This window comes from Scyliorhinus canicula, chromosome 26, assembly GCF_902713615.1.
Source record: "Scyliorhinus canicula chromosome 26, sScyCan1.1, whole genome shotgun sequence".
NCBI lineage: Eukaryota > Metazoa > Chordata > Chondrichthyes > Carcharhiniformes > Scyliorhinidae > Scyliorhinus > Scyliorhinus canicula.
The window spans coordinates 16,596,281-16,740,459 of NC_052171.1; the positions used below are offsets into that span (position 1 = coordinate 16,596,281).

The 144,179-nt window shown below is 47.0% G+C and overlaps 1 protein-coding gene across 5 annotated transcripts; it reads left to right on the forward strand.

Annotated features, from left to right (window-relative positions):
* The first annotated feature begins 21,430 nt into the window (after window positions 1-21,430).
* Window positions 21,431-115,485, forward strand: LOC119957325 (probable JmjC domain-containing histone demethylation protein 2C). Of its 5 annotated transcripts, XM_038785213.1 has the most exons (25): window positions 21,431-21,574; window positions 22,417-22,543; window positions 32,703-32,874; window positions 44,206-44,332; window positions 46,089-46,217; window positions 48,571-48,700; window positions 54,324-55,618; window positions 65,786-65,934; window positions 67,589-69,360; window positions 71,113-71,296; window positions 72,958-73,175; window positions 75,828-75,989; window positions 82,431-82,526; window positions 84,141-84,262; window positions 84,762-84,945; window positions 85,202-85,392; window positions 89,467-89,709; window positions 92,689-92,860; window positions 93,588-93,678; window positions 94,924-95,054; window positions 95,592-95,711; window positions 98,068-98,207; window positions 106,952-107,128; window positions 113,776-113,904; window positions 115,354-115,485. In XM_038785213.1, exons 4-25 carry the CDS (start codon window positions 44,312-44,314, stop codon window positions 115,420-115,422), a joined length of 5,925 nt encoding a protein of 1,974 aa, XP_038641141.1. In that variant the 5' UTR covers window positions 21,431-21,574; window positions 22,417-22,543; window positions 32,703-32,874; window positions 44,206-44,311; the 3' UTR covers window positions 115,423-115,485. The 5 variants fall into 5 exon arrangements, with proteins under 5 accessions (XP_038641141.1, XP_038641140.1, XP_038641139.1 ...); XM_038785212.1 differs by lacking the exon at window positions 21,431-21,574 and having other exon boundaries at window positions 21,916-22,543; XM_038785211.1 differs by lacking the exons at window positions 21,431-21,574; window positions 22,417-22,543 and having other exon boundaries at window positions 32,432-32,874.
* Window positions 115,486-144,179: the final 28,694 nt, after the last annotated feature.

The window sequence follows — 144,179 nt, forward strand, 5'->3', positions numbered from 1 at the left end:
TGGCTAAGGGCCTGAGAGAGCAATGCCCATGAAAGGAGTGGCGATGGAGGGTGGTGGGGTGGGATGAAAGCGGTATGAAGGGGCCTCTGGAAGGTTGGTGGGGATTCACGGAAAGGAGGAGGGGCCCCAAAAGGCTGTGATGCAGCCTGAAAAGCGGGGGGGAGGCCTCAGCGACCCTATAGCAGGGTGTCCTCACTTGGAGGGGATGGGGTAGTGCCCATGTGTGGCAGGTGACATTGCCCATGGTTGGAGGGGCGGTGGAGAGAACTCACACGTTCACTTAGAAATCAGGGCACCCTTTCAAAATGGTGGCCCTATCTGTGAGTAACTAGCCTGGCCTGCGAGTTCAACTCCCCAGAAATGAAAATAATTTTGTGTGAGCTCGCCCGGAGAGAAACTCGCAAGGGCCCAAAATGTGACTAAGTGCCATTGGACAGTGGTCAGGAGCTCTAGGAAAACCTCGCTCACTACAGCACTTAGAACTTGTCCTGTTAAATCGCCCCCACCATCTTTCAGATGAGACATTAAATCAAAGCCCTGACTGTCCCATCAGTTGGATGGATAAGATCCCACAGTCCGAAAAAGAGCAGGAGATGTGTCCCTAGTGTTGTGTCTTGCATACTTTGCTTATTGCAGATGTGCAGCAGGGTAGCATGGTGGTTAGCATAAATGCTTCACAGCTCCAGGGTCCCAGGTTCGATTCCCGGCTGGGTCACTGTCTGTGTGGAGTCTGCACGTCCTCCCCCTGTGTGCGTGGGTTTCCTCCGGGTGCTCCGGTTTCCTCCCACAGTCCAAAGATGTGCGGGTTAGGTGGATTGGCCATGCTAAATTGCCCGTAGTGTCCTAATAAATGTAAGGTTAAGGGGGGGGGGGGGGCTGTTGGGTTACGGGTATGGGGTGGATATGTGGGTTTGAGTAGGGTGATCATGGCTCGGCACAACATTGAGGGCCGAAGGGCCTGTTCTGTGCTGTACTGTTCTATGTTCTATGTTCTAACACATTTTCAAAATGTTTTATTTTCTGCTGAAAAGATAGTGAGGCTTCGTAACTGAAGAAATCATACAGGCTCATAACATTAACTCTGTTTCTCTCTCTCCACAGATGCTGCCAGACCTGCTGAGTTTTCCCAGCATTTTCTGTTTTAACTCTTATGTCGGTTGTAGCTGCTATTTACTTTGTTCTTCAACCATTTGGCAAGTATGTTCAGCAGTTAAAACCAGAGTCTCAGTCCATTGTAATAACGTGCTCCTGTGTTCCAAAGATGCGGTGGTGTGGATGGTGTGTGGGTGATGAAATTAGTATCAGGTTGCAGAGGGTTCTCGGGTTTGTTCTCATCGCATTACCACAAAACTTGGGTAAGTGAAAGCTGTGGGAGTTGTTGGAAACTAAGAAGCGAAAAATATCCAGAGCGAGAGAGCAAATAAATGGCAAAAAAACGACATCTTATCGCATTTGCTCTCACCCCGAATCATACTTCAAAAATAATCTGCAGGTCTCATGTCAAATTGATACCTGAATGGTAAATTTGAGGGGTGACAAGCCATTTTCGAGTTAAATGCAGCAATTTCAAGCAACCTTGTAAGAAGTGATATTTGGAATGCACCAGGAGTGGATCATTGTTCCATGAAAGGCTGTGTTACAAGACTCTTTGTTCAAATGCTGGCTCAGGTTGAAGTGATGGTTCAGGTTTCAAGTTCACTGGAGACAAAGTATGTCACTGATTCCTTGCATGTTATTCGTTCTTTTATAAGCTCTGGAAATGTTTTTTAAAGCCACAAGTGAAAGTATTTGGAATATTTTAGTGAATGAGTGGTTTGCAGATTGTATCCGGACACCTTATTATAACTGCTGCTGCTTTGTGCGTTTGGACTTCCATCCAGTGTCTAAACAACCTTGTGGGGAAAAACAGCTGGGTTGGGATTCAGTGCTCTTTACTGCCTCTTGTTGATAGTTGCGTGCAGCATTGTTAACCATGCAGCCTTTTGAATGAGGCATTAAACTGAGGTCTGCTTGCCCTCTTGGGTGCACTTTACAGATTCTTGGTGCTATTTGAAAGAAGGAGAGGTGTCCTGACCAACATGCCTTTAACTAATGCCATGAAAACCGTTCAGCTGGTCCCGATCACATCAGTGTTTGTGGGAGCCTGCTGTGTGCAATATGGCTTCCATGTTTCCCACATTACTGCAGTGACTACACTTCAGCACAAACAGTCTGGGACATGCTGAGGTCACAGCAGGTAACAGATGGTGTGTTGATTGTTTCAGAAAATAATCTTTTGCCTCCTATTACCCTCATATTATTGGTTGTTTAATGCATCTCTGCCCCCAAAGACAAGCTTGTTGCTTTGACAAGTCACTGACTCCCCCCTTGCCAACAATGCACCACGGGATAACTGAAATTTATTGTTGGATGTGGACGTCGCTGACACAGCCAGAATGTGTTGTCCATCGCTAGTTGCCATTGAACTGAATGGCTTGCTGGACCATTTCAGAGGGGGCAGTTAAAAGTCAACCACATTGCTGTGGATCTGGAGTCATTTGTGGACCAGACCAGGTAAGAATAGCAGATTTCTTTCTTTAAAGAACATTAGTGAACCAAATAGGTTTTTATGACAATCAGTGATTTTTCCAGCCCCTTGCATGACCTCAGAACCTGCCAAAGTCCCTATCAGATAATAAAGCTTTTCTTGGGAGTGGAGTCTCTGATGACATGTAGCGAACTCAGAGCAATTTATGAGCCTGCTCTGCCATTCATTAATATCAGGGCTTATCTGATATGAATCTCAACACATTTCCGCAACCCCCCCCCCAAAAAACTTTCACCCTCTTGGTTGAAAAACCTTCACCTCCTCAGTTAACAAGAATCTATCTTGCTCTGCCTTAAAATATTCAAAGACTCTGCTTCCACCACCTTTCTCAACTCCAGCAGATACAAACCTAGTCTGTCCAACCTTTCCATATGAGCCAACCCTCCCATTCCAGTCAATCAACCTTTTCTGAACTGCTTTCAATGTATTTATGTCTTTCCTGAAATAAGGATACCAAAACTGTACACAGTACTCAACTGTGACCTCCGCAATATCCTGTATAACTGAAGCGCATTTTTCCACTTTTTTATTTCATTCCCTCAGCTTTCATAATTACTTGGTACACCTACACGTTCACCTTTCGCGATTCATGCACTAGAACACCCAGATCCCTCTGCATCTCAAAACTCGAGAATCTCTCACCATTGAGATGATATGCTTGTTTTTACTCTTTCTGCCAATTTCATGTTTTCCCAACATTATACTTTGTTTGCCAAATCTTTTCCCACTCACTAAACCTATCAATATCCCTTTTTCACTTCCTATGCTTGGCATGTATTGGATAAAGGGGATTTGGTGGATGTACTGGACTTAGATTTTCACAGCTTACGTTCCTATCTATCTTTGTGTAATCGTCAAATTTAGCAACTAAAACCTTTGGTCCTTTCATCCAAATCATTGATGTGTAGATTGTAAATTTTTTTGTGTGTAAATTATAAATAGTTAAGACCTCAGTCACTTGTTACATCTTACCAACCTTGTCTACTTTTCATTTCCTGGTAGTTAATCTTCAATCCATGCCAATATGTTACCCTCTACACCATGAGCTTTTATTTTCAACAATAACCTTTGTCGTGGCATGATATCAAATGCCTCTTGAAAATCCAAGTCCAGGACATCCACCAAATCCCCTTTATCCAATACACGCCAAGTATAGGTTTGTTATGCTACAGATATCGCATTTCTTCCCAAAAAAGGAGGACAGATATTCATCAGAGCCTGAAATGATTGAGCAAACTTCTACAGATGTGCGATAGAGAGCATCCTATCCGGCTGCATCACAGCCTGGTATGGCAACTGCTCGGCCCAAGATCGCAAGAAACTCCAGAGTGTGGGGAACCCAGCCCAATGCATCACACAAGCTTGCCATCCTCTCATTGATTCTGTCTGCACCTCCCGCTGCCTCAGGAAGGCAGACAGCGTTGTCAGAGACCCCTCCCACCCAGGCATTGCCTTCTTCCATCCATCAGGCAGAAGGTACAGACGCCTGATGACTCGCACATCCAGACATAGGAACAGCTTCTTCCCCACAGCTACTAGACTCCTCAACGACTACCCCCCCCCCACCCCCCCCAACTGATCTGCTCCCTGTAAGAACACTATTCACAACGCCTTATGCTGCTCTTGCTCATGTATTTGCTTTGTTTGGCCCATGTTCCGCACTGTAACCAATCACTGTCGATGTACCATTTGTCAATATTCTCTGTTGATTATTCTTTTCTCTACTATCTACGTACTGTGTACGTTCCCTCGGTCACAGAAAAGACTTTTCACTGTACTTCAGTGCATGTGACAATAAATCAAATCAAATCAAAATCAAATCAGTTAAAAGTCAGCTTCCTGCCTTGGGGCTATGCGTGGCTACAGATGCCTGACTTAACTTGTTTTAAACCAGTTGACTCACCTGAACTGTGGCGTTAAAAGGACAGGTTCGGTGAGCATCGAAGTATCATCTGTCACATCCAGATTGGAATGCCATTTGGAAGCATGACTGCTTCGATTTCCTAAGCTCCAAAGATAGACAGAAGCTGCTGTCTCTCCATAAGCAAATAGTGGTCATGAGCTTTGATTTAGTCCTGTTCCTGTTATTTGCTCAAACAGAAGTTATTTTTATGCTTTTTCTTCCTTTGTTACCTAAAGTGGCTCACTTTTGCATTGGATTTTGATTTCATAGGTGCTGGTCGCCTTCAGGTACTTTGTGCTTTGCGTGTGTGCAGAAAGCAAATATAAACAGCCTTTTTGACCATGAGCAGCATCGCAACTGAGACAGATCCATCTTCTCTCAGTGCCTGTCGATACATGCATTTTCAAGCAATGGATTACAACCAGAAGTAGAAAGTCTGTCTGTGCTGCACCCTTTGAGCCAACAGTGGAGCTGTGCAAATAATGCTGGAAGGACAGGTAGGCCGTGAAGGACAATGTGCTAAGAGACGAGGATGTTGGTTTCCAAGCTCATTCCCGATTCTTGTCTTGCATCCAAAACACACAATCCTGACCAAACTGTGACCGTGTTCACACTGTGATCTGAGATAGCATTCCCCAGGTGAACAATGAGCCTTTATGAACCGCTGACATGTATATTACCAAGAAAATGTGTTTCCCTGTGAATTTCACTTCTGTGATAACGATGGGAAATCACATATGCTCACGCACCAGTTTTTATTAAGAGATGGGAAAAATAATAAATGAATGAATGAGCTGATTGTGTAAAGCCATGGAATACAAGATTTCTCCTCCAGTACTGTTTAAACAGTTCCAAAAAATAATAGTCATTCCCTTAGCCTTGGATTATATCTAAAGAGCGCCAGATAGTCAAATTACTCAATCCACCATATTGCTTCTATCATCCATCTCAATATGTCCATGCTGGTCATTTGCAAATTGCTGTATCTGGGAGCTTACTGTGTATAAATTGGCTGCAGTGTTTCATACATTCCAACACTGACTACACTTCAAAACTACCTCATTAGCTTTCAGCATTGTGAAAGGCGTTGGATAAAGGTCAGCTTTTTCCCTTTGAATCCCATAAACATATCCTTCTATTCCGTTCTTCTTCATTGCATTTATCTAACTTTCTGTTGAATATGCCTAAGCTATTCACCTCAAGCACTCCCTGTGGCAGTGAGTTCCATATTCTAACCACTGGGTGAAGAGTTTTCTCATGAATTCTCTGTCGTAACCGTCTTATATTTATAGCCCTCAATTCTGGATTCACCTGCTTAGGGCAGCATCTTTCTGCAGCAAACCTATTGAGCCCTTTCATAATGCTAAAGATCTAGTAGGTCATGCCTTTGACTTATTTTCTTAAAATGAATACCCACATCCTGATCAATGTTTGCTCATCGATACAGCCCCTCTGATAATTAATGCTGTTATCTCTCTCTTACAACCTTTGGTTTACAAAATTATGTCAAGTGACCGTACAGATATGTTGACATGTGGTGTGTAAATTGGAGATGGTGGTGGACCCAGACGTTGCCTCCATTCTCCTTGCTAATGGTAGGTTATGGGTTTGGGAGGTACTATCCAAGAAGAGACACTGGGCCTGTGCGCTGTGGCCATTCCATGGCTCTGGGTTTTCTATGGACAATTTGCTGATCCTGATGAGATGGTTGATTAACTGTGCACTGTGTATCCAGTGCAGAAGACTGCTGCACAGAATTGGATTTTTCTGCCTGACATTGGCATTGAAACTATTCTTCTGCACATCTCCAGAACCTGGAGATGCACTGTGGCTGGATGGAACACCTGTGTCCTTATTACTGTGAATGCGTGCAATCTGGCTCTTTTTTAAACTAATCGCTCCATTCCTGATCACCAGTACCTGTGTCAGAATACTTCCTTTATCACATAACCTGCTTTTCTTGTTGCCAAGTGGTTCAGTAAAAATAGATGGACTGGACTCCTTGTACTCCAGAAAGTCCTCACCCTGCACAGCTGCACCCTGTTTTCCAGTCTGTGTCCTGGCCGTTTTTGTTGGTTACTGTGTTTTCAACATGTAATATTCCTTGTGTCAGACACTGATGCGGGAGAGAGATGGCTGGGCACTGGAGTCTGTGGCAGGGACCAGAGATGGCCATTTTCATCTTAATCACTGGTTGAAGAAAATTTCTTGATAAATTAGAAACAAGGGAAGGGTTCAGAGAAGATGTGAAATGGCATGGTGACACAGTGTTAGCACTGCTGCCTTAAAGCTCCAGCGTCCCAGGTTTGACTGTCTGTGTGCAGTTTTAATGTTCTCCCCGTGTCGGGGGGGGGGGTTTTCCTCCAGGTGCTCTGGTTTCCTGCCACACTCCAAAGATGTGCAGGTTAGGTGGATTGGTCAGAATCAGTGTGCGGGTCATGGGGATCGGGTGGGGGTGTGGGCCCAGATAGAGTGCTCTTTCAGAGGATCAGTTCAGACTCAATGGGCTGAATGGCTTCCTTCTGTACTAAAGGGATTCTTTGCAACTGTCCTTCATGGACATATATGGGCTCTGGTGTTAATGTTTGCGATAATCTCGCCAAGGAGCTGGATGTAGAAAGGAGGAGGTAAACTTTTCCATTTTCCTGGTGATGAGTTCTGTAATCAAAATAAATGGTGAAGTTTAAGGAGAAAGACAGCAAATGTGTTTTCCTTTGCATTCTATTCTACTACCCTTCTCCATTTGAAGACTGCAATTTTCTTTGTTCTCTTTGCAGATTGTATACTAAAGGCATTGAGTGGAGGTAGCACACTTGATTTTTGTGACATGTTGATAAATAAATCTGGAGGTTGGGAATTGAAATTACAAGACAAGAGACCTTGAGACCAACACACTGCCCAGGAACAAGGAACTAGAGAGTAAATAGAATTGAATGCATTGCTTCAGTTGGGCCATTCTCACCGTGATTGCACTTGTGGAATGGAGTCTTACCAGTGAGTTGAGACGATGCCGGTCTAATCAAAGTTCCATTCTAGGGATAGTCATGCTTCTTATTGTGGATATGTTTTTGTGTTTTCACGAAATAAGTGCCTGGGGTGTGTTGGTGTGACAACAGCTGTAGAACCAGGGGCTGGTTTAGCAAAGGGCTAAATTGCTGGCTTTGAAAGCAGACCAAGGCAGGCCAGCAGCACAGTTCAATTCCCGTACCAGCCTCCCCGAAAAGGCGCCGGAATGTGGCGACTAGGGGCTTTTCACAGTAACTTCATTGAAGCCTACTTGTGACAATAAGCGATTTTCATTTTCAATTGATTGCAGAGTGTCTGAATCAGATTAGACAAAGCAATGGTTTGTCATTGTGAGAGGTTGAAAGCAGGTATTTGGAATTTTTCCAAGTGTTGAGTGAACTGAGTTACTCCCGACATTGGAGCATTCCTGAATTACCCACTCAGGTGTATTCACTATATACAGAAGTAAAGGTAGCAGAGAATCAACCGATGTCTTAAACACATTACAAGCCTTAATTTACAGACCCCAATTTTAGCTTGTCACCCTAATGCACTCTTTATTGAAATCTTGCTCAGGCTTTTAGATGATAGGGGTTGATTCTGTTGACGTCATGAATAAAGTGCTTGTGCATCACAGTTCAGCTTTTCCAGCCATGGTTCCATACAGACAGCGCTGTCTTACATTTGGAGATTGCAATCTGCAATCATCAGCATCTTCAAAGGGTTCATGACTTAATGTGTAATCCACTGTGACTTTACCATGTAGCCATGATTTGGTGCTTGTCTCCTGGTCCAACTACTTTTGAAAGATTTGATGAAGGTTCACGGTCAATTAGACTGGCAGGCTACCATTGCAGTTGACGAGGCTTGTAGAGAAAAGTTGGATGATTTGGATTTGAAAAGCCAGCAGCTTGATTAAAATTTTTCTTTTTGGCCTGATTCTGACCAGCAGGAAAACACAGCAACACATTGGAGAGTCTATCATGGAAGCTATTGTGAAATGTACCATTGTATAATGTTTATCCAGTCGTGTGCATTCTAGCACACATCATATTTAGCTCAGAGCAGAAAATTTAAGTGCAGTGGTTAGTGTTTGGGATGCCCAAGTGCGTGCAGAGAGAGAGAGAGACTGCTGTGGCTCAACCAGCTGAAACCGGACGTATCATCAGGTCAAAGCTCCAAGTGCTGCCTGTACAAATAGAACAATGAAAAGCATTTTGGCACTTCCTTGCAGTGTTACCTTCAGTAAAGTGGGAAGTGTGGCTGCAGTCTCCAGATTCAATGATACTGATGTTGGTAAACACTACCCTGGAGGCTTGCAGAGCTGCCTGGGTCAGTTGTTGGATTACTGGAGCTGCCCCTGAGGGCTGGATTCCATTCCAAGCTTCCATATGGGGAAATGTAAGTAATGTCTACTTTGCCACTTTGGAGAAAAATGAGAAATTATTCAGTTGCCTCGAAATGAAGAGAATAAGAAATCTACAGGACATAAAGATTGTTGATTTTTATTTTGATGGTTATAAGGAACAATGAGATGGTAAGAAAGGCTTGAATTCATCTGAGACTATGCTGATAATATATTTTCACTGAGAGAGGAAAAGAAGGTCCAACAGTTATTGACCCGAGTTCTAATTTATCTGATGGAAATGAGAGATTACAATAAAGCGAGCAAGCAGGAGGAAAAGGGGTGAGAGATGAGTTAATGAAGGCGACTCTGTGGGGCTCTCTTTTCAGAGAATGGAATGTGCCATACAGGATAGATAGTTGTCTGTTGTTTCTGTTCTCACACCTAATGATGCACAAGGCAGACTTCCACCTGTTCCCATAGCGAGGTTTTTCCTGGAACAGGTTTCCAACCTGTCGTCACTCTGCATCAAGCACGGCTGACCACGAGTCTCTCTTACTGCTTGCCATTGGCATGTGTTGGAAGACCACATTATTGACACATCCTCCTTGGCCTCCAAGTCCAGGGATAGGACTCAAACCCTGACTTTCCGGCCCAGAGGCAGAGACTATACCCACTGCGCCAGGCGGCCTCCTGGATAGATAACAGCCAAGCTCAAACTGTACAATTTGAGATTGAAGAGAGGAGAAGGTTGCACACTCCCAGTACTCTTGAAAGGCGGCAAGACTAACCAACCAAGAGACTTCTTGGAAGGGCGGCAGGATAGCACAGTGGTTAGCACTTGTGCTTCATGGTGCTGAGGATCCGGGTTCAATTCCGGACCCGGGTCTCTGTCCGTGTGGAGTATGTAGATTCTTCCCGTGTCTGCGTGGGTCTCACCCCCACAAATTCAAAGATGTGCAGGGTAGGTGAATTGGCCACGCTAAATTGCACCTTCATTGGAAACATTTTTTTAAAAAACAAGCTGCTTGGAAATTTATTGCAGGCAATATTTGTCCCTCCATTTGAATGTGTGAAACTGATGCAAACCCTGACCTGCAATTGGCAGGCAGCGTTCAGCAGCTGTCTCTCCAACTTGGCTTGCATTTGGCACCAGCTGCAATGACTACTCAAGCAAAAATATCAATAAACTAACTTAGCTGGCCGATCTCAAGAGGAATAAACTTATATTTTAAATCCTCCCGCCTCCCTGGTATTGGCTGAGTAGAGCTCTATAGAGTTGAGCAGGTTGAGAGAACCCCATAGCTGAGTAGTACTTGGAGGCACAGAGCCTATTGGCCATGCGCAATCTTGCTATAAATCCCCTTGTTCCTTCCCCGGCAATCCCTTCAACAGTCTGTCCACAGGCTTTTGCTGGTTAAAGATTTTAAAAAATAAATTTCGAGTACCCAATTCATTTTTTCCAATTAAGTGGCAATTTAGCGTGGCCAATCCACCTACCCTGCACCATCTTTGGGTTGTGGGGACGAAACCCACGCAAACACGGGGAGAATATGCAAACTCCACACGGACAGTGACCCAGAGTCGGGATCGAACCTGAGATCTCGGCGCCGTGAGACAACAGGGCGAACCACTGCACCACCGTGATGCCCTTGCTGGTTAGAGATTGATTGCTATTAGAAGCATGAACCTGAGCAATTTGGATGTTATGCAAACATGCAATTTGTTAGCTGGAGTTGGCTACAAGGCCATTCAAGAAGATCATGGTTGATTTGATTGTAACCACAACTTCACATTTCTGACTATCCCTGATAACCTTGCACGCCCTTGCTTCTCAAGAGCTATCTAGCTCTGCCGTAAAAAAATTATAAAGACGGGCAGCACGGTGGCCTAGTGGTTAGCACAGCTGCCTCACGGCTATGTCAACTTAGGCCTTGCAACCAATGATTAAGCATTTAAATAACTCAGACTTGGGTTTCTAAACTTGGAGCCTTGCTGCTCATTCAGTCTTGTTTTCAATCTGTTTCTCCTGTGTAAGTGTAACCTCTGTTCAGAAGCTTGTGTTCCAGAAATTGGGAATGTTCCCTGTGACAGCAGCTGGAGGAATAGTTGACAGGGTTGTAATGTGTTCCCACATTGTAATCATTTCTTCTCAATATCCCAAATATGATGTATTTTATCCCCGAAGCACAGGAATTTGTTGCCTAATTTTTTCTGCTTCTCTACATATCTCTCCTCTTTTACGACGCTCTTTAACCTTACCTCTTTGACCTGTCCTGATATCTCCTTCTGTGCATTTTGTTGGATTCATTCCTGCGAAATGACTGGGAAGTTTTGCTATGTTAAAGACACGGGGTGGTGGGGCAGCACGGTGCCGCAGTAGTTTGCACTGCTGCTTATGGCGCCGAGGACCTGGGTTCGAAACATTCACAATTGATCCATTTTTGACGAGCATTTTGATGAGCATCTTTCTCACGTTGACAAGAAAGTGAACAGGAATTATTGACTGGAACTGGACACTGGCAAGTCAACGTGACTCATTTGGTGGCACCTGTGTTTGAGCCTTGGACCAGGGAATGTGAGCTCCTAAATCTTGCCAGTTATCTCCAGTGCAGTACCAAGGGAGTGTTGCACTGTCAGAAAGATAGTCCTCGAAGGAACATTCAATCTCTGAAGCCAGTTTCACCATTCAATGCGATCATGGCTGATTTGCTGAGTGATTGGTCCCTGCCAGTTGCGGCAGATATAGTAGTACAACGCAGGAGGAGGCAATTGGGCCCCTCAATCTTTCAAGATTTTTCTTAGAGCAATGCAGCTTACCGCACTCTCTGCTCTTTCCTGTCTCTCCACAATGCTTTTTCCTTCAAGGATTTATTTATGCAGTTGCGTTTTGAAAGCTATGAGTTTTCCATAAACAGTATTGGGCTGTTAAATATCCCATTGCACACAACAAGCTTCCACAGCAGCAGTGTGATCATTTGGATTGGATTGGATTTTGTTTATTGTCACGTGAAAAGTATTTTTCTGCGAGCAGCTCAACAGATCATTAAGTACATGAAAAGAAAAGAAAATAAAAGAAAATAACTAATCGGGCAACACAAGGTACACAATGTAACTACATAACACTGGCATCGGGTGAAGCATACAAGAGTGTAGGGTTAATGAGGTCAGCCCATAATAGGGTCGTTTAGGAGTCTGGTAACAGCGGGGAAGAAGCTGTTTTTGAGTCTGTTAGTGCGTGTTCTCAGGCTTTATATCTCCTATATCTATATCTTCTATATCTCCTGCCCGATGGAAGAAGTTGGAAGAGTAAGCCGGATGGGAGGGGTTTTTGATTATGCTGCCCGCTTTCCCCAGGCAGCGGGAGGTACAGATGAAGTCAATTGATGGGAGGCAGGTTCGTGTGATGGACTGGGCTGTGTTCACGACTCTCTGAAGTATTTTGCAGTCCTGGGCCAAGCAGTTGCCATACCAGGCTGTGATGCAGCTAGATAGGATGCTTTCTATGGTGCATCTGTAAAAGTTGGTTCGAGTTAATGTGGACATGCCGAATTTCCTTAATTTCGTGAGGACGTATAGGCGCTGTTGTGCTTTCTTGGTGGTAGCGGCGACATGGATGGACCAGGACAGATTTTTGGAGATGTGTACCCTGCGGAATTTACAGTTAACCATCTCCACTTTGGCCCCGTTGATGCTGACAGAAGTGTGTACAGTACTTGCTTTCTGAAGTCAATGACCAGCTTTAGTGTTGCTGGCATTGAGGGATAGATTGTTGTCACTGCACCACTCCACTAGGTTCTCTATCTCCCTCCTGTATTCTGACCTGTCGTTATTCGAGATCCGTCCCACTATGGTCGTATCGTCAGCAAACTTGTCGATGGAGTTGGAACCAAATTTTGCCACGCAGTCGTGTGTGTGCAGGGAGTAGAGTAGGGGGCTAAGTACGCAGCCTTGCGGGGCCCCGGTATTGAGGACTATTGTGGAGGAGGTGTTGGTGTTTGTTATTACGAATTGTGGTCTGTGATCATGACCGGTTCGTCGGTTTTGGTGATTGTTGATTGAGATGTAAATATTAGTTATCAGTGTGATGATATGCATAATGGAAGTTTGTAAATAATGTTATCCATGATCTCCGACCACTGGATGGCATTGTAAATCCATCACACCACCATGTGATCTGGGAGTTAGGAGTTGATCGTGCTGGGAGATAGATGTATTTGCAGTTGTTCCACCAGAGTTGTTTTGTGTTCGTTTTTTGTTCAGTTATTCTAGTTATCTTACCAAGTGGTTTGTTCTATACAAATTAATTGAAACTACATGTTCTGTAGTTCATCATTCACTTCGGCCAGTCGACAGAACATGACAATCAGCAATTCTGCTTTTCTTTGAATTGTGCTATGAGAACATTTAGGCCCATCAGAGAGCAATCAAGCCCTTAGTTGAATATCTTATCTGAAAGACAGCCCATTCAGCAGCACAGCAACCCCTCACTGCTGCACTTGGGGATGTTGGCTGAGATTATTGAGCTTTTTACTCTGAGTGGGACTTGAATCCACAAGCTTCCGGCTCTGAGGCAGAAGTGCTTCCAGCTGAGCAGGTGACACCTGTAAGGGTCGTGGCTGAATGGAAACTAGTAAAGATTCTTCAATAGGAAAGTTTGCCTATTTTCTTTCAACACCTGCAGACCAGGAATTGATTGAGTCCCTTTGTGCTCTGTCATGGTCAGGTTTATTGTCAGGTTTATTGTATCATTGATTGTCATGTGTGTCACTCCACACTGAACAAGCGCAGGGCATCAACAGAGCTGCAAAGAGTCAAGGAAGTGAGTAATATCAGAAAGTGACTGTCACCCCCTTTCCTGAACATCCTCTCAGTGTGCACCACATTGAAGGTGGATTGTAGCACCATATCACCTTCCAAACATCCAACCTCTGCCACTGGAGGGATGAGGGCAGCAAATGCATGGGAATATCACCAGTTGCAAGTTATTCTCAAAGCCATCATCTTGATTTGGAACTGGGTCAAAATCCTTGAACCTTCTTTTTTATTCATAAATAGAATCATAGAATTTACAGTGCAGAAGGAGGCCATTCGGCCCATCGAGTCTGCATCGGTTCTTGGAAAGAGCACCCTCCCTAAGTCCACACCTCCACCCTATCCCGTAACACAGCAACCCCACCTAACCTAAGGGCAATTCAGCATGGCCAATCCACCTTATCTGTACATCTCCGCGAACAGGCGCCGGAATGTGGCAACTAGGGGCTTTTCACAGTAACTTCATTTGAAGCCTACTTGTGACAATGAGTGATTTTCATTTCATTTCATCTTTGGACTGTGGGAAGAAACTGTAGCACCCAGAGGAAACCCATGCAGACACGGGGAGAACGTGCTGACTCCGCAGTTCATGGGATGTGGGCATCGCTGTCTGGGCCGGCATTTATTGCCCTTGAACTGAATGGCTTGCTAGGTTATTTCAAAGGCCATTTAAGAGTTAATCACATTGCTGTGGATCTGGAGTCACATGTAGGCCAGACCGGGTAAGGACGGCAGATTTCCTTCCCTAAAGGACATTTGTGAAGCAGCTGTCTTTTTATGACAATCAATAATAGTTTCATGGTTTCAAAAGCACGGTGGGATTCCTGACACTCCGGTGGGGTGTTTCACTGGTGGTGCCGGTGGGATGTAATAGTCATGTAGCTGAGAAGAAGTAAAAGCCCCTGATAGCAGACAGCAGCAAGGCTCACGGATGCTGAGGGAGGTCAGGAACAGTGCCTGGAGCAAGCCAAGTGTGGGCCTTGGAAGCCTTTAAAGTGTGTGAACAAGGGCTGTTTCAGGAATTAGGGGATTCGCAAGGGAAATGCACATCCCAGAGATTGCGAAAGAGAGGGGTGGGGGACAAAAATGCAGTGAATGAAGAAGGAAGGCAAGGAGAGAGTTAAGGACTGTCTGCTTTTGGGCGCTGCTTTCAGGGAGATCAGTGAAGGCGGATGAATGACTTCATCCTCTGAAAATAGGTGTCAAATTGTCAATAGTGGCATAAGAGTGCGACTGGTTGCTGGGTAACAAGGGTGTGCTCACAATCATAAAAACATCAAATCCAAGGAGAGATTATGGGTACTGCCAATTTCTACCCACTGCTTAAACATGGACACTGAAACCTTGTGCGCACGTGGAGTGCAGTGCATTCACAGCTGGGCAATGAGCTCCACCTGGCAGATTTACAGAGCCATTCATGACTGAAGGCACACAGTTGTTGTGTGTCTGATCTTGGCATGGTATTTCTTTCATTCAATCTCTGTGTGACTCCCTTTTTTCACCTGCTTGTTGATTGTTGTTGCAATGCAGTTCCGCGGGGGCTTGTGGGCCACAGTTGTACAACATAATCCTAGCGCGAGTCCGTGGCTCTGGGGATGAGGAGACAAAATAAAACCAAGAAGGAAATAGATACATTATCCTTTTGAAAGGAAACCCTGCCTGAGGAACCCATTTACTCGTGGGCCGCTCATGAGAACGCAGGCCAAACTAGATCGGGAGAAACTGTTCTTGCTCCTAAAAGGATTGCGAATGTGAGGGCACAGATTTTAAATGATTTTTGTACATACAAGCATACAAATTAGGAGCAGGAGTCGTACCACTCATTACATCCTGCCAACCAGAAAAAGACCCAGTTATGCCAATTCTCTGTTCGTGAGCCAATCTTCAATGCATGCCAATATGTTACTCTCTACACCATCAGTTTTTATTTTACGCCGTAATCTTTGATGTGACACATTTTCAAATGCCTTCTGGGAATTTAAGTACGGAACATCCACCATTTCCCCTTTTCCTCTTTTTTTCATTTTAATTTTTCATCTACAGCACATGTGATTCCTTCAAAGAACTCCAGTAAATTGGTTAAACACGATTTCCCTTTTACAAAGCCACTTGACGCTACCTGATTGCCTTGAAATTTTCCAAATGCCCTCCCATGGCAGCTTTAATAATAGCTTTGAACATTTTTTAAAAATAAATTTAGAGTACCCAGTTATTTTTTTCCAATTAAGGGGCAACGCAGCATGGCCAATCCACCTACCCTGCATAGTGCAAACTCCACACGGACAATGACCCGGGGCCGGGATGGAACCCAGGTCCTCGGCGCTGTGATGCAGCAGTGCTAACAACTGCGCCGCTGGGTGGCCCGGCTTTGAACATTTTCATACGACAGTCGTTAGGCGAACTGGCCTGTAGTTTCCTTCCTGTAACTTTCTATTACATTTTCTATCTCCCAGATTAGTGGAATCTTCTCTGTATCTAGGAAATTTTGGAAAATTAAAACCAATGCATCAACTATCTCATTAGTGTTCGGAAAATAAAGATAGTTTTAAAGGATTTATATTTGTATTGGTAAACATTATAGTTTAAGTTTAAGTTTTTAGTGGATTTAATTTCATGTTTCTCTGCCGAGAACGGTAAAACTCACAGTTGTACTCATGCTGGTCAAAGGTGTTTGTATGTGTGGGGGTTGGTATCAATTCCAAGAGGGATTCTATTGTGCTTAGAGAGGGCTACGACATAAAGGGTAAACAGAAGTAATTCATTGCTTTTCCAAGCAGAAGGGCTTTCCTTTGTTCTGATTTTTAACTGGAAGCCAGAGCAGTTGGGGAGAGGTAGTGAGAGAAGACAGCTCTCCCAGCTCTGCTAGAAGTGATTGTGCTAGCTCTACTAGAAGTGGCTTTAGAAGACTAAAGAGGGAACATCCTTCTTAGTCTTGTTGGAAGAAAAGCCATACTGTGCAGCAATGATTAAGAAAACGGATATCGGAAATCTGAAGTTCAACTTGTTCAGAAAACTAGAGAAACAAAGAGAGGTTTCCAAGAAGTCTGGAGTTAATGGAACAGAGGAAGCTGGGGACCGGAACAGTGAATTCACAGAGACTTGAAATAGCATTGGATCCTGAGTGGCCAGAAAGATATCTGCAGTAGTGCTAAGGAATGACTTTGGTTTGGGAGACATTATTTGAAATAATTGTTGAAATCGGTGGCTGGACCTCGGAGTTTGTGCAAAAAAGGAAACCTGAAAGGAGGGCGTGTAAAATCTGAAAGTGAAACCTGGATGGAAGCAGCAGAGGAGAAGCATCATTTAAAAGAAGATTTTGAAGTATGACTTGAAATCACTGGTGTGGAAGCCAGAGTTCAGTGAGACAAGGTGGCTCACAGTATTAGAATAATCTGGAGGGATTTTGAGGAGAAATCAACAGACATATACTTGGATTCAGAGAGGAGTGTGTCTTACCACATTCACCTGGTGTGCCTGGAAGGGACTTTGTGTGTCCCTGAGACCAGTGTAGCTTAAGATGTATTTTGCCGGGGCCGGATGGGTTCCCGGTGGAGTTTTACAGGAAATTTGTGGACTTGGTGGGTCCAGTGCTGGTGCGAGCATTTAATGAGGCGCGCGAGGGGGGGGTTCTGCCCCCAACAATGTCGCAGGCCCTGATCTCCTTGATTTTGAAGCGGGACAAGGACCCGGTCCAGTGCGGGTCCTACAGGCCCATCTCCCTCCTGAATGTTGACGCCAAGCTGTTAGCAAAGGTCCTGGCAACCAGGATAGAGGACTGTGTGCCAGGGGTAGTCCATGAAGACCAGACGGGGTTCGTGAAGGGACGCCAACTTAACACAAATGTCCGGAGATTGTTAAATGTGATTATGATGCCAGCAGTGGAAGGGGAGGCGGAGATAGTGGTAGCGCTGGACGCGGAGAAGGCATTTGACAGGGTGGAGTGGGAATACTTGTGGGAGACGTTGGAAAGGTTTGGGTTTGGGGAGGGATTTATCAAGTGGGTAAAACTGCTCTATTCAGCTCCGATGGCAAGTGTGGTAACAAACGGGAGGAGGTCAGAATATTTTGGGCTCCATCGAGGTACTAGGCAGGGATGTCCCCTATCTCCCTTACTCTTTGCATTAGCGATTGAGCCGTTGGCGATGGCACTGAGGGGTTCAGGGGGGTGGAGAGGACTGACAAGGGGAGGGGAGGAACATCGGGTCTCGCTCTATGCGGATGATTTGTTGTTGTATGTGGCAGACCTGGAGGGGGGAATGCCGGAGGTAATGGGGATACTAGCGGAGTTCGGGGACTTTTCGGGATATAAATTAAATCTGGGGAAAAGTGAGGTCTTTGTAATACACCCGGGAGACCAAGGGGAGGGAATTGGGAGGCTCCCCTTCAAAAGAGCAGTTAAAAGTTTTAGGTATTTGGGGGTGCAGGTGGCAAAGAACTGGGGGACCCTCCACAAGTTGAACTTTTCCAGACTGGTGGAACAGATGGAGGAGGAGTTTAAGAGGTGGGACATGGTGCCGCTGTCGCTGGCAGGGAGGGTGCAGTCAGTTAAAATGACGGTCCTCCCGAGGTTCTTGTTTTTGTTCCAGTGTCTGCCCATCTTCCTCCCCAGGGCCTTTTTCAAGAAGGTAACGAGTAGTATCATGGGGTATGTGTGGGCACATGGCACCCCGAGAGTTAGAAGGGTCTTTTTGGAGCGGAGTAGGGATAGTGGAGGGCTGGCGTTACCCAACCTTTCGGGATATTACTGGGCGGCAAATACATCGATGGTACGAAAGTGGATGATGGAAGGGGAGGGGGCAGCCTGGAAGCGCATGGAGAGGGCGTCCTGCGGCAACATAAGCTTAGGGGCACTGGTAACGGCACCATGGCCGCTCCCTCCCACGAGGTATACCACGAGCCCGGTGGTGGCGGCCACCCTCAAGATCTGGGGGCAGTGGAGGCGACACAGGGGGGAAGTGGGAGGTCTGATAGGGGCACCACTAAGAGGGAACCACAGATTTGCGCCGGGAAACACAGGAGGGGGATTCCAGAGCTGGCAGAGGGCGGGTATTAGACAACTGAGGGACTTGTTTATAGAGGGGAGGTTTGCGAGCCTGGGAGAGCTGGAGGAGAAATTTGGGCTCCCCCCGGGGAACACGTTCAGGTACCTCCAAGTGAAGGCATTTGCCAGACGACAGGTAGCGGGGTTCCCCGCGCTCCCCGACAGGGGGGTGAGTGATAGGGTACTATCAGGGGTCTGGATCGGGGAGGGGAAGATCTCGGACATCTATAAGATTATGCAGGAGGTGGAGGAGGTACCAGTAGAGGAGCTGAAAGATAAGTGGGAGTTAGAGCTGGGGGAACAGATAGAGGACGGGACATGGGCAGACGCCCTGGAGAGGGTCAACTCGTCGTCGTCATGTGCGAGACTAAGTCTCATTCAATTTAAGGTACTGCATAGAGCCCACATGACGGGGACAAGGATGAGTCGGTTTTTCGGGGGTGAAGACAGGTGTATTAGATGTTCGGGAAGCCCTGCGAATCATGCACATATGTTTTGGGCATGTCCGGCACTGGAGGAGTTCTAGAAGGGGGTGGCAGGGACGGTGTCGAGAGTGGTGGGGTCCAGGGTCAAGCCAGGATGGGGACTTGCGATCTTCGGGGTTGGGGTGGAACCGGGGGTACAGGAGGCGAGGGAGGCTGGAATATTAGCCTTTGCGTCCTTGGTGGCTCGGAGGAGGATCCTGATTCAGTGGAGGGACGAAAGGCCTCCGAGTGTTAACACCTGGTTAAACGACATGGCAAACTTCATCCAATTGGAAAGGATCAAATTCGCCCTGAGAGGGTCGGTGCAGGGGTTTTTCAGGCGATGGCAACCCTTCCTAGACCTCTTGGATCAGAGATAGAAACTGAGGCCGTGACAGCAGCAACCCGGGAGGGGAGGGGAGGGCGGGAGGGAGGGGGGGGGGGAGGGGGGGGGGGGGGGAGGGGGGACAAAGACGAAGGAAGTACGGTAGCGGTGGTGGCACGGGCAAGGCCTGCCCGAGGACGCTGCTAGAAATGATAAGTTGGTCTGACTGTCGGTTCGCCGGCGGGGGGGGGGACGCGCGAGTAGGGGGGGGGGGGGGACTTTTTTTTCTTTTTTTTGTTAAGTAGGGGGGTTTGACTTTGTTTTGTTATAATTTAAATGTAAATGTAGGGGGGGTTAAAATGTTTGTATTTTGAAAAATTTCTTCAATAAAAATTATTTAAAAAAAAAAAGATGTATTTTGTAATCTATGTTAATCCGAAAATCTGTGTGCAATTGTGAAACTTCTTTTAAAATTTAAAGTAGTCAAATTGTTTTCCAATTAAGGGGCAATTTAGCGTGGCCAATCCACCGACCTGCACATCTTTGGGTTTTGGGGGTGAAGCCCTCACAAACATGGGGAGAATGTGCAAACTCCACATGGACAGTGACCCGGGATCAAATCCAGATCCTCGGCACCATGAGGCAGCAGTGCTAACCACTGCGCGAATGTGCCGCCCCCATGCAATTGTTAAACTAAGGGGAGGGCATAAAGGAGTATTGTATCATAATCCAATTTTTTTCATAATAAATATCTTTTCCTTCTTGTTAAAACTAATTACCAGTCCTGTGACTCTGTTCCTCCATGTTTTATTTTTTAAAAGTTGAAGCTATGGGGCGCGATTCTCTGCTCCCGGGAAAAATCGTGAAGGCCGTCGTGAACTTAGCCGAGTTTCACGACGGCCTCGGAGCCCACTCCTCTCACCGAATTCAACCCCACCCGTGGGGCTAGGAGCGGCACTCCGTTATTCTCGGCCGCCGGGCCTTGACGCTTGCGTCAAGGCGGCGCGCCGAGAATGACGCGACGGCAGCGCCTATGTGACATCAGCCGCGCATGCCGGCCTACCTGCGCATGCGCGGCTGACGTCACGACGGCTGACAGTAAAGACGGTGGCCGTCTTTACCCTCAGCCGCCCCGCAAGACGTGGCGACTTGATTTTGCGGGGCGGCGGAGGGGAATAGAGCGACCGATTAAGACGCCGGCCCGACGATCGGTGGGCACCGACCGTGGGCCTGTCCCCTCCCGAGCGCAGTCGTGGTGCTCATTCCCCACCAAGCCCCCTACAAGCCCCAAAACGGGCATCTCACGGCGATTTCACGACAGCAGCGACCAGGTGTGGTTGCCGCCGTCGTGAAACGGTCGCGAATGGCAGGCCGCTCGGCCCATCCGGGTTGGAGAATCGGCGGTAGCCGTGAAAAACAGCGAGCGGCGATTCTTCCGAGCGGGGGGTGGGAGAATCGCTGGGGGCACCAGGGGGTCGTGAAATTAGTCGGGGGGCCCCTCCCGCGATTCTCCCACCCGGCGTGGGGAGCGGAGAATCGTGCCCATGGTCTTTTGTACTCGGGTCCCATTCTGGGATCTTCCCGTCCAGTTATAACATCAACCAGGATTTTAAAATGAGCCACTTCTTTCAAGAGCTGAGGATGACGTCTATGGTAGAAATGAACTTGCAAATCAAGTCACTACTGCACAGGGAATCACTGCAGCTTAGTGAACATGGGTGATGGGGGAACAGGACATGGCAAAAGTTAGAATATGGACAGTAAAGGTTTGGAGAAGCTGAAGCTTATGGAGGGTGGAGAATGGGAGTCTGGACAGGAGATATGACAATAATCAAGTCAAGACTTGAGCTCACATCAGCTTTTGTAATCTTGACAGGTTGGGTGAATGATTTCCCCTCCTTGTGCTCCGTCCAGAGACCTTCACCATAGACCTGCCTTTTGGAACATCCACCTCTTGCCACGTCTCATGATGGAAATGGTCACTGTGGCTGCTGTGGCTCAGTTGGAAGCACTTGTGCAGCCTCTGACGGGGAGGATGTGGCTTTAAGCCTCACTTCAGAAAGCTGAGCAGAAGATCTGGGCAGACATGTTAGTATATGTTTGAGGGAGTGCTGTTATTTGGATGTGTTACAGAAGGGAAGGAGTGTTCTCACTGATTCCTGACCAATATTATCCTTAAGTTAGTATGACCACAACAGACTGTGTAATCATTGCTGTTTATGGGAGCTTGCTGTGTGCAAATTGGCAACAGAGACCAAAGTAATGCAAATCTTGTTTTATTTTTCTGATGTGGGACTCTTGTTTGGAAAAGTGGGACTGTGTCACAAAAAACACACATTGCCTTCTCCCCTGCCCCTCCCAGCGCCAAAGAATCTACAAGCCTTTTAACCTTTGTCCGTTTGGCTTGTGAACCCTCAAAAATGAAAACGTTGTATGGCGCTGACGAGCAATGTGGTCAGCAAGTCTGTCGGTATCAGGTGTGAGCCACTTAGGGGTTAACTCTGAGTGTGTGTGTGTGTGTGCGGCTGCTTGGCAACTCATCAAGAAGCTCTGCAGTCGCTGCTGTGGGATGGCAGAGTGCCAACAAACAACACAGAGGATCTGTACAACTTTAAACTCTGAAAAAAGGTCATCTCCCTTGCACCATTTTCAAAGATCCATTTATTGCAGTGTAACCTTGGCTGATCAGAACAAGAGCATCTGACTGGTTGCACAACACCCTGCTAGACATGAATCAGAAATCCGGTTTATCGGCCTGTTCACACATCGAGACATTTACAGCGGTTGCCAAGCACAGGATAGCAGTGGGGAAACAGGCACTCAGGAGCCTTTGCCAGCGACACACTTCCCTTCCATCTGCTCCCTCCACTTGTTGCTCACACAGCTTTTAGTTTCAAAGCCTGCTGAAACCCAAGCATTTTGTCCCACAGCTGACTCGTAACCTCGGTGACCCACATTTCTGAAGGTGCTATCTGGAGGATCTGGGCTGTGAAGCAAACACACCGCAGGCCACTGGAGTTCAGCACAGTTAATTTTTAAGCTGTTCAGAGAAAGAAGGTAAGAATAACACAGCACTTGGGCCTGTTTCTTTCTCCTGCCAGTCTGTTGTATCTTGCCGAGCTTGAGTTTATATTTACAGACCAACATCTTCGGGGGTAAATGTAAAAGGTTTATAATGGTTGTGAGTTTACTATTTACTGATATTGTTCTGTTTATTAAACATTGGAAACATTGATCATTCAGTTTAATCAGCCAACAGTACCAGCAGTGTGTCTCTGCAGTATTTTAAGAAGACAAAGTTTCTTTTCTTATTTTCTCCTCCCCTCCTCGTACCTGGCACTAAAGATGCTCTGGGTAGCTCATCGAATCCTCAATTGGGCCTAATTGCCAAGATTTTTGACTCTGTGATGCATCACAACTAAACATGTGCAAGTCATATGAGAGCAACTTGGAGTCTTCAGTGGGGTTGGGGGAGGAAAATAGCTGAGGCCAATTGCAGTAATCCGCTGTCTCAACTCTGTTGATCAGTTTATTCATCACACACCATGGGTGACATTTTGGCTGCTCTCAGCTGCGTGTCAGGTCCACACTGACTGGTTAATTTATCCAATCAGCCAAAGGGGGGATATTGATAGAAATGAATTCCAGTCCCTTATATTGTCCCTTTTTGTGGGCTGTCTGGCTCCCCCACAGTGCAGCACTCTCGTGCAGGGGTGCAAATCAATGCCCAGACATACACAGACAGACAGGCAGGCAGGGGGCCCGTTTAACTGGTTCGTGATGCAAAGTAAGACCAGCAGCGGGGGTTCAATTCCCGTACATGCTGAGATTATTTATGAAGTCTTCTCAACTTTGTCCCTTGCCTGAGGTGTGGTGATCCTCAGGTTAATCACCACCAGTCAGCTCTCTCCCCCAAAGGGAAAAGCAATCTGTGGTCATCTGGGTCTATGGCGACTTTACCTTACCTTTACTGGACTTAACAAAGGTTGTGTACCTTCTCCAGTCTGTGCATGGACTTTGAATTCCTCTGACTGCTATGGAGCTGTCGAAAAGACCAGTTTGATCCATTAACTGGACTTTTTGTTCCTAAAATAATTCTCATGTTCTTCCTCGTGCTTTGACCTGCTGGCTGTGTGTGTCTGTGTACTCAGCAGGCCACAGTTCACTGAATGGAACAGGATGAGGAAGAGTAATTGGACCTTTTTAGGCAATTTAAAACATAGACTGAGTACAGGCATCTGTAATTCTTTTGTTTGAACATTTGTTCGAATATCAGCATTGGATATGACTAAAGCAGCTTCACAATGCCCTTTCCAGCCAAGCACTATGCCTGTTCTCAACACCTCTCGGATCCCTCGTGATCAGAAGTGTGAGCTCTGGGAACATCCAGCACAATTTCATTTCAGAATGTCACATTAGGGTAGGTAGAGGCGTACTGAAAAAAGATGGTTCCATTCATCACTTGTATCATTCAAAGATAATGAAAATCTTGCATTTATATAGCGACTTCCACAACCTCAGCCAATGTAAATGATTTCCCAACAGTGAAGTGTGGAAGGCTTGTGACGTGTAGTCAGTGTTATGATAAGAAACAGCAGCCAATTTGCAAGCAGCAATGAGATAAACCACCAGCAGGCAGTAGGTTTTAGAGATGTTGGTTGAGGGATAAACATTAGCCAGGATATTGGGATGAATTTACCTGTTCATCTCTAAAATAGTGCCATGGGTATCTGAGCTGAAACAAGGCACTTTCAACTCTTCAGCACTCCCTTGGTCAGCTGAGATTTTGTGCACAGGTCCCGAGGGCACTAACCTTGTGTGCAAGTCTGCTACGCACTGAACCATGCCGGCATCACATTTGTACAAGGCAACAACAGTGACTCAGAAAAATGTTGTGAGCCTTAAAGGTTGGAGATTATACAAGGTTTTGAGATAAAACAGTGCTGCAAACTCAGCAAATCAATCCCTGAACGGTCACCAACCTGAAATGTTAGCTCTGTTTCATTCTCCACAGATGCTACCTGACCTTGGTACAGCATTTTCTGTTTTTATTTGACACTTCCAGCATCGGCATTATTTTGCTTTTGTGGTTATGGAGAATAGTCTTGTCTCATGAAGCCAGCCTGTCCTTGTTGAATTGGAGAGTTTCTAAGCCACAGTCAGATGTCTGTCATTGTAGCACCTTTGCTTTGATACCTTACTGGCTTGTAGCCATGTTCAGTACCATTTAGTGGAAACTGTTATTTGCTGAGCTGGCACCAACTCACTGGCAAAGCAATTTTTGTGCCTAATCTCGTGTTGTACATTCTCAGCAAGGTGGACGTGGCATGATGCTGCAAGATACGCACCTCTTTACATTGCAAGACTCACAGCACAGTTGTCTCTCTGAATTCATCACGTTGCTGGGCACTCAGGTTGACTCGGCAGCTGAGCACTCAGCAAAATGACAGTGGGTGATAGCTCGCATGCAGGCTGATCAAGTTTGTGGCACTGGAGGGCAGCACAGTGGCGCTGTGGTTAGCACTAGTTAGCCTCATGGCACCGAGGTCCCAGGTTCGATCCCGGCTCTGGGTCACTGTCCATGTGGAGTTCTCCCCGTGTTTGCGTGGGTCTCACCCCCACAACCCAAAGATGTGCAGGGCAGGTGGATTGGCCAGGCTACATTGCCCCTTAATTGGAAAAATGAATTGGGTACTCTAAATTTATTTTTAAAATTATAAGGATGAGGTACTGGATGTTTTAGCAGACATAAAGGTGCATAAATCCCCAGGGCCTGATGAGATGTAGCCCAGGCTGCTGAGGGAAGCAAGAGAGGAGATTCTGGGGCCCTGACAGATTCAAATCTTCACTGGTGAAGTGCCAGATGACTGGGACCTTTTATTCAAGAATGGCAGCAGGGATAAGCCAGGTAATTACAGACCAAGTTAGTCTAACATCAGTAGGAGGGAAATTATTGGAAAAAATTCTGAAGGACAGGATTAATCCACACTTGGCAAGACAGGGATTGATCAGGGATAGTCAGCACAGATTTGTTGTTGGGAGATCCTGTTTGACAAATTTAATTGAGTTTTTTGAATAGGTGACTAAAGAGATATTTCACCATTTATTTACATGGACTTCAGTAAGGACTTTGATAAGGTCCCACATGGAAGGCCAGATCAAAAGGTTCGAACTCATGGAATTCAGGGCAAGTTGGCAAATTGGGTCCAAATTTGGCTTGTTGATAGGAGGCAAAGGGTGAAGATGAGGGGGTTGATGTTGTGAATGGAAGCCTGTGACCAGCGATGTACCACAGAGATCAGTGCTGGGGCCGTTGCTATTTGTTATATACAATAACAACTTGAATGTAAATGTAGATGGTATAATTAGTAAGTTTGCAGATGACACAAAAATGCTGGTGTTGTTGATTGTGAGGAGGATAGTCTTAGGCTACAGACTGATATTGATCAGCTGGTAAATTGGGCAGAGCAATCGCAGATGGAATTTAATCCAGCCAAGTGTGAGGGGATGCATTTTGTGAGGTTTAATGAGGGTAGGCTTTACAGAGTGAACAGCGGGTCCTTTCAGTATTGAGGAACAAAGGGACCTTGGTGTACAAGTCCATGGATCCCTGAAGGTGGCAGCACAGGTACATAAGGTGGTGAAGAAGGCATCCAGAATGCTTGCCTTCATTAGCTGGGGCATAATATATAAGAGCAGGGAGGTCTTGCTACAACTTTATAAAACATTGGTGAGGCCAAAGATGGATTATTGTGTGTAGTTCTGGTTGCCACGCCATCGGAAGGACATGATTTCACCAAAGGGGATGCAGAGAAGATTCAGGATGTTGCCTGTTATGAGCAGAGACAGGATAGGTTGGGTTTGTTTTCTCTGGAACACAGGAGGCTGAGGGGGTGAATATCTGATAGAGGTATACAAAATTATAAGAGGCATAGATAGGGTAGATCGGAAGAATCTTTTCCACATGGCAGAGCTCTCCAAGACCAGAGGGCGTAAGGTGAGGAGTACGTGGTTTATAGGGCACCTGAGGAAAGACTTTTTTTCACCCAGAGGGTGGTAGAAATATGGAACCCACTGTCTGACAGAGTGATGGAGCCAGATACTCTCGTAACATTTAACAAGCATCTGAAAGAGCCACGGCACAGTAGGCTGTGGACCAAGTGTTGGTTGGTAAATGGGATGAGGAGAGACTGATACATTCTGGTCGGCAAAGACAAAAGTGGGCCGAAGGGCCTGTTTCTATTCTTTGTTACTCTATGACTCTATATTGTGACATGGAAAGTATTACAGTCTTTGAATATGACAGGAAAGGAAGTATAAGAGTTAAGCGCAAAATTCTGAATGTGGTCCTCACTTGGCACTGCTCACAGTGAATTGTATGTCTTGCCTCTCTCTGCAATCTTTATTGTTCCTTACCTTTTGTTTAATCTGTCTCACTTCTGTGTACGCATTTCTTTCCATCTCTTATTCTGCATCTGTCATTTTCATAGAATCATAGAATTTACAGTGCAGAAGGAGGCCATTCGGCTCATCGGGTCTGCACCGGCCCTTGGAAAGAGCACCTGACTCAAGCCCACACCTCTACCCTATCCACGTAGCCCAGTCACCCCACTTAATCTTTTTGATACACTAAGGGGAAATTTAGCATGGCCAATCCATCTAACGTTAACATGTGGGAGGAAACCGGAGCACCAGGAGTAAACCCATGCAGACATGGGGAGAAAGTGACAGCCACTGTGCCACCCAGTCAGCATGGTTCATGGTCTTCCCAGATCATTCTAGGTTGCAGAATGCTACACTCCTCAGTTAAGAGCCCCAGGGATAAGCAGGGTCTTGTTGGAAGCCTTGCCTCTGGATTATTGTTGTGGTCAGTGCCGAAGAGTGGAAGTGACAAGCAGAACACCAGAAATTTGGATGGAGGAAGGTCAGGGTTGGTGGTGGGGTAGGAGGGGGATAGTTATTGTTGACATGCTCCAGGAACATGCTTTGTGGGTCATTGCTTTTCAGTCATGTTTGTCCAGTGTAGATAAACCCTTGTGTTTGGCTGCAGCGTCAATAGTCTCTGGGTCAGTCACCTCCTGTAGCATAGGCTTGGCTCCCGTTTGATGTTACACCTTTGTTTGTGCAATGTGAATGGAGCATGTTATATAAACAAGTTAAAGCTCAGAACTGAACTGTGGGCCAATGCCAGATATAAAGGGCGGGATTCTCCGGCCCCCACTGGGTCGGAGAATTGCCGGGGGGGACGGCGTGAATCCCGCCGCCCCCCCCCCCCCCCCCCCCCCCCCGGGCTGCCGAATTCTCCGGCGCCAGGAATTTGGCAGGGACGGAAATCGCGCCGTGCTGGTTGGCAGCCGCTGGCAGCGCCCTCCCCTCCCCCCCCCCCCACGGCGATTCTCCGGCCCACGATGGGCCCATTTTCGGCGGGTCCCACCGGCGTATGTTACGACAGTTACGGCGGGACCTGGCTCCACGGGCGGCCTCCAGGGTCCTCGGGGAGGGGAGGGACACAGGGGGATCTGACCCTGGGGGGTGCCCCCACAGTGGCCTGGCACGCGATCGGCACCCACCATTCCGTGGATGGGCCTGTGCCGTGGGGGCACTCTACTCTTCCGCGTCAGCCGGTGTAACGGTCCGCGATGGCCGGCATGGAGATGAACCCCCCCCCCCGCGTGTACGCTGGGATGATGCCAGCACATGCTGCCGCTCCTGTGCATGCGCCAACTCGCCCCTGCCGGCGGAGACCCTTCGGCGCCGGTTGGCATGGCGTCAAGCCCCTTCTGCGCCAGCCGACTCAGCGGATTCCGCACCTTCGGGGCGGCCCGGCGCCGAGTGGTTCACGCCACTCCTTCGCGCCGGAGTTGCCCACCCCGCCGGTTTCCGAAGAATCCCGCCCAAAAAGTTCCATATTCACTAATTCTGCCTCTTATGCATCCCTAGTTTTCATAATCGTAATCTTTATTGGTGTCTCAAGTTGGCTTACATTAACACTGCAATGAAGTTACTCTGAAAAGGCCCTAGTTGCCACATTCCGGCACCTGTTCGGGTACACAGAGGGAGAATTCAGAATGTCCAATTCACCTAACAGCACGTCTTTCGGGACTTGTGGGAGGAAACTGGAGTATCCGGAGGAAACCCACGCAGACATGGGGAGAACTTGCAGACTCCGCACAGACAGTGACCCAAGCCGGGAATCGAACCTGGGTCCCTGGCGATGTGAAGCAACAATGCTAACCATTGTGCTATCTTGCCGCCCATGGCAGCCATGCCATTGCCCTGTGCTCCAGAGTTTCCACCCAAAGGCTCATCACTTACATACCTGTGTCCTCCTTTGAGATGCTCCTCAAAACGTTGACCAAGATTTTAATCTTCTGACATAATAGCACCTCAGATCACTCAGTGTAGCTTAAGGTGCCGAGGATCCGGATTTGATCCTGGCCCTGGGTCACTGTCTGTGTGGAGTTTGCACATTCTCCCCGTGTCTGTGTGGGTCTCACCCCCACAACACAAAGATGTGCAGGGTAGGTAGATTGGCCACTCTAAATTGCCCTAGAATTGGAAAATGTTAAAACAAAGATCACTCAGTGTACAATCTTTGTCTGGTCATCACTCCTCCAAAGTGCCTTTTGGTGTTCTGCTTTCAATATGATATGAATGCATGTTGTTGCAAAATGTTAAGTTACCCGCCTTGCACTGGTGGCTTTGCCTTGTGTCTATGCTGTAAACATGCTTAAAATTGGCAAGTTAAATCTGGATAGTTCACGAGCTGCCACTGATGCATTTATTGTCTTGGTATCACATTTTCACTGTCGTGCTCTCTCCTTCACTGTTTATTCACTACTCTCTTCAGTGCCCACTTGGAGCCTGACTGCTCTCCTACTAAAGAATAAACAGTGGAGATTGAGGCATTCCAGCATCCACTGTGGCATTACAAGTGTTCGAGTTAGAATGCAGGCCCAATCTCAGATGAGATCTTAGCGTGACCATACAATTGGCCAGAGACCCTTGCTTACAAAGTGTGCTTTGGTGGATTTTCACTGTCTATTAAAAAGGATATCAGGAATCGGAAGTGGGACCCGCAAGGTTTCAATATCCCACGTGAGATGGCCGCCTCATGGGAGAGGCTTTGAGACCTGAGTCACAGTGGGTGATATGCTGAATGTATATTGTGCAATGGCATATGTTCACTGCAGCTCACAATGAAAAAGCTCACGGTTTATTTTGCTTTTTTTTTGTGAACACATCAAATACACCTTTAAATGTAGGCAGATACCTTGATAAATCTGCAGGCACTGTCACATGAAGGAGATTGAAATTGATGTGTGTGGGAGCAGAGTCTGGAATGAGGAGCTGTATCAGTGAAATTAGAACTGGGTACTTCAGGAAGCACAACGGATAGGAGAAATCTGGAACTCTCCCGCAACACTGCTGAGCCTCGGTGTCAATTGAAAAACTTGACAAAGAGAAAGAGATTTCTGTTCATTTTGAATTAAAAAATCAGTTATGAGCCACATAACTCTGGAGTTGAATATATTTTAAACTGGGACAGACAGAATTTTGGTGTTTCGGGGAATTTGAGGGATATGAGGACTGGGTGGGAAAGGGGAGTTGAAGCCCAAGCTGGGCCATAATTGTAATGAAAGAGCAGACTTGATGGGCCATATGGCCTACTCCTATTTTTTGTGTTCTTCATTTGCCTGGTCCAAAGGTATCTGCACAGTTGAAAATGAAAAGCACAGAAAGAACCATGAGAGGTGGGTAGATGACCATTTGAGGTACAAATCAGCCACGTTGTAATTGAATGGCAGACAGACTCTTGGGGCTGACTGGCCATTTCCTGTTCTATTAACGTCACTCCCAATGAGCTTGGGTGTGAAAAATATAGGCTGCTGTGGTTCCAGACAAGCAAGGATCTTGGCTTGCTTAAATGAGATGATCTTTAGCAGGACCAGACTCCAGGGGGTGATGGATTGGTATCATTTTCCTGGGATAGGCAACGGGGGATCAAATGTCCCAGATTGCCATCCAGAGGGTGAGACCAGGATTGAATTCATCTGTGACCTCCCCCCACTGATTGCAATAGTCTGACAACAATACCTCCTGCCCATTTAGCCTTCAGGGAAACAGGTAGCCATGGTGAGTTGTTTATCAAAAAGAGGATCTGGTGAAAGAGACGGCAATAAATTGAAGGATCATTGGAAAGATCACAAATTCAACCCCCACCTCAGGTCCTGTCAAAAGAAACCAGCAATTTAAAGATTGCCACCCAGTAATATCCTGCTTCAATCTCATTATAACTTGCAGTTTCATGCAGCAATGCAAGCCACACCTGACCCAGAGGTAATTTTTTTTTCAGAGAATAGTACATAAGATACTTGGCTGGGGAACAGTAGAGGCAGAACAGACACTTTATTAGTGATTACGCAAGTTACATCTCAGAATACAGCTGCTCACTCTGCAAATTCCACTCTTGACATGTCTGAAAGTTAGGATAATAAGCTTATGGGGGGGGGGGGGGGGGGGGGGGGGGGGCACATTCAGAGACATTTGCAAATTCAAACCAGAGACAGACATTAAATTAGTTTTTCTTTGAATAATGCTTTGCACATCTCTATACCTAAACACCATGTCAAATAATGATCATTGCTGAAATAACGAGTATGTTTGAATTAAAAAACTTTTCAGGTCGCATTTGTGGAGAGAGAAAAATCAAGTTAACATCAGCTCAATGACGTGGCTTCAGAAATGTGATTTATTCATAACGACTGATTTTTGAACAAATTCATTGTCTGTGGGCGTCACAGGCTGGGCCAGCATTTATTGGATCCAGTGTTATGTGCCTGGGAATAATCTCATGCTTGGCTCCCAAATCTGGCTTGTGGGGCTCAGTAAAACTGCTAGGTGGGGCATTTACTCAGTGAGGAAAATGTAAACACAGGGTAACACAACCCTGTCGCGGCATGGCAATGGCCAGAATACGTGGCGAGCTGTTCAAAAGTCCAATTACTTCAAAGGGATTAGAAAATCCTGCTGGCGGGAGGAGCCATAAAGGCCCACTCTCCTGAGATCGTCCCCCTCCTGAGGTAATGTACCAACACCTTTCATACTCTGCTCCTTCTCTCCCACGGTTAACAAAATATTGCTCATGGGGGCTCAGGTTACCAGTCCCATTCTTAAAAGTTGGGGCAAACAGGGATTTGGTTAGATAAGCAAAGGCTAAAATGGAAGCATAATTTCTGCAAACAGTGGGTGACATAGTTTTCATTAGGTGTTGCCTGTGACCCACAGCTGGATACAGTGGAGATGCTCAAGTGAAACCCTGGAAATCTGAAGGCTCCTCCTGACATAGAGCAAGGCCAGTCAGACATGATATGGCCAAAATAACACCTCCAACCTGTTCCCAGATTACAGAGTTTGCTTACCTCTGCCTGGCAGTGTATTTGACTCAGCCTTCACAGCTCTGCTTGAGAGATGGGAAGCAACGGCCACCTCGCCTGAATATTAGCCATTGCCACCTGACTGATGCGAAAGGTGTGCATATGGAGAGGTTTGCATCAGACTGTGATTCCTGCTGAGGTCAAATAGTTGTTCAGAAGAGGCACTAGAGGACTACCTGATTTCTCCTAACCACCCCCACCCAGGGCCTTTGGGAACACCTTTTAATTGGGGAATGGAGGAAACAAAACTGAAGCCTTCATTTGACTGGCATGTCATCCAGAAAAGGCAGTGTACCTGAATTGAATCATAGCACCTATCTTACCCTACCCCGTTCCACCTTTCCCCTTCTCCACCCACCCCTTCCCCATCCATCTGGCATCTGTCGCCCAGCTGCTGGTGTGCTTGTGGCCTCGCCCATTATCTGTGCATTCCGTGCATAGCTAACTGTCAGAGCGGAGTGGCCTGTGTTGCTATTCTTCTCCTCCTTGTTGTGACAGCACAGCTATGCTTGCTAGGGGCTGGCTCTCCTAGCTCAGTAACTCTTGGCAGCAGCAGATGGCAGCCTGCCCTCCTCATGGCTGATGTCATTACTTTTCTTGTGAGTCACTCTGAGCTTGATTGTGCAATGTGAATTCGGCTGCACATGCCTCTTCCCAGGGGGAGAGAGAAAAAGGACGTTCAGAGGAGATCCTACGCCACCACGCCTTGTGCTTGCATCAAGCTCTTAATGAGGGCCGTGCCACAAGCAATTAAGCTTGCCTTTTCTGTCTCCCAACAGTGGCTGCAAATCACTGCTCGACAATGTTAAAAAAGCTGAGATTTTAACTGCTTTCAACACCAGGGTTTCTCCACAACACTCGGAACAAGACACTGAAGAGTCGATACCTGGAGAGTTGCCAGATTTGTTAATAAATCCCTGCCTGACGAAAAAGATCTTTCAGAGCTTGAAGGTGAGTGTTTAAGTGCCTTGATTAGATTTAATTCATTTTAAAACTTGTTCTTTGGTGAGGGTATGCCTGTTAACTCCCTCTTTTGAGCACGCAAACTATCTAATTTTCAGTCAAATGTTTTTAAAAGGACACTACAGCAGGCAGACAGAACCTCAGGCTCATCAAAGGGTGTTGTGTTCTCGAGTCCTGCAATGCCGAGATTTATTTGTGTTTTAGTGTACAGCTTAAACCCATAACCTTTTGACCTTTGACATAAGACCTCTCCACCACCCCACCAAAATACCCCTCCATCCCATAACTCAGCCAGACTCGACACTGTCTCGGTTCTCTTTGTTATCTGGATGTCCCTGCTGTTGCTGTTTGTTTTGACAGGGCTAAACACGGCAGGACTGATGCATGAGTGCTGCAGCCTCCCTTAATTTTAAAAGACCCCAGTCTGACAGAGGTCTCGAGATGTACTGCTTGTGTGAGTACTCCTCTGACAATCCTTCCCAAGGTCACTTAACCCAAGTGGAGGAAATCTCCTTGTAGGTCCCACAAGTGTGCTCCTGACACATACAGCACATTGTGGACTTGAGATTACCTGTCAGTGATAGATGTCAGCTTTTTCCATTTTCCACACACTGGGGTTGATGTGGGGACAGGACATCGAAGTGAACCCCATCGGACTGACATGGCAGCAGGAATAGGTAACTTGTTTTACAGCTCAGCAAAATTTTAACCCGTGTGCCCCAGAATTGTCTCAGTTTATTGCTCAAGTGGGTTTTTTTTTTAAAAAGCCAGCACACAAATTAAAGGCTGAGAGAAGGAACACTGTTAATCCAGCGACAAAATCTAATTCCTCGCACTTTGTCGTGACATAGATTCACAGCAGTGCTGCATTCAAATCTCACCGACCTTGATCCCACAGTACGAGTTTGGCTTGGGTTCGGGGGGGGGGGGGGGGGGGGGGGGGGGGGGTTGACGATTACATGTCAGAGTGGGAATATTTGTGCGGTTGGGTGGGGGAGTGTCTATGGGAAGTGGCGATCTGTGGGAGGATGGTGCTGTGTGCATGTGTGGTGCCTTTGCCTTGGTGTACATCTGTGTGTGTGTGTCAGTGGGGTGGCTGTGTCTAAAAGAGTGGTTAAGGTGGCGCAACGCTCCAAAGCAGCAAACACTCCCCTCTGTGTCTCTATTGTGGAAATAGTTTCGTATCTGCAAACAATGGGAAAAGTGTTGGAATATCCTGAGGCAGTGCTGGGCAGAGCCAAGACTTACTCAATTTCAGCTTCAAGTACTTCAGCTGCTTGTGCTGATTAACCCTTTGCGAGTGTTGTTAAACACACAGCTCTGGTATACCCTGCTAACTGGCTGCACAATACATAGAACAGGATTAGAATATTTTATGTGGCAAAAACATGATGTTTACTGAGGTTTCATGAATGAACCAATTAATCTTTCATGATGTACCCATGACATCTATCCCACGAACAATACTGGTGGCTGACCAAATTCACAGTTGGTTAATGCTGTGTATATTAATATAGAAAGCATTTAAATCACTCGCAGTGTTTTATACAATATATTTCAGAATATTATACTCACATAACATGTTATGTGTATCTAACTGTCACAGCCCAATAACACGGTGTCTAATTCCTTTAATATAAAAGTTTTGCAGCTAGCAAACGTCAGTCACACTCCAGACATCCAAATGCAAGTATCATATTCCAGACACCATGCTTTAAAGTGCACCAAGCTTTAAAAAAAAGTAAACAGTCTGGATCTGGAGCCTGAAGTGGTTACGGTTGGCCCCAGTTGTCAGCAATCGTTCCTAAACAACTAGAATTCCTTGGGCCTGCCTCTTGAGATGCATTTTGCCCGAGGAACTTGCCAAACAGTGCATTAAAGTGGCTGGCTAGTTTACCCCTATTATACGCAGCTCATGAGCAATGCAGCAGGATATCTATTCGTAATTGGGTTGTTGCCTGGGGGTGGGCGGTGTCAGTGAAGAGGTGGCAAGGTGCTGTGGATAGACCAGTGGGACTATTTCTTTCTTTCAAAGAGCTGACTCACATACTCGCCTGGATGGGCAACTGTGCTCTTATCATTATGTACTTATGTGAATCTAACAATTTTTAGACTCAACAGCACAGTTTCTCCTATAGAGCGTATTTAAAGTGTTCAGAACTCTACTAACTGTTGGCTGTTCCATCATTTATTTATGGTCATGATGTAAGTAACATGCGGTGTGTTGTGTACTGGAATGGGTTCCCTTATTGATGCTTTGTGTATCGCTGAATAAGAAATTCAAGAGTCCCAAACTGAGTAAAGGTGTTGTTATCCTTTGGCTTGTGAATATCGTGTATTATTGTGCAGCACAAATAGGCAAATGTCATCCAGGAACTATGGTGTATTGTATACAGGAATGGTATGCCCCACAGCAAATGGTGTTGGACAAAATGAGACACAGAAGTGTGCTCCAGGCTCCATTTAAGAATTGGGGGAAAAGTCATGCCAGCAATTCACAGCTCTTGCTATGATTCCAAAACGGAGAGAATGTTTTTCACATTTGAAACAAGTTATAGTGTATTCTTTGAGTTGGGGAGCCAACGAGAAGTCTCCTGGGTCTGTGTCTCATTCCTGGAAACTCTGGAACAGGAAAAGGAGATTTGCCTGATGCAGTTTTGAACTTGCCTCTTGCCCTTGACTATTCTACTTTTCTTCAGATCTTATTTCTTCACACCGCAACAGGCTCCACTGAACGTTCTCTGCTTTGACACTCCAAATACCTTCTTTCCTCCCCACACCCTAATAATGCTGATCTAAATCAGGACATCACGGCCTCTGAGGCCTCGTTCCTAGCCAGCAGCTAAAAGCTGTGGAACTCTTCCTCTCTAATGGGCTTCCATTCTCCGTCCCATTCTCTCTTCTCAACTCCATCTTTTTTAAACCTCCTGTCCCTACGTGGTCTCTTCACTCCTCTCCTCCCTTGGACTTTCATCCTTCCCCTCTTCCTAAACTCTCCCCTCCCCTTTTCTTAGTCTTTTCCCTCCCCCTCCCGCACCCACCCCCATGCTCTTCAATCTTCTCCTGAACCCCTTCCTCTTACATCTTACTCCAGTTTCACAAACATTCAAACCCTCCACCACCGACGAACTGTGGCAGCTCCTCCTGACATAGCGTACCATCTACAGGATGCACTGCAGTAACTCACCAAGGTTCCTTACACAGCACCTTCCAAACCCACGAACACTACCATCTAGAAGGACATGGGCAGCAGATACCTGGGAACCCCACCACCTGGAGGTTTCCCCCCAAATCACTCACCACCCTGACTTGGAAATATATCGGCTGTTCCTTCACTGTCGCTGGGGCAACATCCTGGAACTCCCTCCCTACCAGCACAGTAGGTGTACCTACACCTCAAGGACGGCAGCGATTCAAGAAGGCAACTCACAATCACCTTCTGAAGGGCAACTAGGGATGGGCAATAAATGTTCGCCTAACCAGCGAAGCCCACATCCTGCAAAAAAAATGAATAAAAAGTCTCCAAGCATGGCCTCTCAATTTTCAAACTTGTACCTGCCTGCTGCTCTTTTCAGTCTTACTCCTGCCACATGCAGTTTTTGTTTGGCATGTGGCACAGTGAGTTCAAATTTCTACCATGTGACTGTTGTTGCCAATTTGCACCGGTGACGCCAATAATGTTGCTCTTTTTAACTGGATACTGATATGACGGTTATTGATGATGATATTGCTTTTCAGAGTCGCCAGGTATCAAATGATACCACCACAGGGTTTTACCGGATATCGATCAAAGACCAAACAACCAGTTAGTTAGTTCAAGCTCCATGATAGTATATTTACACACAAGAATTACTTCAACATGCAACATAAAACATTACAAGCTAAATTACACCTGACACTACAATAACCTGTACTTAACTTCAGGCACCCGGCTTTATGCAAAGGAACAAGGCCTTTGTTTGGATCTTGCATGGCTGGGTCTGGAAAAGTGACTTCATTTCTGCTGGGCTCATCTGTCTGGTAGCGATCGTTGGTCTTGAACTTGTCTTCTGGTCGTGATGCTGCACTTCGTTTTAAACATAGCTCGGGCCAAGAGAGACCGAGCGGCGGTGCCAAGAGAGACTGAACACATGGCAGTGTCTCTCTTCATTCTCCTGGAGTTTTGCACTTTTTTGTACGGTCCTTAGCTTTGGACCCAATAGTTCGGCAGGCTTCGATTACTGCCTTCAATTTTGGCCATTAAAGGGGCGGGTACCTTGATGGTGGGGCGTGTCCTGAGCGGTCATTGACCTAGGCTGTTTGGGCTCGCTGAGCAAAGGGAGTGGAGCCGATGAGTCTGTTTCTGTATCTGTTACCTGAGTACAGGTCTTTTGTTCTAGGGAAATGGTCCATTAGAATGCAAAGTAGCTGGCGGTTTCGATAGCATCGATTTATCTGAGTTGCCAATATACATAAGCTCTGAGCGTCTGAGTCCTGGGTTGACCATATTTCCCATGGCCCTTTGCAGGTGGCCATATTTCCTGGGAACCTTTGTAAGTGGCTATTCCAGATAGGTACACTGTGGCCAAGAGATTGGAGATCAGCAGGCTGCCAAGGCTTGTGAAAACAACAACCACTTGGCATGGAGCCAGCCTGACAGTCATTTCCAGATCATACCCGACCACATTAAACTGCACCACACCTCCACTTCAATCTGACCACATTCAACTGCACCATTCATTCCTTTCCTCTAGTCAAGACCTCCTTGTTCTCCCAGATAAAGACAACCATCCTTTTGTTCATAGTCAGCTACCTTCCCTTCCATTCCCTCCACCCATGCAGATCCCTCTGCTGCTAACCCTGGTTTCCCCTGACTGCCCTTGATAGCCCAGCCTCTCTCATTCTAGATGTCCTTGGCCATCAAATGTAGCCCAGGCCCTGCCTCCTCGGTTGCCTTTATCAAAATTATTTCTTGAGTGGAGACATTTCTTCTCCCTTTCCCTTGATTGCTATGCACACAATTCCTGCCCTCACTCATCATCTATTTATTTTTCGATGATGGCTGCCTTTGAAGGGACCATGTCCTCCTCTCAGGCAGGGCTCTCATTGTGGAGGAGGTGGGAGGTTGGTGAAGATAGTTAACTCTAGAAAAATGGAGCATGTGGCGCAGTGGATAGCATTGAGGCTGAGGACCTGGGTTCGAATCCCGGCCCTGGGTCACTGTCCGTGTGGAGTTTGCACCATATTCGCCCCGTGTCTGTGTGGGTTTCACCCCCACAATCCAAAGATATGCAGGATAGATGGATTGGCCATGCAATTTTAAATTGCCCCTTAATTGGAAAAAGTACATATAATTGGGTATTCTAAAAAAAATTTTAAAGTCTGGAAAAATGAGTGATGGGTTGTTTCTGCCACCAGAATAATGTTGGGATTTTCAGAAAGATTTGTGCCAGAGAGTAGATCTACATCTCGTGCGTTTTCCCTGATGTCCTGGCCAACATCAATCTCACAGTCAACATCAGAAGAACAGATTATCTGGTTGCTGTCACATTGCTCGCGGCACCTTTTCTGTGTGCAAGTTAGCTGCTGTATTTCCCTCCATGCAAAAGGGACATTGGCTGGAGAGTGCTTTGAGAGGTCCAGTGTTTGTGAAAGGATCTTTATAACTGCAGGACTTTCTTTCGAGCTACCATTTTACTGCACGCTTCTGAAACCTAGCAAATCTTCGGGTCGCCTTTAACTGCAGTTTAACCCTCATCTAGCCTCTAATATCCTTCAGAGTGGTGTTCCATCTGACTTTGGAGAATCTGGGCAGAATTTAATGAAATGGAAATAAAGTCCCGCAGCAAGTGAGTTTAGCCTAACTGAAGGCACTCGGGTTAGATTGGGGGCCTCAGTGGGGAATGCGTGCACATAGTCCCGTTTTCTGCATTGAGGAACTCCTCTCGCCAGAACTCCTCAGTGTAACAAAACATCGGGATGCCATCTTTTGAGCCCCCAACGCAATCCCCCCCCCCCCCCCCAAAGCCCCAACTCACGATGAGTGGATCCCAGGCCCCCCCCCCATTCTCCGAACACCAGTTGGCAGTTCCATCTAGGCAGTTTGGCAATGCCGGGATTTACATCGCAAAGTCTTGTGAGATCACGTTAGATCTCGCAAGGTGTTGCGAGCCGGATCGATCCTCGGAGCAGGGGGCTTCTATCAGCCATGTGGCACCGTGCAGCATGGCAGTTTTATCAACCCTCTATTTCTAATATATTTAGGAATAGCTAACATGCGTGAGTTCTTTCCAGCTATCATTTTGAGATTTTATGAATCTAAGGCCTATACTGAACAGTGTCTGCTTTGCAGTGCATGTAAAGGCATACAAAATTCTACTTTGTTTCACACGTATTACACTGTCATCTATTTAATTCCTCCTGCCTCGTTCAAAATAGTGTCTTTGCCCTCCCACTTCCCCTTCTACACATCTGCACTCACACAATGACATTATCCAGACATGGATTCAGCTCCCATATCGCTGCTGATAACAACCAGCTGCACCCCTCCACCACTTTGGCTCGATTTCTCTGTGGTGCCAAATATGCATGATTAACAGTAATCAGTCAGTCAAACTTTTTCTTCCTTGCTAACAACCACTGTAGTGAGCAGCAAGATGACATGTATGAATGGGTTGTCTCTGTGAGGCAAATTTTAGTTCCCTCTGGTTCTCAAAGCACAGACCTTCCTGCTCTGCCCTCAGGAACAGAATAGGCACTGTATTGACCAAGTAAGCTCTGCAGGGAGTTTGATGCAACACACATTCTCTGGGAAATCTTGAATTCTGAAGTATCTTTATATATTGTAGCCTGCGGCTGCATGCCACTCCAGTGTGTGTGTCCCTCCTCATTAATAATCTCACACTGGATTACAAGATCCAACTTGCTTTCCTGCATTTTCTTTTCCACCACAGTAGGTTGTGATGGTGTAATGTGCAGTTGAAGTTTCAATTATTCTCACTCTGCGGGTTATGAACAAACTGCTGCTCCAGTTCTCCCCATTCCCAAACGTAGCAAAGGGCACTTCGGGATGAACAGTAAATGCTGGTCCAGACAGCGATACCCAAATCCCCTTAATGAATTGAAAAAAATGCTGACTATTTTATATTACAATAGAAAAGCCCCTGTGACTGAGGTTCTTCAACTCACCCGGAAGCTCAGCACCTCAGTGCTAAGTATTCATTTTCACCTAACACACAGACCTGGACATCCTCCTTTTCATGTGAGAGGCTGCAAAGTGCTGAACTTTAACGGGACCTGGGTGTCCTTGTTCATGAGTCATTGAAAGTTAACATGCAGGTACAGCAAGCAATTAAGAAGGCAAATGGTATGTTGGCCTTTTTTACAAGAGGATTTGATTTTGGGAGTAAAGACGTTTTACTGTAATTATATCGAGCCTTGCTGAGACAGCACCTGAAGTACTGTGTGCAGTTTTGGTCTCCTTACTCCTTACATGGAGTGCAACAAAGGTTCAGTAAATTAATTCCTGGGATGGGCGAAGGCCCCATTAGGAAATAGTAAATGGACCGGGCCTTTATTCTCTGGAGTTTAGACAGGGTGGATACTAGACACTTGGGGTGTCAAGAACCAGGGAACACTGTCTCAGAACAATGGGCAGGTCATTTAGGATTGAGATTAGGAGGATTTTTTCAACTCACTTAGTTGTGTATGTTCAAATCTGAGAGCAATAGATTTTTTTTTTAATAAGTTTAGAGTACCCAATTAATTTTTTCCAATTAAGGGGCAATTTAGCGTGGCCAATCCACCTACCCTGCACATCTTTGGATTGTGGGGGCAAAACCCACGCAAACACGGGGAGAATGTGCAAACTCCACACGGACAGTGACCCAGAGCCGGGATCGAACCTGGGACCTCGGTGCCATGAGGCAGCAGTGCTAACTACTGCGCCACCGTGCTGCTCGCAATAGATTTCTACATGTTAAAAACATCAAGGGAAACAGGGATAGTGCAGTAAAATGGTTGGGGGAGAAGATCAGCCATGATCTCATTGAATGAGAGAGTGGCTTGAAGCTGAATTGCTGATTCTTGCTCCTTATGTTCTGAACAGCAGGTTTTCCAGTGAGCAAGGCTTGAATGAAAGCAGGGACACAAAAAAAGGGTGAAACTAGAGACTGGTTTCAATTTGTCACTCATCATCCACTATAAACAGAAGACCAAAGTGAATATTGTCGAGGATATTCCCTGGTTCAATATGTTTCATATCCATTTCAACCTCCACTGATAAAGAAACACAAAACGAATTGAAGGCATAGGAGTTGGAGGAGGGAGAGGGGCAAAGGCAGTATGTTCACCTGCAATGAATGTTTCTGGCTTTAACAGGGGTCCAACTTCACAGGCGCCAGCAGTCTTCTGACCCTGTGCAACAGCGGCCACCTGGAACAAGAGCCCGAATTACCGTAAATACTCTCTTCCGGGGTCACTTTGAATATGATTAGATCCCCCATTCAGAGCAGCAAATTGAGCATATACTAGGCCTTCAACCTTTGGAAAACACGACTGTCTACTCCACAGGGGCAATCCTTCACTCGCTCATGTGCCATGCTTGAAGGGCGGGGGCACTGCAAGTAATTATTTGACGCAGAAGTCCCAAGTAGCGAGACTTCTAATCAAGTTATCCCTCCTTAACCTGATTGGGAATGTTGTGGAGAAACAGCTAATTCTTCCAGTTGAGTTGAGGGACTGACAGACACCACAACTGTCAGCCCATTGGAAGGCTGTGACTCAGTGAGATGGAACTGGGCCTTGATTGTGCGGGAATTTGAACGACTGCCAAGTCAATTCGGCTTTGGGCCTCAAGTTTGAGTTTTTGGCTGAAGGCTGGGAACTGCTGTCCTTCCATGCCCCCTGGACTGTCAGGCGTTCCAGACACATATTGCAAGCTACAGAACGTGCACTGTCTCAGAGGGCATTCTTTGTTTCACTGTGAGCACAATGCTGAGGGAAGATTGTTTTTTTAAACTAAAAGTCATTTCAATTAAAAACTTTCCCGAATGTTGAGGATTTAAATTCCAGTCCTGGTCTGTATGTTCTGTCACTTCTCTCTCTCTGTGTTGGATCCTGCTTTCTGTGTGGATTTGCACTGTGAACAACGGCAAGAAAATGTATTTGCTACTTGATGTCTGTGAAAACATATTTTACTGGCCAGTGAGGGCACTCCTATCAGAGTTTAGCACATCTGAGCGCAAGAGACACTAGGCAAATGCCAGGTGTGAGATTCAGTCACCAGCTTTGGACCTGACATGTCGCTCTGTCCACGCAGTTGGAAATCGCAAGCTGCACTGGCCACATGGTGCACTGGCCTGGAATCATTTGGAAATGTTTCTTATCTCCATTTTCTCTTTCTAACACATACACAAACACATTCCCTTGCTCCCACTCACGCACATGCTTATCAACCCTTTCTCACTCTCACACTCATTCTCCCTCTCTTTGTCCACAGCACATCCAGCAGTGGGATTTCCAAGTGTTTTTCTTGAGTTCTGCCAGTTCAGAAAAAATGACAGCTGTGGACGGGTCGCTGGCTATATTTTTAGCAGAGGGCTGTGCCAATGGCCGAATGTTGAACAATGGCATTTCCTCAGTTTCTTTTGTAAAGAAGTGGCCTACTTCACAATCGTAGGATGGCAGATTGCAAATTCCTCTGCAAGACTCCCATGGATACCCTGGAGTGTTGATTTGCTCCTGAAAACACCCCCCAAGCACGGCTGGCAAAATTTTTATTGCAAGGATAAGTTATCGGCCACAGCTCTCAACACAATATGTTACAATGAGATACTTAGACATTTAGTCATTTGGTGCATGCCACCATTTTTTAATATTTGATTTGTTCCTGGGAATTTTCCTTCCCTGTGGCGAAGCAGTATTGTGTCTGCACTAAACTCCTGTCCAGTAAAACACCAGAGCAAGATGAAGAGTAAGTTACAGTTGTTCAATTAATTCAGGGGAGCTGGTGTTTGTTCAAAGCCTGTGTCAGCCATGGCTCAGGTGGTCAGTGAACCACAAGATTGTGGATTCAAGTCACAATCAAACAAAGATTTTGGCTGAGGCTTTAGTACAACACTGAGTGATGCACTGTCAGAGGTGCTGTCTTTTGAATAGATGTTAAACCAAGAGTGGGGAGTTATTCCCAGTCACCTCACCGATATATATCCCTGAATCGACATTACAAACACACATAATCTGATTGTTATCGTATTGCCTTTTGTGGGAGATTTTATTTAGAAATTGGTTGCTGCATTCCAGTAGCGACTCCACTTCAAAAAAAGTGCTTTGTGGGCTGTGAAACCCTTGGGATGTGCTGAGATTGTGAAAGGTGGCTGGTTTAGCTCAGTGGGCTAGATAGCTGGTTTGTGATACAGAACAATGCCAGCAGCGTGGGTTCAATTCCCGTACCAGCTTACCCAAACAGGCGCTGGAATGTGGCGACTAGGGGCTTTTCACAGTAACTTCATACTTGTGACAATAAAAGGTTATTGCTATTAAATGTCTTCCTTTGCCGAAGCTTTTGACACTTGCCAGGAGTGGTTGTGGGACCAGGGATGAGGAGTGTGAAGGCCGGCAGCTGAGGTGCCAAGTGTGCTCCTAGCATCAGCATGCTCTTTTCCTGTGTAGAGCTGTGGATGCTACACTCCTGCCCCATTTTGATCATATTCAGTACTGTGCCCCACCTTGTTCTATCTGTGTCTGATCACATAAATAGCCAGTGTTCCCATTCAGCAATCAGTGCACGATGACTGTATGGTCTGCTACTCCTCAGTTCCTACGCCTGCCATCAGCACAACGACGAAGCACCATACAGTGCCTGATGTACGGTTGTCACCTAACTTCTAATGACTGACACCCAGCAGCTAATCAGGCATCCTGGTAGAGGTGGAACTCAGTCCTCTTCCTGTCTCTCCAATAGAAAAGGGATGTCCAAATCCATGTCCAAGAATGAAAGGACCAGGAACAATTAAACTGCTGAACTGAACATAATGAAGCTGATTATAACTGTACATGTGACTGACTTTGATCCAGTAATTTTTTTTTTTGTTTCAAATTTAGAGTACCCAATTATTGTTTCCAATTAAGGGCCTTTCATGAATAGACGGGAGCTGTCCCCCTCCTGCCAGGCACAGTTCGGGCCAATAGAAGCACTCCTGCCACCATCAGACCAAGTTAATTCAAGCCAGTCCAAACTGCTGATAGAATCTGGTCGACATAATTCAGTCCAGTTGAAGATAAATCATGTGGCCTGTTCTCTTGCGGTTGCGTTCACCTTTGTGTGTGGTCTTCCCACAGGTCTGTAACATTGCTGTTGTTGAAGGAACTTCACCAAGTCAGGAAGGCAGCACCATCTAGTGGCCATCATTGAATCCACGGCCTTGTACCCAGTTTCAGCAGCGTGATGATCGTGACGAATGATAAGGTGAGGGAGTATTACACTCAACATGATTCAGTGGGTGGAACTGTCACCTCTGAGTCAGAGGTGGTAGTTCTGAGTCATGTTCCAGAGACTTCAGCACAAATATCCAGACTGAGGGAGTGCTGCATTGCCAGAGCGGCTGTCTTTTGAATGATGTACTGTCTGCTCTCTCAGGTCGAAAACCATTTTGAACAAGAGCAGCGGTGTTCTCTCTGGCCAATATTTATCCCACAGCAAATCACAAAAAATTGTTACTATCTGGCTATTATCACTTTGCCATGTTTGGGTGCTTGCTGAGTGAAGATTTGCTGCTGTGATCCCTACATTACAACACAAATGACACTTCAGGCAAGAACTTTGGGTTGCAAGACCATTAATGGCGTCAGACAAAACATTCTCTTTCTTTTCATTTGGAAAAGCTTCAGTTGATGATTTGTGTCTTCAGGCATGGCCATCTCAATGTTGTGTTACTCACTAAGCTCTTGGCAGGAGCACATGACCAATCAATGTGTTGTTTGAAGCTCACTCCCAAGTATATTACGGCACAGTGAATGGCCTGACATCACTCACTTGATGGGGCAGTGTCAAGGAGATGAATATGGGATGGAGATAAATAGGTATAAAGGAGGCCACTGCGTCCCTCAAACCTGATGTGCCATTTATAACTGGATCAAAGGGCATGGCATGGTGGTTAGCACGGCTGCCGATGGTGCTGAGGACCTGGGTCACTGTCCATGTGGAGTTTGCACATTCTCCCCTTTTTCTGTGTGGGTTTCACCCCCACAACCCAAAGATGTGCAGGGTAGGTGGATTGGCCATGTTAAATTGTCCCTTAATTGGAAAAAATAATTGGGTACTCTAAATTTTAAACAAAAATAAAAAAATTACTGGATCAAAGTCAGGGGGTGGGGGTTACATTCTAAATTAGTCACCAGTGAATCCAATGGGGAATTAGGGAGAAACTTTACTTCCCACAGAGTGGTCAAAATATGGAACTCAGTCCCATGGAGTGTTTGAGGTGAATAGCACAGATGCATTTATGGTAACGTTGAATAAGTGAGATAGAAAATAATTCAAGGATGTATCGCTGGGTTGGATGGAGCCTGGCTCTGGGCTCTGAACTCAATGCAATATGTAAATGTTGGGAAATGATGACAAGCTATTTTGGAATGGAAACAGACGGAATTCTTCATTCAGCACTCTTCGTTTCTGATAAGATACCAATTGATTTTCGTTTGAGTACAGCACTCTCAGAGGGAGTACCACACACCCAAGGTTCTTGGATCAGTTCTTGGTTCACGTTGACGAGATTGAGCTCTGTGGAGACATTGTAAGCATATTACAATTGCGCTCAGCTCATTGTGACATTGACCTTTCTAGAATGGGGTGAGTAAAGATTGATCGAGCTGGACTGTAAACAGCTGACACTTGAATCAGTTTGCAGATGAGCTGCCTCAGTAAGAAGTCTTACAACACTAGATTAAAGTCCAACAGGTTTATTTGGAATCACTAGCTTTCGGAGCTAATGATGAAGTTACACTCCGAAAGCTACTGATTCCAAGTAAACCTGTTGGACTTCAACCTGGTGTTGTCAGACTTCTCAATTTGCCCACCCCAGGCCAACTCTTGGCATCTCCACATCATGAAATATGCTAATGGGGAGGTGGAGGAGATGGGTTTGGAATACAAAAAGAATGGCCTGTCTCTGTGCTTTTAATAATTGGTAATTGAATTGATAGCTTTGTGTTCTTGTGTTCAGATTCTCGATGCTCACAGTGTAGAACCCGCTCTGATACATGTGACTGTGCGTGGAGATGAGGGCCCAGCTCAGTGTGAAGGAAGCAGCTTCAGACCACCACCTCATCAAGCCAGCCCAGACACCAGCCATGTGAGTATCTGCTTACCAGTCTCTGATCTTCCATCCGAAGAGAACTTTTCCAAACAATGGATTTAAACCTCCAAGCATAGGGACTAACCTGTGGGTGGGTGGGAAAATCATTGACTTTGAAGTGCACTCACTTCAGGTTAACAAATGGGATCTGGTGAGCAGTGGGTCTTGATATACTGAGACATGATTGCAGCTGGAAAAAGTGATGAAAGAACCAAATTGTGCGCATGTGGAGACCTTGTCCACATCCTTCTCTAACCTCCTTCAGTTCTCTGAAGATCACTGTGCAACTCAAATTCTGGCCTCTTGCTCCTCCACTGTTGGACATGGCTTCAGATTGGAATTTCCTTCTGAAACCTCTTCATCTCTCTAATCATCTGTCATCCTTGAGCTGTTTCTAAAAACCAATCCACTTGGCCCAAGTTTTTTTTTTCTTTCCTAGCTTGTTGGCTCAGCCAGCATTTATTGGCCATCCAATTAAGCGGCAATTTAGTATGCACAATCCGCCTACTCAGCACACCTTTGGGTTGTGAGGGTGGGATCTATGGGGAGAATGTGCAAACTCCACACGGACAGTAACCTGAGGCCGGGATCGAACCTGGGACCTCGGCACCATGCTGCCCTTCAAACTCGGACTTTTAAAACATGATTGCAGCAATCACACACACTAACCCAGGCTTTTATCCCTTACTGCACCATGACTGCAGCAGTCATACACACACTAACCCAGGCTTTTATCCCTTACTGCACCATGATTGCAGCAATCACACACACTAACCCAGGCTTTTATCCCTTACTGCACCATGACTGCAGCAATCACACACACTAACCCAGGCTTTTATCCCTTACTGCACCATGATTGCAGCAATCACACACACTAACCCAGGCTTTTATCCCTTACTGCACCATGACTGCAGCAATCACACACACTAACCCAGGCTTTTATCCCTTACTGCACCATGATTGCAGCAGTCATACACACACTAACCCAGGCTTTTATCCCTTACTGCACCATGATTGCAGCAATCACACACACTAACCCAGGCTTTTATCCCTTACTGCACCATGATTGCAGCAATCACACACAGTAACCCAGGCTTTTATCCCTTACTGCACCATGATTGCAGCAATCACACACACTAACCCAGGCTTTTATCCCTTACTGCACCATGACTGCAGCAGTCATACACACACTAACCCAGGCTTTTATCCCTTACTGCACCATGATTGCAGCAATCACACACACTAACCCAGGCTTTTATCCCTTACTGCACCATGATTGCAGCAATCACACACACTAACCCAGGCTTTTATCCCTTACTGCACCATGATTGCAGCAATCACACACACTAACCCAGGCTTTTATCCCTTACTGCACCATGACTGCAGCAGTCATACACACTAACCCAGGCTTTTATCCCTTACTGCACCATGATTTCAGCAATCACACACACTAACCCAGGCTTTTAACCCTTACTGAACCAAATACATATAATATGATACATCTGAAATTCCAACATGTTTCCTCTTCCACCACAACAGTTTCCTTTCTCTTCTGATGGATCTTTCTGTACGATAGCATCCATTCCTTTTGTTTTCCTTGCTTCATTTCTTCACCTTTTGCCATTGTCTTGTTGCTGAAGCATAATTAGCACCGGGATTTCTGTAGAACATGATTCTCTGTGCAGCCATTTCCATGCTGATTGGAAATTTCTTAGATTGTGAATTGTAGGTTTCCCTGGAAATCCTGTAAAATATGACAAACCCCATATGGATGGGACTGTGGAAATAAGGACCTTTTTCTGTGCGTCTTTGAGTCTTGTAAACAGCCAGTATCATTGTTCTGACTGGGGTTAGCTCCTTGGAGCAGATCAGATAAGGAGGAGATGTCAGAGAGGTGTTGAAAATCATGAATGGTTTTGTTCAAGTCAATTGGAGAAACTGTTTCCAATCACATCAAGGCCAGTAACCAGAGAACGCAAGGTGATTAGCAAAAGAACTATTGGAGACATCACCTGCACATTTATAAACAATGAATTAAGATGATCTGGAATGTACCTGGAAGATGGCAACGGCATGATCAGTCCCAACTCAGGGCGATTGGAAATATTCCTGAAGGAATGATTATGGGGAAAGAGCAGGGGAATGTAATTAATTGGAAGGCTCAACCTCAGCCAGCGCAGGCAGGATGGGCCAAATGGTCTCCTTCTGTACAGTATCACACTATCATCTCCCCTTCCAGATGCTGCCAAACCTGCTGAGATTTTCCAGCATTTTCTCTTTTGGTTTCAGATTCCAGCTTCCACAGTAATTTGCTTTTATCATTCTATCATTCTCTGTTCTCTATTTTCAGAGACAATTCACAAGTCTGCCCATGCACTGTCAGCCCACATTTCCAAGCCGAGCACAGGATCAGTACACCACTCCGAAGAACACAAAGGGCTCCTTTGCCTGTGAGGATTCCACAAAGTACAGCAGAGAGGGTATGACAAGAGAATTGAAATCCCTGCAGTCACTTAGGTTTTTAATGAACAAGAGAAAGATCCCAAAGAGACTGGATTAATCCCGACCCCTACCCCTAACCGACCTGAAATCCGAAGTGTCCAAATGTAGCCTACAGCTCTAGGCTCCAGACAGTAAAGATGTTGCTTTTTTAAAAATCTTTTTTAGTCCCAACCCCTCCTCCCACAGGGCCAGTTTGTAACTTGCTTTTATGTTTTGCTTTCACAGAACACTGACCCTAGCCCTGCTATTAACACATTCTGCTGTCTGACCTTTATCCACTGTTCCCACCTTCTTTAGTCTTTAACATTACTATTAACACTCCCTTTGTCTTGAGTCCATGTCAAATCCTGTTGTCAAATCTCTCCTGACCTCGGACCTATTCCTGTCCTCGCTTGCTTGAGCTGCTCCACCCCTTCTTTGACAGTATAAAATCCATCAGATTTCTACGTCTCAGCTTTGAACAAGAGTCATATTGGACTCGAAATGTTAATCCTGTTAATCCAATGTTAATGTTAATCCAAAAATGCTGCCAGAGCTGTTGCGTTGTTCTCGCATTTTCTGTTTTATTTCAGATTTGCAGCATCTGTAGTATTTTATTTTCATTGTAAAGATGTTGCTCAATTACACAGTGTCAATCCAGTCCTTGTTGGACATGAAGCACAGTGCCAAATTCAACTAATTCTGCCGCTCAATTGGCAACCTCCCTCCAAGGCCACAGAGTAGCTGGTACGAGATATGGGCGAGATTGCCCACTTTTCCATGTGTGAAATTTGAAACTGAGACACATTAAAGCTGAGCTGAGTCAGCTTCACTATGTATATGCTCTGCATTAGCCAGGGGTAACTGATGAGACAAAGGTTAGAAGTGAACTTTATCGTGGTTAATTTTGATGGTGGATGTCTACTGAGCAAAACAAAAAAACAGTACAGCACAGGAACAGGCCCTTGGGCTCTCCAAGCCTTCGCCGATCATGTGTCCTATCTCGACCAACCGCCTGTATCCTTCTATACCCCGTCTGTTCATGTGCCTATCCAGATAAGTCTTAAAGATCGCTAATGTATCTGCCTCAACCACCTCACTTGGCAGTGCATTCCAGGCCACCACCACCCTCTATGTAAAAAATGTTTCCCGCACATCTCCACTGAACTTATCCTCCCTCACCTTGAACTTGTGCCCCCTTGTAATTGTCATTTCAGCCCTGCGAAAAAAACCTTGTTCTATTCACCCTATCTAAACCCTTCATAATTTTATAAACTTCGATCAGGTTGCCCCTCAGCCTTCTCTGGGGAGAACAATCACAGTTTATTCACTCTCTCCTCATAGCTAATACCCTCCATACCAGGCAACATTCTGGTAAACTTTTTCTGTTGTCTCTCCAAAATCTCCACATCCTTCTGGTCGTGTGGTGACCAGAATTGCACACAGTATTCCAAATGTGGCCTAACCAATGTTCTGTATAAATGTAACATAATTTGCCAACTTTTATACTCAATACCCCGTCCAATGAAGGCAAGCATGCCATATGCTTTCTTTACCACCATCGTGCTGCCACTTTTAAGGATCTGAGGACTGCATGCCCAGATCTCTCTGTGTGCCTATGCTCCTGATGGTTCAGCCATTTATTTTATAGCTCCTATCTGAAGATAAAGAAGTATGCTGGTGAATGCTCCAACAATAGTGCATCATCTTAACTGTGTATTTGATGCACTTGCTCCATTACATGTTTTGAGTTCCCTTTACTGAGAACTACCTGGAGGTGTGACGCATTTGGAAATTGACGTTTCAAAGTGCTTGCAAAGATTGTCGAGAAGAATTGCAAAAACATTCCCCGCATCTGGGACACCACATTCCTTCTACAGTAAGAAGTTCTACAACACCAGGTTAAAGTCCAACAGGTTTGCAGCAAATCACTAGCTTTCGGAGCGCAGCTCCTTCCTCACCTCAGGTCACCTTACTGTGCCCACCCAGTCCCACGCCGGCATCCCCACATCATTCCTTCCACAGGCCATGCCCAAATGATTTTCCCAAATATTTACAAATGATTGAATCATTTGGGCATGGCCTGTGGAAGGAATGATGTGGGGATGCCGACGTGGGACTGGGGTGAGCACAGTAAGAAGTCTCACAACAGCAGGTTAAAGTCCAACAGGTTTGTTTCGAATCACTAACTTTTGGAGCGCTGCTCCTTCCTCACCTCACTTCAGAGTTCGAAGTTCAGAGCGCTGCTCCTTCCTCACGAAAGTTTTTTTTAAAATAATTTTTATTAAGGTTTTCAAAAACATATCAAAAACATAAAATAACAGCAAGAAAACCATATTAACAACAATAAAAAGAAAAAACACAATAACCCCCAAAACCAAACTCCCTCCCCCCCCCCCCCCCCCCCCCCAGTAACTACAAAAAGAAGAAACAGATAAGCACCTGGCATATTCAATAAACACATACACATTTCTCCCTTCCCCCGCAACAAACCCCCCCCCCCCCCCCTTCCTCTCCCTCCTTCCCCCTCCCACCCCGCCCCCCGGGTTGCTGCTGCTGCCGGCCTATTTTCCTACCGCTCTGCCAGGAAGTCCAGGAAAGGCTGCCACCGCCTAAAGAACCCCTGTACTGATCCCCTCAGGGCAAATTTCACCTTCTCCAATTTGATGAACCCCGCCATATCATTGATCCAGGCCTCCACGCTTGGGGGCCTCACATCCTTCCATTGAAGCAAGATCCTCCGCCGGGCTACTAGGGACGCAAAGGCCAGAACACCGGCCTCTTTCACTCCCTGCACTCCCGGCTCCACTGCAACCCCAAAAATTGCGAGTCCCCAGCCTGGCTTGACCCTGGATCCTACCACCCTCGACACCGTCCTTGCTACCCACTTCCAGAACTCCCCCAGCGCTGGGCATGCCCAAAACATATGGGCGTGGTTCGCTGGGCTCCCCGAGCACCTAGCACACCTGTCTTCGCCCCCGAAAAACCTACTCATCCTCGTCCCGGTCATGTGGGCCCTGTGCAGCACCTTGAACTGTATGAGGCTAAGCCTCGCACAGGAAGAGGAGGAATTCACTCTCTCCAGGGCATTCGCCCACGTCCCCTCCTCAATCTCCTCATCCAGCTCCTCTTCCCATTTACCCTTCAGCTCCTCCACCGAAGCCTCATCCACCTCCTGCATGACGTGGTACACGTCCAAAATCCTCCCCCCCCTCCAACCCACACCCACGAGAGCACCCTGTCCCGTACCCAACGTGGGGGAAGCAGTGGGGAACCCCTCCACCTGCCGCCTGGCAAACGCCCTAACCTGCATGTACCTAAACATGTTCCCCTGGGGGAGCCCAAACTTCCCCTCTAACTCACCCAGTCTCGCAAACCTCCCATCCACAAACCGGTCCCTCTACCTCCTAATACCTACCCTATGCCAGCCAAGAAACCCACCATCGATGCTCCCTGGAACAAACCGGTGATTCCACCGTATCGGGGACTCCATTGAGCCCCCCACCTCCCCACTATGCCGTCTCCATTGCCCCCAAATTTTGAGGGTAGCCGCCACCACCGGTCTCGTGGTATACCTCGTTGGAGGGAGCGTCAACGGCGCCGTTACCAACGCCTCCAGGCTCGTGTCCATGCAGGACGCCATCTCCATCCTCTTCCATGCTGCCCTGCCCTGTCCATTACCCACTTACGCACCATCGCTGCGTTGGCAGCCCAATAGCACCCACAGAGGTTGGGCAACGCCAGCCCCCCCCCCCTATCCCTGCCCCGCTCCAAAAACACCCTTCTCACCCTCGGAGTCCCATGCGCCCATACAAATCCCATACTACTCCTATTGACCCTCCTAAAAAAGGCCTTCGGGATAAGGATGGGGAGGCACTGGAACAGGAACAAAAACCTCGGGAGCACCGTCACCTTGACGGACTGCACCCTGCCCGCCAGCGACAGCATGTCCCATCTTTTAAACTCCTCCTCCATTTGCTCCACCAGCCTAGTGAGGTTAAGTTTGTGAAGGGCCCCCCAGCTGCTAGCCACCTGGACTCCCAGGTACCGAAAGCTTCTCCCTGCCCTTTTCAGTGGGAGCCTACCAATCCCCTCCTCCTGATACCCCGGGTGCACGATAAACAGCTCACTCTTACCCAGGTTGAGCTTGTACCCAGAAAAGCCCCCAAATTCCCTAAGGATCGTCATCACCTCCTGCATTCCCCCCACTGGGTCCGCCACATATAGCAACAAGTCATCTGCGTATAATGACACTTGGTGCTCATCCTCACCCCGCACCAGACCCCTCCAATTCCTTGGCTCCCTCAACGCCATGGCCAGGGGCTCAATTGCCAACGCAAAGAGCAAGGGGGACAGGGGACACCCCTGTCTCGTCCCCCGGTAAAACCGAAAGTACTCCGATCTCCTCCTATTCGTGGCTACGCTCGTCATCGGGGCCTCATATAACAGCCTCACCCAACTGACAAACCCCTCACCGAACCCAAACCTTTCCAGCACCTCCCACAAGTACCCCCACTTAACCCTATCAAAGGCCTTCTCCGCGTCTAATGCTACCACTATCTCCGCCTCCCCTTCTACCGCCGTCATCATGAGAACATTTAGAAGCCTACGTATATTGGTTTTTCAGCTGCCTTCTCTTCACAAACCCCGTCTGGTCCTCATGAATGACCCCCGGCACACAGTCCTCTATCCTTGTGGCTAAGATCTTCGCCAACAGCTTGGCATCCACATTTAACAACGAGATCGGCCTATATGATCAACACTGCAGGGGGTCCTTGTCCCGTTTAAGGATCAAGGAAATCAGCGCCCGTGACATAGTGACAAAGCCCCCCCCCCCCCCCCCCCCCTCCCCCTTCCTTGCCTCGTTAAAGGTCCTAACCAGTAGGGGGCCCAGCAGGTCTGCATACATTTTGTAAAATTGGCTGTGCCACCATGCTGCCCGGAAGCAACACTGCTAACCACCATGCCACCCTACAGGTTTTATTTTGATTGGGAGTAGTGAGAATGGAGTCAAGGTAGCTACCCTAACAGAACGACACAGTGGCGTGTTTCACCTACTTTTGTTACCTTCCATGATCATTGTGGGTTCACTTAATCCTGCTGTCCACCATTCCCTTTTTCTGGCTGGTGCCCCTGATGAATGATTGGAGAAGGGTTCCTTGTTGGCCTTCGCCTTTCTGTCATGGTGGTGGCAATTATAGAGGTGAAAGAGCAGCATTTACATAGCACCTTCCAGACAGTAAAACCAAGGGGTTCACAGTAACATTTGTCTGCCAAAATTTGATACTCAACTACAGAAGGAAATATTCAGACCTTTGGCCAAAAACCAACAAAGAGATACATTCCAAGGATCACCGTAAAAGAAGCAGAAAGAGATGGAGAGGTTGAGTGAGGGCATTTAGAATTTTAAGCTGAAGACATGGTTGCCAGTGATTGAAGAATAAAAATTAGGGATGTGCACGAGGCTATAATTGCCTAAGATTGGCTGAGGCAAAACTGCTTCAATGAAGCATAGAATCCTAGGTGGGATGGTCGTTCTATTCATTCACCTACCAAGAGAGAGAGAGGCGGTTGAATTGCTCTAAAGATATGCATGTATTAATGCTCAGCCTTCCTTTCCAGGTAATGCATTCTCTGAAGATGCAGAGATGAGAAATAACAAGAGGAAGTTGAACCACCGTGATGGAAGTGACATCAGCCTAGCAAAGCTGCCAAGAGCATGCCATAACTCTGATCCAAGACTGGAAAATGGCAATGTGTGGATTCCACTGTGCACCGAGAAACTGGATAGAAAGGGAGTACCATTGCTTCGACATGAACTCCACAAACAAGTGGAGGAGGTGGGATGGGGAGTATGTGATGACAGTAACCAGTCTAAAACGTCTCCCCAAGCAGAACAGTTTGTGCAAAATAGGGCATCACTATCCCGAGAGAATGAAGGAAAGCAGAACAATGATGACCAAGTGCAATCAAAGCTAAGTTGTTGCAAAAGTGAAAAGAGATTCGTGCAATCTTATTGGACAGGGGATGACAACACATCTAGTCACAAAAAGCCCATGACATTTCGGAACCATCTGGAAGACATTGAAAAGGCGCCAGTCACATTATCCATGTATAAACTAAAGAATGAGAACTGGCGAGATAGTAATAGATTAATTACTGAGCAAGATGATAAAAAAATAGGCATCTTGAAAGACCCTTTGCAATCTTCATTTGGAGGTCAAGTGTTGCAGAATTCAAATGTTGAATCAGAAGGATTGTCGAGTTTACTTAGCCGATCAGGTTGCAATAAATCACCTGGCCAAATAGAGCACAATGCCAGAGATGCACTTTGTAAAGTTTCTTCAACTTCCATTGACAGTCGGCAACTAAGACTGAGCTCCCAGCAGAACTTGAAACATCCGTTACATGAAGGCAACACAGCTGATACAGCAGAAAAGACATTGTTGTTGAACAAGAATGACCCATTGTCATCATATAATAGATCCAGAGTATCAGAGGGTACATGGCATCCACTTTACTCTTCACCTGTATCCAGTGCAGTTTATAACCCCATGCTTGCTTCACATATGAGCGCAGGAATGGGATTAAGCAGCTATTCACATTTAAATACTCATTTTCCACACTTGAGCACCAAGCCACCCAGTGGGATTCCATCATCTCTCTCCTCTGTGTTTACCAGCAAGCCTCAGTTGGACTCCACTTACAGCAATAGTCTTGGACCTCATCTGTTTTCTTACGGTTGCTACCATCCAAAGCATCTCCAGACCTGCAGCCAGGCCCAACTGGCTGCAGTTAACGGGCAGCTTAATCTCTATCCCATGATGTGGCAAGATGTGAACATGGGCATTCACTCGGAGCCAAGGTTGCCTGTCTCTCATCAGGGCTATGTCAATGGCCAAAGCACCTTCAATATGGTTAGTTTTTGTACTCTGCCACCGTTGACATTTTTGGCATGAAAAAGATCCAAAAATATTGGAACTGCAAAGGTCAGTCAGGATCTGACAGACAAAATTGGGTTTGTGGTGAACTCGACATGGCAACGAAAACACAGAGGTTAGAGAGCAATAACAGATAGAACATAGAACATTACAGCGCAGTACAGGCCCTTCGGCCCACGATGTTGCGCCGTCCTGTGAAACCCCTCTAAAGTCCCTCTACACTATTCCCTTATCGTCCATATGCCTATCCAATGACCATTTGAATTCGTTTAGTGTTGGCGAGTCCACTACTGTTGCAGGCAGGGCATTCCACGCCCTTACTACTCTCTGAGTAAAGAACCTACCTCTGACATCTGTCCTATATCTATCTCCCCTCAATTTAAAGCTATGTCCCCTCGTGCTGGACATCACCATCCGAGGAAAAAGGCTCTCACTGTCCACCCTATCTAATCCTCTGATCACCTTGTATGCCTCAATTAAGTCACCTCTTAACCTTCTTCTCTCTAACGAAAACAGTCTCAAGTCCTTCAGCCTTTCCTCATATGATCTTCCCTCCATACCAGGCAACATTCTTGTAAATCTCCTCTGTACCTTTCCAATGCTTCCACATCCTTCCTATAATGTGGCGACCAGAACTGCACACAATACTCCAAATGCGGCCACACCAGTTTTGTACAACTGCAACATGACCTCATGGCTCCGAAACTGAATCCCTCTACCAATAAAAGCTAACACACCGTACGCCTTCTTAACAACCCTCTAAACCTGGGTGGCAACTTTCAGGGATCTATGGACATGGACACCGAGATCTTTCTGCTCGTCCACACTACCAAGAATCTTACCATTAGCCCAGTACTCTGCCTTTCTGTTATTCCTTCCAAAATGAATCACCTCACACTTTTCTGCATTAAACTCCATTTGCCACCTGTCAGCCCAGCTCTGCAGCTTATCTATGTCTCTCTGTAACTTGTAACATCCTTCTGCACTGTCCACAACTCCACCGACTTTAGTGTCATCTGCAAATATACTCACCCATCCTTCTACGCCCTCCTCCAGTTCATTTATAAAAATGACAAACAGCAACGGCCCCAAAACAGATCCTTGTGGCACACCACTAGTAACTGGACACCAGTCAGAGCATTTCCCATCAACCACCACTTTTTGTCTTCTATCAACTAGCCAATTTCTGATCCAAATTGCTAAATCACCCTGAATCCCATGCCTCTGTATTTTCTGCAATAGCCTACCGTGGGGAACCTTATCAAACGCTTTACTGAAATCCATATACACCACATCCACCTGCTTTACCCTCATCCACCTGTTTGGTCACCTTCTCAAAGAACTCAATGAGGTTCGTGAGGCACGACCTACCCTTCACAAAACCATGTTGACTATCTCTAATCAAATTATTCCTTTCCAGATGATTATACATCCTATCTCTTATAAACCTTTCCAAAACTTTTCCCACAACAGAAGTAAGGCTCACTGGCCTACAGTTACCTGGGTTATCTCTACTCCCTTTCTTGTACAAGGGGACAACATTTGCTATCCTCCAGTCCTCTGGCACTATTCCTGTAGACAAAGATGACTTAAAGATCAAAGCCAAAGGCTCAGCAATCTCCTCCCTAGCTTCCCAGAGAATCCTAGGATAAATCCCATCCGGCCCAGGGGACTTATCTATTTTCACACTTTCCAGAATTGTTAACACCTCCTCTTTATGAACCTTAAGCCCTTCTAGTCTAGTAGCCTGTATCTCAGTATTCTCCTCGACAACTTTGTCTTTTCCTGTGTGAATACTGACGAAAAATACTCATTTCGCACCTCTCCTATCTCCTCGTACTCTACGCACAACTTCCCACTACTGTCCTTGACTGGCCCTACTCTTACCTTAGTCATTCTTTTATTCCTGACATACCTATAGAAAGCTTTAGGGTTATCCTTGATCCTACCTGCCAAAGACTTCTCATGTCCTCGCTTGGCTCTTCTTAGCTCTCTCTTTAGAGCCTTCCTAGCTAACTTGTAACTCTCAAGCGACCCAACTGAACCATCACGTCTCATCTTCACATAAGCCTCCTTTTTCCTCTTGACAAGTGATTCAACTGCTTTAGTAACCCATGGTTCCCTCACTCGACCACTTCCTCCCTGCCTAACAGGTACATACTTATCAAGGACACGCAGTAGCTGTTCCTTGAACATGCTCCACATTTCCATTGTGTCCATCCCCTGCAGTTTTCCTCTCCAGGCGATGCATTCTAAGTCTTGCCTCATCGCAACATAATTGCCTTTCCCCCAGCAATAACTCTTGCCCTGCGGTTTATACCTATCCCTTTCCATCGCTAAAGTAAACATAATCGAATTGTGGTCACTATCACCAAAATAATCACCTACCTCCAAATCTAACACCCTGTCCTGGTTACCTAGTACCAAATCCAATATGGCCTCGCCTCTTGTTGGCCTATCTACATACTGCATCAGGAAACCCTCCTGCACACATTGGACAAACAGATCCATCTAAAGTACTCAAACTATAGTGTTTCTAGTCAATATTTGGAAAGTTAAAGTCCCCCATAACAACTACCCTGTTATTTTCGCTCCTATCCAGAATCATCTTTCCTCAACATCTCTGGAACTTTTCGGAGGCCTATAGAAAACCCCTAACAGAGTGACCTCTCCTTTCCTGTTTCTTAACTCAGCCCATATTACCTCAGTATTCGAGTCCTCATCAAATGTCCACTCAGCCACCGTAATACTGTCCTTGACTAACAATGCCACCCCTCCCCCTGTCTTACCACCTTCCCTGAACTTACTGAAATATCTAAACCCCGGCACCTGCAACAACCATTCCTCGCCCTGCTCTATCCATGTCTCCGAAATGGCCACAACATCGAAGTCCCAGGTACTAACCCATGCCGCAAGCTCACCCACCTTATTCCGGATGCTCCTGGCATTGAAGTAGACGCACTTTAGACCACCTTCCTTCCTGCCGGTACACTCCTGCAACTTTGAAACCTTACTCATGACCTCACTACTCTCAGCTTCTTGTGTACTGGAGCTACAATTCAGGTTCCCAATCCCCTGCTGAACTAGTTTAATCCCTCCCGAAGAGCATTAGCAAACCTCCCCCCGAGGATATTAGTACCCCTCTGGTCCAGGTGTAGACCATCCCATTTGTAGAGGTCCCATCTACCCCAGAATGAGCCCCAATTGTCCAGGAATATGAAACCCTCCCTCCTGCACCATCCCTGCAGCCACGTGTTCAACTGCTCTCTCCCTATTCCTCGACTCGCTCGCACGTGGCACGGGTAACATCCCAGAGATAATAACTCTGTTTGTTCTAGCTCTAAGTTTCCACCCTAGCTCCCTGAATTCCTGCCTTACATCCCTATCCCTTTTCCGACCTATGTCGTTGGTACCTATGTGGACCACGACTTGGGGCTGCTCCCCCTCCCCCTTAAGGATCCCGAAAATACGATCTGAGACATCGCGGACCCTGGCACCTGGGAGGCAACACACCAACCGCGAGTCTCTCTCGTTCCCACAGAATCTCCTATCTATCCCCCTAACTATGGAGTCTCCAATGACTAATGTTCTACTCCTTTCCCCCCTTCCCTTCTGAGCAACAGGGACAGACTCTGTGCCAGAGACTTGTACCACATGGCTGACCCCTGGTAAGTCCCCCCCCCCCCCCAACAGTATCCAAAGCGGTATACCTGTTACTAAGGGGAACGACCACAGGGGATCCCTGTACTGACTGCTTACCCCCAGCCCCTCTCACCGTCACCCATCTATCTTTATTCTTTGGCGTAACTACCTCCCTGAAGCTTCTATCTATGACCCCTCTGCCTCCCGAATGATCCGAAGTTCATCCAGCTCCAGTTCCCTAACGGTTTTTGAGGAGCTGGAGTTGGGTGCACTTAGAACATAGAACATAGAACACTACAGCGCAGTACGGGCCCTTCGGCCCTCTATGTTGCGCCGACCTGTGAAACCATCTGAAGCCTATCTGACCTACACTATTCCATTTTCATCCATATGTCTATCCAGCGACCACTTAAATACCCTTAAAGTTGGCGAGTCTACTACTGTTGCAGGCAAGGCGTTCCACACCCCTACTACTCTCTGAGTAAAGAAACTGCCTCTGACATCTGTCCTATATCTCTCACCCCTCAATTTAAAGCTATGTCCCCTCGTGTTGGTCATCACCATCCGAGGAAAAAGACTCTCACTGTCCACCCTATCTAACCCTCTGACTATCTTATATGTCTCTATTAAGTCACCTCTCAGCCTTCTCCTCTCTAACGAAAACAACCTCAATTCCCTGAGCCTTTCCTCGTAAGACCTTCCCTCCATACCAGGCAACATCCTAGTAAATCTCCTCTGAACCCTTTCCAAAGCTTCCACATCCTTCCTATAATGTGGTGACCAGAACTGCACGCAGTACTCCAGGTGTGGCCGCACCAGAGTTATGTACAGCTGCAGCATGACCTTGTGGTTCCGAAACTCAATCCCCCTGCTTATAAAGGCTAGCACACCATATGCCTTCTTAACAGCCCTATTAACCTGGGTGGCAACTTTCAGGGATTTATGTACCTGGATGCCGAGATCTCTCTGTTCATCTACACTACCAAGAATCTTGCCATTAGCCCAGTACTCTGCATTCCTGTTACTCCTTCCAAAGTGAACCACCTCACACTTTTCCGCATTAAACTCCATCTGCCACCTCTCAGCCCAGCTCTGCAGCTTATCTATGTCCCTCTGTATCCTATAACATCCTTCAGCACTATCCACAACTCCACCGACCTTCGTGTCATCTGCAAATTTACTAACCCATCCTTCTACACCCTCTTCCAGGTCATTTATAAAAATTACAAACAGCAGTGGCCCCAAAACAGATCCTTGCGGTACACCACTAGTAACTGAACTCCAGGATGAACATTTGCCATCAACCACCACCCTCTGTCTTCTTTCAGCTAGCCAATTACTGATCCAAACCGCTAAATCACCTTCAATTCCATACTTCCTTATTTTCTGCAATAGCCTACCGTGGGGAACCTTATCAAACGCCTTACTGAAATCCATATACACCACATCAACAGCTTTACCCTGATCCACCTGTTTGGTCACCTTCTCAATAAGGTTTGTGAGACATGACCTACCCTTCACAAAACCGTGTTGAGTATCGCTAATCAACTTGTTCTTTTCAAGATGATTATAAACCCTATCTCTTATAACCTTTTCCAACATTTACCCACAACCGAAGTAAGGCTCACAGGTCTATAATTACCAGGGTTGTCTCTACTCCCCTTCTTGAACAAGGGGACAACATTTGCTATCCTCCAGTCTTCCGGCACTATTCCTGTCGACAAAGATGACATAAAGATCAAGGACAAAGGCTCAGCAATCTCCTCCCTGGCTTCCCAGAGAATCCTAGGATAAATCCCATCTGGCCCAGGGGACTTGTCTATTTTGACATTTTCTAAAATTGCTAACACCTCCTCCTTTTGAACCTCAATTCCATCTAGCCTGGTCGACTGAACCTGAGTGTTCTCCTCGACAACATTGTCTTTCTCCAGTGTAAACACTGACGAAAAATATCCATTTAATGCTTCCCCTATCTCCTCTGATTCCACACACAACTTTCCACTACTATCCTTGATTGGCCCTAATCTTACTCGAGTCATTCTTTTGTTCCTGATATACCTATAGAAAGCCTTAGGGTTTTCCTTGATCCTATCCGCCAACGACTTTTCGTGTCCTCTCCTCGCTCTTCTTAACTCTCCCTTTAGGTCCTTCCTGGCTAACTTGTAACTCTCAAGTGCCCTAACTGAGCCTTCATGTCTCATCCTAACATAAGCCTTCTTCTTCCTCTTGACAAGTGCTTCAACTTCCTTAGTAAACCACGGCTCCCTTGCTCGACAACTTCCTCCCTGCCTGACAGGTACATACTTATCAAGGACACGCAGTAGCTGTTCCTTGAAAAAGCTCCACATTTCGATTGTACCCATCCCCTGCAGTTTCCTTCCCCATCCTATACTTCCTAAATCTTGCCGAATAGCATCATAATTGCCTTTCCCCCAGCTATAATTCTTGCCTTGCGGTATATACCTATCCCTGCCCATTGCTAAAGTAAACATAACCGAGTTGTGATCACTATCACCAAAGTGCTCACCTACATCTAAATCTAACACCTGGCCGGGTTCATTACCCAGTACCAAATCCAATGTGGCCTCGCCCCTTGTTGGCCTGTCTACATACTGTGTCAGAAAACCCTCCTGCACACACTGCACAAAAACTGACCCATCTATAGTACTCGAACTATAGTATTTCCAGTCAATATTTGGAAAGTTAAAGTCCCCCATAACAACTACCCTGTTACTCTCGCTCCTGTCAAGAATCATCTTTGCAATCCTTTCCTCTACATCTCTGGGACTATTCGGAGGTCTATAGACAACTCCCAACAGGGTGACCTCTCCTCTACTGTTCCTAACCTCGGCCCATACTGCCTCAGTAGACGAGTCCTCAAGCGTGCTTTCTACCGCCGTAATACTTTCCTTGATTAACAATGCCACACCCCCCCCTCTTTTACCATCTTCTCTGTTCTTACAGAAACATCTAAATCCTGGAACCTGCAACAACCATTCCTGTCCCTGCTCTACCCATGTCTCCGAAATCGCCACAACATCGAGATCCCAGGTACCAACCCATGCTGCAAGCTCACCCACCTTATTCCGGATGCTCCTGGCGTTGAAGTAGACACACTTCAAACCAGCGTCCTGCTTGCCGGTGCCCTCTTTCGAACTTTTAACCCTATCCCTGACCTCACTACTCTCAACATCCTGTACACTGGGTCTACAATTTAGGTTCCCATCCCCCTGCTGAATTAGTTTAAACCCCCCCGAAGAGCACTAGCAAATCTCCCTCCCAGGATATTGGTACCCCTCTGGTTCAGGTGAAGACCATCCTGTTTGTAGAGGTCCCACCTACCCCAGAATGAGCCCCAATTATCCAGGAAACCAAAACCCTCCCTCCTGCACCATCCCTGTAGCCACGTGTTCAACTCCTCTCTCTCCTTATTTCTTACTTCGCTAGCACGTGGCACGGGTAACAACCCAGAGATAACAACTCTGTTTGTTCTAGCTCTCAGCTTCCACCCTAGCTCCCTGAATTTCTGTCTCAAATCCCCATCTCTCTTCCTACCTATGTCGTTGGTACCTATGTGGACCACGACTTGGGGCTGCTCCCCCTCCCCCTTAAGGATCCCAAAAACACGATCAGAGACTTCCCACAGATGAAATCAGCAGAGACACTGACGGCGTCCCTCACCTCAAACATTCTGCAGGAGGAGCATTGTACTGCCTTCCCTGACATCACCTCTAGATTTAAAAATAAACAAGAAAAAGAAAGGAAGAGCTTACCTGATATTCCCTCAAACCCTGCTCCCGCTGAAAGGTAAGCAAATTTAAAGGCACTCACTCACCTTCACGACAGGCCCCTGCTCCCGCTTCCCAACGACCGTGGTTTTTTTTTTTGGTTAGAGGAGGAGATAGGGGGGGAAACACTGATGAAGTGTTTCGGGTTTAACTGTCACTTGACAACAGCCCCTCCACAAACCACCTTCAAATTAGGCTGACCGCACTGCACGTATGCAAATTTCCCCAGAACAGCTGATCAGTAGCTCTGCTCTGCTGCCCTCTGCTGTACTTTGAAATTAAACAGTTGAATATAATTATTGTTATAGTTTTATTCGTTTTCTCTTCCTGTCAGAAAGAAAACCTAGTCTTTATTTGGCAAAAACCCTCAGTCAGTAGGAGTTAGTCCAATTAGGAGCTCAAATGAGGAAATGGAAGAATTGCATCCTTCACTCTTTCACAAATTCTTCACAGTGCAGAAGGAGGCCTTTCATCCCATCAAGCCTGCTGTGGCTCTCTGAAAGAACAGTCTGCCTAGTCCCACTCCCCTGCCTTATTCCTGTAACCTTGCACATTCTTTCTTTTCAGATAGCGATGAAATTCTTATTTGAACACCTCTATCAAACTCACCATGATCTCTCAGGACGTTTGTTCCAGACTCCAACCACCCTCTGGGTGAATACATCTTTTCTCATCACTTTTACTCCTTTTGCCAATGATTTTGAATCTACCCACTAGTTCTTGATGCTGTTTGGGCTCATGGGCTTTTGAGTGTGTAACCAGACTCTGGAATGCAGGAGCAAAGTACAGGGATGCTTGCCTTCACTCCAACTCCTCGGGTCTCCTTCGCAGGTACACCTTCAAATTAGGCTGACCGCACTGCACGTATGCAAATTTCCCCGGAACAGCCAATCAGTAGCTCTGCTCTGCTGCCCTCTGCTGCATAGTACAGGGATACCAAACACTGTCACAAAGAGGACACTCATGGGCTTTTGAGTTTGTAACCAGACTCTGGAATGCAGGAGCAAAGTCAAAAGGACTGTGCACTTGGTAAAAGTAATTATACAACATTCCCAGTACCCTATTCTCCCAACATTAAGGAACAAAGTCTCCTTTCAGTTGCACCAGACATTTTGTTTTTTTAATTTAGAGTACCCAATTACTTTTTTCCTATTAATGGGCAATTTAGCGTGGCCAATCCACCTACCCTGCACATCTTTGGGTTGTAGGGTGAAACCCATACAAACACGGGGAGAATGTACAAACTCCACACGGACAGTGACCCAGAGCCGGGATCGAACCTGGGTCCTCGGCGCCGTGAGGCAGCAATACTAACTACTGCGCCACTGTACTGCCTAGTTGCATCATACATGACCACTGTACATTACAACCAGTGAAGCACTTGTTGAAGTCACTTATGTAATGTGAGAAAACTTGGCGGCCAATGTATGCACAGCAAGATACCACAGGCAGCAGTGATGTAAATAACTGGAGAAGGGGGCCTCACGGTAGCATGGTGGTTAGCATCAATGCTTCACAGCTCCAGGGTCCCAGGTTCGATTCCCGGCTGGGTCACTGTCTGTGTGGAGTCTGCACGTCCTCCCCGTGTGTGCGTGGGTTTCCTCCGGGTGCTCCGGTTTCCTCCCACAGTCCAAAGATGTGCGGGTTAGGTGGATTGGCCATGCTAAATTGCCCGTAGTGTAAGGTTAATGGGGGGATTGTTGGGTTACGGGTATACGGGTTACGTGGGTTTAAGTAGGGTGATCATTGCTCGGCACAACATCGAGGGCCGAAGGGCCTGTTCTGTGCTGTACTGTTCTATGTTCTATGTTCTAATACATTTTCAATCATGTTGTTTGAGGGAGATATGTTGGCTTGGACACCACAAGAACTGTGGGCTCTCTCACGTCCAGCACAGATGCCTCAGGGCTTCAGCTGAGCAAATGATCTGGTCCAGTTTCCATGTGCAGACTTTTGAAATTTGCTGGCTGTGCTGCAAACATACTTAGCCACAATGCTATTAGTCTAAACAAGAAAAAGGAAAATTAGTCAAAGCACATGCTTGCTCATTATCCAGTCATCCTTGCATGCATGATCATGGAGTGAAAACCAGATGGAACATGGAACAGGTTCAAATTAAATATCGCCACTTGTCATAGTACCATCATTTACATCTATCAGGAAACGATAAACAGCCAAAAAAAGAGAAAGTTCAGGGGGGGTGACCTCATAGTGTAGAATTATAGAACGTTTTGACAGTCAATAGAAAGAAGATTTTTACTTCAGGGGAGTCCAACATTAGAGGCCGTAATTATGGAATAGTCCTGAATGCAACAGGGAATTCAGCAGGAACGCTTTCACCAGAGACCATTAAAATGTGGAAGTGCCGTAAGCAGTTGTTGAGCTGAATAGTATCTATGCAGAGAAGTGGAAGCTGGGAATAAATAAATGAGGGTGAAGGGATTATCGTGGGAGTTGGATGAAAAAGGATAGAGGAGGCTCAAGTGGAGCATAAATACCATTGTGGAAAAGTGGGTTAAATAGCCTGTACATCCTGTGATTACATATTCTGTAAGACAGCTATTCCTGACATGCGTTCAAGTGCTTCACTAAAAGCTGAAGGGAAGTTCTATGAGGCACTTTGACTCTTCTATTGACTGAATAATTGATTATTTACATTGCAAACATTAGTGCAAATGAGTTATGATATCATTGTATGTGATCTGTTGAACAGGGCCTTCTGAACCCATGGTCCTTCCACCAGTTCCAGAATAAAATAGCCGAAAACCATCCAGCATTGAGTCAGTTTGCCAGCAAATTCAACAATAAGGAGCTCTTGGCAACTTCAAGTTCAAAAGCAAGTTCCACTTATTTTTACCAAGAGTAAGTAGGATTTTGGTTTTGGGGAACCAGGTTCAGATAAGTTGATGTAGCTCAAGCAGCATCTATTTCATAAGTGTTCTTTTTCATTCCATATGTTCAGACTCAGTTATGACTTTCGATGATGTGTAGGATCTTCATTGATTTATTTTTTCGATATATTGGTTGGTCAGCTTTTGGTGAATCTGCTTTCTGTTGACTTCGATTGGAAAGCTGTTCAATGAGGCTGTTGCGAGCTCACTGAGCTACTGGGCTTCTTGCATTAGAAATGGGTGGAACATGGCTGCTTCCAGTCAGTGCCCCCTGGCAGAGGTCACCAAACTAGGGCAAACCAGGTTGGACCTTTCCGTACATGATTGCAATTCAGTCCAAACAGAGGCTGAGCTGATATTGTATTTTTTATCATTGAAAGCCAAAATTATCCTCAATACCTCATTGGACTTGGGCTCATTGTGTTCTTTTTGTCTATCATTATCAGATCTTGGTCTGCCATCACTCACCCTGTTGTACCAGCTACTTCCTCAAGCTCAGGTTTGAGGGTTCGAAGGCTGAATTGACCAGCAGTATGCTGGCTGGTTGGTTTGTCGGTACACCTCAACCCACTGTTCCTGCCAATCCTTGGTTGAAGCTGTCTGCAATTTCAAGGTTGTGCAGGCATTCTCCACTAGCCACCAAACTGGGTCCCTCTTGGCTCCAGACTGCACAACCTCATTTTGGGCTGCAAATGGCAGTGTCATGGACCTGTGTAGAAATTCAAAGGCATCACTCAACTGGTTGTATCTTCGTATCTCAATTCTCTCTTCAAAACGGCCCTCCACCAAAAAAAAAGCCATAGAAACAAAATGCTGGACGCAAGTCAGCAAATCAGGCAGTATCTGTGGAGAGAGAAAGACACAATTGTTTCAGCTGGTGACCTATCCTCAAACCAGGTGAGATATACAACAGATTTTAAACGAGTATAGAAGCAGGGAAAGGAGGAAGGGGAGGAACGGACAAAGGAAAGGTTTGTTATAAAGTGGAAGAAATGAGAGATTGAATGACCAGAGATTTTATCTTAGATCTCAGTGATTGACTGCCACCATCCCCTTATTCCTCATTGTGGGACTGTGGCCACGAGTTCTACATTGACCATTATCGAGCCTGTCAAGCCGTCTAAGAATTATATACTGTTCAATGACATCCCCTCTCCTTATTCCAAGCTCCAGTAAACATAGGAGCTGCAGAGAGGTAGCTGTTGTTGAGGAGTGGGGAAATCTGAATTCCATCTGCTGGCATGGAGTTTGCTTGCAGTCCAGTAAAAGGCAGCAAAATAAGCAAACAACTGCCACAATATTCATGCAAATGAATTGTGGTTAGAAATGGAGTAAGACTTATTGGCTTCCAAATGATAACAGTAGTACAAAGTGACAGTTCCTCCAATGGCTTAGTGGGGAAATTAACCATTAAAGCAAGGAGTATTGCAGCTTTAATCCCTGCACTGCACTTGTACCAACTGGGGCAAGGTGGAGTGATGCTGATGGTGTGCGAACCTGAGTCTTAATGCCCTGCTGTCCAAGAGACTGCACCGTCCCAGAAGTAGGTTAAGAGGCAATGCTGAGCACTGTAAGAAAGTCATCATCTGTGAAATAACAATGTACCCCTTCTCTTCTGCATCCAGAGATGTGAATGGCACCAAGCTCTGTGGGGATTTTTTACATCCCTTTCAGCACAGTCTGAAAGTCCAAAGTATTCCAGGTTCAAAAGATGGCATTCAACCAGCATCGGAGGTCCAGCTGTGTAACAAAGTCCTGTTCAAACAGAGCCTGGGTTCACATGACCCACTGGAATCAAGAAATGCAAAGGGAGACAATACAGTCATGGTGGCAGAGGCCAGAGATGTGAAGCCACTCTCATTGGCCCTGAGGAATGAGCAGAGGACCAAATCTGGAGAACATTCTTCGGTTTCTCGAAATCCCAGGCCAACTGGGAGCAGTAAATTATGCTCCATATCTGCTTTGGACTTGACGTTGTTGAAATACACTCCCGATTTTGCCAGCAAGTTCGAAGTTAACAGCCGAGACCAACTGTTTGCCAATGACGGAGGACAAAGTGATCTAAATTTAGAAGCAACTTCCTTGTATTCAGCTGTTGGTGATACTATTCCGCAACCATCTTCCTTGCGTGAACTGCCAAGAGAAAGTGCCGAGAAGATGAAAGATCACAATGTCCAATACAAAAAATCCATTTCATTGTTTCAACAGAATTCATTCAACACCACGGAGACCTATCAAGACTTGAATTGTGGTTACCTTGAAGAGAAATGTGACTTGGCCAAGGTCCAAACTTTACCTCTACCTGTTGCACCAGTAGAGGTATATCACCACAGGCAGCACTCATTGATAATGCCAGAATTGAAGGCTCCCACATTAACTAAAATTTCAAAAGATGCTGTCAACATCGATTCTGTTAGGAATTGTAAACATGGAAGACCGGTGCCTGAGGAAACAGGTGACCATTTTGGCATTTCTGACAAAGCTTATGTTTCCAATCAAATACCCACGACACTCTGCCCTCCAGCATTGGCAAAACAAATTACACCCGTCCCACTGATGGAATTAGCTGGAAAGACAGACAAAGGTACATACGGCAGGACCGATGTTAACAGGAACATACATCAAGAGGCGAAGACCAGCTGCAATTCTTTCAATAAAGAACACCTCTCCAGCTCACCGAGCCCTCTGCAAAGTAATCAAGGTTTGGAACACTACAAAGACAATTTGCCTGTCTTAAATGATACCTTAAACACCAAAAGAATTAGCCATGTAACCAGTCCCACAGATTACTACACACCCAAAAAATATATGGCATCCAGGGCAGAAACTCCCTATTTCAAGAAACCCAGTAGGTTTTCTGCAGGGGAGATGAAAACCAATAGCGCAAAAAAGGAGATGAATTTGCGAGAAATAGCACCAGCCAGTGTTTCTCTAGTCAAGCATATTTCCAGTCAGGGTACTTGGAGCGCTGGGTCACCTTTGCAGTCTAATCTGCACAATTGCCACACAAAGTTGAAGAAAGCGTGGCTCACACGGCATTCAGAAGAAGACAGCACAAGAAAGCAGCAAGAAAGGTACATTAATGAGACACTTTCAGGACAGGTTGTTTCCGAAGGGTTGGAGGCGGAACCTGCTGCCTTGCTGAGTAATTCAAAGCAGAGGGAAGAAAGCATGAAGAGGCGAGCAGCCAAAAGGAGCTGGGACACTGAGTATAGTGACCTTGCAGACAATAGACATTGGTTAAGGACAAGGCGAGAAGGCAAGCTCTCAGACCAACAGCAGTCAGGCCAAGCCTTGGAGAAGAAGGTGAAAAACAGCAGGAAGGTGGAGGAAGAACTGAGAGGAGATCAAAATCTGAGCAGAAAATTGGACAAAGAAAATGGCCACATTAAGAAAGGTATGAATGGTGTTGAGATTTTGTTCTTGACTTTGAATGACATACAAACAGGCCATTCAGCCCAACTGTCCCTTAAGAGCAGCAGGGTAGCATGGTGGTTAGCATAAATGCTTCACAGCTCCAGGGCCCCAGGTTCGATTCCCGGCTGGGTCACTGTCTGTGTGGAGTCTGCACGTCCTCCCCCTGTGTGCGTGGGTTTCCTCCGGGTGCTCCGGTTTCCTCCCACAGTCCAAAGATGTGCGGGTTAGGTGGATTGGCCATGCTAAATTGCCCGTAGTGTCCTAATAAAAGTAAGGTTAAGGGGGGGGTTGTTGGGTTACGGGTATAGGGTGGATACGTGGGTTTGGGTAGGGTGATCATGGCTCGGCACAACATTGAGGGCCGAAGGGCCTGTTCTGTGCTGTACTGTTCTATGTTCTATTATGTTCTACATGCACCTACTTTATCTGACTCACCAACATGTTCTTCTCTTCTATTCTCGCTCGTGTTTAGCTTCCCCTGACATGTTTCTCTTCATCTCAACCCCTCCCTGTGGTCATGTGCTCCACATTCTCACCACTCTCTGGATAAAGATCTAACACCTAAACACTCCCTATTCGAATTAGCAGTCATGATTTGGTATTTTGGTGTCTCATTCTGGTTTTCGCAAATTGAATTATCTCTCCATATCTACCCAATCAAAATAGTTGGTGACAATCTCAATCAAGTCATTCCCTCGGCCATTTATTTGCTGGAGGCAAAAGGCCCAGCCAGTTCAATTGTTCCTGATAGGTATAACCTTTCAGTCCTATTAAGTAGAACCGTTTTGCATTTTTTTCTTGTGCCTCTATATCCTTTTTATAAGTTGAAGACCAGAATTTTGCACTAGGTTTTAGTGTAGTCTCAGAAATGTTCGATACAAGTTTAATTGCTTCTTTTCAATTCCATCCCTTGAGAAATGAAGCTCCAGGGCTTTGTTTTTTTAAATGTCCTCATTAAGATGCTTTTAGTGATTTGTGTAATATGTAATAAATTGTCTTTTCTGTTTAGTTTTCACTCTCTCTCTCTTTGTCTAACGTGGGGGATTATGGTTTCATGTATCTTCAGGAAATGGTGTGTGTTTGCAGGATATTTACTTGCTGACAGGTGTCACTGGATAAAGCACAGGATAGAGCACAGGAGTCCAGTATATCGTTGCCAACGATCGTTGGACACAGTCCTGGAGGTTATGTCAGCATCTACTGACCTTCTTCGTCAAGTGATGCTTTTCCCCATCTCTGACACTACTTAGATAAATGGAGGTTCTCCGAGCAGATCGATAACCAAATTGCTTGCATAAGCAACCTGGAGATTAATCTTTATTCATGAAGACTCCAAGGTAACCCTGGAGGATTGCCAACCCAATTTGCAGGGGTCTGGAAGGCATATCTAGCCTCATGTTCTGTCAACATGAATTAAGACTGTCCAAGGGAAGCAGACATGGGGATCCTCTGCTCTGTGCTTCTCACGCTGCATCACTGAACCGTGACGGTTTATCACAGCAGATGCTTCGGAAAGAAGAGGATAGAGTTTTTCCCTGGGGGTGAGGAGTTGTCCCCATTCATCCAACTTTAACTTGGTGCAAGAATCACAGAAATGGTAGAGAAAACATGTTGTCGCTGATGTAATGGAGAATCTACCTGGAAATTGATCTGATTGATTTATTTGAAAGTTGGCATATTTGTGAATGGTAAGAAAGGTCACTGTTACTGCATTTTCTTGTGTGTCGAGTAGATCAATCACATGTGCCATCACCCATGCTTATCAAGAGCGCAGGAGATTCCTTCCTCCAAGATGTCCCTTGCACTGAACTTTTCACCAACATCCTTCGCTGCCGTGACTGCTGGCCAAGTCGCATTAGAAAGGGACAAGACGTCCCTCCACTGTCCTCTTCCTGCAGGTTCATGAATCTCCGCAGGTATTTTGCACAAATAAATGTGAGCTACATAAAATGTTGTGTAAGTTTCAGTCAGAATTTATTCTGAAAATACATTCAGGGGTGTGGGTGTTGCTGGCTCGGGCAGCATTTATTGTCTATCTCGAATTGCCCTTGAGAAGCTGCTTTCTCGAACCCCTTAATCCATGTAGTGTAGGTACACCCACTGTGCTGTTGGGGGGGGGGGGGGGAAGAGTCCCAGCGAGAGTGGAGGAACGCCATATATTTCCAAGTTAGGGTGGTGGGTGACTTGGAGGGAAACCTCCAGGTGATGGGGTCCCAGGTTTCTGCTGTCACTGTCCTTCTAGATGGTAGTGGTCATGAGTTTGGAAGGTGGTGTCTGAGGAGCCTTGGTGAGTTACTGCAGATCAACACCAGTCAGCTGCTACTGTGCATCGATGGTGGAGGAATTAAATGTTTGTGGAAGGGGGAGCAATCAAGTTTGACTTCTTTGTCCTGGATGGTGTGGAGCTTTTTGAGTGTTGTTGGAGCTGCACTCATCCAAGCAAGTGGAGAATATTCCATTAAACTCATGACTTGTGCTTTGTCGATGGTGGACAGGCTTTGGTGAGTCAGGAGGTGAGTTACTCACCACAGGATTCCTAAACTCTGACCTGCTCATCACCACAGTATTCATATGACTAGTCCACTTCAGGTTTGATTCTGACTGTTCTCTCTTATTAACTCACTGAACCCTTTCCTCAGCTAGGCAGCCCCATTGCCCATGCTATCTTCCACAAATGTTTTCCACTGAACGTAATCTTGCATCTATAACAGCACTTTTAACAGTAAAATGTCCCAAGGTGCTTCACAGGAGCATTTCAATCCAAATTTGACACTGATCCACAGAGGTATTCAAAAATGTCACCAAAGGCGTATGTGTGAATTTGAAGAAGTGTTTAAAGGAGGTAGAGGCACATGTTTAGGAAAGGAATTCTGGCGCTAGGGGCTTCAGTATTAATGCGATGGACAACAATAGGATAGATTGAGAGGCTATTGCAGATATCTTTGTGGGAAGGTGGGCAGGTTTGAGAGGCTGGATGAGGTTCCACTGACAGGGCGGGCAGAGGCCATGGAGGGATTTGTAAAGAAGGATGAGGATTTTCAAAATGAAGTGTTGCTTGTTTGGCAACTAATGAAGCTTGTTAGCAATTTGCTCCTTGATTTGTGCCAATGCTGTGGCAACAGTGTCCCATCTATGAAACAGACTGAGATTTGACCAAAGGTGAAATGAATTGCTCACTGTGTACCAGCTGTAAACTCACGTTGATGGGGCCTCAATAAGCAAAAAGTCAGATTGTTGCTCAGTGATCAATCGATTGAGGAAATAAGTTGTTTCAGAAAGTACAAAACATTTGGGTGCTTCTACTTCTGCTCCATCATGCTAGACACGTAACTTTTTGGATCAAGTTATTGAATGGAGGAAGTTTGGTGTTTTTTATGTCGTTGGGTTTGGTTATTTCCTGCTGAGATATCCCTCTACCTGTCACTGTGCTGGCAATTGGGCTGTGATTTGAGAGAGTTGCTAATGGAATAGCCATTCAGCATTGGCCCACAACCTAGGGGAGAAATATTCACTGTTCACAGCCAAGAGCTTGTTCCCTCTCACATGTCTCTCTGACTGTCTCTGTTTCTTTTGTCAGGCTGTCGGTCAGCAGGAATGGAGGTCTGAAGGCTGAAGGATTCTCCACAGAAGATCAGCTCAATGAAGAAGCTCCACTGGAACAAATGGCCAGCGCCACAGAGACTGTTTTAGATCCTGAAACCTCCGCCTACATCTTGACACACGTGGGCGATCCATTCTGTGACCTTGTACTGTCTGAACAAAGCTTGCTGAAGCAGATCAGCAAAAGCTATAATGGTAAGATTGATGGCCAGGAACGATCAATGTTCCTGGCTTTTGTGAATGATTGCACTGAATGGCAACTTTAGCTGAATCTCTCTTCTTCAATGTGGCCCATATACATAGTAGAAGGATCATAGAAATCACTCAGCAATGGACCATAGGAAGAGGCCATTTGGGCCATCTGTCTGTGCCAGCTCTGTGCAAGAACTCAGCTTGTCCTTCTCCTTTCATAGAATCATAGAATTTACAGTGCAGAAGGAGGACATTCAGCCCATCGAGTCTGCACTGGCCCTTGGAAAGAGTACCCTACTCAAGCCCACCCTTCACCCTATCCTGGTAACCCAGTAACCCCATTTAACCTTCTTGGACAGTAAGGGCAATTTAGCATGGCCAATCCACCTAACTTGCACATCTTTGGACTGTGGGAGGAAACCGGAGCACCCGGAGGAAACCCACAGAGACACAGGGAGAACGTGCAGACTCCGCACAGACAGTGACCCAGCAGGGAATGGAACCTGGGACCCTGGAGCTGTGAAGCAACTGTGCTAACAATTGTGCTACCGTGCTTTCACCAAAGTGCCGCTATCTTTTCCTTTAGAAAACTTGATCCAATTCTCTTGTCAAGGCATTGATTGAATCTGGCTCCATCAAACACTGGGGCAGTGCATTCCAGAACTCAACCACTCACTTTTCCTCTTATTGCTGTTGGTTAGTTTGCCAATGTCCTTTCATTGGAATCCTTTGGTTCTTGACCCTTCTGCCAATAGAAACAGTTTCTCTCCATCTACTCCGTCGAGACCCCTCGTGCTTTTCAACACGTCTATCTTCTCGATCTTTGTTTCTCTGAGGAGAAGAACCTCTCTTTCTTCTATTTATCCATGCAGCTGAAATCCCCGCAAACATTCACATAGATCTTTTCTACACCAACTGTAAAACCTTCACATCCTTCCAAACATGCGACATCCAGCATTGGACACAATACTCTACTTAAGTTGCTTTTGTACTCTATGCTCCTATTTGTAAAGGCCAGGATCCTCTACACGCTTTAAAAAAAATAAATTTAGAGTACCCAATTCATTTTTTCCAATTGAGGGGCAGAATGTGCAAACTCCACACGGACAGTGACCCAGAGCCGGGATCAAACCTGTGACCTTGATGTCGAGAGGCAGCAGTGCTAACCACTGCGCCACCAAGCGGCCCTCCTCTACATCCTTTTTAACTGCTTTCTAAACGTGTCCTGTATCTTTCAATGATCTGTGCCGGTAAACCCACATGGCCGTTTGCTTTTGCATCCCCTTTCGAATTTTTTGCTGCCCCTCCTTGTTCTTTCTAACACTATGTTTATCTGCCACATAATGAATACCTCACCAGCATATGATGTCAAGAAGCCAGCCCCTTTACAGTTCACATTACTTCCAAGTCGTGTCATCTTCAGATTTTGAATTTGGCACCTCACCACACCCAAGCCTTGGCCATGAATACTGATCAAGAAAAGCAGCTGTCCAAGTAAATCATACAAGTGCTCACTTCACGTCCATGAGCAAGGTTCATGTGTAGCAACAAGCTCATTCACCCAAGGTCATCACATGAAGCCTTTCCTTTTCTTTTTAAATTTTAGAGTACCCAATTATTTTTTTTCCCAATTAAGGGGCAACTTAGTGTGGCCAATCCACCTCGCCTGCACATCTTTGGGTTGTGGGGGTGAAACCCACGCAGACAGGGGGAGAATGTGCAAACTCCACACGAACAGTGGCCCAGAGCCGGGATCGAACCTGGGACCTAGGTGCCATGAGGCAGCAGTGCTAACCCACTGTGCCACCGTGATGCCCTACATAAAGCCTTTCCCAGCCAGACTGAGTGGCTAACAATCAGTTAATTATTCAATGAATGGCCTGACACTGGGACGTTCCGGGCAACAAAGGGACCTTGGTGTTTGTCCAGAGATCTCTGAAGGCAGAAGGGCAGGTTAATAGGGTGGCGAAAAAGGCATTTGGGACACTTGCCTTCAATAATCGAGGCAAAGATTAGAAAAACATGGAGGTCATGTTGGAGTTGGTCAGAACTTTGGTGAGGCCACAGCTGGAGTACTGTGTGCAATTCTGGTTGTTACATTATAGGAAGGATGTGATTGCAGTGGAGGGGTGCAGAGGAGATTCACCTGTTACCTGGGATTGAACATTTGAAGAGAGGTTGGATAGGCTTGTGTTGTTTTCGCTGGAGCAGTGAAGACTGAGGGGTAACCTGATCGAGGTGTATAGGATTATGAAGGGTATGGACAGGGTGGATGGGCAGCAGTGGATTTGAGGAAAATGTTTTGACCCAGAGGGTGGTGAAGGTCTGGAATGCACTGTCTGGGAGGGTGGTAGAGCTGCATTGCCTCACATCCTTAAAAAAGTACCTGCATGAGCACTTGGCATGTCATGACATTCAAGGCTATGGGCCAAATATTGGCAAGTGGGATTAGGTGGTCAGGTCAGGCGTTTTTCATGTGCCAATGCAGACTTGATGGGCAGAAGGGCCTCTTCCGTGCTGTATGGTTTTGTGATTAGAAGTTGCAATTCCAGGATTCCATGTGTCTGAGGTTAAATTCTGTACCTGCCATGCTGAAGACACTGTATGAAATGAAGCCATTAGTGTGCTTTACATAGTGAAATTGTTGTTTCACAGGGTCCATCGCCTGTAAAGCTGCACTTGGAGGGAAGGAAGAAACCTGTGACAGCTGTCACTCTGTGGTGTTTAATCTTCACTGGGTCTGCCCGAGGTGTGGTTTCTTTGTTTGTACAGACTGTTTTGACATGAAGCATAAAAGAATCACAAGGAATGAAAAAGGTGAGAGAGCATGTTCACATGTATGTGTACTGTTACAACACCCTGGACTAGTGTGCGGTCAATTCCAGCCCCACTTGACCCGGACTCGCAACACAATTGATAAAAATAAAAAAAAAATTTAGAGTGCCCAATTCATTTTTCCAATTAAGGGGCAATTTAGCGTGTTCAATCCACCTACCCTGCACATCCTTGGGTTGTGGAGGTGAAATCGACGCAAATACGGGGAGAATGTGCTAACTCCACACAGACAGTGACCCAGAGCCGGGATCGAACCCGTGACCTTGACGTCGAGAGGCAGCAGTGCTAACCACTGCACCACCTTGCTGCCCTTGAACATAATTGATTGAACAAATAATTCTCTGAGAAATACCTGATGTTGTTGCCCTTGGCTGGCCAATTATTGCAGTTACCAGGCTTGTAACTTTAAACACAATTACGTTTTATTTGTATCAAGAGCTACAATGAAATATGCAGTAAATACTACTGGTTAACTGTTATCTAATTACCTAATCACCCCACTTGAATTTGCCCCCACCTTCTACACACACGACAAACAATTACAGAAGGGGACAAGAGGGGTGAAAATAAAAGGTAAAAGGAAAACATAGAACATACAGGCCCTTCGGCCCTCGATGTTGTGCCGACTTGTGAAACTAATTTAAAGCCCATCTACATTATTCCCTTATCATCCATATGTTTATCCAATGACCATTTAATTGTCCTCAATGTTGGCGAGTCCACTACTGTTGCAGGCAGTGCATTCCACGCCCTTACTACTCTCTGAGTAAAGAACCTACCTCTGACAACTGTCCTATACCTATCTCCCCTCAATTTAAAGCTGTGTCTCCTTGTGCTAGCCTTCACCATCCGAGGAAAAAGGTTCTCACTGTCCACCCTATCTAAACCTCTGATCATCTTGTGTGCCTCAATTAAGTCACCTCTTAACCTTTTTCTCTCTAAGAAAAACAGCCTTCAGTCCCTCAGCCTTTCCTCATAAGATCTTCCCTCCATACCAGGCAACATCCTGGTAAATCTCCTCTACACCCTTTCCAATGCGTCCACATCCTTCCTATAGTGCGGCGACCAGAACTACACGCAATATGCCAAATGTGGCCCCACCAGAGTTTTGTACAGCTGCAACATGACCTCATGGCACCGAAACTCAATCCCTCCACCAATAAAAGCTAACACACCGTACGCCTTCTTAACGACTTCATCAACCTGGGTGGCAACTTTCAGGGATCTATGTACATGGACACCGAGATCTCTCTGCTCATCCACACTACCAAAAATCTTACCATTAGCCCAGTACTCTGTATTCCTGTTACTCCTTCCAAAATGAATCACCTCACTTTTCTGCATTAAACTCCATTTGCCACCTCTCAGCCCAGCTCTGCAGCTTATCGATGTCCCTCTGTAACCTGCAACATTCTTCCGCACTGTCCACAACTCCACCGACTTTAGTGTCATCTGCAAATTTACTCACCCATCCTTCTCCGCCCTCCTCCAGGTCATTTATAAAAATGACAAACAGCAGTGGACCCAAAACAGATCCTTGTGGTACACCACTAGTAACTGAACTCCAGTCTGAACATTTCCCATCAACCACCACTCTCTGTCTTCTTACAGCTAGCCAATTTCTGATCCAAACTGCGAAATCACCCTGAATCCCATGCCTCCGTATTTTCTGCAATAGCCTACCGTGGGGAACCCTATCAAATGCTTTACTGAAATCCATATACACCACATCAACTGCTTTACCCTCGTCCACGTGTTTGGTCACCTTCTCAAAGAACTCAATAAGGTTTGCTGAGGCATGACCTACCCTTCACAAAACCGTGTTGACTATCCCTAATCAAATTATTCCTTTCGAGATGATTATAAATCCTATCTCTTATAAACCTTTCCAAGACTTTGCCCACAACAGAAGTAAGGCTCACTGGTCTATAGTTACCGGGGTTGTCTCTACTCCCCTTCTTGAACAAGGGGACAACATTTGCTATCCTCCAGTCTTCTGGCACTATTCCTGCAGACAATGACGACATAAAGATCAAAGCCAAAGGCTCAGCAATCTCCTCCCTAGCTTCCCAGAGAATCCTAGGATAAATCCCATCTGGCCCAGGGGACTTATCTATTTTCACACTTTCCAGAATTGTTAACACCTCCTCCTTATGAACCTTAAGCCCTTCTAGTCTAGTAGCCTGTATCTCAGTATTCTCCTCGACAACATTGTCTTTTTCCTGTGTGAATACTAACGATAAATATTCATTTAGCACCTCTCCTATCTCCTCGGACTCCACGCACAACTTCCCACTACTGTCCTTGACTGGCCCTACTCTTACCCTCGTCATTCTTTTATTCCTGACATACCTATAGAAAGCTTTAGGGTTATCCTTGATCCTACCTGCCAAAGACTTCTCATGTCCCCTCCTGGTTCTTCTTAGCTCTCTTTAGGTCCTTCCTAGCTAACTTGTAACTCTCGAGCGCCCTAACTGAACCTTCACATCTCATCTTTACATAAGCCTCCTTCTTCCTCTTGACAAGTGATTCAACTACTTTAGTAAACCACGGTTCCCTCGCTCGACCACTTTCTCCCTGTCTGACAGGTACATACTTATCGAGGACACGCAGTAGCTGTTACTGGAACAAGCTCCACATTTCAATTGTGCCCATCCCCTGCAGTTTCCTTCCCCATCCTATGCATCCTAAGTCTTGCCTCATCGCATCATAATTGCCTTTCCCCCAGCTATAACTCTTGCCCTGCGGTATATACCTATCCCTTTCCATCGCTAAAGTTAACGTAACCGAATTGTAGTCACTATCACCAAAATGCTCACCTACCTCCAAATCTATCACCTGTCCTGGTTCATTACCCACTACCATATCCAATGTGGCCTCGCCTCTTGTTGGCCTATCTACATACTGTGTCAGGAAACCCTCCTGCACACATTGGACAAAAACGGACCCATCTAAAGTACTCGAACTATAGTGTTTCCAGTCAATATTTGGAAAGTTAAAATCCCCCATAACAACTAACCTGTTACTTTTGCTCCTATCCAGAATCATCTTTGCAATCCTTTCCTCTACATCTCTGGAACTTTTCAGAGGCCTATAGAAAACTCCCAACAGGGTGACCTCTCCTTTCCTGTTTCTAACCTCAGCCCATACTACCTCAGTAGAAGAGTCCTCATCAAACGTCCTTTCTGCCACCGTAATACTGTCCTTGACTAACAATGCCACCCCCCTCCTCTTTTACCACCTTCCCTGAGCTTACTGAAATATCTAAACCCCGGAACCTGTAACAACCATTCCTGTCCCTGCTCTATCCATGTCTCTGAAATAGCCACAACATCGAAGTCCAGGTACCAACCCATGCTGCAAGTTTACCCACCTTATTCCAGATGCTCCTGGCGTTGAAGTAGACACACTTTAAACCACCTTCTTTCCTGCTGGTACACTCCTGCAACCTTGAAACCTTACTCATGACCTCACTACTCTCAATCTCCTGTATACTGGAGCTACAATTCAGGTTCCCAAACCCCTGCTGAATTAGTTTAAACCCTCCCGAAGAGCATTAGCAAATTTCCCCCCCCATAATATTGGTACCCCTCGGTCCAGGTGCAGATCATCCCATTTGTAGAGGTCCCACCTACCCCAGAATGAGCCCCAATTATTCAGGTATCTGAAACCCTCCCTCCTGCACCATCCCTGTCGCCACGTGTTCAACTGCTGTCTCTCCCTATTCCTCATCTCGCTAGCACGTGACACGGGTAACAACCCAGAGATAATAACTCTGTTTGTTCTAGCTCTAAGATTCCACCCTAGCTCCCTGAATTCCTGCCTTACATCCCTATCCCTTTTCCTACCTATGTCGTTGGTGCCTATGTGGACCACGACTTGGGGCTGCTCCCCCTCCCCCTTAAGGATCCCGAAAACATGATCCGAGACATCACGGACCCTGGCACCTGGGAGGCAACACACCAACCACGAGTCTCTCTCATTCCCACAGAATCTCCTATCTATCCCCCTAACTATGGAGTCTCCAATGACTAATGCTCTACTCCTCTCCCCCTTCCCCTCTGTGCCAGAGACCTGTACCCCATGACTTACCCATGGTAAGTCCCCCCCCCCCCCCCCCAACCAGTATCCAAAGTGGTATACTTGTTACTAAGGGGAACAACCACAGGGGATCCCTGTACTGACTGCTGCCTCCTAGCCCCTCTCACCGTCACCCATCTATCTTCATTCTTTGGACTAACTACATCCCTGAAGCTTCTATCTATGACCACCTCTGCCTCCCGAATGATTCAAAGTTCATCCAACTCCAGCTCCCGTTCCCTAACGCGGTTTCTGAGGAGCTGGAGATGGGTGCACTTCCCATAGGTGAAATCAGCAGGGACACTGACGGCGTCCCTCACCTCAAACATTCTGCAGGAGGAACATTGCACTGCCTTCCCTGCCATCCCCTCTAGATAACTTGCGGATAAAACAAGAAAAAGAAAGGAAGAGCTTACCTGATATTCACTCAACCCCTTAGGTTAGAGGAGGTGGAAGGGTGGGGGACACTACAAGTGTCCCTGCCAAAAGAGTCACTGTTTCAGATGGTTGTCTTTCAAAGTAAGTTTTCAGATCCAGGTCTGTGAAGTCTGTAATAGTTTCACTGTGGATTAATTCATTCACGTTCTCTGGAGGTTCAGAAATACATCAACTCACAGCCTTTCTGGAGAGAGAGAAGGAGCAGGACCTTGTCCCTGTGCTTTTAGGAGTCAATCTCTGCTTTCCTTAGGTCTCTGAAAATCATCCCACTTTGGCAGGATCCAATCAGCACGTTACCGGGTAGAATATGGTCTTTTGGCACATTCATTGGCCGCTAGCCAATAAATCAAACTGAGTCCCAACCCATCTTGCGGTTGCCGAAAAGTATGAGTTCTCCTATTTGCAAAACGAAGCAGCATATATCATGTTGCAACTTCTTAAATTGCTCATTCTCTCTGCTGCTTGACTTAAAGATACATGTTTACAGTAGACAGTGGTTAGCACTGTTGCTTCACAGAGCCAGGGAACTGGGTTCGATTCCCAGTTTGGGTCACCTACTGTGCAAAGTCTGCACGTTCACCCCATGTCTGCGTGGGTTTCCTCCAGGTGCTCCGATTTCCTCCCACAAGTTCCAAAAGACGTGCAGGTTAGGTGAATTCGACATCCTGAATTCTCCCTCTGTGTACCGGAACAGGTGCTGGACTGTGGCGTCTCGGGGATTTTCAGTAACTTCATGGCAGTGTTAATGTAAGCCTACTTGTGACAATAAAGATTATTATTATTCAATTAGCATTTTGTTTGTTTTGAAATGTGGCCATGTTTAGCCACTGGGGAGGATCGTCAAGAGGGTGTTGAGATTTCTATTCAGTCATGGGATGTGAGAAAGGCCAGAATTTATTGCCTATGAGATGGTGGTGGTGAACACGGATGTCCATCTGGTGTCGGAACATTCTCAAAGCTATTAAGAAGGGAGTTCCAGTACTTTGACCCAGGAATTCTTGAAGGAACGGAACGGGAGGGGAGCTTAGATCATAAGTCATAGAAGTAGAATTAGGCCACTTGGCCCATCGAGTCTGCTCCTCCATTCAATCATGGCCGATATTTTCTCCTCCCCATTCTCCTGCCTTCTCCTCATATTAATCAGAACCTAGCTGTCTCTGTCTTAAAGACACTCAGTGATTTGGCCTCCACAGCCTTCTGGCTGAAGAAATTCCTCCTCATCTCTGTTTTAAAGGATCGTCCCTTTAGTCTGAGGCTGGGTCCTCTGGTTCTAGTTTTTCCTACAAGTGGAATCATCCTCTCCATGTCCACTATATCTAGGCCTCGCAGTATCCTGTAAGTTTCAATAAGATCCTTGCAGGTGTTGATATTCCCAAGCAATTTCTGTCTTTGTCGTGCTTGATGATAGAGGTTGTGGGTTGTCGAAAAAGTGTTGGAAGGTTGTCATCGTGTAGAAGTTGCATGCTGTGCCGCTCTTTGCCCCTGTGTGAGAACAGGTGAATCTTGGATCTGTAGGACGGGGGTTCCAATCAAACAAGTTGCTTTGTCCTGGATTGTACTGAGCTTCTCCTGTCATTGAAGCCACAGTCATCCTGGCCAAAGATATTCCAGCACACAGACATGCCTAATGGTGGAAAGACTTTGGAGAGTTCGGAGGCGAGTTCCTCAGTGCACAATTCCTAGCCTTTGATATGTTTTTGTCGTATTTATATGACTGGAACATTGTAATATTTATTTAAAACAGTAGGCAAAAGTTAAATCTCTGAAGTGCCGATGAATCAGTTAAAATGAACAGTTTTTTCAAGAGATGGAATGTCATTAGACAAATGTTGTTTTCTTATACATAAGGTTACAGGATATATATTTTATTTGGCAAACCCTGATGGCATTAATATTTCCATGCAGAACGAGGAGAGGATGTGACAGCCTGGCTTAAATGTGTTAAGGGACAAAATCACGACATAAAAAACCTGTGGCCAACGCAGCTGGTTCCTAATGCTGGTAAGAGCTTCCCAAGCACTTTTATTGATACAAATCCCCAAGTCAGCAATGGGGTTGAAGCTAGGCTTGAAGATGAAATCTTGTCTTCCTTTGCACATTGGCTTGAAAGTGGTGTTTATTTGGTTGGTTGTGGAGTGAGAAGAAAATGCATTTTGTTTCTGAAACCATGGGGTGTTTTTGAATGTGTGGCATTTGTGGGATTGGAACTTCAGTGCTTCTTGGCATCACTGGACTTGCACTGGAAGGATTGTGGCTCTGGTATGATGCAACATGTTTGCTCTTGGTTTCACTCAAACTCCAGCCGTTAAAACATCCAAGTCTAGTCATACCTGACAGGCTGCTTTCCATGGCTTGGTCACTCTGCTGGTTGAGATGGCAGTGGTGAGCTGCTGCCATTTGCATTGACCGAATCGGCTTCAGCAGATCCCCAGCCATGCCCCAGTTTGTGGTTGTGCATAATCCAACGTCAAACCAGAACTATACTGCCCATATCCTAACTTGCACCACCTCCCATTCGCCCATCATGTTTGGGATATGTTTCCAATATTAACTGCAGTTAAGCAATGCCTTGATTTAATTATGAAATTAGTATTCTTGCTTGCTTCCAAATCCTTCCAGCCCGATAACCCTTCAACAGAGCTGTATTTTTCCAATTCTGCCCCGTTACAGAGCCTGATTGTAATTGCTTCACTGGGGGCAGCACGGTGGCCTAGTGGTTAGCACAACCGCCTCACGGCGCTGAGGTCCCAGGTTCGATCCCGGCTCTGGGTCAGTGTCCGTGTGGAGTTTGCACATTCTCCCCGTGTCTGCGTGGGTTTCGCCCCCACAACTCAAAAATGTGCAGAGTAGGTGTATTGGCCACGCTAAATTGCCCCTTAATTGGAAAAAATAATTGGGTAATCTAAATTTTTTTTCAAAAGTAATTGCTCCACTGGCAGCTTTGCCTTCAGTTGCTGATGTCCCAAGCATTTGGAATTCTCTCCTGAAACTTCTCTGCCTTTCTCTCCTTCTTTAAAAATGCTAAAAGCTACCTGTTAGGTGTCAGGCTGCAAATTGAATTGGACAATGCGGCTATGAGATGCCTTGGGAGTTTTGACGCTAAAGGTACTGTACGAAAGCAAGTTGTTGATAAATATGACTGGTTCTGACTGGCGTGTGAATATGTCCCTGTTATTTCTCCACACTTTGCTGTACTTCTGCCACATATTTTTGTGGGAGCAGGATGACTCTTCATCAAACCAAGCGTAGTTTCGAGAAGCATGTTCAAGCGGCTCATGATGCAAGTACTTCGAGACTATTAAGTGCAGGGGTCTCTCAGTATCTGCAGATATGATATTGGACACAGGAAGGCTTGAGCTGGGTCCTCTGGAACTGTGGGTCAGGCCTCCCTTTCTCCCTGCTTTCCCGCTTGTCAGCTAGTAACTTGCCAGAAGAAGTGTTCTTGTTCATGGGCAGAGGTAGTTGATGCAGATTGTGGGCAGAGTCATGATGAACGAGTGAGGTATTAGTGATCTGCTTTATAAAATCATACCAGAGGAAGAACAGCATGTTGTGCAGGGGATAAGAGACGAATGCCTTCACTCACCCTTCATTTATTGTGGGTTACTTTCACAGTCTTGATGAGCCTGTGTGAAAAGCTGCACAGCAGTAAGAAGAGACTGGGCATCAAGTCAAACTGCGGATATGGAGATACAAAGTGCCTGAAAAAAACATCTGCCGAAAACAGCCGCCCTGAGGTAACGACTGATGTCAAACATAGACTGTTAATTGCAAGCTCACATGAACAAGAATAATCTGACCAAATCATTTCCCACTCCCACTGAAAACCAGCTGACCTTCACACCAAGGACAGGAAGTCTTGGCTCCGTTCCTATCTCTACTCTTCACAAAGAACTGGCACAGACACAATGGACTGTGCTGTTACTTCTCATATTGTGTCCCTTGTGTGAATGTTTGTATTGATGCCAGGTTAGGAACTGGAAGCTTGGCTATAGTCACACAGCCTCTCAGCATTTGTTGCCTGAGGGTGAAGAATATTGATTCATACCAGTTTACAAGGATGACCAGTGCTTCAGGAGAGGAGGGAGAAGGAACTGGGAGGTGTCCTTAGAGTCAATAACAGTGCAACATTATTAAATGGTGTTGATCTTGTGTGAATGGGACCGTCATTTCCTGACTTTTCATTTGACAGCCCAAGAAAGCACTAACAGTTCCTCCAATGTTCCTGATTTTCAGGCACAGACGAAAAGCAAGGTGGAACTGACTCATTCCCTGACTGCTAGAGAGCAGTCTGCCAAATCCACCTCTACAGCGAAACTCAGCCAAGAGTCAAGCAGCAACCACGTCAGCACCAGTTCCCAATCACCACTACACTGGCTGGCCGAATTAGCTACACAGAAAGCCAACCAGGAAGAAAACGGTAGGAAACTATACAACCAGTACACTTTCAGCAGGGAGGATTTACTTGGAGACAGTGGATAAAAATCCTCATTGGCACTCGAGCAATTGCATGCTTTATGTCTTGGTAGTCAAAATAGTGTCAGATGGGACTTTACTCTATCTAACCTGAGTTGTCTCTATCCTGAGAGTATTTGACAGGACAGTGTAGAATAATACTGAGAATGTGATTTTGCTAATGAATGCTGACAATGATTGTCTCCATGGCCATCACACAGATGTGGACGAGGTGTCTTGTCGCAGGAACAAAAATGCATCAGCAAGCAGCAACCCGACTAACCACAAGGCAAGATCAAAGGAACAGTGTTCAACCTTATGTGATCTACTGACTACTACAGCAGAGAAACTGTGTCGGGGGTCCACAGATGCTGGCATTGCATTTGCCCCGGTCTACACAAAGTTGAACAATGTAAGTACTGATTAAGGCAGAGAATGGAGAGATCTCAGCAGGTTCAGCAGAAGTGGAATAGGAATAAAAAAGTCAACGTATGACTGCATACACAGGTCATGATGGTAAACGCTATACAATATCAGTTAGATGTGGTGGGTGGCAGCTTAGACCAACCAAATTTAGACCTCCCACCATGACTCGACCAATGGGCACTCCTGTGTCTGATGCACTTGCAACAAGTGGAGGGCCAACTGGAGACTGTCAGTGATGTCAGGCTGCAGATGAGTTTTTCCACGAGAGAAAACGAGAGAGCGTCGTTGACAGCTTGAAAGAATACATAGTGGGATGACCAAGAGGCTTGACTGGTCTCCAGACACCAACAGGCAATGGTCACAAAGCTATCTTGACATGTCTGTGTGGTGGACAACCAGATGCAGAGCTGGACTAACTGATGGGAGTTGTGCAGCAATCATGTAGCATGGGGTTTGCGCAACCAGTGACAGCAGCCTGAACTCCATTTCCCACCAGGAAAGCTAACCTGTGAGGATGGTGGTATGGAGTGGTAAAGAGGCCAGTTGTGCTTATCCAGTACGTCCTGTACTCCAACTATTACACAAAAACCACGCTGCACTTATGCTTGCTGATGAACTCATACTTGAATTCTGGGTGTCTTTCAGCCTTCTTTAATGCTCCTGTCTTCTTATCCTTATGCCTCTTCAACCTTGACAAAAGACTGATCAGAATTTTGCAATTTTCCTGTTCTTGCCCATTTCTTCCATCCCAAACAGATGAACCAGTTATTCATTTCACAGCTGTGTGTAAATTGGCTAATGCCAATCATGACCACTGTTGTAAATTGATTTGGAGCTTCCCAATCTGCTGAGGATGTGGAACATTTAAATTTGAAGTAAACTTTGTCATAATATACACACTGGTATATGATAGTGCTCAGACAGACAGTGATTGACACACAGGATGACCAATGAACACACAGAACAAGCAGCCAATCACCAGACAGGACACGACCACTATAAAGCCAGAGGGCACTAGTTTTCCCGCTCTCTTGGGATCCAGCCTTTGAGACAGTCAGAGCCCGTGAGCAACAACTAGCACATACACCATGTGGTCGTAGGATAGTCTGGTCAGGTTAGCCTCAGGTCTCCAGTCAAGTCAGCGGGCTGTTTAGCACAGGGCTAAATCGCTGGCTTTGAAAGCAGACCAAGGCAGGCCAGCAGCACGGTTCGATTCCCATAACAGCCTCCCCGAACAAGCGCCGGAATGTGGCGACTAGGGGCTTTTCACAGTAACTTCATTTGAAGTCTACTCGTGACAATAAGCGATTTTCATTTCATTTTCATTTCATAGTGTCAACCCACAGTTAAAGTATGTATGATAGTTAAGAGTTCAATAAAATCGAGTTGCACTTCTTCAAGTGTTGGAAGCCTGTCTCTCTCACTGCTGCAGTAAACGCAGTCCTCGCAGACCCAGCTTACCCAACACATCAATCTTTATTGCTCTCCGGCCATCTACTTGTTGAGCCAGACTTGCTGGGTGCCAGTGCCTCTAGAATCTGAACTCCAGCATCCATGTGTAACCTGTGCTCCCGTCTACATAGGAACAGGAGTGGGCCCACAAGCCTGTCCCGCCATTTAATGAGATCATAGCTGATCTGTGGCCTAACTCCAGATACCTCTGACCAAATACCTTCATATCCATATCTTTGCTTCATTAAAATCGAGCTCAGATTGAAAATGATCAATTGCCATTTGTGGGAGAGAGTTCCAAACCTCCACCACCCATCTCTCCTGAACGGTCCAGCCCTAATTTGTAGACTGTGCCCTCTAGTTTTAGAATCTCCATTCATCTACCCTGTCTTTCCCTGTTAATAACTTTAATACCATGATCAGATCATCCCTTAACCTTCAAAATTTGAGTAAAAACAGATTTTTTTGGTAAATTTAGAGTACCCAATTCATTTTTTCCAATTAATGGGCAATTTAGCGTGGCCAATCCACCTACCCTGCACATCTTTGGGTTGTGGGGGCGAAACCCACGCAAACACGGGGAGACTGTGCAAACTCCACACGGACTGACCCAGAGCCGGGATCGAACCTGGGACCTCGGCGCCATGAGACAGCAGGGCTAACCCACTGTGCCACCGTGCTGCCCTGCAAAAACAGATCTAATTTGGAAATTTTGAAAAGCATCAGGGTAAGTCCCCTGGGCCTGACGGGATATACCCAAGGTTACTATGGGAAGAGAGAGAGGAGATTGCTGCGCCGTTGGCGATGATCTTTGCGTCCTCACTCTCCACTGAAGTAGTACCGGATGATTGGAGGAAGGCGAATGTTGTTCCCCTATTCAAAAAAGGGAATAGGGAAATCCCTGGGAATTACAGAACCATCAGTCTTATGTCTTTGTGGTTTTATAAATGACTTGGATGAGAAAGTGGAAGGGTGGGTTAGTAGGTTTGCCGATGACACAAAGGTTGGGGGAATTGTAGATAGTGTCGAGGGCTGTTGCAGGTTACAACAGGACATTGACAGGATGCAGAGCTGGGCTGAGAAGTCATGATGTGGAGATGCCGGCGTTGGACTGGGGTGAGCACAGTAAGAAGTCTTACAACACCAGGTTAAAGTCCAACAGGTTTGTTTCAAACACGAGCTTTCGGAGCACGGCTCCTTCACCTGAAGAAGGAGCCGTGCTCCGAAAGCTCGTGTTTGAAACAAACCTGTTGGACTTTAACCTGGTGTTGTAAGACTTCTTACTGGGCTGAGAAGTGGCAGATGGAGTTCAACCTTGATAAATGTGAAGTGATTCATTTTGGAAGGTCGAATTTGAATGCTGAATACATAGTTGAAGGCAGGATCCTTGGAAGTGTGGAGGAACAGAGGGATCTTTGGGCCCACGTACATAGATCCCTCTAAGTTGCCACCCAGGTTGATAGGGTAGTTAAGAAGGCGTGTGGTGTGTTGGCTTTCATTAACAGGGGAATTGAGTTTAAGAGCCACGAGGTTTTGCTGCAGCTTTATAAAACTCTAGTTAGACCACACTTGGAATATTGCGTCCAGTTCTGGTCGCCTCATTAAAGGAAGGACGTGGATGCTTTGGAAAGGGTACAGAGGAGATTTACCAGGATGCTGCCTGGACTGGAGGGCATGTCTTATGAAGAAAGGTTAAGGGAGCTGGGGCTTTTCTCACTGGAGCGAAGAAGGCAGAGAGGTGACTTGATAGAGGTGTACAAGGTGATGAGAGGTATGGATAGAGTGGATGGCCAGAGACTTTTCCCCAGGGTAGAAATAGCTGTCACGAGGGGACATAATTTTAAGGTGAATGGAAGAAGGTATCAGGGAGATGTCAGAGGTAGGTTCTTTACAGAGAGAGTGATGGCTGTGTGGAATGCACTGCCAGCAGAGGTGGTGGAGTCAGAATCATTAGGGACATTTAAGTGATTGTTGGACAGGCATATGGTCAGCAGTAAATTGAAGGGGTGTAGGTGAGGTTGATCTTAGATTAGGATAAATGATCGGCACAACATCGTGGGCTGAAGAGTCTGTATTGTGCTGTACTGTTCTATGGTCCATGTTCTATATAATCTCTCCTTGAGACTCAACCCCTGTAATCCAGATATCATATTTGTAAAAGGGCAGCATGGTAGCACAGTGGTTAGCACAATAGCTTCACAGCTCCAGGGTCCCAGGCTTGATTCCTAGCTTGGGTCACTGTCTGCGGAGTCTGCACATTCTCCCCGTGTCTGCGTGGGTTTTCTCCGGGTTTCCAGTTTCCTCCCACAGTCCAAAGATGTGCAGGTTAGGTGGATTGACCATGATAAATTACCCTTCGTGTTGGATGGGGTTACTGGGTTATGGGGATAGGGTGGAGGTGTGGGGTTGGGTAGGGTGCTCTTTTCAAGAGCTGGTGCAGACTCGATGGGCTGAATGGCCTCCTGCACTGTAAATTCCATGAAAACCGGCATTGCGCTCCCTCCAATTCCAAAATATCTTGAACTTTCCTGGTATGTTATTCTTTAACCTGCAGCTGTTTGATATGTGCCTGTCTAATGAACTTTTTTTTTGGGGGGGGTATTGGCAGTGGAATATGGCAAAGCAGAGCATGCCAAACATTCTGGATGACATAATTGCCTCGGTGGTGGAGCAAAACATCCCGATCACCAAATCAGCAAAGCAGAGCAAGGAAGATGCAATTCCAAAGCAGTCCCAAGAGGAGGACACTATGGGCCCTCATTTGTGGCTTTCCACAGAGATTTGTCCATGGCTTCAGAGCCTAAATCAGAAGAACTGGAAGCTGTTCCAGGAATACTGGATAAAGGGCCTGGTGAGTCATGTTCTTATTGAACACATCACAGAATTCCTGTAGGATGTTCAGTTAATGACATGTTCATTGTATTTTGAAGGTTAAGGGTAATTACTGGTGATTGGGCAGCACGGTGCCGCAGTGGTTCGCACTGCGACTACGGCGCTGAGGACCCGGGTTCGAATCCTGACCCTGGAGTTTGCACATTCTCCCCGTGTCTGTGTGGGTTTCACCCCCACAACCAAAAGATGTACAGGATAGGTGGTTTTGCCACGCTAAATTGCCCTTTAATTAGAAAAATAATAATTGGGTAATCTAAATTTATTTTTAAAAAGGGTGATACTGGTGGATGGTATTGATTTATTTTCATGGAATTTACAGTGCAGAAGGAGGCCATTCAGCCCATTGAGTCAGCACCGGCTCTTGGAAAGAGCACCCTGCCCAAGGTCCACACCTCCACCCTTTCCGCATAACCCAGCAACCCCACCCAACACTAAGGGCAATTTTAATACCTTGAGCACAAGAAGAGAGACCTCTGGGACATGGTGTTGTTTAGAGAGTAGGCTGTCATGTTGCATTTTGTTATAAATCCAGTAAAAGTTTGAGGTCTCCACAAGACACAGAAGGAGAATTAGGCCACTTGGCCCATCGAGTCTGCTCCGCCATTCAATCATGGCCGATATTCTCTCCTCCCCATTCTCCTGCCTTCTCCCCATAACCCCTGATCCCTTATTAATCAAGAACCTAGCTATCTCTGTCTTAAAGACACTCAGTGATTTGGCCTCACAGCCTTCTGCGGCAAAGAGTTCCACAGATTCACCACCCTCTGGCTGAAGAAATTCCTCCTCATCTCGATTTTAAAAGATCGTCCCTCACGGGCAGCACGGTGGCGCAGTGGGTTAGCCCTGCAGCCTCACGGCGTCGAGGTCCCAGGTTCAATCCCGGCTCTGGGTCACTGTCCGTGTGGAGTTTGCACATTCTCCCCGTGTTGGCGTGGGTTTCACCCCCACAACCCAAAGATGTGCAGGGTAGGCGGATTGGCCACGCTAAATTGCCTCTTAACTGGAAACAATTGGGTACACTAAATTATAAAAAAAGATTGTCCCTCCAGTCTGAGATGCTTCTAGTTTTTTGTACAAGTGAAAACATCCTCTCCACGTCCACTCTATCCAGGCCTCGCAGTACCCTGTAAGTTTCAATCAGATCTCCTCATATCCATCTAAACTCCAATGAGTACAGACCCAGAGTCCTCAACCATTCCTCATACAACAAGCTCTTCATTCCAGGGCTCATTCTTGTGAACCTCCTCTGGTTCTTTCCAAGGCCAACATGTCCTTCCTTAGATACAGGGCCCAAAACTGCTCACAATACTCCAAATGGGGTCTGACCAGAGCCTTAAATAGCCTCAGAAGTACATCCCTGGTTTTGTATTCTGGCCCTCTCGACATGGATGCTAACATTGCATTTGCCTTCCCAACTGCCGACTTAACTTGCATGTTAACCTTAAGAGAATCATGAACAGGTTCTCCCAAGTCCCTTTGTGCTCCTGATTTCCAAAGCATTTCCCAATTTAGAAAATAGTCTATGTCTCCATTTCTCCTTCCAAAGTGCATAACCTCACACTTTTACACATTGTATTCCATCTGTCACTTCATTGCCCACTCTCCTAGCTTATCCAAATCCTTCTGCAGCCCCCTTTCTTCCTCAATACTACCTGTCCCTTTACAGATCTTTGTATCATCTGAAAACTCAGCAACAGTGCCTTCAGTTCCTTCTTCCAGATCATTAATGTGTATTGTGAGAAGTTGTGGTCGGTCCCAGCACTGACCCCTGAGGCACACCACTAGTCACCGGCTGCCATCCTGAAAAAGACCCCTTTATGCCCACTCTCTGCCTTCTGCCAGTCAGCCAATCCTCTATCCATGCCAGGATCTTAGCCTAAACATCATGAGCTCTTAACTTATTTAACAGTCTCCTATGCGACACCTTGTCAAAGGCCTTCTGGAAATCTAAATAAATCACGTCCACTGGTTCTCCTTTGTCGAACTTGTTTGTTACTTCCTCAAAGAACTCTAACAGACTTGTCAGACATGACTTCCCTTTGACAAAGCCGTGCTGACTCAGTCCTATTTTACCATGCACTTCGAAATACTCCGCGATCTCATCTTTAATAATGGACTCTAAAATCTTACCAATGACCGAAGTCAGACTAACCGGACTATAATTTCCCGTCTTCTGCCTCCCTCCCTTCTCAAACGGCGATGTTACATGAGCCACTTTCTAATCTTCTGGGGCCCTTCCTGTCTCCAGTGATTCCTGAAAGATCACCAACAACTCCTCCACAATTTCCTCAGCTATCTCTTTTAGAGCCCTGGGGTGTAGTCCATCCAGTTGAGGTGATTTATCCACCTTCAGACCTTTGAGTTTCCCAAGAACTTCTCCTTAGTGATGGCCACTACCCTTACCTCTGCCCGGTCTCTTTTCCTGTTTCACCAGAGGAAGTAATCTTAGGGCAGCAGGGTAGCATGGTGGTTAGCATAAATGCTTCACAGCTCCAGGGTCCCAGGTTCGATTCCCGGCTGGGTCACTGTCTGTGTGGAGTCTGCACGTTCTCCCCCTGTGTGCGTGGGTTTCCTCCGGGTGCTCCGGTTTCCTCCCACAGTCCAAAGATGTGCGGGTTAGGTGGATTGGCCATGCTAAATTGCCCGTAGTGTCCTAATAAAAAAGTAAGGTTAAGGGGGGGTTGTTGGGTTACGGGTATAGGGTGGATACGTGGGTTTGAGTAGGGTGATCATGGCTCGGCACAACATTGAGGGCCGAAGGGCCTGTACTGTTCTATGTTCTATGTTCTATGTTCCTCTACAGTGCAATACCAACTACAGCAGGTCAAACAGGATCAGGCTGGTACAACACAGGTTTGATACATATAATGTTCCCTTTACACTGACCCCCATGAAAATTGATACGGATTTGTTGTCTCTCCTGTGTTTTCCTGTGAAGCCTGTGCTGGTATCTGGAGTCCTGACAGCAACTGATAGTAATTCCTGGACACCCGAATGCTTGAAGGAGAAGCTGGGAGAACAGAGTGTGAGCTTGGTTAATTGCAGGGAGCAGTCAGTCCTGACCAGGGCAAGGAGCAAGGAATTCTGGCAAAGATTCAAAAGCAACTCTGGTAATTGTCTGAGTAATGGTTTAGAGTTCATATCTCATGTAACAAAGCATATAATGATAAATTACTAGATTAACACCAATATGCCCGACTCTATCATAAACGCTTCACTCGTTTACTTTTTATGTTTACAAGTTCTAACAGTATTTATGTTAATCTATTTATGAAGCATTTGAACTCACCCACTAGATTTTCTAAATTTATATTTTTGTTAGTTTTTTTCAATCTTTTACAAATATTGCAACAAGGATTGAAAAGTAAATTCACAGATTTGGCAAACCTGTGCCAGGCAATCAGGATTAATGGCTGATTATAAAACGAGTGGCACCAGAACCTGTGTAAAAGTCTTTACTCCCCTGCCTGTATCTACCACCCATTAGATTTCAGTGTGTAACTTACAGAAGCTGCCAATCTGAAGTAAATACAAAAAATGCTGGAAACTCTGACAAAACCTTAACTCTTCTGTCTCTCTACATGGATGCTGCCACAGCTGCTGAATTATTCCAGCATTTTCTGTTTTTATTGCCAGATTCCTGTCAGTGTAAGTGCACAAAATATAAACCCTCTTTAAGTCCTGAATCCGGGAATTCCAGCATTTCATTCACTCCTAATGTTCTGTTTGTAAAATGAATCCAATGAACTCTTGAAGAAACTGGTGTTGTGAAGAGGTGAGTTGCAGGCTCTCCTGCTGTTAACACAGATTTATGAAGACAATCTGTTTTTCCTGCAGACTGCCGCAGGCCCAAGGCTCGAGGCACAAAGATTTTGCGGTTAGATTATTGCACTTCAGAGAAGGAGTTCAGTGAACGGATGCCTGCTCAGTAAGTCTGGACAGCCTAAAATGGTGGCTGCTTCTGCTAACATTAGAGGGAATTAAGTTATGTTTTGTTCTTCTGTAAAGGCAGGGTGTGATAATTTGTTGTAATGTAGCAAAATGTAAAGAACTCTGACTGGAAGACGGTCATTTGTTGTTGGGAATTCATGAGAAACCTCTTTCCCCAACAGTGTTTAGAATGTTGAACTTGGGCAGCACGGTGGTGCAGTGGTTAGCACTGCTGCCTCACGGTACCGAGACCACAGGTTCGATCCCGGCTCTGGGTCAGTGTCCGTGTGGAGTTTGCACATTCTCCCCGTGTTTACGTGGGTTTCGCCCCCACAACCCAAAAGATGTGCAGGCTAGGTGGATTGACCACACTAAATTGCCCCTTAATTGGAACAAATGAATTGGGTACTTTAAATTTTTTTTAAAAGTCAACTGTATGGATTTATGAACCACTAGAACACGTACACATCATACAGTAAAGAGACCAAGCGAGGAGCTGTCTCCACACTTGCTTGTACACACAGCTCTTTTAAAAAAATAAATTTAGACTATACAATTATTATTTTTTTCCAATTAAGGGGTAATTTAGTGTGTTCAATCCACCTAACCTGCACATCTTTTGGGTTGTGGGGGTGAAACCCACGCAGACACGAGGAGAAAGTGTACACTCCACACGGACAGTGACCCAGGGCCAGGATTCGAACCCGGGTCCTCAGCGCCGTTGTTCCAGTGCTACCCACTGCATCACTGTGCTGCCCTCTGTACACACAGCTCTGTCCAACACTGACCCCAAGGTTTATGTCATGTGTTCTCTTGCATCATTGCATGGGCAGTACTGAATTTGGTCCCATCTTAACCCTATATATGCCAGACCCTTATACCACATTTATTGGGTTTGTGAGCAAGGATGAGAGGGGATGCTGTGGACCATGAATGCTGGCATTGACCAATTGAGCTCAAGGTCCTCGGGTATTATAAATACCTTGTAATTGTGACCGAGGATGACTCATTGCACACCGCCCGCACAACACCCAAGTGAAATATTTTTTAGGTGGCATTTTTCGTGGCCCTGCTGCCAACTGCAAACAGTGTTCCAATTTCTTCCCCCAATTGTGACACAGTGAGTTTTTAGTGGAGTGAAGCTCAGCACAGGGAGCCTCTGAAGCTCCACCCCCATGACTTTGGCCTTCGTGTCATCTTCAACTTAATGATGAGATGAATTGTTGATACTATTTGATCGCAGGTTCGATGAGCTTCAGAGACACTTGCCATTATCAGAATACACCAGGAATGATGGAAAACTGAACCTAATATCCCGACTTCCAGAAGAGACAGCGAAATCCCAACTGGAATTGAGGGTGTGCAGTGTATACGGTCAGCAACGTCTTGCAATAATCAAGAACTTTTCCAATGCCTTTTCCTCACCTTGCATCAGTCCCACAAAGACTGATTGCTGCTACTTGAATATTACTGTAGAAGCTTTGTGTGATGATGATTTTGCCTGTTGCTGCCGCGTGCCCACACTTTGGGAGAGGTGGGCGTTCCATGGATATTCAAGCTCAATTCTGTTCCACTCCTTGTCCTGACATTATGTATGTCTCACTGACTGTTGGCATGACTTAAATTTGTATGTGTCTACACAGGGAATCTCAGCTGCTCATCTTACCTTGTTCATAAACTGGTAGCCAGGGTTAACTGAGACTGACCTTCCTTGGCTGTTGTTTAGCTTGAGGCATGGAACATTCCCTGCCTTCCTGTCATGTGGATATGGTACAGACCAAGAGGAGAGATTCTTTCTGATTGAGGAAGTGGTTGACTTTTTTCACATTGGAACTGAAAAGGAAATGTATTTGTGTTTTGATGCACTGTTGTGAGTATTTTTTTCTGATTGCAAGCTGCTTGTTTTCATAGGTCTTGGACTGGATGATAGCAATGCAGGAAGTACCAGCATACGTCAAGAACTGACTGACACCATTCACATCCTGGTTCATGCAGAGCCACTGCAGGAAGACTGGGATATGCTTGAAAAAGGTTCATTCAAATCTTTTTCTGTGCATGATACTTGTGCGAGCCACGGTTTGGAATCCTCCAAAACATTTGTCTGGATGGCACCTGGGAAGTGGCTCTATGTTGTTGGCAGGTCAATGTCAATGCACGTGGAGCTGACCACAAAGTATTAATAAATGTCATGTTTTCATCACACCTGAGAAAATCTATGCAAAGTATCCTGGGTATGGAGGGATTTTCTTCTGAGGACAGGTTAAGTAAATTGGGCCTGTACTCATTGGAGTTTAAAACAATGAGAGGTGACCTTATTGAGACATATCAGATTCTCAGGGACCTTGACAGGAACTGGCTGAGAAGTTGTTTCCTCTTGAGGGATGGAAATAACAAAGGACATAATCTCAGAGTAAGGGTTCATCTATTTAAGACAGAGATGAGGAGATATAATTAGTTGTTACGGGCGGCATGGTAGCGCAATGGTTAGCACTGCTGCCTCACAGCGCCGAAGCCCTGGGTTTGATGCTAGCCCCGAGTCACTGTCTGTGTGGCGTTTTCACATTCTCCCCGTGTCTGCATGGGTCTCACCCCCACAACATAAAGATGTGCAGCATAGGTGGATTGGGAAACGCTAAATTGGGAAAAAAAGAATTGGGCACTTTTTAAAAACTTTTTTCAATGATTATGGAAAAGGAAAATGATGATCTGCAAAAAAAGGGTTTTTGATTGGGGGATGGTTAAGTTTATTAAAATAAGGCAGGATCTGGCCGAAGTAGACTGGGAACAGCTACTTGTGGGTAAATCTACAGCACAACAGTGGGGCGGGGGGGGGGGGGGGGGGGGGGGGGGGGTGGGGGGGGGGGGGGTTTCAAAATGGAATTTGCTGGAGTACAGGTTCCCTTTAGGGTGAAATGTAGAAGCAACAAGTCCAGAGCGCCCTTGATATCTGGGAATATTCAGGACTGGATAGGATTGAATCCAGGTCCTCGACACATGAGGCAGCAGTGCTAACCACTGTAGCAACATGCTGCCCTTCTCCACAATAAATTTTAAATGTTCAGTGTTGTGTCGCTATCACGAAAATGATTCCCCACTGCTGCCTCAAACACCTGCCTGGCTTCAATCCCCAGAAATCCAAAGATGTGCAGGGTAGTAATGTTATGGGGATCGGGCCTCGGTAGGGTACTCATTCAGAGTGTTGGTGTAGCCACCATGGACTGAATGGCTGCTCCTGCACTGTAGGGATTCCATGAACTAGGTCCAGCATTGCACCATCCCTTGTTGGATCTTCGCCTTGCTTCCTCTAAACCCATTGCAATGCGACTGTTACAATTAATTTTGGGAACGTTGAAGTCCCCTAGTAACTCTGTTACTGTTTTTACACACCTCAGTGACTTGTCCACACATCTAATAATAATAATAGATTATTGTCACAAGGAGGCTTCAATGAAGTTACTGTGAAAAGCCCCTAGTCGCCTCATTCCGGCGCCTATTGAGGGAGGCCGATATGGGAATTGAACCCGCGCTGCTGCCTCGTTCTGCATTACAAGCCAGCTATTTAGCCCAGTGTGCTAAACCAGCCCCTATCTGCTCCTCTGTTGCTGCTTACTATTTGGTGGTCTATAATATACTCCCAGTGACTGCCTCCCTGACCCTTTTATTCCTCAGCAGCTCTACCAACAAAGCATCATTAGATGACACTTCCAAGATTTTGTCCCTCCTCAATGCAGTAATAGGCTCCTTAATTAATAATGTATCATCCCTCCTCTTTTGCACCCTGCCATGTTCTGCCTGAAGATCTTATATCCCAGAATGTTGAGCTGCCAGTCCTGCCCCTCCCTCAGCCATGTGTCTGTACAACATCACAACTCCACGTCAATATACACCCTTAATTCATCTCTCTCACCTGTGATACTGCTCGCATTAATGGAGAGGACATCCAGTCTTACTGTCTTCAAACTCAACATGCTGTGACCATGACCCAGAGCTGGGATCGAACCTGGGACCTCGGTGCCGTGAGGCAGCAGTGCTAACCACTGCCAGCGTTGTCCTTGATAAGCCAGTAACATCCAATGGCCCGGGAGATCCCCAGGTGCCGTTCTGCCTGGTCCACGTGCTTGTGGACCAGCACTGATTCGGCACCAGGCTTCAGCCTCTGTGAGGAGGCTGGTAGATGACTTACTTCAGTAAGCGCCATTTAGTCCCGCCCCTTTTGGACAGAGTTCTGATTCCCGTGAGGCACGAAGGCTGCCAGGGGGGGCCCCTGGGAGGCCTCTCCAGGGATTCTCAGGTCACGTTGTGCTCTCACTCGAAAGAATCACGGCCCTTGTTGTCAAAGAATGGTTTGTGATCTGCTGTCAGTAAAAGAGCTATGTATTCTGCGCAGTGATTCTTGCCCGGATGGATGGGGACACTGTGGACGATGCAGCAATGAGAAGACTGAGAGACTCAAGTGAGAGGCCTGGCGCCCTCTGGCATATTTACAGCACCCAGGACACAGACAGGATAAGGACTTTTTTGCAGAAGGTAAGTTTGTAGACAGGGCAGGTAAGGTGTGGAACTCAGGAAGCAAAACAGGTATTGAAAGTCAAAGATTAGTTGGTGATTCATGAAACTATTTGATGCTTCGAACACAAGGGAGGCCATTTGACCTGTACTTTTTGCAGAGAGCTAGGACAGAGTGACTCAGTGAGTTTGCTCCCCTTACCGCCCCCTGACCAGAACCCTGTGAATATTTTTTTTCTTGAAATAATTTTTAAAATCATTTTCATCAATAAACAACCAAAGAAAAAACAAACAAAAACAAATACAATAACAATCCCCAGGCTCTGGGTCACTGTCCGTGTGGAGTTTGCACGTTCTCCCTGTGTTTGTGTGGGTTTCACCCCCACAACCTAAAGATGTGCAGGGTAGGTGGATTGGCCACGCTAAATTGCCCCTTAATTGGAAAAACTGAATTGGGTATTGTAAATTTAATAAAAAACAATAACAATCCCCCACACACCAACCCCCCCCCCCCCCCCCCCCCCCCCCACTCAATATACAGACCAAAACATTCACCCGCACATTCTAGGTAAAAACACAAATTGACAATCAATCCGTAAACAGTGTAACCGAAGACAGCAATACCGCCGACCCCCTCCCCTCCCCCAATGTTCAATGGCAACCAATTCTGGGAAGTTCATAATAAACAGCCCCCCTGAATTGTGAAAGCCTTCCTTCCTTCATCCCCTTCAGCTGCAGCTGAGATTTCACCTTACCCAGAGTCGAGGAAATTCAAGCCGTGTCACAGGATGGGGGAAGCTGACCTCTACTCCAACAGCACCAGCCTCTGGGTAATCAGTGAGGCAAAGGCTAACACCCGCATCCAAGCCGGTCCGGCCCCCGAAAAAGGCTTCTCGGGGCCCTGGTTCCAAGTTCACAAGCACTACCCCCGAGATGACCCTGAAAAACCTCCCTCCACAAACTCCTCACATTCCACTACCCTAACCGGAGGTCTCTTCCCCCCCCCCCCCCCCCCCCCACCCCCCCCACCCCCCCCACCCCCCCCACCACATAACTCCAGGCCATGCTCACTGGGTTTGGCCCGCCCCGTCCCATTGTTACCATTGAGCCCCTCCCCCTCCCCCTCCCAGAATCCTCCCATCCTCTTGAAAACACCTCACCCAATATCGGTCCCCTCCCCCAACATTTCACACCTCCTCGGCCCACCGAAATCTGTCCTACCAGGCTCTGATAGCCACAGCCCCTCCCCACACCACACTCCCGTTCACTGGCCAGCTTGAGCTAGCCAGTGTGGAGGCCCCTGCCCAGGCCCCACTCCCCCCCCCCCCCCCCCCCCCCAACCCGGTCCCAGGGAAACAAATAAATCCTCCTCAACACACAAACCCAAAGAAGCATCATTACAAAAGAAAATCTCAAGTCTTACCTTGTCCAAATAGGCAACTTCAACTCATTTAACAACATGCAGTGAAAAATAGAGCTAAATACACTCCTTCACCCGCCCTAGTCCCATTTATCACTTCTGCCCCAATCCTTCTGCCTTCACAAATGCCTCCTCCACTTCCACCGTCTCTCAAAATGAAAGTCTTTGGAGTTGTAGGTCACCCTCAACTTAGCTGGGTACACTATGCCGCACCGTACCTTTCTGTTGTACAGTGCCGTCCTCACTCGACCGACGGCCGCCTTCCTCCTCACCAATTCCACAGTCAAGTCCTGGTATATACATATACCAGCTCCAACCCACTGCACCTCCCGCTTCTGCTTTGCCTAACACAAAACCTTCTCTTTGACATGGTACCTACGGAAACAAATTATCGCATCTCTTGGCGGCTCATTCGCCTTTGGTTTAGGCTTCTATCCCTATGAGCCCGATCCAGTTCGTACCGAGAGGGATCTTCCCCCCTCCCCAAACAGCTCCGCCAATATCTTGGCAAAATACTCCGTCAGCCTTGGGCCCTCCACCCCTTAGGGCAGGCCCACGATCCTTAGATTTTGCCGTCCAGATCGGTTTTCCAGATCCTCCACTTTGGCTTTCAGACCCTTGTTGGCTTTCACCGCCCTCTGCAGCTCCTCACCCATCGAAGTGAGTTGATCACTGTGTTGCGAGAAGGCCTCTTCCACTCTCTTCAGTTTCTCACCCTGCTCCAGCACCTTGACCGATGTCCTCGACAGCGCCGCCTTCACTGGGGCAATCGCCTCCTCCACCAGCACCTTCAATGCTGCCATCATCTCTTTCCTCATCACTTCCATGTGCTTTGCAAACTGTTTTTCAAGTTCCACAACCATCACCTCGGTCATCTCTTCTATCGTGAACAGTGCGACCCCACCCAGCCTCTGCTACCATCCAGTTGCCGAGCTGACCCTTCCACTCGATGGCGAACCTTCATTCGCCCCCTTCTTCACGATAGCTTTCCTTTGAGTTTGGGACTTCTTTCTTCCTTATGTCTTCCTGCACATTTTTTTAATATAAATTTAGAGAACCCAATAAATTTTTTCCAATTAAGGGGCAATTTAGCGTGGCCAATCCAGCTGCCCTGCACATCTTTGGGTTGTGGGGGTGAAACCCACGCAGACACGGGGAGAATGTGCAAACTCCACACGGACAGTGACCCAGAGCCGGGATCGAACCTGGGACCTCAGCACCGTGAGGCAGCAGGGATAACCACTGCGCCACCGTGCTGCCCTTCCTGCACTTATTTAACAAAAAATTGACCCTGGAACTGGGCATTAAATTCTAAAAACTCAAGCCTTGAGCAGGAGCCATCCAACATGCGACCTCCTCTTCCATGCCCCAGCGGAAGTCTCTTGAAATAATTATCATTGAGAAAATTATTCAGTTGTCTTGAGATGGCCTCAGTTGTATCTGCCTCCATTACTATGAGAGACAGCATTACATTTCCGAACCACATGCTGTGTTTTTGCTTCTTTCACCCATCGCATCAAAGCTTTGCCCGCTGGCCCTCAGTGCATTCACCAATGAGAAATCTCTCCCCATCTGTTCTGTCCAGGCCCCTCATGATCGTGAACATTTATTTCAAATCTTCTCTCAACCTTGTCTTGTGGAAAAGAACAGCTTCTCCAAGCTATCCATGCCATTGAACTTGACAATAGTCACAGATGACCCTTGTTTCAAAGTTCAAGATGTAGAATCAGTTTGGGTAGAAATAAGAAACAGCAAAGTGAGGAAGTTGCTTGTGAGAGTAGTTTATAGTCTAGGATAGGGTTTTCAGGAAGGAACAAGGAGAACTTGGAAGAAAGGTACAACAATAATCATGGGTAATTTGAGTCTCGATATAGACTGGATGAATCAGATCGGCAGTGAGAGTGTGGAAATTGAGTTCACAGATTGTTTTCAAGACTCAACCAGAGAGCAGCCTTTTTTCTTGACCTGGTAATGTGCAATGAGACAGGAATAATTAATGGCCTCTGAATAAAGTTGTCTCCATGATAGAATTTCACATTCAGTTTGAGGGAGAGAAGATCGGGTTGAGGACGAGTGTTTTAAATGTAAATAAAGAAAATTACAAAAGTATGGGTTGCCATTCACCCAAAAATTGTCATTTAGGGTGGGTTTGACAGGATGTTTCTCAGCCCCTTTTTGGGTTAGATCCAAACCTTACCCATACGGAGTAATGTTTGGAACTTTGGGGTATTTCTCCCTGGCCTCACCCACTTTTCAGCAGTGGGAAGCTGAACTCACCGGTGAAACTACCTCCTGAGAGATTGGAGCGCTATTTTGAAAGGGTGCCCTGATCTCCAAGTGAGTTTGAGGGTCCCCCACACCCATGGACTATGCAATCCCCCACATGGGCAGTACCCACCACCCCCCAATGTGGTGTGAGGACATCCCATTGTGGGTCGCTGAGTGCCCCCCACCTTTCACAAATCCCCTTCGCCACCCTGCCCCACTCATGGCACCCTCAAGCCCTGACGCTTGGCAGTACCAACCTGGGACTCTGGCAGTGCCAATCAGGCATCCTGGTAGTGCCAGGTGCCTGGGGATGTGCCAGAATGCTGCCCTTCCCTGTCCCTACCCGGGAAGCTCCACTGGCCTCCGAGACCCCAGAGTTGCTATCATGCCCGGGCCAGTGAGGCCTTGCTGGTGCAGCTGGTGACTCCCAGTCACCAGGAAATGCAGGCTGAAGTAGGCCACACATATTTAAATGAGCCGAAAGGTGATGTGTTGTGACCAGCATGAAGCCCGATTTGTGCCTCCGCCATGATGCACCCTGTATGTCCAGATCAGCGCCAGGCACAACTCAGTGGTAGAACCATGGAGACAGGACTGCTTAAAGTGAACAAGGAAACTAACTCAAGGGGAGATCCAGTGGCAGACATTGAAGCTGATATTTCATAATTCTTGACAAGGGGTACTTTGCAGTGAGAAAGAGAGACGGATGCAGCATCCAACACTAACTAAGGAAGTTTAAGGACATTGAAAACACAGACAGTTCCAGCAAGATTAATGGTAGGTCAGAGGAGGATTGGACAGAATCTGAATTCCAAGGACAGCACGGTGGCACTGTGGCTAGCATTGCTGCCTCACTGCGCCAAGGTCCCAGGTTCGATCCCGTGTTTGCATGGGTTTCGTCCCCACAACCCAAAGATGTGCAGGCCAGGTGGATTGGCCACGCTAAAATGCCCCTTAACTGAAAAGAAAATGAATTGGGTGTTCTAAACTTATATTTAAAAAAAGAATAGGAAATGCAATAAAAAGTGACAAAAGAGTATGAGAGAAAGCTGGCGGCAAGAAAAACGTAGGCTTAGAAAACCATCAGCAGAAGCACCTTATAGAAATGTCCACCAGAATAGAATATGGTCCTAATTATCTCTAAAACAGAATAGGGACCCAGGTTCAATCCCGGCCTGGGTCACTGTCCATGTGGAGCTTGCTCATTCTCCCCATGTCTGCGTGGGTATCAGCCCCACAACTGGGTGGTGGATTTGCCACCCTACATTACCCCTTCCATCATGATGCTTCCGATGCAGCAGGCATTGGAATTTGAAATGTCCAAACAAAACAACCCTTGAAGCCCCTTTCTGACTGAGGTCATTTGAGAACTCATTGGTGGTGTTTGTGTGTAATCGCTTGCTCAAACATGATGGCGGTCTCTTCGCTGCGTGTTTACAACCAGAGTTTTCTCATGTCTTTGATATTCAGCTGCTTTATAAATTTAAAGGATTATTTTGTGAGGACATACAGTTTTAATAATGAATGATGGTTGCTTGCAATCGGTTTTGTAATTTGTGTCTTTGCTCTGTTGATTTTGATTCACAAATATGAAAAGGGTCAAATGTTCTCCTGTCAAAGGGGGACATTGAGCAGAATTGTTTAAAATGTATTTTTATCACTGGCTAGGCTGGTATTGGTCTCCTATTTCTGATTGCCCACGAGAAGGTGGTGGTAAGCTGCCTTCTTCAACCACTGCAGTCCATCTGGTGAAGATAGATTGACAGTGTTGTTGAGGAGAGTGTGTGTTCCAGGATTTTGTCCAGTGGCAGAGTGAAGGAACAGTGACACATTTCCATGTCGGGATAAGGGGAATTTCCAGGTGGTGGTGATTCCATGCATCTACTGGCCATGTCCCACAGTGGCAGAGGTCGTGGTTTTGGAAGATGCTGCTGAATGACTTGACACCACGATAACTATGTGTTGGAGGAGACAGGATAGCCTATCGTGCAATCCAATCTAGCAAATGAAGTTTAATATAAAGAACCATAAGGTAGTGGGATGAATGGGAGTTCATGTGCACTGTACAGGAAAACATTATGTACGGGGGGTTCAGAAATACAGATGTTTATAACTAAGCATCATGTTTATTTTTGTTCACGAAATCAACAAGCTGGGATGAATTAAGATTGCAGTTCCTTTAAGGGATACTGTGAACAGATAGTGCTGGTAGACCAAGACTCCCATTGCATCCTTGTTTGGATGCAAAAGTGGCATTTTAAATTTAATGGCGAGTTTAAATTGAGCCAAGTAGAAGGGTTAATTTTTTTTTATAAGTGACAATAAGATTTTAACATATAAGTACTTCCGAAAAGTATTCCTTTCAGGCATGTGTCTGGTGGCTCTGTGGTTAGAGAGTTTGGATAAGATCCGAAAGGTGCTGGGTTCAAGTCCCAGTTAGGGCCTTAGACATAGGACAGGCTAGATTAATTAATTTAATGGTGGGGTCAGTGAACTTAGTGCTCAGTAAGATCAAGTGCAAATTCTATGATAGCCAGAGAGCACCACCAGAGGCTGCCGGTTTTATTAAAAATTTCTCAGAAAAAAATCACTAAAATCCCATTGTGGATTCAAACCTGCCATGATCTCATCTGAAGGCCATTGCTTTACCTTTGTGCCACCAAGCCTTTCACACTACAACCTTTCGGAACTTATACTTAGCATTTGAAACGAACAACGGTTTCATCACAAGACAAAGATAGTCGGAGATACTCCAAATGCTGCAGGAGCCTATGGTCAAATGGGTAGAGCATTTACAAAATGATCAGAGGGCCATGCTCCCAGTGAAGGGTTCGAATCCTTACTTGCAGCAAGTAACATTTTGTACTTCAATTAAAATTTGTAAGATTAATTAATTATAATTGGAAATTAATTCACTTAGAAATGAAAGGATTGTCAAAAAGCTGATATTGCAGCGGCTGTTGAAAAATTGAGCTGCTCAGTCTTTGCGCACTAAGTTGTCAGAGCACATCAGCTCAGAGCAGTGGCACTCTGAATGCTTGGCTCAGCACAGTGCAGGGCAGATGTAGACACAATATTCTTTTTATTTAATAGGGCACATATCCATTGCTTGGGATTGCTTTTGCTGATATTGATTGAGACAGTCACTGTGAGCTCCAAGTCAGTGCTTGGTGTATTATCATTCATCTTGCACAGCCTATGACCCAGGCAAGTTAAACCCAGTAATTCTGCTGCTTGCCACAGGAGGACAGGTTGGCTGAAACGCCAGAGAAAACCAGGCTGATCGATGTGAATCTTCTGTGATACTGTCGCAAATGCTTCAGCTTTTACCCAGAACATCAAATGTGTATCCCCTTCGACTGCCATATCTGGTCTTACAACACCAGAGTCCAACACGTTTGTTTTGAATGACTAGCTTTCAGAGCACAGCTCCTTCCTCAAGAGGAGGAAGAAGCCTGTGCTCACCCCAGTCCAGCAGCTCCACATCATCTCTGGTCGTCTCCTCCTTTGCTCCAAGGAGAATAACATCAGTTTTTCAAACTTGTAACTAAAGTTCGCCAACCCTTCTGCTTTAAATAGACAAGCAAATGTGCTCAATTGCACCTGCCCCTGGTCTGTCCATTCTGGTCGCCTGTGCCTTGTTGCAGACAACATCCTCTGTTTGCTACTCTTGCAAATGTAATCATTTTATTCTGTATTTATATAGAGTATAGTGATCCCAGCACTGTCTACCATCCCATCACTGCCGGTTTTTCTTTTGTCTTAATGTCAAATCGTTTATTCAAGCTGATCCTGACTCATTGCATGAGCCTCAAGTTTGTTAATCAGCCTATCATGCAGTATTTTGTTTTCTACATGGATTTTAAGGAAGTGTTTCACATCCACTGCCTGCCCTTCATCTGAATCACTTTAATTTGATAGGGACAGAAAACAAATAATTGGGTCATCTAATTTGATTGATCAAGCATGGCCTGCCCATTCCTAAATCAGCCAGGTTCTCCTTAATTAATTCAAACCTCTCCAGTGCCTGTTTTCTTTCTCTGTTAAACAAAAAAATTAAATGCGCAAATTATTTTTTTTTCCAATTAAGGAGCAATTTAGCGTGGCCCACCTGCCCATGGGGAGAATGTGCTAACTCCACACGGACCGGGATCGAACCAGGGTCCTCAGCACCGTGAGGCAGCAGTGCTATCCACTGCAACACCGTGCCAACCACTGCATCACCGTGCCACCCTGATGAAGGATTTCAAAACCTTCCCACTACTGATGTTTTCTAATCCGCTTGATTGGCACCCTTTACACAAACATTCCAAAGATGTGCTGGTTAGGTGGATTGCCCATGCTAAATTGCCCCGAATTAGAAAAAAATAATTGGGTACTCTAAATTTTAAAAAAAAGAAATGGAGAATCCCGCACTTTCAAATGCCCACACTGGCTTTGCAACTGCTCGCCCCATGAAGAGATCTTCCCAGTTCTCCACTGTCATCTTCCTGTCGAGTTTCTGCTGCTCCTCTTTGAGTCGAGATTGGGTCGACTCGGCCTGTATTCACAGAGGGGAATCTCACAAACGTACGATATTCTGACAGGGCAAACTGAATGTATGCAGGGATAATGATCCTCCTGTCTGGGGGTCACGGCCTCAGGATATGGGGTGAGCCATTCCGCATTACGATGACGGATGGTGAACCTCTGGAGGCCAAGGCTGGAATTCTGCATCCGTTCACTGGCGGTGGGATTCTCTAGTGCCAATGGCAACGTATTCCAGCCGCAGGTTTCCCAGGGGAGTGGCTTCAACAGGAATTGCCTTAGACAGCAAACAGAAGGATGGAAGGCCAGGAAATCCCGCCCCAAGCCACTGAATATGTTCAAGGTGATAGATTTCTAGGCTGGAAAGGTGTCATGGGGAGCTGAGCTAGAGGATCAGCCATGACTAGAATGAAGGACCAAACAATCTCCTGCTTATCTTTATGCATTAGCTGCTGAGTGAGGTCAGTGGAAATGTCAAGTGATCATGTGTGAGGTGCAGATGTGAATGAATTGGTGAACAGTTGTAAATACAAATCTATGTTGTGAATAGGTGGCAGGTGAGGGAGATGCCAAAGCCATTGCTGGTCAGGATGAAATGTGCAGACAGAGATATTACCTGGACCAGGTTCTGCGGACAAGATTGTTTGAAGAATGTGGAATCCGGAGCAGAGTTGTGTTACAGTTTGGCGGTGATGCAGTCATCATTCCTGTGGCAACCAGTTATCAGGTATGCAATGGTCAGGGCTCAGTGAATAAATTGAGCATTTATATCATATTATATATATATTTTTCCAATTTAGAGTACCCAATTCATTTTTTCCAATTATGGGGCAATTTAGCATGTTCAATCCACCTACCTTGCACATCTTTGGGTTGTGGGGGCGAAACTCACGGGAAGAATGTGCAAGAGCCGGGATCGAACCTGGGACCTGGCGCCGTGAGACTGCAGTGCTACCACTGCGCCACCGTGCTGCCCCATTATTACATGATATAATTGAATATTTATAATATTACTGAAGTTTTTTTGAAAAATATATATCAACAGAACAATAATAACAATAAACACCCGTAACAACGCATATAACCCCCCCCCCACCCCCCTCAAACCCAATAAACAACAAAATAAATTAACAATAAGCAAATTAACTTAAACACTGTCCCCCTAAACCCCCCCTCCCCTTCCCCCTCCCTCCCTTCCCCTTTTCCTCCCTGTCCCCCTCCTCCCCTTTTCCTCCCTGCCCCCCTCCTCCCCTTTCCCCCTCCTCCCCTTTTCCTCCCTGTCCCCCTCCTCCCGTTTCCCCCTCCTCCCTTCCCCCTACCCCCTTTCCTCCCCCTCCCCTTCCCCCTACCCCCTTTCCCCCTCCCCCTTTCCTCCCCCTCCCCTTCCCCCCCTTCCCCCTCCTCCCCTTCCCCCTCTTCCCTCCTCCCTTTCCCCTCCCTTCTCCCCTCCCCCTCCCTTCTCCCCCCTCCCTTTCCTCCCCTTCCCCCTGCCTTTCCGCCCCTTCCCCCTCCCCTCCCTCCCCTTCCCCCTCCTCTACTTTCCCCCTTCCCCCTCCTCTACTGCCCCTCCCTTTCCTCCCCCTCCCCCCCTTTCCTCCCCCTCCCCCCCTTTCCTCCCCCTCCCCTTTTCCCCCTCCCTCCCTTCTCCCTCCCCCCCACCTTTCCCCCCCTCCCTTTCGCCCTCCTTCCTCCCTTTCCCCCTCCTTTCTTCCCCCTCCTCCCTCCTTTCTTCCCCCTCCTCCTCCTCCTCCCCCCCCCCCTAGGTTGCTGCTGCTGACCTTGTACCTTATCGTTGAGCCAGAAAGTCGAGGAAAGGCTGCCACCTCCTCAAGAACCCTTGTACCGACCCCCTCAGGGCGAACTTGACCCTCTCCAGCTGAATGAATCCCGCCATGTCATTAATCCAGGTCTCCACGCTCGGAGGTCTTGCATCTTTCCACTGCAGCAAGATCCTCCGCCAGGCTACTAGGGACGCAAAGGCCAAGACATCGGCCACTTTCGCTTCCTGCACTCCGGGCTCCACCCCAACCCCAAATATCGCGAGTCCCCAGCCTGGCTTGACCCTGGATGCCACCGTTCTCGCCACCCCCTTCCCGAACTCCTCCAGTGCCGGGCATGCCCAGAACATATGGGCATGGTTCGCTGGACTCCCCGAACACCTGACGCACCTATCTTCGCCCCCAAAGAATCTACTCATCCTAGATCCGGACATGTGGGCCCGGTAGCACCGTGAACTGGATGAGGCTAAGTCTCGCACATGAAGAGGAGGAGTTCACCCTCTCCAGGGCGTCCGCCCATGTCCCCTACTCAATCTGCTCCCCTAGCTCCACCTCCCACTTAGCCTTCAGCTCCTCTACCGATGCCTCTCCCACCTCCTGCATTACCTGGTAGATGTCAGACACCTGCCCATCCCCGACCCACACCCCCGAAAGCACCCTATCCCTTACCCCCCGTGGGGGCAGCAAAGGGAACCCCTCCACCTGTCGCCTAGCAAACGCCTTGACCTGAAGGTACCTGAATATATTCCCCGGGGGAGCTCAAACTTCTCCAGTTCACCAAGGCTCGCAAACCTCCCGTCAATGAACAGGTCTCCCAACTTCCTAATGCCCGCCCTGTGCCACCCCAGGAACACGCCATCCATGTTCCCTGGGACAAACCGGTGGTTCCCCCGCAGCGGGGCCTCCACCGAGCCCCCCACTTCCCCCTGTGTCGCCTCCACTGCCCCTAAATTTTGATGGTAGCCGCCACCACCGGGCTTGTCGTGTACTTTGTTGGAGGCAGCGGCGCCGTTACCAGTGCCTTCAGGCTCGTGCCTCCACAGGATGCCATCTCCATCCGTTTCCATGCTGCCCCCTCCCCATCCATTACCCACTTACGTACCATTGAGACGTTAGCCGCCCAATAGTACCCAGAGAGGTTGGGCAGCGCCGGCCCCCGCTATCCCTGCCCCGCTCCAAAAAGACCCTCCTTACCTTCGGAGTCCCATGCGCCCAAACAAATCCCAGAATGCTGCTGTTCACCCTCCTAAAAAAGGCCCTCAGAACGAAAATGGGGAGGCACTGAAAAAAAAAAACTCGGGAGCACCGTCGTTTTAACGGACTGTACTCTACCCGCCAGCGACAGCATGTCCCACCTTTTAAATTCCTCCTCCATCTGCTCCACCAACCTAGTAAAATTGAGCTTGTGCAGAGTCCCCCAGTTCCTAGCCACCTGAACCCCCAGGTACCTAAAACTCCTCACTGCCCTCTTTAGCGGGAGCCTACCGATCACCTCCTCCTGATCTCCCGGGTGTACGACAAACAGCTCACTCTTGCCCAGGTTCAATTTATAGCCCGAGAAACTCCCGAACTCAGCAAGAATCTCCATCACCTCCGGCAATCCCCCCACCGGGTCTGCTACATACAGCAGCAAGTCATCTGCATACAGCAACACTCAGTGCTCCTCCCCACCTCGCACGAAGCCCCTCCACCCCCTCGACTCCCTGAGAGCCATGGCAAGAGGCTCTATTGCCAGCGCAAAAAGCAAGGGGGACAGGGGGCACCCTGCCTCGTTCCACGGTGGAGCCTGAAGTACTCGGACCTCCTCCCATTTGTCGCTACACTCGCCATCGGGGCCTCGTACAGAAACCTCACCCATTTAATAAACCCTACCCCAAACCCGAACCTCTCCAACACCTCCCACAAGTACCCCCACTCAACCCTGTCAAAGGCCTTCTCCGCATCCAATGCCACCACAATCTCCGCCTCTCCTTCTGCTGCCGGCATCATTATCACATTTAGCAGCCTTCGCACGTTAGTGTTCAGCTGCCTCCCCTTCACAAAACCCGTTTGATCTTCATGTACCACCCCCGGCACACAGTCCTCTATTCTAGTGGCCAAGATCTTCGCCAGCAACTTGGCGTCTACATTCAGCAGTGAAATTGGCCTGTATGATCCGCACTGCAAGGGGTCCTTATCACGCTTCAGGATCAGGGCGATTAGTGCCCGAGACATCGTCGTGGGCAGAACACCCTCCTCCCATGCCTCGTTAAAGGTCCTGACCAACAGGGGGCCCAACAGGTCCGCGTATTTCTTATAAAATTCAACCGGGAACCCATCCGGTCCCGGCGCCTTCCCCGACTGCATGTGGCCAATCCCACTGACCAGCTCCTCCAACTCGATCGGCGCCCCCAGTCCCTCCACCTGCTCCTCCTGCACCCTTGGAAATCGGAGCCTGTCCAAAAAATTCTCCATTCCCCCTCCCGCCGGCGTCTCCAACTGGTACAGTTCCCTATAGAAGTCCCTAAAGACCTCATTGACCTCTGCCCCCTGCCGCACCACATTCCCATCTCTATCCTTCACTCCACCAATCTCCCGAGCCGCGTCCCGCTTACGAAGCTGATGCGCCAGCATCCTGCTCGCCTTCTCTCCACACTCATAGACCGCTCCCTGCGCCTTCCTCCACTGTGTCTCCGCCTTTCTGGTGGTCAATAAATCAAACTTGGCCTGCAGGCTACGCCGCTCCCCCAGCAATCCCTCCTCCGGGGCCTCCGCGTACCTCCTATCCACACTCAACAGCTCCCCCACCAGTTTAGCTCACTCGGCTAAATCGCTGGCTTTTAAAGCAGACCAAGCAGGCCAGCAGCACGGTTCGATTCCCGTACCAGCCTCCCCGAACAGGCGCCGGAATGTGGCGACTAGGGGCTTTTCACAGTAACTTCATTGAAGCCTACTTGTGACAATAAGCAATTTTTATTTTCATTTCATTTCAGTCTCTCCCTCTCCCTCCTCTCCCTATGGGCTCGGATGGAGATCAGCTCCCCCCTAATCACTGCCTTCAGAGCCTCCCACACCATCCCCACCTGGACCTTCCCAGTATCATTGACCTCGAGGTACCTCTCGATACATCCCTGAACCCTCCTACACACCTCATCAGCCAACAACCCCACGTCCAGACGCCAAAGCGGGCGCTGGTCCCGCGCCTCCCCCAACTCCAGATCCACCCAATGCGGAGCATGGTCCGAAATCGCGATAGCCGAATATTCGGCCTCCTCCACCCTCGGGACCAGTTCCCTACTCAAAACAAAGAAATCAATGCGGGAATAAACCCTCTGCACATGGGAGAAAAAGGAGTACTCCCGAGCCCTCAGCCTCCCGAACCTCCAGGGATCCACTCCTCCCATCTGGTCCATAAACCCGCTCAACACCTTGGCCGCCGCCGGCATCCTGCCTGTCCTTGAACTAGAATGATCCCGTAGGGGATCCAGCACCGTATTGAAGTCCCCCCCCATGATCAAGCCCCCCACCTCCAGGCCAGGAATGCGACCCAACATACGCCTCATGAAACCAGCGTCATCCCAATTTGGGGCGTACACATTTACCGTACCACCCTCTCCCCCCTGCAGCTTACCGCTCACCATCACATATCTGCCACCACTATCAGCCACAACTTCAGACGCCTCAAAGGCCACCAGGATCTTCCCCACCAGGATCGCCCCCCCCCGGTTCTTCGAGTCGAGCCCTGAATGGAAAACCTGCCCCACCCACCCCTTTCCTCAGACGGACCTGGTCCGCCACCTTCAGGTGGGTCTCCTGGAGCATAGCCACGTCCGCCTTCAGCCCCTTCAGATGCAAAAACACCCGGGCCCGCTTAACAGGCCCATTCAACCCCCTCACGTTCCACGTAATCAGCCGAATCAGGGGGCGCCCCGTCGACTAGCCATAGTCGACTCGCCCCTGGCCAGCACCCATTCGGCCCGTTTCCCACGGCGACAGAACCTCACCCCGACCCCCCCCGACCTGCACCAACCCCTCCCTGGCCAATCCAGCAGCAACCCGGTATCTCCCCCCCCCCCCCCCCCCCCCCAGGCTAGGACCCCTCCTAGCCGTGACGCTCCCTCCATAGTACTCCGGTGAGCCAGCTGACTTCTGTTGTCCCCGGCAGCTCCCGCTAAAACTCCGACCCCTCCCGATATGAGGTCTCCCCTGCATCAGCTCCTTGGCACTGCTTCGGCGCGGGAAACCCGGTCTAATACCCACGCCCCTCGCCACCAGCTCCACCACCTCGTCCCGCAGCGCGGGAAACCAGAGAAAAGCCCGCGCTTTCACATTGCCCCACCCCACCAATGCAGCTTCCAAACCGCAGTCCCAACCCAACCATCAACTCCGTACAAACAAAGACACAGATCAACCACAAACCCCAGTACCCCCCTTAAAACACAAAACCATAACCCACATCGTCCAAAAGCGAGAGACAAAACAGAAACAAACAGAATAAACAGCGATACAGAAATAGAAAAACTCCCACAACCCCCAATCTCTAGTTCAAGTCCAACTTTTCAGCCTGCACAAAGGCCCACACTTCCTCCGGGGACTCAAAGTAGTGATGCCGGTCCTTGTAGGTGACCCACAGGCGCACAGGCGGCAACATGCCGAACTTCACCTGCTTTCCATGGAGCACCGCCTTCGTCCGGTTAAACCCGGCTCTCCGCTTGGCCACCTCCGCACTCCAGTCCTGGTAGATACGCACTACCGAATTCTCCCACTTACTACTCCTCACCTTCTTGGCCCATCGGAGAACACACTCCCGGTCACTGAACCGATGGAACCGCACCAGCACCGCCCGCGGGGGTTCGTTCGCCTTAGGCCGCCTGGCCAGTACTCTGTGGGCCCCCTCCAGCTCCAGGGGCAGATGGAAGGATCCTGCCCCCACCAGCGAGTTCAACATCACGGCCACATAGGCCGGCAGGTCCGACCCCTCCAGCCCCTCCTCGAGGTCCAGGATCCGCAAGTTCTTCCTCCGTGACCGGAAGCTCCATCTCCTCGAACCGATCTTGCCACTTTTTATGAAGCGCCTCGTGTATCTCCACCTTCCCCACGAGGGCCGAAACCTCCTCCTCGCGCTCAGAGGCCTGCTGCTGCAACTCAAGTATCGCTGCACCCTGGGTTGTCTGGGTCTCCAGCAGCTTACTCGTCGTCACCTTCAGGGATTCCAACAACTCCCCTTTCAGCTCTGTGAAATAGCGCAGAATGGCCGCCTGCTGCTCCTCAGCCCACTGCCTCCACTCCTCAGGGGCTCAACGGCCGCCATTTTGTCCACCTTCCCCCGCTTTTCCAGGGGAGCTGCTGCCGTTTTTCTCCTCGCCCCACTCCGAGTCCGCACCATAAATCCCGGGGGCTTTTGCTCCAGACCCCTTTATCCACCGGGAATCGTCGAATCAGCGCCGTTTGGGACCCTTAAAAGAGCCCACAAGTCCTATTAAAGCGGGAGCTGCCGAACGTGCGGCTTAGCTCCGCATAGCCGCAACCGGAAGTCCGGAATAGTTATTTTTAAGGAGCAGTTGGTGGCAGCTTTCTATGCTGGGGAATTCTGTGTAACCACATGTTTTATTCTCAGGTACAGTACTTCACCAGTTGTATCACTGTAACCAAAGCGTTTGTCTCATCTGAGCATGTTAGATATTCCTTGCAGAGAACACCAATATCAGGACGTGACGCTGGGACACCTGAGATGCAGAAGCTGCAGGTGAGGGGTGCAAACGGGCAACTGGGAAAGGGGAACCGGGGTAGAGGAGGACATAGGGTAGGGAGGGGCATCATAAGACACAGAAGGAGAATTAGGCCACTCGGCCCATCGAGACTGCTCCGCCATTCAATCATGGCTGACATTTTCTCATCCCCATTCTCCTGCCTCCTCCCCATAACCCCTGATCCCCTTATTAATCAACAACCTATCTATCTCTGTCTCAAAGACACTCAGTGATTTGGCCTCCGCAGCCTTCTGCGGCAAAGAGTTCCACAGATTCACCACCCTCTGGCTGAAGAAATTCCCCCTCGTCTCTTGTTTTAAAGGATCGTCCCTTTAATGTGAGATGGTGTCCTCTGCGTCTAGCTTTTCCTACAAGTGGTAACATCCTCTCCACGTCCACTCTATCCAAGCCTCGCAGTATCCTGTAACAAACCCCCTCATCCATCTAACAGACCCAGAGTCCTCAACCATTCCTCATACAAGTTCTTCATTCCAGAGATCATTATTATGAACCTCCTCTGGACCCTTTCCAAGGCCACCACATCTTTCCATCGATACGGGGCCCAAAACTGCTCACAATACTCCAAATGGGGTCTGGTCAGAGCCGTATACAACCTCAGAAGTACATCCCTGGTATTGTATTTTAGTTGACATGAATGCTAACATTGCATTTGCCTTTCTAACTGCTGACTGAATCTGCACGTTAGCCTAAAGAGAATCGTGAACAAGTCCCAAATCCTTTTGAGCTTCTGATTTCCAAAGCATTTCCCCATTTAGCAAACAGCCTATGTCTAAATTCCTCCTTCCAAAGTGCATAACCTCACACTTTTCCACACTGTATTTCATTTGCCACTTCATTGCCCACTCTCCTAGCTTGTCCAAATCATTCTGCAGCCCGCTTGCTTCCTCAATACTACCTGTCCCTCTACAGATCTTTGTATCATCTGCAAACTTAACAATACCTTCAGTACCTTCTTCCAGATCATTAATGTATGTTGTGAAAAGTTGTGGTCCCAGCACCAACATCCGAGGCACACCACTAGTCACTAGCTGCCATCCTGAAAAAGATCCCTTTATCCCCACTCTCTGCCAGTCAGCAAATCCGCTATCCATGCCAGGATCGTACCCTAAACACCATAAGCTCTTAACTTACTTAACACCAGACAGGAGGGGGACACAGGGGTGGGACCAAGGGAGGCAGTTGGATAACCAGAGGGTAGGGGACAGTCTGAGAGGCACTTGCGGTTCTTGGACATGGGAGCAGTGGGGCACCCAAACCACATGGGGCAGAGTGGCTCTGCTGGCAGAGGGGAGCTGTGGGGGACACAAAGACACTTGGGGCACCAGGATTAGGGAGGTACAGAGGGAGAACTTGGGACACTTATTAAAGGGGGGGGGGGGGGCACCAGGGCACATGGACACTCATTTTCTTCTCCCTTTCTGCAGGTGAAGACTCTACTCCACAACACTGTGAAGGACTGTCTGCATTTCCTTCACCTTGCACCCGTCAGCTGAAACTGGAAGAAGCCCTTCCCTTGGACTGATTTTAACTAATAAATTTATGTACATTTTTGATATTCAGTGAGTGAAATTTTCTTTCTCCCTGGATCGCTTATTTGGTACTGAACAAACTAAAATGACAATCACATCTCACAACAGCCAGTCCCACCAAACTCCCAGATTCAAAACCTCCAAAGCATTGCAACCTATCACTCAGTCCAAATGTGCTTGACTTGACTTCATTTGGACACCAGAGGGCGCTGAAAAGCAAGGCCAGATTTCTTTACACTTTTCCTCAACCTGACTACAATCCAAAATGCACTCAAATCAGACATCAAATGTCTTTATTTAACAGGTCGAAGTGCATGAGCATCTTAATTGTGACTCACAAATACAGCAATAAGAGATTTCTGACACGACTTTGACGGTGTCTCACCTGATGTATAATTAAATCTTTCCTTTCCAGTATAGTAAGATCAACTTACTTCCAGTCACTTACTCAAATTCCACTGACTTGGGGCAGCACGGTGGTGCAGTGGTTAGCACTGCTGCCTCATGGCACTGAGATGCCAGGTTCAAACCCAGCTCTGGGTCACTGTCTGTGTGGAGTTTGCACATTCTCCCCGTGTCTGCGTGGGTTTCGCCCCCACAACCCAAAGATGTGCAGGTTAGGTGGATTGGCCACACTAAATTGCCCCTTAATTGGAAAAAGTGAATTGGGTACAGTAAATTTTTTTTTTTATTCCACTGACTTCGCTGCTACAATTGAAAAAACACAAAGCAATTCTTTCCATTCCTCGTTTCACATCATTGCATTTTCTCTTTGTTGGACAATATTCCCTTCTTCTGGACTCATGGTCTCTCCTCTCAAACCTCAACTTTTAAAATAACTCAATCCCCTTTTTATTCTTAACACAAGCCACAACAAACTGCTCAACCCACCAGTCTCTCTGTATCCTTCACAACTGCCAGATAAAGGCAAGATCTGTGTTGCAATCAGATTGCAGTACACAATCACACAATCAAATTTAATTGCTCAAAATCATATCAGTGAGGGGAGTGGGCATGGAACACCACTTGTGTGTCCAACACTGCCGTGAGTCAAAGAGCAATACACTGTCCAACAGCTGGGGAACACACAGACCTTACTCTGACGGAGAGTGAAGGACTCCTCGACCAGGGGCTGTGAAAGAAACTGGCTGTATCATAGACTGTGCAGATGCTATGAAAGACAGTTTGTTTCCAAAGGCCTCATCCTGTATTCCTTTTTTATTTTTATTTTTTTTAAATAGCGAGAAAGACTCATGTTTGGTATGTTGCCTCCCAGGTGCAAGGGTAAGTGATGTCTCGGATCGTGTTTTCCGGGTCCTTAAGGGGGAGGGGGAGCAGCCCCAAGTCGTAGTCCACATTGGCACTAACGACATAGGTAGGAAAGGGGACAAGGATGTCTTTAGGGAGCTAGGATGGAAGCTCAGAGCAAGAACAAACAGAGTTGTTATCTCTGGGTTGTTGCCCGTGCCACGTGATAGTGAGATGAGGAATAGGGAGAGAGAGCAATTAAACACGTGGCTACAGGGATGGTGCAGGCGGGAGGGATTCAGATTTCTGGATAACTGGGGCTCTTTCTGGGGAAGGTGGGACCTCTATAGACAGGATGGTCTACATCTGAACCTGAGGGGCACCAATATCCTGGGGGGGAGATTTGTTAGTGCTCTTTGGGGGGGTTTAAACTAATTCAGCAGGGGCATGGGAACCTGGATTGTAGTTTTGGGGTACGGGAGATTGAGAGTATGGAGGTCAGGAGCACAGATTTGACTTCGCAGGAGGGTGCCAGTGTTCAGGTAGGTGGTTTGAAGTGTGTCTACTTCAATGCCAGGAGTATACGAAATAAGGTAGGGGAACTGGCAGAATGGGTTGGTACCTGGGACTTCGACGTTGTGGCCATTTCAGAGACATGGATAGAGCAGGGACAGGAATGGTCGTTGCAGGTTCCGGGCTTTAGGTGTTTTAGTAAGCTCAGAGAAGGGGGCAAAAGAGGGGGAGGTGTGGCGCTGCTAGTCAAGGACAGTATTACGGTGGCGGAAAGGATGCTAGATGGGGACTCTTCTTCTGAGGTAGTATGGGCTGAGGTTAGAAACAGGAAAGGAGAGGTCACCCTGTTGGGAGTTTTCTATAGGCCACCTAATAGTTCTAGGGATGTAGAGGAAAGGATGGCGAAGATGATTCTGGAAAAGAGCGAAAGTAACAGGGTAGTTGTTATGGGAGACTTTAACTTTCCAAATATTGACTGGAAAAGATATAGTTCGAGTACATTAGATGGGTCGTTCTTTGTACAATGTGTGCAGGAGGGTTTCCTGACACAATATGTTGACAGGCCAACAAGAGGCGAGGCCACATTGGATTTGGTTTTGGGTAATGAACCAGGCCAGGTGTTAGATCTGGAGGTAGGTGAGCACTTTGGAAACAGTGACCACAATTCGGTGACCTTTACGTTAGTGATGGAAAGGGATAAGTATACCCCGCAGGGCAAGAGTTATAGCTGGGGGAAGGGCAATTATGATGCCATTAGACATGACTTAGGATGTGTTGGTTGGAGAAGTAGGCTGCAAGGGTTGGGCACACTGGATATGTGGAGCTTGTTCAAGGAACAGCTATTGCATGTTCTTGATAAGTACGTACCAGTCAGGCAGGGAGGAAGGGGTCGAGCGAGGGAACCGTGGTTTACCAAAGAAGTGGAATCTCTTGTTAAGAGGAAGAAGGAGGCCTATTTGAAGATGAGGCATGAAGTTTCAGTTGGGGCGCATGATAGTTACAAGGAAGCGAGGAAGGATCTAAAGAGAGAGCTGAGACGAGCAAGGAGGGGACATGAGAAGTCTTTGGCAGGTAGGATCAAGGAAAACCCAAAAGCTTTCTATAGGTATGTCAGGAATAAAAGAATGACTAGGGTAAGAGTAGGGCCAGTCAAGGACAGTGGTGGGAAGTTGTGTGTGGAGGCTGAGGAGATAAGCGAGATACTAAATGAATACTTTTCGTCAGTATTCACTCAAGAAAAAGATAATATTGTGGAGGAGAATGCTGAGACCCAGGCTAGTAGAATAGATGGCATTGAGGTGCGTAGGGAAGAAGTGTTGGCAATTCTGGACAAGGTGAAAATAGATAAGTCCCCGGGGCCTGATGGGATTTATCCTAGGATTCTCTGGGAAGCCAGGGAAGAGATTGCTGAGCCTTTGGCTTTGATTTTTAGGTCATCATTGGCTACAGGAATAGTGCCAGAGGACTGGAGGATAGCAAATGTGGTCCCTTTGTTCAAGAAGGGGAGTAGAGATAACCCCGGTAACTATAGGCCGGTGAGCCTAACGTCTGTGGTGGGTAAGGTCTTGGAGAGGATTATAAAAGATACGATTTATAATCATCTAGATAGGAATAATATGATTAGGGATAGTCAGCATGGTTTTGTGAAGGGTAGGTCATGCCTCACAAACCTTATCGAGTTCTTTGAGAAGGTGACTGAACAGGTAGACGAGGGTAGAGCAGTTGATGTGGTGTATATGGATTTCAGTAAAGCGTTTGATAAGGTTCCCCATGGTCGGCTATTGCAGAAAATATGGAGGCTGGGGATTGAGGGTGATTTAGAGATGTGGATCAGAAATTGGCTAGTTGAAAGAAGACAGAGAGTGGTAGTTGATGGGAAATGTTCAGAATGGAGTTCAGTTACGAGTGGCGTACCACAAGGATCTGTTCTGGGGCCGTTGCTGTTTGTCATTTTTATAAATGACCTAGAGGAGGGCGCAGAAGGATGGGTGAGTAAATTTGCAGACGACACTAAAGTCGGTGGAGTTGTAGACAGTGCGGAAGGATGTTGCAGGTTACAGAGGGACATAGATAAGCTGCAGAGCTGGGCTGAGAGGTGGCAAATGGAGTTTAATGTGGAGAAGTGTGAGGTGATTCACTTTGGAAAGAATAACAGGAATGCGGAATATTTGGCTAATGGTAAAATTCTTGGTAGTGTGGATGAGCAGAGGGATCTCGGTGTCCATGTACATAGATCCCTGAAAGTTGCCACCCAGGTTGATAGGGTTGTGAAGAAGGCCTATGGTGTGTTGGCCTTTATTGGTAGAGGGATTGAGTTCCGGAGCCATGAGGTCATGTTGCAGTTGTACAAAACTCTAGTACGGCCGCATTTGGAGTATTGCGTACAGTTCTGGTCGCCTCATTATAGGAAGGACGTGGAAGCTTTGGAACGGGTGCAGAGGAGATTTACCAGGATGTTGCCTGGTATGGAGGGAAAATCTTATGAGGAAAGGCTGATGGACTTGAGGTTGTTTTCGTTAGAGAGAAGAAGGTTAAGAGGTGACTTAATAGAGGCATACAAAATGATCAGAGGGTTAGATAGGGTGGACAGCGAGAGCCTTCTCCCGCGGATGGAGGTGGCTAGCACGAGGGGACATAGCCTTAAATTGAGGGGTAATAGATATAGGACAGAGGTCAGAGGTGGGTTTTTTACACAAAGAGTGGTGAGGCCGTGGAATGCCCTACCTGCAACAGTAGTGAACTCGCCAACATTGAGGGCATTTAGAAATTTATTGGATAAGCATATGGATGATAAGGGCATAGTGTAGGTTAGATGGCCTTTAGTTTTTTTTTTTTCATGTCGGTGCAACATCGAGGGCCAAAGGGCCTGTACTGCGCTGTATCGTTCTATGTTCTATGTTCTAAAAGTACCCAATTCATTTTTTCCAATTCAGGGCCAATTTAACGTGGCTAATCCATCTACCCTGCACATCTTTGTGGGGGCGAAACCCACGCAAACACGGCGAGAATGTGCAAACTCCACATGGTCAGTGACCCAGAGCCGGGATCGAACCTGGGTCCTCAGTGCCGTGAGGCAGCAGTGCTAACCACTGCACCACCATCCTTGGTTTGCAGAGAATAAATCTGTGTTTGAGAATGATCAATTCCTACCAGTGTTCGTGAGCTATGTCAGAAACTCAACTAATTCCCAGCATTGATTGTTGCTATAACCAGTCACACACTTGGGATTGTTCAGCAAATGCTCCCCAACCACAGAATCGCACCCAACAGTCAACATTTAATTTGGCAGTTTGTGAGCGTGGGCTGGTTCAGGATGGTCTGTATTCTGCCTATGACAAATAACCAAAAGAGCACATCAGGACATGTGGCCCACATGCTAACATAGCACCGGCAAATCTATTCATACACCAAGTTGCTCAAGTCTGAGGCGGGCAGAATGCCTTTCTGTGCAGGCACCAACATCCTCTGGAGGTCCCAGCATCAACATCTTCATCCGATTCAATTCACCCCACGTAATATCAGCAAATGGCTGAAGGCAGGGCAGCACGGTGGTGCAGTGGTTAGCATTGCTGTCTCACGACGCCAGGGCCCAGGCTCTATCCCGGCTCTGGGTCACTGTCCGTTAAGGAACTGGAGCTGGAGCTGGATGAACTTCGGATCATCCGGGAGGCAGAGGGGGTTATCGAGAAGAGTTACAGGGAGGTAGCCACACCCAAGGTACTGGACAAGAGTAGCTGGGTACAGTCAGGGGAAAGAAAACTAACAGGCAGACAGTGCAGGGATCCCTCGTGGCCGTTCCCCTTCAAAACAAGTATACCGTTTTGGATGCTGTTGGGGGGGATGACCTACTGGGGGAAGGCCCCAGCGGCCAGGTCTCTGGCACTGAGTCTGGCTCTGGGGCTCAGAAGGGAAGGGGGGAGCACAGAAAAGCAATAGTAATAGGAGATTCAATGGTTAGATAGGAGATTCCCGAAAGGTATGTTGCCTCCCGGGTGCCAGGGATGTCTCGGATCGTGTCTTCAGGATCCTGAAGGGGGAGGGTGAGCAGCCAGAAGTCGCGGTGCACATTGGTACCAACGACGTAGGTAGGAAAAAGGGTGTGGAGGTAATAAACAAGTTTAGGGAGTTAGGCTGGAAGTTAAAGGCCAGGACAGACAGAGTTGTCATCTCTGGTTTGTTGCCGGTGCCACGTGATAGCGAGGCTAGGAATAGGGAGAGAGTGCAGTTGAACACGTGGCTGCAGGAATGGTGTAGGAGGGAGGGCTTCAGGTATTTGGATAATTGGAGCGCATTCTGGGGAAGGTGGGACCTGTACAAGCAGGACGGGTTGCATCTGAACCAGAGGGGCACCAATATCCTGGGGGGGAGGTTTTCTAGTACTCTTCGGGATGGTTTAAACTAATTTGGCAGGGGAATGGGAACCGGATCTGTAGTCCAGCAACTAAGGAAGCCGATATTCAGGACGCCAAAGCACGTAGTGATGCAGTGGGGAAGGTAACATTGACAAAGGAGAGTACTTGCAGGCAAGGAGATGGGTTGAAGTGTGCATACTTTAATGCAAGAAGCATCAGGAATAAGGTGGGTGAACTTAAGGCATGGATCGGTACTTGGGACTACGATGTGGTGGCCATCACGGAAACTTGGATAGAAGAGGGGCAGAAATGGTTGTTGGAGGTTCCTGGTTATAGATGTTTCAATAAGATTAGGGAGGGTGGAAAAAGAGTTTTGGGGGGGGGGGGGGGGGTGGCATTGTTAATTAGAGATAGTATAACAGCTGCAGAAAGGCAGTTCGAGGAGGATCTGCCTACTGAGGTAATATGGGTTGAAGTCAGAAATAGGAAAGGAGCGGTCACCTTGTTGGGAGTTTTCTATAGGCCCCCCAATAGCAGCAGAGGTGTGGAGGAACAGATTGGGAAACAGATTTTGGAAAGGTGCAGAAGTCACAGGGTAGTCGTCATGGGTGACTTCAACTTCCCAAACATTGAGTGGAAACTCTTTAGATCAAATAGTTTGGATGGGGTAGCGTTTGTGCAGTGTGTACAGGAAGCTTTTCTAACACAGTATGTAGATTGTCCGACCAGAGGGGAGGCCATATTGGATTTAGTACTTGGTAATGAACCAGAGCAGGTGATAGATTTGTTAGTGGGGGAGCATTTTGGAGGTAGTGACCACAATTCTGTGACTTTCACTTTAGTTATGGAGAGGGATAGGTGCGTGCAACAGGGCAAGGTTTATAATTGGGGGAAGGGTAAATACAATGCTGTCAGACAAGAATTGAAGTGCAGAAGTTGGGAACATAGGCTGTCAGGGAAGGACACAAGTGAAATGTGGAACTTGTTCAAGGAACAGGTACTGCGTGTCTTTGATATGTATGTCCCTGTCAGGCAGGGAAGAGATGGTCGAGTGAGGGAACCATGGTTGACAAGAGAGGTTTAATGTCTTGTTAAGAGGAAGAAGGAGACTTATGTAAGGCTGAAGAAACAAGGTTCAGACAGGGCGCTGGAGGGATACAAGATAGCCAGCAGGGAACTGAAGAAAGGGATTAGGAGAGCTAAGAGAGGGCATGAAAAATCTTTGGCAGGTAGGATCAAGGAAAACCCCAAGGCCTTTTACACATGTGAGAAATATGAGAATGACTACTAGAGCGAGGGTAGGTCCGATCAAGGACAGTAGTGGGAGATTGTGTATCGAGTCTGAAGAGATAGGAGAGGTCTTGAACAAGTATTTTTCTTCAGTATTTACAAACGAGAGGGGCCATATTGTTGGAGAGGACAGTGTGAAACAGACTGATAAGCTTGAGGAGATACTTGTCAGGAAGGAAGATGTGTTGCGCGTTTTGAAAAACTTGAGGATAAACAAGTCCCCCGGGCCTGACGGGATATATCCAAGGATTCTATGGGAAGCAAGAAATGAAATTGCAGAGCCGTTGGCAATGATCTTTTCGTCCCCGCTGTCAACAGGGGTGGTACCAGAGGATTAGAGAGTGGCGAATGTCGTGCCCCTGTTCAAAAAAGGGAATAGGGATAAACCTGGGAATTACAGGCCAGTTAGTCTTACTTCGGTGGTAGGCAAATGGAAAGGGTACTGAGGGATAGGATTTCTGAGCATCTGGAAAGACACTGCTTGATTAGGGATAGTCAGCACGGATTTGTGAGGGGTAGGTCTTGCCTTACAAGTCTTATTGACTTCTTTGAGGAGGTGACCAAGCATGTGGATGAAGGTAAAACAGTGGATGTAGTGTACATGGATTTTAGTAAGGCATTTGATAAGGTTCCCCATTGTAGGCTTGTGCAGAAAGTAAGGAGGCATGGGATAGTGGGAAATTTGGCCAGTTGGATAACAAACTGGCTAACCGATAGAAGACAGAGAGTGGTGGTGGATGGCAAATATTCAGCCTGGAGCCCAGTTACCAGTGGTGTACCGCAGGGATCAGTTCTGGGTCCTCTGCTGTTTGTGATTTTCATTAACGACTTGGATGAGGGAGTTGAAGGGTGGGTCAGTAAATTTGCAGATGATACGAAGATTGGTGGAGTTGTGGATATTGAGGAGGGCTGTTGTCGGCTTCAAAGAGACATAGATAGGATGCAGAGCTGGGCTGAGAAGTGGCAGATGGAGTTTAACCCTGACAAGTGTGAGGTTGTCCATTTTGGAAGGACAAATATGAATGCGGAATACAGGGTTAACGGTAGGGTTCTTGGCAATGTGGAGGAGCAGAGAGATCTTGGGGTCTATGTTCATAGATCTTTGAAAGTTGCCACTCAAGTGGATAGAGCTGTGAAGAAGGCCTATGGTGTGCTAGCGTTCATTAGCAGAGGGATTGAATTTAAGAGCCGTGAGGTGATGATGCAGCTGTACAAAACCTTGGTCAGGCCACATTTGGAGTACTGTGTGCAGTTCTGGTCGCCTCATTTTAGGAAGGATGTGGAAGCTTTGGAAAAGGTGTAAAGGAGATTTACCAGGATGTTGCCTGGAATGGAGAGTAGGTCATACGAGGAAAGGTTGAGGGTGCTAGGCCTTTTCTCATTAGAACGGAGAAGGATAAGGGGCGACTTGATAGAGGTTTATAAGATGATCAGGGGAATAGATAGAGTAGACAGTCAGAGACCTTTTTCCTCAGGTGGAACAAACCATTACAAGGGGACATAAATTTAAGATAAATGGTGGAAGATATAGAGGGGATGTCAGAGGTAGGTTCTTTACCCAGAGAGTAGTGGGGGCATGGAATGCACTGCCTGTGGAAGTAGTTGAGTCGGAAACGTTAGGGACCTTCAAGCGGCTATTGGATAGGTACATGGATTAGGGTAGAATAATGGAGTGTAGATTAACTTCTTCTTAAGGGCAGCACGGTAGAATTGTGGATAGCACAATTGCTTCACAGCTCCAGGGTCCCAAGTTCGATTTCGACTTGGGTCACTGTCTGTGTAGAGTCTGCACATCCTCCCCGTGTGTGCGTGGGTTTCCTCCGGGTACTCCGGTTTCCTCCCACAGTCCAAAGATGTGCAGGTTGGGTGGATTGGCCATGAAGAATTGCCCTTAGTGTCCAAAATTCTATGATTAACCTAGGAAAAAAGTTCGGCACAACATCGTGGGCCGAAGGGCCTGTTCTGTGCTGTATTTCTCTATCTCTATCTCTAACTGGTTCGAGTCATACCTGGCAAAAAAGATGGTTGTAGTGGCTGTCGGTCAATCTTTTCAGTTCCAGGACATCACAGCAGAGGTTTCTCAGGGTAGTGCCGGACGCCCAACCATCTTCAGCTGCTTCATCAATGACCTTTCAGAGTGGCACGGTGGTGCGGTGGTTAGCACTGCTGCCTCACGGCACCGGGGACACGGTTAGATCCTGGCCCTGGGTCACTGTCCCGTGTGGAGTTTGCACATTCCCCCCGTGTCTGTGTAGGTCTCACCCCCACAACCCAAAGGTATGCAGGGTAAGTGGATTGGTCAAGTTAAATTGCCCCTTAATTGGAAAAAAAAAAGAATTGGGGACTTTAAATTTATTTTAAAATCAATGGCCTTTCCTCTATAATGTTAAATGTGGGGCTGACTGGGAGTCCTCTGATTCTGAAGCAGCCCATGTTCAAATGCAGCAAACCCTGGACTATATCAGTTCTTTTGTTGACCAGTGGCAATTAACATTCATGCCATGCAATGACCATCTCCAACAGGAGGTTCTAACCATCACCCCATGACAGTCAATGGCTTTACCATCGCTCAAGGGTGGACAGTGAGAGCCTTCTCCCGCGGATGGAGGTGGCTAGCACGAGGGGGCATAGCCTTAAATTGAGGGGTAATAGATATAGGACAGAGGTCAGAGGTAGGTTTTTTACGCAAAGAGTGGTGAGGCCGTGGAATGTCCTACCTGCAACAGTAATGAACTCGCCAACATTGAGGGCATTTAAAAGTTTATTGGATAAGCATATGGATGATAATGGCATAGTGTAGGTTAGATGGCCTTTAGTTTTTGACTTCCCATGTCGGTGCAACATCGTGGGCCGAAGGGCCTGTACTGCGCTGTATCGTTCTATGTTCTATGTTCAATCTCCTCCTATCAACATCCTGGAGATTACCATTGACCAAAAAACTATAGCAATATAAATACTGTGGCCACAAGAGCAGGTCAACAGCTAAGAATCCTGCAGCAAGTAACTCACCTCCTGAATTCCTCAGGCCTGTCCACATCTGTCAGGCACAAGTTAGGACTGTGACTCTCCCCATGTCTGGATGAGTGCAGCTCCAACAATACTGCAACATCCAGGACAAAGCAGTCCACTTAAATGGCACCCCTTCCACAAACATTCAATCCTCCATCACCGCCGCACAGTATAAGCAGTGTGTGCCACCTACAAGATGCAGGAACTCACCAGGGTTCTGTGGACAGTCACATCCAAAGTCATGGCCACTACCATCTCGAAGGATATGGGTGGCAGATACCCTGGAACCCCACCACCTGGAGGTTCCACTCTTAGTCACTCACCATCCTGATTGAAAATATATGGCCGTTCCTTCACTGTCACTGGGCCAAAATCCTGGAACTCCCTCCGTAACAGCACAGTGGGTGTACACTACAGGGACTGCAGCCGTTCAAGGCAGCAGTTCACCACCAGCTTGTCAAGGGGCAATTAGGGATGGGCTATAAATGCTGGACTGTCCAGCATCCTTCTCACCCCGTTTCTGAAATTAAAATGAAATAGTGGAACGTACCACACACACGGAAATATTGGAGGGCAGCAGCATGCAACAGCTTGTTTGAACTGTTTTGCATATTTTTGAGTTTCCAGTATAATTTTCTGACCTGAACTGCCAACGTTTGATCCATTTTGAAGTTTACACAATGCACAGAAAACAATAATCTGATGAAAATAGCCACCGTCTCACAGCATTGCATTGATACCTTGGAATTTAGGATTAAAAAAATCAAGATTACAACAGGTCTAAATCGACTTACCAGACTGAACATTCATTCAGACACAGGTACCCATTCCCTGCACAGCTCAGCAAAACGTGGTAGCCTTTTTTTCAATGACCCAGAAACCAAAAGCTCCTGATTTTCTCCATGACAACGCCTTGGCCAATCAGAATAAACTTGCAAACCAATCAGCATTCTGATCTCCTGCCATATAACTATTGAGAGATTTGAAATTTGGCGTTCTTGCATTTGTCTGAGCAAGTGCAGGGCAATTCAGCATAGACGTCTTCAACAAGGCGAAGGTCACAACCTATGGCGTTCATACAATGAAATGATGAGCAGATTAGGTTGTCTCAACTTGGGGTGGTTCCAGCCTCCACACACACTGCAGTTACCAAGGTCCAGCATAATTCACAGACCTTCAGCTATGCCACTCTGGTCTTTGATTTTGAAACAACAAAACACTGCAGATGCTGAAAACATGAAATAAAAACAGAAAGTGATGCAAATACTCAGCCCAGGCAGAAGCAGTGTTGACATTTCAACACGTGTTCACCTTCTGACATGATGCATCAACTCCATTCCACTTCAGATGCTGTTGGGTCAACTGAGCCTTTTTAGCTCGTCAGGCGGTGATGGTACCTTTCTCCCCACTCCTCCTGCAGGCAATGAACGAGTCAGCAATGTCTAAACTCAGATTAACCATGCGCAATGCAAAAATAATCAAATTGCAGCGCAAGATTTGCATCTTCAGAGACAAGGAGAAAAACAACAGCTCAATTAATGGGTTTAAATCATTGCTGGTGAGCAGGTTTGTCGACAATTTATTTAGAAACTAGGGAGCGTACCCACACTGAGTTTCACCTTGACTCCTAAAACCAAACATACTCAGCATCTGACATTAAGCTGACATACCAGAAACAGCAGCAAATACATGAAGGCGACGGCAGCTTAAAAAAGCACATTTATGAGCACAAAACAAAGGTGCAATTAACTAATGCAACCCTGGAAAGCCATTAGAAACCAGTTCATCACAATGATCTGATCACACAGCTTGCCAGTGCTTTCTTCTACATTTACCCAGGAACAGGTTATATAGTACACTACTAAATGTTCATGGCCCAAAATGACAAAAGCTTCACTTGTGTATTCAAACACCATAGTCACCTCTTCATCAGAGACCATATCAATCTTCAGCTTCTTAACCAAATGCAAGCAAAGTCCAAAGGGCTGCAAGACCTTAAGAAGAAGGAATACCATAAAAGCATTGAGTTGCCCTGTTATGTGCCTGCATGCTTTGTAATGTCATGGTGCTCGGCAGTGTAAGGATCTGGAGATAAGCATTCTGCACAAAGGCACACGGTCAGAGAACAACACATACCTTAGATGTGTAAATAGTTCAAATTAACAATAAACAGTTCATGTTTAAACATACAAGTGTCAAGATTTCCTCATTTCAACACCTGAAAAAACCCAAAATACCTCATACAGTGGCAAACACAACCATAAATGCAACATGGTTAGCACCAGTCAGAGCTCCTAAATGATATCTCAACAGTCAACAGCAAACATTATTAGAAATGCAATTTCAAAGCTCCCCCCACTCCAGGTCCTTGGCGCCATGAGGCAGTAGTGCTCACCACTGTGCCACCGTGCTACAAAATGCTTGCCGCTGAGATGTAAATTGGGACAATCACTCAAGGGTAAGAAAGCACAGACATCAAATACAAAACATGCTGATTACGGGGAGGGCAGAAAATACAAATTCGGTTTGTGATGGGACACACTGTCATTCGACATCATCTGGTCATGATCACACTGCTATTTCTGACAACGACATATACAGCTGCCTCACACTAGCACAGTGGTTAGCACTGCTGCCTCACAGGGCCAGGAACCCGGGTTCGATTCCAGCCTTGGGTGACTGTATGGAGTTTGCACGTTCTCCCCGTGTCTGCGTGGGTTTCCTCCAGATGCTCCCGTTTCCTCCCACAGTCCCGAGATGTGCAGGTTCAGTGGCTGGGTCGTGCTAAATTTCCCCCAAGTGTCCAACAGTTAGTTGGGGTTGAGGGTATCGGGGTGGGGTATGGGCAAGGTAGGGTGCACTTTCCCAGGGTCAGTGTAGACTCGATGGGCCGAATGGGCACTACAGGGATTCTATGATTTCCAATATGAGAACATTCGCTGAATCCAAATGGCACCTTTATTGACTGGTCAAGAAATACAAGGCTTAAAACACGATAGGACTTCTCCATCTAAACACACATTTTTAGAAATGCAGATCCGCCTTTGACTACACCGAGATGAAAGATACCAACTTGCTGAAATTTCTCCGACTGCACATTGAACCACATGGTGTTTTGTCACTTGACAACGACCCAAATGTCCTACGATCAACCACTTGGACCCCAGGACCATTCTTAGAACCGCCCTTGGCAGGTTAGATTACAACAAAACTGGATACTCGAGCTTTGCTGGTTTAATAATTCAGTTCAGAAAAACCAGGCATCACTGTCGTCCCACACAAGTGAAAGATGGGACAGAAACACTCACGTGACATAATTCACTGCACATCAACAGCTCACACACACTCCATTCTATAGAACACCACAGGAGGCTGTTCATTCTCACCTCTTCACAATGGAAGGCAAAACTGTTCCTGTTCCTTCTGAGACTTATGTTCAATCCACAAGTAACCCCACTCTCCTTCCAACATGTCCAAAACTAACCTGTCATAACCCTCATGAGGCCCAAGGGGATACATTAATTGATCTCCCCACAGGGTTGGTGGAATGTGAGCTTCCCCACCAGGAGGCAGAGGCTGCTCCCAGCTGGGGCTCATTGCCTTGTGCAACAACAGCCGGCCCCGAGGGAGGCCGCATTATTGGTAGTCCCGACTGGGACTGGTGTGTACTCCGGCAGAGTGGCCGTTTCTTTGACCTGAATAACCTTCAGTTTACTTTCCTTTTCAAGATCTCCTGGGACTTCATACTGGCAACAAGGTAAAAACAACTGTGATTCTGGACATTCCAGCAACACCGGAACATTGCTGCCCAGGACCGGGATCGGGGAAGCTTTGAAAATGTCCCCCTTTGGGAAATGAGAGGCCTTTGATCCAGGCCTAGAGGCCTAGGCCCCAATATGCGAATGCGGTATTTCTTTGAGAGAAATGGTATTGGTGGAGAGGACCTGGCCTGAACAATCTTCAGTTCACTTACCTTCCAGGGCCTTCTCGGCTCTTCATACAACTCGATCCAATAATTATCCACTTTCGCACAAATGGTCTCCAATTCAAAAAACTCCCTGTGGATAATAGTTCTGTGCTGTCATTTCAAATGCTCCGATACAATGAGGTGCCATCAGAAATTCAACTGGACTAGCCATATTGATACTGTGGCTGCCAGGGCAGGTCAAATGCTAGGAATCCTCTGGCGAGTAACTCTCCGCCTGACCCCTCAAAGCCTGTCCACAATCTACAAGGCACAGGTCAGGAGTGTGATGGAATACTCTCCACTTGCCTGGATGAGTGCAGCTCCCAACAACACTCAAGAAGCTCAACACCATCCAGGACAAAGCAGTCCCGTTTGATTGCTCCCCCTTCCACAAACATTCACTCCCTCCCCCACCGACGCACAGTGGCAGCCGTGTGCACCATCTACAAAATGCACTGCAGGAACTGACCAAGGCTCCTTAGGCAGCACCTTACAAACCCACGACCGCTACCATCTCGAAGGACAAAAGCAGCATGCACCTGGGAACCCCACAATCTGGAGGTTCCCCTCCAAGTCACTCACCACCCTGACTTGGAAATATATCGCCGTTCTTTCACTGTCGCTGGGGCAACATCCTGGAAGTCTCTCCCTAACAGCATTATGGGTGTACCTACACCTAAAGGACTGCAGCAGTTCAAGAAGGCAACACACAAACACCTTCTGAAGGGCACTTGGGATGGGCAATAAATGCTGGCCCCACCAGCGCCACCCACATCGTGTAAATGAATTTTAAAAAAGAATAAAATAAGTCCCCCACAAATTTCAGTACTTCAAAACACCAGGGTGCCATCACGTACCCAACATTCATCCTCACCACTGTTGTGCACACGAGGGTCACACTTGAAAACAAAGAGACAAGGAAGGAAGGCAGCTCAGAATACAACAGGCAAATGGGCATGAGTTACACACACACACACACACACACACAGAAAAATAGTCAAACAGCGAATGGGAACAATGAGCAAATATCAGACTAGAGAGGATATTGTTTCTCAGACCCCAGTGGTTTTTGGATGATGGTGCAATGACAAACAGCTACCCACAGTTGCCCCAGGTTGAGTGAGAGCTTGTGGCTCAGACCACAGCAGACGTGAGTCAGTTTGTGCACAGCCCATTCCCACGTATGAAGGATAACTTTGCACTTCAATCTTCACCATAGCTCTGCATCCTGCTGTCATTAGTAGTGTCAGTTCCATTAAATTCTTTCAGAGGCCAGATCCAGAGATGTGCGAGTTAGGTGGATTGGCTGTGCTAAATTGCCCCGGATTGTCCAGAGGTATGCAGGTTAGGTTACAGGGATAGGGCGGGTGGGCGGGGGAGTGGACCTGGCTCTGTGGAGGGTTGGTGCAGATCTGTGGGCAGAATGGCCTCCTCCTGCACTGTAGAAACTTGTGTCGCGTCTTTTCGTCCGACGTCACTTCGTCCAACGACACTTCGTCCACGTCTTTTGGTCCAACGTCTTTTTGTCCAATTATCCAATTACAAATAAACTCCGTATAAAACCATTTAATTGATAAAATGCAAGTACAATACAGCAAGTAAATCTAAAAGTTTACTATGAGAATTTAATTGATAAAATGAAAGTAATTGATAAAATGCAAGTAAAATACAGCAAAAGTTGAAAAATGCAATTAAAAAATCTAAAAGTTTACTAATTACTTAAAATTCCCGAAAGATATCACATCACTTAGAGAATACAGTTGGAAGAGAATACAGTTGGAATACCGTTAAAGGAAAGAGAACGATAAAAAGTTTAAAAAGTCCACGTTAAGTCTTTAAAGTTGTGAAGATCGGCTAGGATTATATTTGATGGTTGTAATGGGACAGCTAATGCTCAGTCACACACAGTCACCCAGCGACAGACACACACCGTTAACGGAAAGAGAACGATAATAACTATCCTTTAACGAGGCTCGTTAAAGGAAAGAGACCGGTAATAAAAATCCTTTATTACATATTATACCTTGCTATGTGCATTAGATAAGATTTCTATTTACAAGATGTCAAGTTACAAAAAGTCTTTGACGAAAAAAATCATCGGACAAAAAGACTTAGGACCAAAAGAGGTGGACGAAGTGTCGTTGGACGAAATGACGTCGGACGAAAAGACATAGCACCGTAGAAACTATGATCCCTGGGCAATGTGTGTTTAGGACAAAAAACAAAACACCCTGGGTATTAAACTCTTTGCACTCCCTCCAGGAGCATTGCACAACAACAGTGCAAAGCTCACAACAAGCAGCTGAATTCACTCTCCTTTGGAAACCGAGCAAAGCCCATGAACCCTGTGTCACCAGCAGCCTTCCAGGAACCAGCATTGAATTTGCAACAGATTCCCTGGCGGAAAAGGCCAGAAAAGACAGATAATCGTGCACCCTTCCTTTTACACCACAGATACGGAGCTGACTGACACAACTGGTGGATTCCTCACCGATACCTTCAGGTGGCATCGACTCAGGAGATCGAGCCGTCTGCTTGTCACCACGGAGGAAGGAGGCAGACGTCAATCCCATTTCCCTCATCATTTCTTCCCAATCTGGACACTTCCTTCATCCTGATTTAATTCAGGACTCGGGAGGAGAAAAGGTCAGATTTTTATTCTTTGATGAATGCTTAGGATGTTTTGTCATGATGTCGCCCATCCCAGCAGGCAATATCCGAGACTGGTCCTGACGGACACACCACTCACGGCAATTAGCATCTTCACTACAGCTCTGATCAACCAGTCAATTGGCAAAGGGCACTTTTCCTCGTCCTCCGCCCTGTGCTCGAACAATCCCAACCCTACACTGGAAACCATCCATCATTTCGCCGTGGGGTTCAATTGATCAACTTCTGCCCAGTCTCGTGACCCCTGCCAAGTGTGAAGAGGCCAAGATGAGGACCAGCTATGACGTTCCGCCCCCACTCCAGCCCGCACCAACACTTCAAGCGGGCTGATCCCAATTGCCAGTTTTAAGCATACCAAGTGACATTATTGGTACTTTGTGAACCATTCGACTAAGAGGTTCAGAAAAAAGCAGCTCAGAGTTTAAATGATGCCAAATTCTGCGAGCATTCAATAACCTTTATCTTTAACATTTAATAACACTATAAAAACATTCAAAACGGATTGAGATGCACGAGCAGAGAGTTTGGGGATTGAAAGATGCAGTTAGAAGCCTAAAAGGCTGCACAAATTGATGGCAAGGAAAGATACTTGTGGGATTTATTTGCTTTATCCTAATGCTCCTATGAATCAAGAGCTCTGTCGATATCTTGCATCAATAACTTTCTCATCTAAAGCAATCTGCTCTCTGACTCACAGGATAATTGCTGGCCATCAGAGAGCAGCTTGCCTCATTTCCTGCGTGCAGTTCCCACAGTCAGGCAGGGGCAGTTCGCAAAAAAGCAAACAAACCTGCGTCATCTCAGCTTCCAATACCACGAGAATGTCTCATGCAGCTTTTCAGCCCGAGAGCTTCTTACAATAATCAGAGCCACGGAAACACCAAGAGCAGCCTGTACCATTCATCAGCTTCATCGAGTTTTCTCAGGCTGTATCTGTAATATCGGAAACAAATGGAGGGGGGTGGGCAGAGCTCACAGCTGGAGTGCTCACGAGGCTGTTTCTGGATGGTGCACAGTCAAAATGACAGCAGTCATTCTCAGGGGGGCTTGAGGAGGTAAATGCTGAGAGGATGTTCCCTCAAGAGGCCTGGTCTCAGACCAGAGGGTATAATCACAGAGTAAGGAGGTGGCCCATTTCAGACAGAGATGAGGAGGAATCTCTTCTCTCAGAGGGGAGTGAATCTGTGGAATGCTTCACCGCAGAGAGCTGTGGAGGTCGGGTCGTTCAGTATGTTCCGGGCTGAGAGAGACAGATTTTTAATCAGTCACAGATTCAAGGGTTATGGGGTTAAGGCGGAAGAGTGGAGTTGAGGATTATCACATCAAATCAGCCGTAATCTCATTGAATGGTTAAGCAGGCTCGATGGGCCGAATGGCCTACGTCTTGTGGTCTTACCAAAGAATCAAAGACAAACAAGGCACAAACACAAATTGCTTCTCAATTTACTTCAATTTCTGCTGCCGTAACGTGAAATCCTGTCGCATTTCCAATCATTTTGATTGATCATCATGGATTTACAGCAAAGAGAACATGCAGTCCCCATCTTCGCCACTATTCAATGCTTTTTAATAACTCTCTCCATGCGCCCCACTCATATATCTATATCCTCGGAGGTGCCGATGAATTATAAATTAACTCCTTTCTCCGGGAGCTCACTGAGCTTCTTCTGAGTAGATTGGGGGTGAAAAATTCGACATACTCCGACATGTCGAAGACCCATCCACGCTCTCCCTGCCCATGAGCTGTCCTCCGCTCAAACAGGCGAGCTTCTTCTTCCCAGTTTATGACCGTCCAAAATAAACAAATGGACAATTCCCGGGAAATTTTTCCCTCAGTTTCTCCTTGGCATGAATCCGAACCAACGACATCCACGAGACTTCATCTAACCCTGGAACTAACACCCAAAAGTTCAGAACTGACTTGAGCCACTCTCCATCATATCTATGGGGAAAGAGTACCATTCATAAACTTGGGACATCCCCAAATCAGAGCAGTCATGATCTGAATGAACAGTGGAGCAGATCCGATGGACTGAATGGTCTTGAATTTTGGGCTAAAACAGTTCTGACAGCTAAGGGCCACTCACATAATCCAGTCATGTTCTGATGTTGTAAAAACGTGACAGCCAATTCTCACACAGCAAAGTTCCACAATCAGTGACAGAGCAGCAAGATCATCTGTTTCAGTGATGCTTGCTGATCGATAAATCGATAAACTAGGTGAACTCCCCTGCTTTTCACATGCAGGATCTTTCACACCACCTCAAGCCAGCACAAGACAACTTCAAGTTATTGTCTGATGAGAAATGCTGTGTCCCTCTGGGTGCCACACGCCCTCAGTACAACCCTCTGCAGTGTCTGCCTCCAGCTCGCGTTCAAAATCTGGAATTCAACTTAAACCCACAGCCTCCCGACTGACGCTGCCACCCAGGAAGCACAACAGTGCCTGTACTTCCTCAGGAAACTAAGGAAATTCGGCATGTCCACATTGACTCTTACCAACTTTTGCAGATGCACCACAGAAAGCATCCTATCGGGCTGCATCACAGCCTGGGTACGGCAACTGCTCGGCCCAGGACCGCAAGAAACCCGAGTCGTGAATACCGCCCAGTCCATCACACGAACCTGCCTCCCATCCATTGATTCCATCTACACCTCCCGCTGCCGGGGGAAAGCGGGCAGCATAATCAAAGATCCCTCCCACCCGGCTTACTCACTCTTCCAACTTCTCCTATTGGGCAGGAGATACAAAAGTCTGAGAACACGCACAAACAAACTCAAAAACAGCTTCTTCCCTGCTGTTACCAGACTCCTGAATGACCCTCTTATGGGTTGATTTGGTATCCACACACCTTCTCTACCGAGCCGTACAGCACTCCTGTATGCTTCACCTAATGCCCGTGTCTAGCATCCACGTTGTGCATTTTACTTTTGCCTTATATATTTTCTTTTCATGTGCGGAATGATCTGTCTGGACTGTACGCAGAACAATACTTTTCACTGTACCTCAGTACACGTGACAATAAACACATCCAATCCAATTTTAAAAATATACACCATCTGAGCTGTCGATGTCAAACGTTCTCAATCCTGTGTCAACAACAGGACTTGACAGGACCAGAAATAGCCATTCGTATCCAGCAGACAATGGGAAGCAGTGACAAGCTGACTGTCCATTTTCCGTATCTAATATCCTCCCTCGTTACCTCATCAAGCTCACTGCGAGGAATTGGCATCTCGACAGTAACTGGCTGCCTGAGATATTGTCCTTTCATATTACAGGTTCCCCAGGCAGGACTGCATTCACTCAGTTCCCCAGGCAGGGCCGCATTCACTCAGTTCCCCAGGCAGGGCTGCATTCACTCAGTTCCCCAGGCAGGGCTGCATTCACTCAGTTCCCCAGGCAGGACCGCATTCACTCAGTTCCCCAGGCAGGAATGCATTCACTCAGTTCCCCAGGCAGGACCGCATTCACTCAGTTCCCCAGGCAGGACCGCATTCACTCAGTTCCCCAGGCAGGGCTGCATTCACTCAGTTCCCCAGGCAGGACTGCATTCACTCAGTTCCCCAGGCAGGGCTGCATTCACTCAGTTCCCCAGGCAGGACTGCATTCACTCAGTTCCCCAGGCAGGACTGCATTCACTCAGTTCCCCAGGCAGGGCCGCATTCACTCAGTTCCCCAGGCAGGGCTGCATTCACTCAGTTCCCCAGGCAGGGCCGCATTCACTCAGTTCCCCAGGCAGGGCTGCATTCACTCAGTTCCCCAGGCAGGACTGCATTCACTCAGTTCCCCAGGCAGGGCTGCATTCACTCAGTTCCCCAGGCAGGAATGCATTCACTCAGTTCCCCAGGCAGGGCCGCATTCACTCAGTTCCCCAGGCAGGGCCGCATTCACTCAGTTCCCCAGGCAGGGCTGCATTCACTCAGTTCCCCAGGCAGGACTGCATTCACTCAGTTCCCCAGGCAGGGCTGCATTCACTCAGTTCCCCAGGCAGGGCTGCATTCACTCAGTTCCCCAGGCAGGGCTGCATTCACTCAGTTCAGTCCATTTGAATTGATCCATGTCAGAAGGCAGCCAGACTCCAGAATGCCATCCGCTGGGTGACAGAGATGCAGCTATGGTGGGGATCGGACTGAAATTGGCCAACATGGTTCTGCACTGAGGAGGAAAGAAAATCTCTGCTCAGCCTTTCAGCTCCCCTATGAGGACCAGCCATTGAGACTGGCTCCTGGAGTGTTTATCAGACCCCCAACCTCCCTGCCTCATCTACTCTCACCAGACCACCAGAGACAACACACAGGGCAAGGAGACTGCAGTGTTACTGAAGGGGTTAATTTGCAGGGACATAGAACATAGAACAGTACAGCACAGAACAGGCCCTTCGGCCCTCAATGTTGTGCCGAGTCATGATCACCCTACTCAAACCCACATATCCACCCTATACCCGTAACCCAACAACCCCCCCCCCCTTAACCTTACTTTTATTAGGACACTACGGGCAATTTAGCATGGCCAATCCACCTAACCCGCACATCTTTGGACTGTGGGAGGAAACCGGAGCACCCGGAGGAAACCCACGCACACAGGGGGAGGACGTGCAGACTCCACACAGACAGTGACCCAGCCGGGAATCGAACCTGGGACCCTGGAGCTGTGAAGCATTTATGCTAACCACCATGCTACCCTGCTGCCCCTTGGGACACATGGGAGCTAGTTTACAGGAGGCAGCCTCTCCATTGCTACGTTTACTGGACGGAGTCTACAAGACTAACATTGGAAGGAGGAACGCCAACCACGAGGACCCGGATTTACACAGGATGAATGAAAAATGCAGCTTCTCAGATAATCACTGCCCTCCGATCCTTCCCAATCAACTGACTGAAACACCAACTGCCTTTCGTACACTTCAGATTACATCTGTGTGCTGCACCAGTGAGGAAAATGAGCAAGCTTTGGTCTGTCCCGAGCCTACGGTATAGCTGTCCCGGGAGAGTTTACAGAGGGAGCTTTACTAATCTAACCCATGGAATACCCAACCTAACATCCTGCAAAGCAGCGCACTGACTGTGACCCAGTTTGTAGTAAAAAGCAGGTCGCAAAGTACCGTTCCTCTGTGTTAGTAGCAGACTATCCGCTCTTAACCTCATGTTAAAATATACAAACACCAACCCTTCAAATTAAACAGCTGCCTTGAGCGGCGTAACCAAATCATCAGCAGTGAAAAGAGAATACTTGTCCACAATGTGAAAACAAAAGGGCCAGATTGCGTGACACAGCTCTGAACAGCAATAACAATTTACTAAACATGGCTGTAAATCTGAGCCGGCTCATTCACTGAGCACTAACTTGGCTGGAGCCCAGACTGAGAGAGGGAGGCGGCTGAAGGGGGAGGGGAGCTCTGTACCAAACAGAAAGACAAGAGGAGGAGGATTTCTTCTTGGGGCCTGTGGTCGCTGCCTGTCTGAAAATCTCCAGTTTAGGAAGGAGCATCAACCAGAATGAACACTCTGGGTCACAACTCAACTGTTTCTTTTCTCCTGGTGCTTCAAGGTCAGCTGCCTCACAGGGTACTTCAAATCCAATCCAACTGTTTAAGAGACAGGTGAATGGGCCAAACAGTGTGGTGAAGAACACACCACTACAGGGTGGCCTGGCTTTGACCTGGAATGTGTGCTTTCCTGTGCTGCCTGAATTCACGTTGCAGACCTCACTGAGCAACACCCGCCCATCAGGAAAGGTCAACGACCCAAGGCACGAGAGATTTGCCTATCACACACGGAGAGAGAGCTGTTCCATAGCAGCAGCCAATAATGTGGAGGTGACTGAGTAAGGCACGAAGCACTGTCACTCTTGCAGTTGGCAGACAACTTTAGAATTCTCTTCCACAAATGGCAGGTCAATCATTGATTTCAGATACAAGAAAGGTAACCAAAACATCTTTGGGTCAGGCCACAGGTGAGCCATGATTTCCTTCAGTGGTGGAACAGGCGGCTGACAAGACTGCTCTGCGACGTGATCAAGTGTGGTTAGCACATCTGCCTCATGGCGATGAGGACCCAGGTTCGATCCCGGCTCACTGTCCATGTGGAGATTGCACATTCCCCGCCCCCCCCCCCCCCCCCCCCTGTGCCTGTGTGGGTCTCACCCACACAACCCAAAGATGTGCACGGTGGGTGGATTGGCCATGTTAAATTGCCCCTTAACTGGAAATAAAGATGTCCATCATTTCAAGATCAGCAGCACTGAGCACCACCACCATTAATGATTGGGTTGAAACTCAAACCCATTTCTGCTTTAGCGTTGCCATGGGAAGTGATTAAACATATTCCTGGAGTTTTAATCACATGACTTGCCTGCCACCTTCCAGCCATTAGTCGTCCAATACATCCATCCTTGTGACTATGGCCTTCCAATGCTAATTGGACTCCCACTCCACTCCTTTTTACAATTGTTAACAAGAAATGTTTAAAAATAATCTTTAATAGTGTCACAAGTCGACTTGCATTAAACTCTGCAATGAAGTTACTGTGGAAATCCCCTAGTCACCACCCTCTGGCGCCTGTTCGGGTACACTGAGGGAGAATTCAGAATGTCCAAATCGGGGCTTGTGGGAGGAAACCCACTCAGACACAGGGAGAACGTGCAGACTCCGCACAGTGACCCAAGCTGGGATTCGGGTCTCTGGTGCTATGAAGCAACAGTGCTAACCACTGTGCTGCCCATGAGTTTGAAGCAAATGACAAAAAAATAAATCTTCCTCATCTCGGAGCCTCGATGGCTGTGCCTAAAAATGCAGCCCCCTTCTTCCCTGTCCAGTTACAGCACTCGGGCAGACAGCCCAGTCACAGCTATGGCTTTGATCCTGGAGATCTTTTCATTGTCTAGTTGTCCTTCATTTCCCTGTGATAGGAAGCTGGAGAGATGCTGGAAATGATAAGTGCGGATACGAAGATCATGATCTTTCCCTTGCTAGGTGAGAGTGAGCAGGTACCTAACAGAGGGAAACAACTGTCCAGAGCCCCAGTCTTACGTTCAACCAACTCCACATCAGCAGTGACTGGAGGCCAACACACGAGTCGTAGCTATTGGTTCCCCATGCCTATTTCAGGAATACCAAAAGCAGCTCCTGTGTTCCAGCAGTTTTGTCAATCCAAAATCTACTCTGTGGCCTCCACTCTAATTCCCAGGGATTACAATCTTCCCAATTGGTCGATAATCCACTTGACCACATTTGTCTATCAGACCACACATTTCCATACTGAATCACACACCATCATCTCTTAGGCAATGGTGCCTTTTACCAAATATCAAATCAACTGTGGCCACACATGGCGTGAGTAACTCGCAATTGATGTTGCAACAAGAAGGTTTTCTGGCCCACATTCAGGGATTTCCCAGAGTAGACATGAGATACAATTTGCCAAATTGTAATCAGGTTACGGAGCTTCCAACCACTGACTGAGCCATGTTGGATTTGGAAGGTTAACCATTCACACTGACTTAGTGCTGTCCCAATTACCTCGAGAGGGAGGGGGATAAAAAGCAGCCTGGGATGCTCCCTGTCCACTGACGCCCCCCCCCCCTCCAACTTTAGCTGAGTGTGTGAGAGGGCAGCATGAAGCTTCAGTCTAATATCTGAAGTCTCATTGCCTTGGGTCACCTGGCCGATTGGTCACTTGGGTGTGATACCATTCATTCCCACCAGCACTCGACACCTCAGGGAACATGGGACATACCGATGATTCTCAAGATGTTCATAAGAACATAAGAACAGGGGCAGCAGGGTAGCATGGTGGTTAGCATAAATGCTTCACAGCTCCAGGGTCCCAGGTTCGATTCCCGGCTGGGTCACTGTCTGTGTGGAGTCTGCACGTCCTCCCCCTGTGTGCGTGGGTTTCCTCCGGGTGCTCCGGTTTCCTCCCACAGTCCAAAGATGTGCGGGTTAGGTGGATTGGCCATGCTAAATTGCCCGTAGTGTCCTAATAAAAAGTAAGGTTAAGGGAGGAGTTGTTGGGTTGCGGGTATAGGGTGGATATGTGGGTTTGAGTAGGGTGATCATGGATCGGCACAACATTGAGGGCCGAAGGGCCTGTTCTGTGCTGTACTGTTCTATGTTCTATGTAACTAGGAGCAGGAGTAGGCCATCTGGCCCCTCGAGCCTGCTCCGCCATTCAATTAGATCATGGCTGATCTTTTGTGGACTCAGCTCCACTTTCCGGCCCGAACACCATAACCCTTAATCCCTTTATTCTTCAAAAAACTATCTATCTTTACCTTAAAAACATGTAATGAAGGAGCCTCAACTGCTTCACTGGGCAAGGAATTCCATAGATTCACAACCCTTTGGGTGAAGAAGCTCCTCCTAAACTCAGTCCTAAATCTACTTCCCCTTATTTTGAGGCTATGTCCCCTAGTTCTGCTGTCACCCGCCAGTGGAAACAACCTGCCCGCATCTATCCTATCTATTCCCTTCATAATTTTAAATGTTTCTATAAGATCCCCCCTCATCCTTCTAAATTCCAACGAGTACAGTCCCAGTCTACTCAACCTCTCCTCATAATCCAACCCCTTCAGCTCTGGGATTAACCTACTGAATCTCCTCTGCACACCCTCCAGCGCCAGTACGTCCTTTCTCAAATAAGGAGACCAAAACTGAACACAATACTCCAGGTGTGACCGCACTAACACCTTATACAATTGCAACATAACCTCCCTAGTCTTAAACTCCATCCCTCTAGCAATGAAGAACAAAATTCCATTTGCCTTCTTAATCACCTGTTGCACTTGTAAACCAACCTTCTGTGACTCATGCACTAGCACACCCAAGTCTCTCTGAACAGCGGCATGCTTTAATATTTTATCGTTTAAATAATAATCCCGTTTGCTGTTATTCCTACCAAAATGGATAACCTCACATTTGTCAACATTGTATTCCATCTGCCAGACCCTAGCCCATTCACTTAACCTATCCAAATCCCTCTGCAGACTTCCAGTATCCTCTGCACTTTTCGCTTTACCACTCATCTTAGTGTCATCTGCAAACTTGGACACATTGCCCTTGGTCCCCAACCCCAAATCATCTATGTAAATTGTGAACAATTGTGGGCCCAACACCGATCCCTGAGGGACACCACTAGCTACTGATTGCCAACCAGAGAAACACCCATTTATCCCAACTCTTTGCTTTCTATTAATTAACCAATCCTCTATCTATGCTACTACTTTACCCTTAACGCCATGCATCTTTATCTTATGCAGCAACCTTTTGTGTGGCACCTTGTCAAAGGCTTTCTGGAAATCCAGATATACCACATCCATCGGCTCCCCGTTATCTACTGCACTGGTAATATCCTCACAAAATTCCACTAAATTAGTTAGGCATGACCTGCCCTTTACGAACCCATGCTGCGTCTGCCCAATGGGACAATTTCTATCCAGATGCCTCGCAATTTCTTCCTTGATGATAGATTCCAGCATCTTCCCTACTACCGAAGTTATGCTCACTGGCCTATAATTTCCTGCTTTCTGCCTACCTCCTTTTTTAAACAGTGGCGTCACGTTTGCTAATTTCCAATCCACCGGGACCACCCCAGAGTCTAGTGAATTTCGGTAAATTATCACTAGTGCATCTGCAATTTCCTTAGCCATCTCTTTTAGCGCTCTGGGATGCATTCCATCAGGGCCAGGAGACTTGTCTACCTTTAGCCCCATTAGCTTGCCCATCACTCCCTCCTTAGTGATAACAATCCTCTCAAGGTCCTCACCTGTCATAGCCTCATTTCTATCAGTTGCTGGCATGTTATTTGTGTCTTCCACTGTGAAGACCGACCCAAAAAACCTGTTCAGTTCCTCAGCCATTTCCTCATTTCCCATTATTAAAACTCCCTTCTCATCCTCTAAAGGACCAATATTTACCTTAGCCACTCTTTTTTGTCTTATATATTTGTAAAAACTTTTACTGTCTGTTTTTATATTCTGAGCAAGTTTACTCTCATACTCTATCTTACTCTTCTTTATGGCTTTTTTAGTAGCTTTCTGTTGCCCCCTAAAGATTTCCCAGTCCTCTAATCTCCCAGCAATCTTTGCCACTTTGTATGCTTTTTCCTTCAATTTGATACTCTCCCTTATTTCCTTAGATATCCATGGTCGATTTTCCCTCTTTCTTCCGTCCTTCCTTTTTGTTCGTATAAACCTTTGCTGAGCACTGTGAAAAATCGCTTGGAAGGTTCTCCACTGTTCCTCAACTGTTCCACCATAAAGTCTTTGCTCCCAGTCTATCTTAGCTAGTTCTTCTCTCATCCCCTTGTAATCTCCTTTGTTTAAACACAAAACACTAGTATTTGATTTTACTTTCTCACCCTCCATCTGTATTTTAAATTCCACCATAAGTTCTCCCCGGCTTTTACCGACAAACATCCATGGGCTTGTCCTGCCTCAGCATACTGCAGCCAAGTGGATTATCAATTAACGTTCCTGCTCACACAATACCCATCCCCACCTGCCACGCAATCTCTTCAACGAACCGAAGAGAAGTACCATCAGGCCCATTTACAGAACATGTCTTGGAAATTCCAAAATCATGATCAAGCAAATTCCAAGAGATCTCAGTCACCTCACCAGAGTCACCATTCGAGATTCCCAAAGATCCTTAAATTCCAGCAACTTGCCCAGCTCTGTTCCGCAAAGTCGCACTGACTCCATTGTTATTCAGAAAATCCTGTGCAAGTAAATCTATTTTAAAAATAAATTTAGAGTACCCTATTCATTTTTCCAATTAAGGGGTATGGCCAATTCACCCAACCTGCACATCTTTGGGTTGTGGGGGTGAAACCCACGCAGACACGGGGAGAATGTGCAAACTCCACACGGACAGTGACCCGGAGCCGGGATTCGAACCTGGGACCCCGGTGCCGTGAGGCAGCAGGGCTAACCCACTGCGCCACGGTGCTGGCCAAGTAAATCTATTCTAATATCCAACCCAACTTTCCTCAAGTCTTTTTCACTGGTGTTCCGCCATTCTCCCACCAAGCTCATGAACACCATTCCCTGGCGCTGCGTTCATGACCTGTGACCCCCCCCCCCCTTGCTATTCAAATAAGCTTCTCATAGGCAGCAGCTCCTCAAAGATCATGATACAATTTCCCATGATAACCTCTCAATTTTCCCAAATTGTCAGAATGTTTTCACACAAAACTTGGCTGTGAAATGACCATAAAGCAACTGGGTTACTATTTCAAACTGGTAACACTCGCCCCTCCTTCAACATAAACATCACAAGTATTTACAGCAACGTAACAATACATTTGCCTCAATTTGTTGACATGAATGCTCAGAAGAACCACAATGCAGCCTAACTGAGCCCCCCCCCCCCCCCCCCCCACCCCCCCAAAAGCTCCTTTCTCAGCTTCAGTTTCCCCTCAGGCCCCAGCCAAGGTCAATTCTGTCCAATTGATTCAACACAATTCAGCAGCTCCCTCAACTCAGTATTATTGCCTGTTTTTCCAGATGCCGGGAGTGGGAGGGGGATTTTCTTTGTGGGAGAGGGGGATAGGAACATAGTAAGGATGCCGGGGGTTGGGCACTTGGGGAGGGAGAACAAGCCAGGGGGATTGGGTCTTTGCCTTCTGTTGTCTTTTTGGGCGGGGACTACCTCACTAGTAATAAGGAATGA

Coding starts and splice junctions, on each gene's coding strand:
- LOC119957325 (XM_038785213.1), top strand. CDS start 44,312: ATGATCGTGACGAATGATAAG. Junction 55,619..65,785: donor GCCAAAGCACCTTCAATATG/GTTAGTTTTTGT, acceptor TCTGTTGAACAG/GGCCTTCTGAACCCATGGTC. Junction 107,129..113,775: donor CTGTGGCAACCAGTTATCAG/GTATGCAATGGT, acceptor TTTTATTCTCAG/GTACAGTACTTCACCAGTTG.